The following is a 139,253-nucleotide window of genomic DNA, read 5'->3' on the forward strand; positions in this document are numbered from 1 at the left end:
TCCTTCTCCAGGGCATCTTCCCGACCCAGGGATTGAACCCCGGTGTCCCACATCACCTGCGTTGCAGGAGAATGGTTTACCACCGAGCCATCTGAGGAGCCCACTCTCCCCTTTTAGCCCCCTCCTTGCATAAGGGCCCCAGGAGAACCCTAAAGGCACGCCCTCCCCTCACACTGGGAGCACCCACCTTCCCTCTTGCTGCAACCCCCCTTCCAGGGCGGGCTGCATAGTCCCTGAGACCCCGTGGCTGGTGCCTGTGGACAACGAGGTCACAGGGAGGGCAGGTGGGGCCAGCTGGCCGGCACACTGCCCAGAGCTGGGCTCACTCTCCGGGCAGCTGGGAATGATGGATGGCCCTGTGATGCCCGCCCAGCATGAGCGGCCCTGGCAGCTCGCCGCATTCCTGGCCCAGGGTCAGATGCCCGGCCGGCTCCTCCTGCCCGGCCTGTGTCCTCCCAGCCCACCTCACCATGACTCTTGCCGGGGGCAGGCGGGCGGGGGGCCCCACCCCCGTGATGGTGCACGGGGTCACCTCAGGGTTGCTCATCCTGGCCGGCAGGCTGTCCGGCCCAGAGCAGGTGCAGCGAGGACAACAGGCACATTCTGGGTGGGGTGGGGGGCCCGGGGCCGGGGGCTGTAGTGACCACAGCTGGGGAGGTGGGCACGGGGTGGGGGTGCCCCCAGAGACTGCCGGAGGGTTGGAAGGCGGCCGTCATTCCTGTCTCTGATGCAGGAGCAGGGTGGGGCGGGGAGGGGTGTGGGGGCAAAAATCCCGCCCACGTTCCCCACCCAGGGGCACCAGGACCAGCTTGTCCTTCCATCCCTTCTGGGGAGGAAGCAGGGCAGAGCCAAGTGGCCCCCTAGGCAGTGCTTCCTCAGCCAATAAGCTGAGTTCTGAGAGCTCGGCAGGTCTCAGCTGCTCAGGCTGACCCCTCAGCTGAACCTGGAGGAATCTGAGGCCCAGAGAGGGGACGCAGTGCCTGCAGAGTCACACAGCACACCAGGGGCCCCGCAGGGACCCCTGTCAAGGGCCACGCGAGGAAGACGCTGGTGATGACCCAGAAGCCAAGCCCTCCATCCACAGACGTTGATCTGCTAAGGCCCAGAGAGGTTAGGGGACTTGTCCACGGGTGCACAGCTGCCCCACTGAAGAACCGACTACAGACCTGTCTGCTTCTTCCCCAATCCCCGGACCTCCCTGTGCAAGACAGGCTTCAGGGCCATCCTGGGAAAGACTCGGGGATACCCCCACCAGCCAACCCCGAGAGGAGACTCTGAGCAGGTGTGTGCGGGGTGGTGGTGGGGGGTGAGGCAGGGGAGGGGCAGCCACGGAGGGCAGGGCTTCATACAGGTCACCCTGGGGGCGGCTGTGGCTCCCTCTGCTGCGGGGCCCTGGGCAACGCCGTGGGGCATCCCTCGGGGCCGGCCCCCCTCCTGCAGGTGAGGGGGCGTGTCGTCAGGCGCTGGGGAACCTCTGTGTCCTGGACCGTCTCCTCCTGACACTATGGTGTCTGGTGGTCGTCATGTCACAGATGGAGAAAGGGGCTCAGAGAGTCCTGGCCGGCTCAGAGCCCAGAGGCCCTCCTTCCTTCTCCCCGGCTGGGTGCCCTCATTGAGCTCCTGTGCTGCCCCGCGTCACCACTGTCCTTGCCCTGAAGAGCTCGTGTGAGCCCCCAGAGAAGTGCGTTTCTGACCCACCTGAACACCCCCAGATGTCCCCGTGCTCTGGGCACCGCGAGAGGGTCAGTCACAGCCTGGTCAGTGCCTGGACTGTCTGTCCTCCTGCGTGCTCCAGTGACCCGTGCTATGTAACGAACCACGTAACACTCACTGCCACTCGAGACACTGGCTCAGGGCGGGGCTCAGCTGATGCTCCTGCTCTGCGTGACGCTGACCAGAGGCCACTGGGGCACTCAGCCCGGGATGGGCTGGACTGGTGGGTCCCAGACAGGGTCAGTCACATGCCTGGCACCGTGACAGGGATGGCTGGACGGCTGGGCTCAGCTGGGATTGTCCGCTGGGGTTCCCACCTGTGGCCTCTCCAGAGGAGCTGGACTTCTCATGTGGCAGCCCAGGGCCCCCAGAGCCAGTGTCCTGGAGGCAGAAGCTGCCAGTGTCTTTGGGCTGGACCAGAAGCCAGCAGCGTGGCGCTGGTCCCCTGTTCCCTCTCTGTTAATTGTGGCAAAACACTCAGAACACAGTGGGGCTTCCCAGGCGGCTCTCGTGGTGAAGAACCCGCCTGCCAATGCAGGAGACAGAAGAAACTCAGGTTCTATCCCTGATAGAAAGGTCAGGAAGATCCCCTGGAGGAGGGCATGGCAACCCACTCCAGTATTCTTGCCTAGAGAATGCCATGGACAGAGGAGCCTGGTGGGCTCCAGTCCATGAGATCGCAAGAGAGTCAGACACGCCTGACTTAGCACGCACACACGTAGAACACGGTAGTCATTACACCGTCTTAACCATTTGTAAATGTCAATCCAGTGACGTTAAAGTTACTTACGATGTTGTGTAACCATCACCATCCGTACCTGAAATATTTTCATCACTTGGAACAAAATCTCCGTCCCCATTAAATGCTGACTCCCCGCGCCCTCCCCCAGGCCCTGGCTCTCAGCCTCTACTCTCCGTCTTTATGAATTTGACTCTGGGGGAGCCGCCTCTAAACGGAGTCACACAGCATTTGTCCTTTTGTTACTGGCTGACTTCAGCGAGCATATTGTCTTCCAGGTTCATATGTCTTGCAGCAGATGCCAGCATCTCCTTCCTCTTTTAAAGTTGAATCGTATCTGTTGTGGATGGACCACATTTTCTTATCCATTCATCCACCGAGGGTCACTTGGGGCTGTTCCACATTTTGGCTACGATAATGGTGCTGTGACGGTGGGTGAACAAGTATCTGAGTGCCTAGGCTTTTTTTGCAGGGGGCGTGCCATGCCGTGCGACCTGCAAGATTTAGTTCCTCAACTGGGGATTGAAGCTGGGCCCTCAGCCGTGAAAGAACAGTATGGTAACCACAGGGATGCCAGGGACCCCTGCACGCTCTTTTAAAAAAAAAGTTAATGAATTGATTTAATGTTGGCTGCGCAGCGTCGCTAAGAGTCGGACACGACTGACGTGACTTAGCAGCAGCAGCAGCAGCGGAGCTGCGTCTTATTGCCGCAGGGCTTTCTCTAGTCCTGACCAGCGGGGGCTGCTCTCTAGCTGCGGGCACAGTTCCCTTTGCTGTGGCTTCTTTTGCTGCAGAGCACGGGCTCCGGGGCGCACAGGCTTCAGCACCTGTGGCGTTCGGGCTTAGCTGCCCCGAGGCACGTGGAATCTTCCTGGGCCAGGGATGGAACCTGTGTCCTGTGCATGGGCAGGTGGATTCTTGTCCACTGACCAGCAGAGAAGTCCCCCCATGCACTCTTGATAAGCACCCACGGAGCCCACAGAGTCAGGGGAGGGCGTGCGGGCTCCATGTCAGCAGGAGGAGGGCAAGGACCCGAAGGGTCTTGGTGCCCCCCCGCCTGGATGCTTCGGGTCATGTGGTGAGTCAGGAGGCGGCAGCAGGGTTGGTCAGAGTGGAGGAAAGCGGGCTGGGGGCCCGGGGTCTGGGGTCTGGGGTCTGGGAGGGTGGGTGGAGGCAGAAGTGGCCTGAGAGGTGAGGGCTGCGGCTGAGGCCTCTGGGGAGGGGGGGGCCCATGGTCACAGAGGACGCAGGGGGTCTGGGTATAAGGCTGGGCTCCGCCCTCCGGGAGCTTTGTGACCTGAGTCTCAAACGTCCTCCAGAGAAGATGGCGGGGGTGTGGCGGGGATGGCACTGCCGCCCTCAAAGGACGTGGGGCGAGTTCAGTGGGGCCTCTTGCCTGGCTCCCAGCTGCCCAGGTGACAGAGGGCTGTAGACCCACCCACGAGGGTCCAGGGCTATGCCCCCAGGGGTCAGAGTCGGGAGGGCTGGGGCTGGGGGCTTCCCAGAGCTCTGGGCAGAGGGGCTCCTGGCTCCCTGCGGTGGAGCAGCACTCACCCGCCTGCACTGGTGCCCCCAGGGCCACCCTCTGGGGGCTGCGGCACTGGGCGGCTCCCTTCCTGGGCCCCTACCCTCGGAAGGCTGAGCCAGCTTCCTTCCCAGGACAGGGCCGCTCGGGAGAGCCTTTCAGGGGCTTCTCAGGGCAAACTTGGGAACACGGAACTTCACCCCAGCAGCATTCCAGCGGTCAGATGTGTCCTGGGAGACCCAGGGGAGGGCCAAGGGAGACCCCACAACTACAGGGGGCGGGGGGCCGGCCCGGAGCCCTTGACTGCGGGGCACAGGGCCCTAGGACACAGCACCAGGAGCGTCCAGCAGGCACCGAGTGTGTGCGCGCCACAGGGCTGTGCAGTGACTAGGCGACCCGGCGGGCCCTGCCTGCTGGCAGTGGGCACCGGGGAGGGAGTGAGGCCGAGGGGGGCACCTTGCAAGGGTCGTGCCCGCACATGCCTCCCCTCGCCCGCGCCCGGGCCTCCCACCCTCCCTGCCTCCCCCTCAGCCCGCCTCTCCTTGCTCGTCAGCCAAATTCCAATTCCCCCAAGGCTGCCTCATCAAATATTCCTTCTTTCTCATCACCATAATGTTTCATTTGTAGGTTAAGCTGCACCTGGGGTTCTCAGAAACCCACTCGCTGCCCTGCAACTTGCCAACTTCTCAGACGTCTCGTCCTCCTCCTCCGCGTCTTTCCTTCTGCAGGAGGAGCCGGGCCGTGGGGGGTGGGGGGCGCCCGGTGCCATCTGTAGGACTTTGCTTGCAGATGGTGAGCCTCGGGCCCCGCTCTCAGCTGGGAAGAAGGAGCCCTTCCTGATCCGTCTGTCCATCTTTCCCAAGCACGGTGGACTAGAGGGGTTAGTCAGGCACCTTCCACGTGCCGGGCACTCTCTACCGGACCCGCTGAGATTATCTTGTGAACACTGAACTCCACACCGCCTGGTAGGCCCCTGTCGTCCCCGGAGAGCCAAGACTCGGGAAGGCTGCGGCCCCTGGTCACCTGGATGGTAGCGAGCAGAGCTGGGGTAGAGCCCAGGGCTCTGGGGTCTCAGTGTGCTCAGGAGGAGGCGCGTGGACAGGACACCAGGGCGCAGAGTAGCTCGCGGCCTTGGGCAGGGGCTCGGCACAGGCAAGGCGGGAGGTGGGGAGCGCGGGGCGGAGTGGCTGGACGTGCCGTGGAGGGTCAGAGCACAGGCCGGGGCTGGGCCCATCCTGGGCAGCCCGTCAGAGCCCCGAGCCCCGGTCTGGAGGCGGGGGCGGCTCTGCTCGCTGGCAGTGTCTGCGGCGAACCTCTAGCGGCCCTCTGCTGGGGGGCGAAGGCACAGCCCCACCCGCAGCTCCCCATCCAGGATGCCCGCCCCCCAGCAGGCCCGAGTCCTGGGGGGTGGACGCGAAGACAGGCCGGGCCTCTGTCCCCAGGCGGCCCAGGCGGCGGTGTCGCTCGGCCTCGACAGGAAGCAGCTCCTGCTGCCCGCACACCCTGAGGGGCTGGGTGGTGTGTTTTTACCCATTACACGGATTATTATTCCATTAGTGAGGTCACACAGTGGGGACCGTGAGACTCTCATCTCCAAAAGGCCTTGAGAGCATTGATCACTAAAAATTAATTAAAGCATCTAATCTCTAAGTGCCTCCAGGCTGCAATATTCTCTTCCTGTGTCAGCTGAGAGAAACACAGCCCTGGTTACGGGAAGCTTCTGGCGGCCGGTGGGGGGCAGGGACCGTGCAAAGGCAGCCGGGCAGAAACCAGACACCTGAGAAGGGGGCACAGGGGGTGCAGGGGACACAGTGGGCGCAGGGAGCACAGGGGGAGCAGGAGGCGCAGGGAGAGCAGGGAATGTAGGGAACAGGGAGCAGGGGGCACAGGGGAGCAGGGGGCGCAGGGCCGCAGTGGGAGCAGGGAGCATAGGGAACAGGGAGCAGGGGGCACAGGGCCGCAGTGGGAGCAGGGGGCGCAGGGGAGCAGCGGGCGGGCCATCCCCCTGCTGCCTGCACTGGGGTGAGGCTGCTTCCTGGGCTGAGGTCCCCCGCCCTCCTGCGAGGAGGCCACTTGCTGACCTTGAGGGCATCCCTCTGCTTCCACTGCGTCCCCGGGAGGATGTGAGGAGGAGCAGGCATGACTCTCGACGACCCCCCACCCCAGGCCCCGCGTTCTCCTCAGTTACTGAGTCTCCAGGACCCCTTCCCACCCTGACTGCCCTAGATCCGAGAGAAGCTTCCGGCACTCTGCGGCCTTGCCAGGCTGACTCTCGGGTGTAAACGTCTCACCAGCCAGAAGGTTGAACTAATAACGAAGGTTCTCCAGGTTCATTATGTTCCCGGCTTTCTCTCCCCGCGGGAGCCCTGGACGTCAGATGAGAAGGTTTGGGAAGCAGAGCGTCCTGGCCGAGGGCTGTCCTCGGAGTGGGCCGTGGCAGGCTCAGTGGGCATCAGATGCAAAGGGCAGGTGCGCTGGGGGGACCCGGGGGCCGTCGGCCTGGGCGCCGCGTGCCCAGCGTGTGGATGTGTGTGTGCACAGTGTGTGGCCCCCACAACCCCAACTTCAGAAAGCCAGGGCTGTCCAGGCTCCCAGGGCCTCAGGGGTGCCCCGGGACGGGCATGCCCGGCCACGTGTCCAGGACACAAGGGTAAATCCAGGTTCCTCGTTAACTTATGGGGTGTGGTCGTGCCTGCTGTCGGGACTCCTGGGAGGACGTCGATGAGGTGGGGGTTTGCCGGCCCTGGGTCGCAGGGCACAGTCCCAGTTAGCACTGACTTAGCGGAGTGCGGGCGTCAGGGGCCCCTCAGCCAGGCTTCAGGCAGGTCCAGCAGCTAGGCTGGTGGCAGGGCTGGAGCGGACGTTTGGTGAGCAGGAGGCCAGGGCTGACTGTCCTCCCGGGAGACAGGGCGGGCGTGCTGGCTCAGGACTGCAGACGCATCTCTGAGGAGGGCACTGCCGCTCTAGCAGTCACTGGTGGCCGCTTGTGTCCGGCTAGTGGGCGAGGGGGTGGGAATCTGGGGGGTTGCGACCAGGAAGGAGGCTCTGGATACTGCTGCAAAGGCCATGAGACCAGAGCCCAGTCAGGAGCCGGGAACCAGGGCCTCGGGTCACGCGCCTCCGTGCTGCGAGAGGGGAGTCACCCGGCCTCCAGTCCTGGCCTGGCCTCGGAGGAGCTGGGCGGCCTCGGGCCAGCCAGTCTCTGAAGGGTGGAGTCCTTGTAGGCACACTGTGAACCCTGCAGTGCTCCAGGGTCAGCAGTCACCGGGGTCAAACCCCAGCCTGCTGCCTGGCGCAGCAGGAGCACAGCCCATCGGTGTGAGTGTTTGTTTTTCAAAGAGAGCTTGAAAGTGAAAGTGTTAGTGCTCAGTTGTGTCCGACTCTTTGGACTGAAGCCCGCCAGGCTCCTCTGTCCAAGGACTTCTCCAGGCAAGAATACTGGAGTGGGTTGCCATTCCCTTCTCCAGGGAATCTTCCCGACCCAGGGATCAAACCCAGGTCTCCTGCATTGCAGGCGGATTCTTTGCCATCTGAGCTGCCACGGAAGCCCCAAAAGAGAGTTTATTTTTATTTATTTATGTGGCTGCACTGGGTCTTGGGTGTGTGCCACACGCAGACTCTTCAGTTGCGGGAGGTGGGATCTAGTCCCTCGATGAGGGTCGAACCCGAGCCCCCTGCACTGGAAGCGTGGAGACTTAGCCACTGGACCACCGGGGGGTCTTGAGATAGTGTCTGATCGTTGACCCGCTTAAGGAGTGAGGCTTCTGCCAGGGTGGGGGGAGCGTGGGTGGGCAGGGCTGTCTTCAAGGAGCTTGCTTCCTCGCTGCAGGAACGAACACTCAACAGGCAGCTCCAGTCTCAGGCACTCAGGGCTGTGATGGGGAGAGGGGCTGTGGGCGCCCAGACCAGGGGGCGGGGTTCCCAGGGGAAAGTGCTATGAAGGGCTCTCGCAGCTCAGGCCTGTCGCTGAGTAACTCTTCTCCAGTGCAGATGTGCAGAGTCCTGGGCGGAGGGGCCAGCACGCACACAGGCCGGGGAGAGGGTGTGCCCAGAGCAGGAGCCGGTGACGCTGGTGAGCGCCATGCTGCGCTGGCGGTGACGCTGACAACCGCGGTGATGGTGGCGATGGCGACGGGGTGGCAGAGCGGATGATGGAGGTGGTGACGGAGGTGGTGACGAGGGCACAGGGGTGATGCTCGTGGTGGAGCCGGTGGCGCTGATGCTGACGATTATGGTGATGACTCAACCGTCGCAGAGCCTCCTCCACCCGTCAGGGGCCCAGCTCAGCTGACAGGGCTGGAACCAGAGCGCTGGCTCGTTGGGAACCGGCTGCCTCTTCTTGCGTCTGAGCTCTGCTCTCTGACCCCCCTGCCTTTCCCGCGGCCCCATGCGGAGTGCAGGCCCGGGGCTCCTCCCGTCTGTCCCCACACAGAGCTTTGGTCTGTGCTGTGTCCCGTCTCAGGGGCAAGGACCACCCAGGCTTCGGTGCCCCTCAGCCGCACCCCAGGTCACTCCCAGTCTGGTTGGTTGGGGGAGGTGAGCCTCCATCTTGGAAGGGTTGGCCCCCTCTTGCTGAGCAGCCCTTATTGGGAGGTGACAGCTGGCGGCTGCTGGACCACTGTCTCCAAGGCTGGCTGCGACCGGGGGTCTTATCAGGCAGGGCTGACCACCCCACCCCCTGGTCCCCCCCAACCCTCCTCCTGGACTAGCCACATCTTCCTTAAGAGCAAGTGATTGTGATTTGAAATTAAGATCACTTCGGAGGTTCTAGAAATCCAGAGAACCTCTCTACAGGAGGTCCCTGTAGGGACCGCATGCAGCCATGGTGCCTGCACGGTGGTTTTATTGGAAGGGAACCAATCTGTGAGCCTCTGCCCCTAGCTGGCCCCCAGCCCTTGCAGACACCGGTCGCGGAGGCTGAGGAGCCGGCTGAGAACGCGGGGCGAAGGCTCCTTCCCAGGGCCGCGGTCCATGTTCCTCATGCTCCTTAGTCTTCTCCAGGCCCTCCGAATGTGCCCTTCCCTGGCCCCTCTCTCACACCCCATCGGGCACTCAGCGGGCACCAGGCATGGGTCTCCATTCATCTGTTTACGGATGACACAGTGGAGGTGCCCGAGGCAGACCTCTCCAGCTTCTGAGCCCAGATGCTTGGCCAGGGCCCAGCCCCCTCCCCGCCCTTGTGTTCCAGCCGCACGGGCTCCCCTGAGTCCTGCTCACATGCGCTGGAACAACCTTCTGACCCCAGCCCAACAATCATATCTTCACACTCCCCGGACGTCTCCTGTCTCTGGGGCTGAGCCCTGGGTGGGGATCCCCCCAGGATAGGCAGGTAAGGTGTCATCCCAGGGCATGGAGCCAGCTCGCAGTGAGGGGGGCGGTTGGGAGGACCAGGCCTATGAGTGAGAGCATTCTCCTGGTTCTCTGGATGCCCAGCAGGCATTTCTAGGGCCAGGCGGGGCAGTGATGTCCCTGAGTCCTGCCAGGGTGTGGGGTGAGAGGACCCAGGTGGGGGCGGTAAGGTGATTGCCGATCCCGGTGCTGGCAGAGAGGCAGGGAGCTGGGGAGGGGCCAGGGGTAGCCAGGGCCTCTGGTGTCTGACGGGCTTAGGTGGCATCCGTCCGGGCGTGGGGACACGTGGGAGCTTGGGGCGGCTGGGGGCTGCCACCACGATGCCACATGGGGAGACCGAGGCCCTTCTGCCGTGTCCTGCCCACTTCCCACGACACAGATGGGGAGCAGCCAGGAAGAGGGGCTGCTCAGGGTCCTGGCCCCCCGAGCCCTGCATGGGTGTCCCCAGAGGCTGGTGGAGGGGCCGCAGCCTGCAGGGTGTCGTGACCGGTGCAAACGGCCTTGAGAGAGGACAGTGAAGAGCCACCGCGTGACCGCGCCAGCAGCCGCGTGGATGCCGGCCCTCCCCGCGGACGTCCCCACACAACCCGCGACGCTCACGAGCTTGGCAAGCAGCTCCCAGCTTTTAATTTGTGGGGAAGCGACCTTTTATATTTCAGATCACATGAAGCTAATTTGCACTCCAAGTTCAAGAGAGCTTCTGAGAAGGTACAAATGTGATTTCTTAACAGCTGTTCCTGTAGGACTCAACACGACAGAAATGAGAAATGAGGATTCATCTTTAGAGAGAGAAAGAGACGCTCCCTCCCCAGGCCGGCCAGAGGGTGGCCGTCGGAAGAGAAAAGCCTGTGGCAGTGTGGGAGCCAGTGCTCAGCTTGCTCGCGTGAGGCCCCGGCCTGCAGCTGTCCCTGCTGCTTGAATGCCACCAATGATGGGGGGCTCACTGTCTCCAGGGCAGCTGTGTCTGACGCTGCTCAGCTTGGCTGTGGGAAGGTCTTGCAAGTGTTGGGTCAAACCTGCTTCTGCTGATTGTGCTCTGCCCTTGGAAGATGCACAGATGACCTCCCTTCCTCCTCCTCCTGCCCTTCTGGTGTCTAAAAGCGGTCAGCTCATCCTGCCCTCTGCTGACCACCTCCGATTCCTTAACAGCGTGTCCTAAGCTGGCGTCCGGGTCCTCCCACCCTGTCCCTGAGAATGTTCCGATCCACCCAAGTCTCTACGATCAGCCACTCAGAACCAAACGGAACGTGCCTTTTTCTGACCAACCAGCCAAGATCCCTGTCACCTTCCCGCCTCGGGACACTGCACATCCAGCCTGACGGCCGAGGGTCACACTGGGCATGGCCTTCAGGACACTGCTGGCCCGACCAGTCAGCATCCAGGGAGAAACCGCACGGGGCAGTTCCGCGCCGATCCCCGCTGGGGGTCGGGCAGGGGGCGGCCGCAGGGGCAGTGGGTCTAGTCTGAGGACCAGCTGACACTGGCTGGGGCTGTGGCTTCGGGGTGAGCCCAGCTGTCACGCCGCCTTCCCTGCCATCCTGACGACTGGCCCCGGGCTGGTCACCTGACTTAAGCTAGACCTATTGGACTGGGATACGGGATAGTGGGTCAGTCCCTGCAGCTAGCCGAGGGGGCGCTCTGTTCCCACGCGGTCGGGGAAGTTTGATGTCTGTCTGCAGAGACGCGGTGGGGGGGCCACGTGGACAGAGGACTAAAACAGGACACAGATGCAGAGGTGGGGATGGCCCCCGCGTCACCTGCCCCCCATCCACGTAGACCCGAAGGTCCCAAGGGAAGGGTTGGTGCCGGGTATCCGGCCCCGGGACTCGGCTCCAGTTCCGACCTGAGCCCCTCCTGGAGCCAGGATTCTCCGACGTCCTCTGCCTCGTGGGAAGATCCAGGTAGCCCTGAGGCGCCAGCCTCTCAGGCCCACCCTCCTTGCTACCAGGGTCAGGCTGGGGGCAGGCCCGTTGGCTGAGGCCCCTGGCGGCGGCGCGATTTTGCTCCTTTGTGATTTGCTCCTGCCACCCTTGGGGACAGTTCCTGGCTTCTGGCTCTGTACCTGCCCAGGTGTGGAGCCCCCTGCCAGTTGGGGCTGGGTGAGGCCTGGAATCGGGGCGGGCGTCCAGGCCGAGCAGACGCTTCGCTGCTTGGCCGAGAGTGGTTGAGACAGCCTGGGTGCAGCCTTGCCTGGGCCCTGCGCGAGCCGGAGCCTCTGGTCTCCGCCTGCAGGACGGGGGACGCTTACGTGCCCCACCTCCTCCCAGGCCAGCTGTGCCGGCTCTAGGTAGGACGCCTGGCATGGAGCCAATCCTGGGGGAGGCTGCCTGCAAGGTGGCGCGCTCAGGGGCGGCAGGGGTGCTGGCTGAGGGCCAGCGTCCTCCTTCCCCTCCAGGTGGGTCTCCCCACTCCCGGCCCCTCCCTGCCTGGCCCCACGCCCCGCCCCCAGCCTCGTAGTCAGCGTGTGTTACACGCGGAATTGAGTCCCCTCTAAACTGTGGAGTCCAGAGTCCTAGCAGCTCAGGCTGCGACTGTGGTGGAGATGGGTCTTTAAAGGGTGAACTGAGGTAAGACGAGGTCACGTGTGTGGCTCCTAATCCAGTCTGACAGGTGTCCTAATAAGGAGATTAGGACACAGACGCGCAGAGGGACGACCACGTGGGGCCTGGGAGAAGACGGCCATCTGCACACCAAGGAGAGAGGCCTGGGGAGGCGCGGGCCCTGCCCGCACCCGGCCCTGCGGCTTCCAGAGCTGACGGGAAACAGGCGTCTGCTGCTTCCCCCGCCCGGGCGGCTCTGCAGCTGCGCGGCCCCAGAGGCCATCAGAGGCCTGTCCAGGCGGAAGGAGGGGCCACAGCGGCCCCACCCCTTGATGGGGGAAGGTTCTGGAAGAGCAGGTGTCCCTGGAATGTCATTGCTGGGGAAGTCCATGTGCTCCAGTGACGCTCGAGGACAGTCCAGGAGGGGGTTCAGGCAGGAAGCGCGGGAGGGGCGGGTGGCGAGGGGGCCGACCGCATAGACGGCGAGGCGGCGGCGTGGGGCGGGGACTGGGGTGAGCGCAGAGGGTTAAGACGGTTAAGGAGCAGGAGGTGCCCCGGGACAGCAGGGAGCCTCCCGCGCACCTGGAGACCAGGGCCGCCCGGCGCCCCGGCGCCGCCCCCGGCCCTCCCGTCCCCCACCCGCCCCCCTGGGTTTAACAGGCTGTTACAGCCTCTCAGACAGCGTGGGGCGGTGGGGAGAGGCTGGAAGACAGGGCTGCGGAGCGCAGGTCCCGGGTGGGCAGGGTCTCCCCGGGCCCACCCCGCGCAGGTGGGCTCGACCAGCCTAAGCCACGCCCCGCTTCAGGGCTGCAAACCCAAGACTCTCCCCTCGTTTTTCTGTTCTCTCTTCTCCCCGGCCCCCTTGGTTCACCTCATTTCATTCACTCGTTCACTTACTCATCCATGAAAGGTCCCCTTGGTGCCAGAGGACGCAGAAATAAATGAGAGGAAAAAAAAAATCCCAGTCCCCAGCCACCCGCTGGACACAGCACAGCCCCTGCCCTGAAGGCCCGCTGTGTTTCCTATCCTTTACCCTCAGAATCACTTCCTTCAGGGAGTCCAGCTGTTCCAATGGTTAAATACAAAATTACCCTGTGACCCAGCAATTCCACTCCTTGGTATTCGCCCATGAGAAAGGGAAACACATGTTCACAGAAAAATCTGCACAAAATGTTCACAGCAGCATATTCACAACAGCCAAAAGGTGAAAAGAACCCCAGTGTCCATCAGCTGATGAACAGATGATGAAATGCGGTCTATTCACACGGGGGAATATTAGTATTCACAAGGGGAATATTATTCAGCAAAAAAAAAAAAAAAAAAGGACAAGGTTCTCATATGTGCTTCTGCCTGGATGAATCTGGAAACAGGATGCTCAGTGAAAACCACTCGTCACACCAAAGCCCCAGAGTGTGTGACTCTATTTATGTGAAACCTGGTCAGCAGCGCGGGGAGCAGGCGGATGGGGTGACGCCTGAGGGGTGCAGAGTTGTTTTCTGGGGTGAAGAACATGTTCTAAAATTGACTGATCGTGGTGGGCGCAGACTTCTGTGCAGGTACTAAAGCCCCCACCTCAGGCCCTCCAAGTGGGTGATCTGTCTGTGAGTTATGTCTCAGCGAAGCTGTGGCGCATCACCGTGCCTGCCTTCACAGGGGTGTCCAGGGGATTCACTGTTTTCTGTGAAATATTTAAAATAGTGCCTGACACAGGCTAAGTGCTCAATAAATGTGAACTATTTAAAACTCATACATCCCTTTTAAGCTCCTGAAGCTGTGTGTCCCCCGAAAGCCTGCTCGGCCTGGATGGGCAGGGCTCCCCACACTGGTGGCCGTGCCAGCCCCCCCGTCCATGACACTCACCCCTTGGATTCTTTTTCCTTTTTTGATTTATTTATTTTTGCCAGCTCTGGGTCTTCATTGTTCTGTACGGGTTTTCTCTGGTTGCGGCGAGCGGGGGCTCCTCCTGGTTGCGGGGCTCCTCCCGGTTGCGGGGCTCCTCCTGGTTGCAGCGAGCGGGGCTCCTCCTGGTTTCTCACTGCACTGACTTCTCGTTGTGGAGTGTGGGCTCCAGGGCGAGTGGGCTTCAGGAGTCATGGCGCACGGGCTTAGCTGCTCCACGGCTTGTGGAGTCTCCCCAAACCAGGGCTTGAACTCGTGTGCCCACACTGGCAGGTGGGTTCTTGTCCCGTGTATGCCACTGGGGAAGTCCCCTTGTATTTCGTTTAACAGCCGGGCTTCACAGCCAGCTCCTCGGTCTTTAGTTTCAGCGTCACCTTGCAGGGGCCCGGCGTGGCCTTCTCCTCCCGTCTTCCCCACCGCCCCTCAGCACCCACACTCTCGGGCTGCGTGGCCTGTCTGTGGCTGGCCCTGTCTTGCCCTCGCTTCTCCTCCCACCTTCCCCACCGCCCCACAGCACCCACACTCTCGGGCCGCGTGGCCTGTCTGGGGGTGACCTGTTTGGGGGTGGCCTGTCTGGGGGTGGCCTGTCTGGGGGTGGCCTGTCTGGGGGTGGCCTGTCTGAGGGTGACCTGTCTGGGGGTGGCCCCTCTCACCCTTGCCCACTCACCGGTCTCAGACCGCAGCGCCCCATCTCTTCTCACGTGGACGCGGCCAGCAGCCAGCTCCAAACGCACACACGTGCTTTGGGCTCTCCCCAGGTTTTGCCTGGTCCCTGAGAAGTAGTTTGGGCAGACAGGTGCCCTCGAGGCTGGCGCTGAGTCCCACTTCTGGGACCCCGGCTGGAGGCAGCCTCCAGGAAGCTTGTGGATTTCTGACCCAGAGGACAGGCTGGCAAATCCATGGGGGTGAACATTTGCAGATATCATTAAACTGACAGAATGGCTAATAACTTAGATGATATTAAAACCATCCAACTTTGTCTGAGTAAATTAGAAGAATAAAATGAGATTTATTAAGGGCAAAGCCAGAGCAATCCAGCAAGAGAGAGTCAGAAATAGAAAAGGCAGGGTTTGGAGCAGTGTTACATGAAGGACCAGGGGGTGGTGTCTGATGAGAAATGACAAGTTAATCACAGTAATGAGCCCCCTGACCCTCCCTCGTCTCCCCGGGGGGCCCAGAGCCGCCGGGGCTTTGGCTGAGTCACCTACCCAGCGCTGAGGGCAGAGGGGGCAGCCTCTGGGTCTAGTCTGGCAGCTACCCAGGGCCCAGCCCTAGAGCTGGGGCTCTCCCAGAACTCCTGTTCACGGGAGAGGCCAAAGACCCAGCCAGATGAACAGCCCCTTGGGGGCGTTGCATTTATTGAGCACCTACTGTGTGCCAGGCAGGGCTGGAAGACTTTAAAAATACAGTGTTGAGCGCTCAGGCTGGGCTGGGTGCCTTCCAAACAGTATTCAGTACGTGCTGCAACAATTCTCCAAGTCAGGTGTTCCCTCCTAGGTTACGGGTGAATAGCCAGCCTCAGAGAGGATCGGCAGCTTGCTCAAGGTCACACAGCCAGCAAGGGGCGGAGCCTGGATTCGGGACCCCACCGTCCTCCCGGCTGTCCCTCAAGCGTGTGGGGCACCCGCTGCACACAAGGTGGAGAGTGTGGGGTGGGCATGGTTCCCTCCCCCAGGTGGTGTGGCCCAGGGGAAGAGGAGGAGACCCAGCCAGAGAGCCATTGGGGGGTCTCCCATGGGGGAAGGTTGCGGGGGGCTCTCTCATGGGAGAGGAGCAGGTGAGAGGGCAGGGCTGGGGAGAGGTCTTGAGAAGTTCCACCTTCTGCTGGGCAGCTCAGTGATGGCGTGGGGCCTAGGGCCAAGGGGAGGGAGGGTGTCTAGAGAGAGAAGGTGGTCGACCAGTTGTCCCGTGTGCTGCAGCAGCGTCTGTACCCAAATGAGGCACTCCTGCCCACTCACCCCTTGTCTCAGGATGAGGGCCCCTGGGAGGAGAAGGGAACTTGCTGTGAGTGGGCAGCAAGCTCGCCGAACCACCCGAGTTCTGAGCAAGCTCACCGGCAGCTCAGGGGGCCCCAGGCTGAGTCTCCCCAGTGTGTCAGTGGCCCACCCTGGCTCCCAGGGCACAGCCCTGTTCTGCACGCCTGGTCCCAGGACGCAGACGTGGCTCCGGGCTTCCTCACGGACCCCGCATGCTGGGCTCTCCTGACTGGTCGTCCAGAGCCAGCTGGGCACGTGAGGCCAGCCTGGACACCCCAAGGTGAGGGACGGTGGGCCTAGGTCCCTCACACACACCTCATCCTTCCACAGGCCTGGCCATGCGGTGAATGTGGCCCACCACCATCTGTGGGAGAGGCTGGGCCAGCAGCGACGTTATGCCCGTCTGCATTTGTGGAAAGGGAGGCTCAGACCAGGGTGGGGAGCCGTGTGTGTGCCATGGACTCCTGCCAGGGGAAGCGGCAGCCTCGTGCATGGGGCCTGGCGGTGCGCTGGTTGGTTTTCCCCGCGCACTTCACGAGGCCCCATCAGACTGGCTGAGGCCCGCCTGGAGAGGCCGTGCTGCTGCTGAGGGAGAGCAGAGACCCCCCAGCACCCCAGGACTTGATCAGCCTCCCAGGGTGGGGATCTGTGTGGAAACAGGCCTGGGCTCCCCCTGGGAGCCACAGGGAACAGCCGTCTGGGGCCCAGCTGTCACAGACCGGGGAGCTGGGGTGGGGTCTGCCAGGCCCTGGCTCTGGGAGGGGCAGGGTGGGGACTGGCCCCGGCGCAGAGCTGCCTGAGGCGCTCTAATGATGCCTCGTGTCAGAGCCGGGCCTCCGCTCTCGCCACGGCGTCCTTGGCAGCACCTCGCCAATTAAGGGTGAGCTGAGTGTGTCGTGAGTTTCCAAATCGTCAGGATTCCAATTAGGGGCGTCTTAGATCCGCTTGAGCAGTTCTGCCACTCGTCCGGGCTGGAGAAGCTGGGCTGGGCGAGGGGTGCTGTTGCAGGCTGACAAGCTGTGATGGGGCTTTGCCAGGCGGGGGCTGGGTTAGGTTAAACTGGCACAGAGAGTCCGGCTTCCTGGCTCAGCCTGAGGGCCAGGGCCTTGGTTTCCTGACCAGTCAATCTGAGTGTCCTTCTCGTGGAGGTGGGGAGTGGGCCAGACAGACTGGACGTCTACCGGGAGACAGTTCAAATGTCACATTCCCAGCAGACCTTGCCCTGAGGCCATCTGGTCTACCCTTTCATTGACAACAGGAGAAGCAGGCTGCTCAAGGCCGCAAGAGACCCTAGAGGTGGACCTGATCCAGACTCTGAGGCGGATTCGAACCCCCTCCATCATCCCAGCCGAGTGGCCATTCTCCTGGGCCTCTCTTATGACGACGAGGCCTCTCCTGCTCCCATCAGGGCGTTTCCTGTGTCCATGGAGGTTCTTATTTTCTTGGCTGCACTCGTCTTCACTGAGGCGTGTTGGATCGAGTTCCCTGACCAGGGATTGAACCCCAGCCTCCTGCGCTGGAAGCATCAAGACTGGCCACTGGACCACCAGGGAAGCCCGTCCACTGGGCCTTTATTTGGAAGGAGGGGGTTTCGGCTCGATGGCCAGAGCAGCCTTGTGAAGGCCACGTGCACATCTGGAGGAAGAGCTTCCCAGGCAGAAGAAACAGCGAGTGCAAAGGCCCCGGGGTGGATCAGAAACACAGCCCGCGTGGCCACTGGACAACGAGGAGGCCCCTGGCCAAGGGGGAAGGGACGTGAGAGGCTGTGGGTGAGGGGGGCTGGGCGAGGGGGACGTGTTGGTGGGAGGGATGTGAGGAGCTTCTGTGAGGAGCTAAGCTGGGGGTGTGATGGGTGCTCTGAAGGACGGAGCTGCCTCCTTGCGGGGAGCGAAAGGGACAAACCCCTGGGGATTCTGGGTGTGGCTTCAGGCCGGAGGTGGGGGGATGGGGCTCTTGAACTTGCTCCTGGCCTCGGCAGGGGTAGTGCTGGGAAGTGGGTACGATCAAAAGTTTTGGCTTGAGCCGCTGCCGAGGTGCAGAGAACGAGGCGAGTTTGGACATGTCCCATTTGAGCAGGTCTAGGGCAAGGGCAGTGAAGGGCTGGGAGAGGCTGGGCTGGAGCTGAGGGGGTGGCGGGACCAGGCAGGAACCATCGACACCGCAGTGTGGCCCCGCCCAGGAGCAGGAGATGCAGCCCGGGGGGCGGGGGCAGCGGTGGGCCCTGGGTCTGGACCCAGGCTCTGTTCCTCCCGCGCCCTGAATGGGCCTCAGTTTTCTCACCTGTGAAATGGGAGCACTCTGCAGGCCACCTCTGCCTGCCCACTGGATGTCCGCCTTTCGCTGGATGTGGCTTCCTTGTTGGCCAGCTCCTCCCGGTGGGTGGCTTCTGCAGGACAGGTGCCAGAGACCCTTCTCTGCTGGATGTGTGGGTGTTGCCCCAGTTCCCCCGTCCTCCTGCTGTTTCTGTCTCCCCCGTTTCAGACGAGCCCGGTGGAAGGGCTTCAGGGCCCATGCTGACATCCGACCTCCGGGGTCACTCTCCTGGGACCACCTCTCGTTTGACTTACTCTGGTTGAGGACGCGTCTCACCTAAGCATCCCTCAGGGCCTGTGACCTGGGACTCCTCTCCTGGGTCCCACCCTCCCCAGACCTTGGGCGGCTTGAGGTTGCTGCTACTCTGCCGCTTCCATGGTCAGGAGGGTCTTGATTAAGTAGGCATGCTGCTGGCCCTGGGAAGGCCAGGCACTGAGTGTGATGGAAAACCAGGTTGGGTGTAGACAGTCCTGAAGGGGGGCCGGGGGCCTGGCCCCGGGGTGAGAAGCCCTCTCCTCACTGTGGGGCTGGTGGGGGGCAGAGACGGGCATGCAGCTGACCTGGGAGTGGAGGTCAGGCCGCTCTCAGAATGATTAGGAACGTTCTCCACTGGCCGAGAGGCACAGGCGCCTCTGAACCAACCCAGCACCCGGGCTGAGCAGACGTGCCGTTCCGACACACGCCCTTTTCTCAGACCTTTCTTCACTTGGCTCAGTCCCACCGTGTCTCTGTATATTTACTACGCATGCTCACATCCGTGCAGCCCACAGAGTCAATGTTTGAACTTGATAGAAATGGTGCCCGGAGTCCCTGACATTCAGCATCGCTCCTCCGCTCAGTCTGACCCTCCGGAGACTCATCTGCGTCAGTCCACGTCCGAGTCGCCGATTGCCTGTTTACGTTAACTGCGGTCCAGGGCTCCTGTGCGAACGTCATTCATTCATGCCCCACTGGGTACACACAGTGCTCTTCCCACGCTTTCCCACGCCGGGCTCAACACACGCCGGCGAGGAGTTCAGCAGCTGGGTCCTGGGCAGACGTGTGCAGCTCCAGGAGCATCCCGGACAGTTCCTGAAATGACGGTACCCTCTGCCCTGCCCTCGCTGGGAGAGTTCCCCGTGCTCCAGAGCCTCACCAACACTCCCGCCTGTGGAACCTGAATTCTTGCCCACCTGGTGGTTCTGGAGTGGGGTCTCGCTGAGGCTTTATCCTGCGTATCCTGGTGATGGTGGTGCCCGTGGGAGAGCCCGCCGTGGGAAAGCCTGCCGCCAGACTTCCTCTGCTGGGGCCCCTGCTCCTGCCCGGCCAGCTCCCTCTTCCTTTAGTGTTGTGCAGGAGTGCGGGAGCCCTCCGTGCAGCCTGGGTATCACTCCCTCGCTGGTTACGCGTGCTGTAAACACCCCACGTCTGGTGGCCTCACTGCTGTGTTTATGGTGTGCTTCGTCACAGAGTTCTCCTGTTTTGCTCTGGGTGGATTAATCCGTCTTTCCCTTGGTGATTTGTGCCTTTTGTTTAAGGAATCTCTCTCTGCCCAAGGATGGTAAAGAAAAGTTAGCTCTGCACACTTGGCTCTGTAACCTTCGGGGACGCACCTCGTGGTGACATGAGGCGGGGACGCACCTCGTGGTGACATGAGGCGGGGACGCACCTGGCGGTGTCCGCCCAGGGGACCGATTCCCCAGGTCCCCTCACTGCCTGACCGTCTCCCCCTCTGCTCAGTGTGACGGCCCCCTCCTCGTGATCCACGGGGTGGTCTGTGTTCCTGGAAGCCCTGAGGGAGGGAAAAGTGGATGGGAGAGAGGGAAGCAAGGAGGCCACCTGCGATGGAGGCAGCTGGGATGGACGCTGTGGGAGGTGGGGGGTTCCCGGTGGGGGCTCTGGGGAGGCCAAATGCTTACGTGGGACCAGATGCCACAGGGACTAGGGTGACTTGGTGGGCGTCTCAGAACGGGGCCGCCCCCGAAGGTCAGGGGGCAATGCCTGGGGTAAGGGCAGGTGCTCCTGCCGCCGCACGCTCCCACACACACGCAAGAACTCAGACCCCAGAGGGAGCCCACGTTCCCACTGCGGGGAGTGGCACCTCAAGGCCAACCTTCAGCTGAGTTACAGACGCTCGTAAATCGTCCTTTGCTCACACCTCAGCTTCGGGGCCAGCGTCTGCATCTCCTCTCCTCCCAGGGGCCACATGTTCTCCCAGAGCCTGGGATTAAGAAGCCAGAAAGACAGGGGACCCCTGGGCCGGCTGGAGGGGGTGGGGTCTCAGACTGCCTGTCTCCCCCTTGCCGTCCAGGGCCTGAAGTTGGATCTGGAGCTGGAGAACTTTGGCCTGGGAGTTGGGGGGCAGGCGGGGGAGATGAGGGGACCCTGGGTTTCAGGCTCTGGGCTAAGCCATGGCTGGGGAGAGGCAAACGGCAGCCCTGACACCCAGCGGCTGGCGGAGGCCAGGCGGGCACAGGGCGCAGAGGGCCGCTGTGTGGCCCCCAAGGCCCTCCCCCTCAGGCCTCTGGTCTCTCCTGCCCATCGTCAGGGAGATTATGTGTGAGGCAGCCTGGCTGCCCTCTGAGGCCACTGAGCCCGTGGCATTAGGCGTCTCCTTCTGACCTTGGGAGGATCCCGGCTGTGTCTGGGCTGGCCGGTGGAAGAGGGCGGCCCAGCGCTGGGTCAGCGCCCCAGTCACTGCTCCACACGCCCTTTCAGCACAGGCCCCACACATGGGCTTCGGCTGCAAGTGCAGCAGTTAAACAGATCATCAGAATCAGCCGCCAAGATTTAAACTGGAGAGGTTTTACATTCAAATCTGATTTCTAGCTTTTTTTTAGGAAACATAAACTGAAGGCCAGGTAACTCTGGGCTATGCCGGGGCTCCGCTCAGACCCTCCAGGTCTCAGTGCCTTCAAGGGAGAAACCGTCAAAGGCTCCCCGCCCCCAGACACCGGCCCCCCGACTGCCCCCCGCCCTGCTCTCTTCCCCCACCCCCGCCCTTGGCCTTGGCCCCGCCTCTCCCCCTGCTCCCTCGGGGCAGCCGGCAGCCGAGTGGCCCCTTGCCCCGCCCCCTCCAGCTTCCAGGCTGGCTGCTGCTCCAGGGCCTTTGCGCTTGCCGCTGCTCCTACCTTCCGCCCCACCTGCTCACACCCGCCTCGCTGGGGTCTTCACTGTCACGTCGTCCCCTTCCCCTCTACTTGGGATTGCTGTCCCCCACTCCTGTCTCCCTCTCCTCTGCTCCCTCACGCACTGATCCGCGGGACTGAGGGCTAACTGGGGGCTTCTCCGTGGGGTCTGGGCTTTCTTGTAGTGCAGGTGCCCAGCAGCATCTGGAGAGAGCGCCGGGGGCAAGCGGTGTCCTGCTCGTGGCCTAGCCCAGGATATGTGCACAGGGGCTGCTCCTCTGCACACTCTGGGCCGGTGGAGTCATGGGTCCCTGTCCAGACCAAGAGGAGGGAGCACAGAGTCCTGAGCACCACGTAGGACCAGGCCCACGGCCAGTTTTGGTAAATGCAGTCGAGCGCGTCTTAGACCCGTGGTGCTCAGTGACACGTTGATCCGCCCGCTGGGGCCCCTCAGGCCAGAGCTCCCTCTTGCTGTGACCTGACAGATGCCTGAGCTTCGTGCCCACCTTTAGAGGCCCCCCAGTCCTTTCCCACTTCTCAGGCCCTCCGTATGCCAGGTGCCTCCTGTCGTCTCTTTGCAGTCAGCCCCCCTTGGTTTTTAGTTTTTAGTTAGTTTGTTTACATATGGATATCCACATGTTCCAGGATCATGGGTGAGATGACTGTCCTTTCTCTTCTAAGTTGCTTCTATCAAAGTTAGTTGTTTATGTCCATTCCTGTGCCTACTTGTCTGTATTATACCAACACCTCACGGTCTTAATCACTGTAGTTCTATAATCCGTCTTGAGATAGGTCATGTTAGTGCTCCAACTTTGTGCTTTTTCAATCTCTTTGCCTCTTCTAGGCCTTTTGCATCCATATGAATTTTACAAACAGCCCGTCAATTTCTCAAGACAAAGCCAGACCAGACCCGGTGTGGACTTGGGTCTGTGGTAGCCGGCAGTTGTTAAGGCTCGTGCTGACTCCCCGCTGCAGGCCGACCCAGGAGCGCCTCCTGCTTTTCCCGGGCGTGCTCCCTCTGCGCTGCGTCCACTCCCTGACCTACTTGCTCATGTTCCTTGACCCCCAGGCCTCTGGCATCACCCATGGAGTTTCCTCGGCTGAGGGGAATCATCACGTTCTCCACCATCCACAGAGTCTATTGGAGTTGGCTACATGGAAGAGTTTTTCCTAAGGTTTTGATATTTCCAGACACGTTCATTACATTATGGACTAAAATTATTAGGATGCCAGTGGGGTGAGTGCCTGACGCTGTGAGTTCCCGTCCATCCACCCGTTTTCACCTCCATTGACCCGTCCCCCATCTTTTATCTACTTACATATTCATCCATTATTTTTCATCCTTTACTCTATATCCTTCCCACCCATCCTCACCTCCATCCATCTCCCCCACCCTTCATCTGCTCACCCATCGTTATTCCCATCCATCCATCAGGCATCCACACCCCATCTTTGTCTGTTTACATACTCATCTGCTCTTGTTTATCCTTAACCCATCCATCCACCCACCCCTCCCACACCCACACCCCTCTCCCACCCACCTTCACGTTCCCCCGGCCCTCCCTTCCTGATCACACACTGTGCTGGACACTGAGGCTCAGACCTAGTTTCTGGGACCCAAGTTTCTCTCTCTTTAAACAAGCAGGTTGAGTGAGCTGATTTTCCTGGGCCCTCCACACTCTGTTTTTCTCTGACTCCTACACAAGGATAGCCAGAACCAGAAGCTGAAAGGTTCACACTGTTCCCACAAGACGGGTGAGGAGCTGGGCCAAGTGAGGCCCGTGGGCATGCCCCCTGATGCCCCCGACTCAGGGACAGTCACAGATGGCCACTGGTGCCCCCTGATGCCCCCCGACTCAGGGACAGTCACAGATGGCCACTGGCCCCGTTTGAGCCAAGACCCCAGGAGCTCAGGTCCCCATCCCAGGGCAGCACGGTGGGTGTCCATAAGATGGCACCTCTTGGCTGCAGGTGGCATTACCTGGGCATCCAAGGATGCCCCTCACTGTGTCTTGTGAGAGCCTCCAGGTGCCCCAAGGAGGCAGAGGTTGAAAACAGAGGACCCGAGAGGTGAGCAGAGGGGGCCATTCGGGCCCGGGAGGCAGGGCAGGGGTCTGGGGAAGCCTCAGGTTTATATTTTTAAATAATGTTATGTATGTATTTATGGCTGTGCTGGGTCTTCACTGCTGTGCACGGGCTTTCTCTAGTTGCGGCGAGCGGGGGCTACTTTCTAGAGGTGGTGTGAGGGCTGCTCATTGCAGTGGCTTCTCTTGCTGCAGAGCAGGGACTCTGGGGCACGCAGGCTCAGTACTTGTGGCCCTTGGGCTCAGCTGTTGCGGCTCCCGGGCTCCAGAGCGCAGGCTCAGTACTTGTAGCCCGCGGGCTCAGCTGCTGCACTGCACGTGAGATCCTCCTGGACCAGGGATCGAACCTGGGTCTCCTGCACTGGCAGGTGGATTCTTTCCCACTGAGCAACGAAGCCTCAGGTTTATTTTACCCCAGGGTGGGGTCAAGGCCTGGGTCTGAAGCTTCTGAGCTGACGTCATCGGTGACCGGAAGCCCTGTTCCGCCACTGCGCCCTCGGCCTCTCTCCTGAGCGCGCCCAGGGCTGTTTGCACCGCCCCCGGCCTCCTGGCCAGGCCGTGCACTCGGCGTGCAGGACCGCTGGGGCTGACGTCTCAGAGGTTGGGGGAGGGCTCCCAGCTGAGGGAATGCTAGGGCTGGGGGCTGGGGGAGGCAGCTGACCCCCTCCTGTCCACCGTGGCTCCAGTACCTCCTGGCTCCCGGGGCTCACCTGCCCCCCCAGCAGCCTGGGCCCACTTGTGATACTGTACAGTTTGGAGTTAATAACAGAGGCTTTTCATCTTTTCTGCAGTTTTCTTGTTGCTCTGTGGCCTCTGCCCGTTGAATCAGGGCCCCGGCTGCCTCAAGGGGGAGGCAGACACAACCAAGAACAAGGAAATCAATTGACTTTCTGGATGAATTTTTAAAAACGCACAGCAGAGGCAATATTCTGAAAGCGCAGAGGATTTCTTTTGCAAGAGCAGGGATTTTTGAGAAAGGAAGCGTTTTTGAGTAAGAACACAGACTTTACTGCATAAGCCACAGATGGGGAAAACTGCGAGGGCTTTTTCCTGCTGAAAGGGGCAGTAACTGGACAGGGGGAGGGAGAGAAGGGGGTCCGAGCTCCCTCCCTGCCCCTGCCTGGGTAAAGCCACGTGGAGGCAGCTGGCGGGAAATTCGGCGAGTCTGGGGACTCTCAGGGCACGAGGCCTGTGCCCGCTTGTGCCTTCATGGAGAAGCCCCTCCCTGACGCTGCCATCACGGGGGGCTCCCGGGCTGGGGGAGGCCCCATCCCCTACTCGGGCAAAGACGTGCATCGTTATTTCTGTCATTATTTTAGGCTCACAGAACAAATGTGTATTTGCTATCTCCTGCTGCGTAACAAACCTACCCCAGGTTTAGTGAAGGACAGGAACACATGTCTCCCCCATAATTTCAGGAGCGAGTCATCTGGGGGTCACTCGGCTGGCTGGGTCCAGCTCAGGGGCCCTCACGAGGCTGCATCTGAAGGCTTGACCGGGGCCGGAGCACCCGTCCGCGTGGCTCAGGGTCAGTCTGCCTGGTGGCTGGGGCTTCGGTTCCTCCCATGCGGCCCCGGCACTGGCTGTGGTGTGCCCTCACGGGCCGGCGGCTTGCCTCCTAGAACCAGCGACCCGGGAGGGTGAGGAGGGGAGTGCAACGCCACGTGGTCCATTCAGCGCGGGAAGAGACAGCAGTGGGCGTGGGTACCGGCGGGGGCGCGTCCTCCGAGGCCTCCAGGATTCCAAAGCGCTCTGCACACACAGCAGAGGAGAGTGCCCAGTAGCTCGTAGCCCCTCCCTGAGATGTTTCCATTTTCCTGTGAAGGGACTGGGGTCGGCGGAGGGGCGGCTTTGAGAGTTGCTCTGGTCTTGCTGGGCCTCGAGCTGGGTCTCCAGAGTTCGTGGGCCAAGGAAGCCATCTTGGAGGAGCGGTCCAACCCCAGGCCCAAAGAGCAAGGTTGCAGGTCAGAAGGAGGGGTCGGGTGTGGGTCAGCGAGAAGTGGAGAGGGCAGAGCAGGAAGAACGCGGCCGGCGTCATACAGAAGGTCTGGGACGTCTGGCGGAGCTGTTGGCCAGCAGACCTCGATGCCTTGCGTCCCCTCCTCGTCATCATCAACGCCCAGCCCAGGGCCTGGCCCCAGGCGGTCCGTGGGATCGGGGGCCCCTCCCAGGTTTTGGAGTGAGGGCAGGAGCACTTCTGGGTGGCTAGCTCCTGTGGGGGAGGCCTGGAGGCAGGGAGGCCCAGTGGAGGCTGAGAAGCCCGCTGGCCTGGCGGGTAACGCTGGGGCTGGGCCTGCCTCATCGTGGCCCCCTGTATGATTCGGGGTCCCGTCCCCTCCTGAGCCATCCGTGAACCACAGTAGATGCCTTCTGGAGGTCTGACCCGCCTGGGGGATCCGTGTTCCAGTCTGACCTTGGGGCCGAGGCAGGGGCCTGTGAGGTGAGGGGCTTGGTGCCCGCAAGGAGCCTGTGCTCAGTGCCCTGGGCCCCTCGCTGGCCCTGAGATGTGCCAGATTCCTTGTTCCCCGGGCGGGGCTCTTCTCCCAAGGCCACCTCCTGCTGCTCCGTGGACTCTGCCAGCCTCTGCTTCCCAGCTTTCCTGGGACTCCCTGCTCCCAAACCCTGCCTCCACAGGTGCACTCTCGGTCCCGCAAGCAGCAGAGCCTCCCCTGGGGTCAGACCCTGGCCGCAAGACGGGCGCCACCACTCAGAGGCGGGGCTGCCCCTTTGGGCCAGTGCTGCGCGCCCCTACCCCATCAACCAGCAGGGACCAGAGGCTACCTTGGCTGAGATTCTGAGGCCAGAGAGCTGAGCCGGGAGCCGGTCACCCCGATCCCGTTCTCCGTTCCCCTCACCACGCCCCACCCAGGACTCACCCGGGAAAGGCGAGATGCTTCCAGTCTCACTCTCCTCAAGAGTGACCACCTTTAACGTGGACATCATGCGGTAACTGTTGATCGAGCACTCTCCTCAAGAGTGACCACCTTTAAGTGGACATCATGCGGTAACTGTTGATCGAGTCCACTTTATTTCACAGTCTGTGCTTTTTCTGTCACATTTGAGAAATGTCTGCCAAACCCAAGGTCCCTAAGATTTTTCTCCCATGAAAAGGCAGACAGCAGACGCAGAGGAAATGCTTGTGTTCAGAATGTCTCAAGACCTTTCATAACTCAGTGACAGGAAGACTCTGAGCCCAGGTTTTTTAAAAAAAGGATTATTTATTTTTTGGCCGTGCTGGGTCTTGTCTGCCATGCGTGACTTCCTCTGGCTGCGGCACGCGGGGGCTGCGCTCCAGTTGTGGGGTGGGGGCCGCTCCTCGCAGGGACTCCTCTCGTTGCGGAGCGCAGGCTTTAGGGCACGTGGCTCCTGTAGTCCCGGCTCGTGGGCTCAGTAGCTGGGGCGCCTGGGCTTAGCAGACGAGTGGCACGCGGGGTCTTCCTGGACTAGACAGCAACCCGTGTCCCCTGCACTGGCAGGGGGACTCTTAACCACTGGACCTCCTGGGAACCCTGGGCTCGCTTTTTAAAATGGCAGCACACCAGGATTCCCGGTCCTTCACCATCTCCCGCAGTTCACTCAAACTCATGTCTGTTGAGTCAGTGATGCCATCCAGCCATCTCATCCTCTGTCGTCCCCCTCTCCTCCTGCCCTCTTTCCCAGCATCAGGGTCTTTTCCCATGAGTTGGCTCTTTGCATCAGGTGGCCAAAGTATTGCAGTTTCAGCTTCAACATCAGTCCTTCCAATGAACATTCAGGACTGATCTCCTTTAGGATGGACTGGGTGGATCTCCTTGCAGTCCAAGGGACTCTCAAGAGTCTTCTCCAACACCACAGTTCAAAAGCATCAATTCTTTGGCACTCAGCTTTCTTTATAGTCCAACTCTCACATCCATACATGACCACTGGAAAAACCGTAGGTTTGACTATGTGAACCTTTGTCGGCAAAGTGATGTCTCTGCTTTTTAATATGCTGTCTAGGTTGTCATAGCTTTCCTTCCAAGGAGAAAGCGTCTCTCAGTTTCATGGCTGCAGTCACTGCCCGCAGTGGTTTTGGTGGTTAGGAAAACGCAAATGAGAACTGCAGCGCAATGCCACCTCCTGCCCATGGAAAGGCTAAAGTGGAAAAGGCCGGCCACGGCAGGCGTGGGCGAGGGTGCGGAGCAGCGGGCGCCGGGTGGGGGCGCTGTGGGGAGTCTGGCGGCTTCCTGAGGAGTTGGATGCACACCTGCCCTAAAGACCCAGCTGCCCTGCTCCCAGGTTCTCGCATGCGCCGTCCCACAAAGATGGTGCGTGGATGTTCCCAGCAGCTCCTGTGACCAGCAGACCAAGTGCCCCTCCCTGAGCGGCTGGGAGGATTGATTCTGCTGGTGGAGGCTGTCACCCGGGAGGCTGCCCAGGTGGTGCTAGTGGGGAAGAATCCGCCTGCCAATGCAGGAGACGCAAGAGACTCGAGTTCAATCCCTGGGTTGGGAAGATCCCCTGGAGGAGGAAACAGCAACCCACTCCAGTACTCCTGCCTGGAGAATCCCATGCACAGAGGAGCCTGGCGGGCTGCAGTCCGTGGGGTCACGGAGGGTCCGACGCGACTGAGCGCACACATGTCCCTTGGGCCAGCACCTGGGAAGGCCTCAATCATTACATCCCGTGTTGTCTTCATCTCGTCCGACTGGGTCAGAGTGCAGGTGGGGAAACTGAGGCCTGGAGAGGGGCGGAGGGATTACTGGGATCAGTCAGGGCTCAACGCCAACGCCAGAGCCAGCAGCCAGGCCTCTTACTGTGGCCAGCGGACGCCCAGCTCCCCTTCTACCTCCATCTTGGTGGGGCCGCTGGGCCTCCATCTCACAGACACGGGAGTGTCTCCAAGCTTCCTCTCGGCTGGATGGAAGCAGCCCGGCCCGCGCAGACTGGGCAAGTACCCATCCCCGAACCGCCCAGCTAATAAGCTCCCCATTAAGCCCTAACAAGCAGCACCAGCCCCCCTTGCTGGTCTGGGCTAAATTAATCCAAAAAGAGCCTCATCTGATGTGAGGCCAGCTCTTCTGGGCAGCCTTGACAGAGGCAGAGGAGAGGGAAGCGGACGGAGGCAGAGCTGTGAGCGTCTGCTTTGAAAATGAGTCTTCAGTTCCCGAGTGAGGACAGGAGGGAGGAGGCAGCCAGCCTCACCGCATCCCAGAGCCGCTGGGCCTGGGGTGAGGGTGGGACGCGGGGCCAAGCCGGGCGCTGGGCGCAGCTTGGAGCCCCCGAGCCCCACCCAGCTCCCACCTGAGCATTCTGTCTCCGGGTCACAGAGCGCCCCGGACTTGGGGCTGAAGCACAGTCATTTCTTCTACTTTGTCAGGGCCCCGTGTGGGCTGCACGCTGGGCTCTGCTGCCTGAGGTACTGGGCAGGCAGCACCCACCCCACTGGAGGAAGGGACCTCGTTTGAGAAGGTGCCCTCGTGGGGGCGGTCTGCAGGCAGGACGGGGTGTCTGTGTCCCCAGGACGGAGCCGGGGGCCATCGCGTCGCTGTTTGTGACCGGCGTCACTCCGTCAGGCTGCCCGTGGGGGCCGTCCAGACGCCACCCCTCAGCAGGGGAGCCGAGGGTCCGCCAGGGCTGTGGGACGGAAAGGGGGGAGGTGACCACTCCCAGAGCTGCACCCACGTGCCCCCCACACGCTGCAGACAGAATGGACCCCAACTCACCCCGCCCAGAGCCCCCAGGATGCCAGCTCTGCCCAACGTCCTGCCCGTGGCCTCTGAAAGCGAATCGGTTTGACAACCCGGCTTCAGCTCTCCACGCCTGCGAAGGCCAGGGGCTTGCTGACCTGGCGGGCCTGAGGGTGGGGGCCCGGCAGCCGAGGGGGCCTGGCCTGGAGGGGAGCTCCGCTCACCTGACGGAGAACCTTTCCCTCTAAGGTCTGACTGCCCTTCTGTTAACAGACCCTCTGCCGCCCCATTCACCTGGTCCATGAGCTGGGGGCCCGGGCTGGGCAATGCCGGGAGGCAGAACAAAATGCCTGAGCACTTGTGCTCCAGGTTCCGAGTCACGCGCGTCGCTATGGTGTCCCCACACCTGCCCTGGGGCCTCCCCAACATCAGGGCCCCCAGGACCCGGCTTCTCCCCGAGGCTCCGCGCGGGCAGTGGACTGGCCCGGCACAGACACCTCCTGGCCGTGCAGCTGGCCCTCGCCTGTCGCCCGCTGTCACCGGCCTCGGAGGCACAGGTCCTGGCCTGGGTGGGGCTAGAGCTGCCAGCAGGGGGCTCCTTGGCCGTTGGGGCGGGACGCACAGCCTGGCAAGGGGTGGGGACTGGCTGCAGTCCTGAGCTCCCAGGGAGAGCGGGGCAGGCCGGCCAGGACCCCACCCTAGCCTCCACCCGGAGGTCACCCCAGGACCGGGGCCCTGCTGTGGGGGCGCCTCCCCTGGGCCCCAGGCACGTGGCTGCTCCCCTTTCCTCCACCTCCCTCCCCTACAGGAGGGCCTGCCACCACAAGGCCCTGGGGACTAAGATGACGGCAGCCCCCCCCCAAGCTCCAGGGGAGCCTCAAGTGACGCGTGTTGGTGGGGACCCCAGACTCCATCCCGGGGGATAAGAGGGGTCCAGGGTCCCTCGGCCGAGCCCCTCCGTGCCAGGCTGACATGGGCCCATCAAAGTCTCCAAGTTAACAAGTTCAGGCCTGATGATTATTAACTAAATTCACAAAGTTGATGAAAAAAATCAGGATATAAATAAATATTCCTGGAGATATTCCACCCCCTGCAGGCATGAACTTTGAATAATTGGAGAGAATTATGCTGAGGACTAATCAGAACTTTTTTTTTTCTTTTGCTAATTACCTCTGGGTTTCATCAGTGTCAGAGTCTAATCAACTCCAGACATCTTAATCGACCCTCGGGAAACCTTAGGGAGGGGAGGCTTGGTGTCATAGGGAGGGGGAAGGGGCGCTGAGCGTGAGGAGGGTCCTGGCTGCAGAGCCACCCGGCTGGGGCGCGGTCGGGGTGGGATTGGGGTGGCTCCCGGCTCCGCAGCCGCCTCTGAGCTGCGTTTCTCGGTCAAGTGGACGGGGCCCAGTGTGGGGGCTGCCCCGGGGGGCCCCCAGTCCTGGGGGGAGGCCGCCGGGTCGTGGTGTGGCCTGGGGGCAGCTCAGGATTCTGGCTGGAAGGAAGCTTTGCTCCCCTCGACCCCCCACAGGAAGACCGTTTGCATATGTTGAAAAATTGCTCCAGTGCCTGGGAACAGAGGCCCAGGCCTCAAGGGGCTGACAGCCTGATCATGATCACGGTTTTTGCCCTGAGTGCAGGGGCTCTGGAGCTGTGACAGCCGGGCCTGCGCAGCCGTTCAGCCCCTGAGGGGACGCCCACCCCTCATTCTCTAATCCCCCTGAGGGGACGCCCCCCCTCCCTGTCCTTTCAGCCCCTGAGGGGACGCCCACCCCCATCCTCTCAGACCCTGAGGGGATGCCCACCCCTCATTCTCTTAGCCCCAGAGCAGGTCGCCCACTCCCCTGGCCTCTCTCCGTCACTGGGGCTGCTTCTGCCCCTTTCCTCCTCACATCCTTGCTCCCCAAGCCCAGGAGTCTTTAACCAGTTTCAGAGGGAAATCTCATCCACATGGAAAGTCGCCTTAATGTGGGACCTTCTCCAGGTTCCTGCCTGGAGAGTCCTGTGGACAGAGGAGCCTGGCGGGCTACAGTCCAGGGGGTCACACAGAGTCGGGCACAACTGAGTGACTGAGCAGCGTGCAGCGCATCCTCAGGAAACCAGAGCCCCCACCCCCAAACCCGCCAGGCAGCACGCCCCCTCCCCGCTCCCTCCCTTGACCGGCTCCTGGGAGTCGCCCCTGGTCAGGTCAGGTCGGGGTCTTCAGGCCTGCGCTGCCACAGGGAGCAGGCTGGATGGACCCCCTGCCCATCCCTGCAGGCAGCAGCCCGCAGACCCCGCAGGCCAGCGTGGGGATAGCCCCTCGGAGCTAGGTCTTAGGAGATGCCCACCACGTGAGTCCCCAACCCCGCAAGGGCCCTGGCCTCGGGGTCCTGCACCCCCAGCAGGGGGCCCTCGTAGACCCAGGGCGACTGAGGTGGGGTGTCTGCCGGCCCCTCTCCTCTCCCGGGACCCGCGAGGGTCACAGCTCCCCCAGCAGGCAGGTCCTGGCTGTGGTGATGGGTCGACAGTGTGTCCTGTTCTCACAGGCCCAGAGCGGCCAGCTTTGCCCGCATTTCCTGGAGGTGCCTCAGGCTGTGGCTCCAGGGAAGCCCACCCCTCACCCCGTGCTGGCCTGGACCCGAGCCTGGGTCCCAATCATCCCTCTGGAAGCTGACAGGGGCGCTGAGGGTGGGAGCTGGCCTGGAAGCATCACAGCTGGGGCCACTCCCTCCCCTGCAGGGCAGGGGGTACGGCCTCTCCCAGCTCTGACACAGGGGCTCCGAAGCGGGCTCGCTCCTTTTCCTCCTGAACTTTCCTAGATGGGGTTTGGGGTCTGGGGCACAGGGGCTTTGCAGGGAAAGTGCCCCGGGGGCCTGGGCCTTGTAGAAGGGGACGCAGGGAGGGTGTGCTGAGCGGTGTCCCAGGGAGGCTTGGGGGGGGGGACGGCGGTGCCCAGGGGGCGCTGGGAGGGCGGAGGTCCCGGGGGCGGGGTCTGAGGGGGGTCCTCAGTCTCCACCTCTGGCTCACTCCTTGCTTCTCCAGGCCTGGCCTTCTCCTCCCGTCTTCCCGTCTCTCCCCACCTACCTCGCAGGGCTCTCAGTATGCAGGTGGCCCAGGGCCCTGTGGGCACAGGGCGGGGCTGGCTGGGCCGCCCCCCCCCCCCGCCCCCCCGTTGCCTGTCCCTCCTGATGCAGCCTGACCAGCTGCCCCTGCAGCCCCTCCCCACCCCTGTCAGGGAGGCAGTGGTCCAACCGCTGCCTCCCTCTCCTGGGGTCCCGAGGATTAGACACGCACAGACACCCCTGAGTCTGAGCCCTGGCCACCCCCGTCCCTCCTGCCTCCCTGCCTCCTCAGCCAGACCTTGCAAGTCGATCATTTCCTTTTCTTTCTTCCTTCTTTTATTTTTATATTTATTTATCTGGCTGTGCCTGGCCTTAACTGACGTTCCTGGCACCACGCGGGATCTTTCGTTGCTGTGCTGACCTCTCGTTGTGGCACTCGGGCCTGGAGCCCATGGGCTCGGTAGCTGAAGCCACCGATAACTTAGTTGCTCCGTGGCAGGCGGGGTCTTCCTTCCCCGACCAGGATCGAACCTGCGTTGCCTGCATTGCAAGGCGGGTTCTCAGCCACCGCACCCCAGGAAGCTCCTGCACGGGATCTTTGATTTTTGTCAGCATCTTCGGCTGTGATGGGCGAGCTCTTCACTTGGGCCTGTGGGCTCCAGCTCCCTGACCCGGGAGCAAATCTGGGCCCCTGCTTTGGGAGCGAAGTCTTGGCCTCTGGGCCACCAGGGAAGTCCCGCAAGTGGATTATTTCTGATTCCTGCCAAAGACAAAGGTAGATGACCACTGACCTGAGAGATTCTGGGTTCCTTTCTTGTCTTTAGACAAGTCAGGGGTTGGCACCCCTGTGACACAGGAGGGGGGCCCGAGGAGAGCCGCCTGGTGGACGGGGCACCAGCCGCTTCAGTGCTAGCTGTGGACGAACAGGGGACCCTGCCCTGGGCCCGGCACTACGCACAGCCCACCCTCCACGTCCAGGAGGGACTTGTGTGCTGGGGAACTTTTCTGGGGGAAGTGGGTGACTCAGGATTCAAACCCAGATTGGATCCCCAGCCCACACCCCCGGGGAGGGGCAGAGAGGGGCTGGGGGGTGTTCTGTGGCCCAGCTGCTCAGCCAGAGGTAGTGGGAGACAGAACCCCGACTCCTCCCCGAGGGAGCCTGGGTCTAGGGGTCGGGGCACTGCTGTGTCCCTACCCCCGCCCGGTCCTGACCCTGGATTCCTACCCCCGCCCGGTCCTGACCCTGGATTCCTACCCCCGCCCTGTCCTGACCCTGGATTCCTGTGTGGCTCTGGGCACCGGCCCGCTGTCTCTGGGCCCGTTTCCCATCTCCCATCCAGACTGGGTTCCACGTGCCCCAGGCCCAGACACGGTGTAATGGGCCGGGCAGGCCCACCAGAGGCCGACCCCGCCCTCCTGGGGACCCTGGCTCCCGCGGGGCCCGCAGCAGGCCTGGCCTCCCCGTCCAAGCAGGACCATCCATCACAGCTCCGTGATGGATCGTCTGTCCCTCCTCTGCCGCCGTGCCTGCTATTTCGGCTGCAGAATAATGTTTATCACGCCACACTACATGACACCCTCCCTCCCCTCCTTCCTTCCCTGCAGCCACCAGCAGATATTGGAAGATTTTCTTGGGCTATTTTCATGATTTTAATTTTCCATTCCCCTTCCCCTCTCTTCCCCCTTATTACATTTTGGGCTCTTTTGGGCTTCTGGAATGAGCATACATTTTCCTGGTGATATTTTTTAATAAAAACCATCATTTATGATTATTTTTCTTCCCCGCGAACTGTCAGCCTCCTCCCTGGGTTTCCGAACAACACGGCGTCCTGCCTGCTCAGTCACCACGCAGATGGGTGAGCGCGCCCGCCCTGACAGGCCCGGGGTTTGCTCCAGAGGCCCCCCTCGGCCCGGGGACCCTCCCGTCCCCCTGCCCTGCCCCGTCTCAGCCCAGCCCCGGTCTCCCGAGTCTCCTTGTTTCCTGAAGTGAGTCTCACCCGCAGCTTTCCCAGATCCGACTGTTAGAAGGGACTGAGGTCAGAGAGGAGGCGGGGCTGCCTCCCGGCTCCTGACGGCTCAGGACGACCAAGGACGCTGGTCCTCCACTGAGATTCCCATCTAACATGCAGGCAGTGCCCGGTGAGACGCAGGCTGGCCCGGAACACCGTCCAGCACAGCCTGGGATGGGGCCCTTCCTCTGAGACTTGGTTTCTCCCCTTGAAAACACAGAGACGTTCATTCAACAACTACGAATTGAGGGCCTGCTGTGTGCAGGAAGAGCCACACGCCTGTCCTGGGGCAGGAACCAGCCCAGAGGTCAGCCTCCTGTATGCCAGTTCCCGCACCCACAGACTCCAGAACGGAGCCCTGGGCTGTCCCAAGTTTCACTGTGTGACCTCGGGCAAGGTGTTGCCACTCTCTGGGCCACCTTGCTTTCCTTCCCTGGACTCCCTCCACCCCTGACGTGGATCCTGTCCTCATCAGCCCCCAGGGGGTCCTGTTTCCAGCAGCTGCGGCTTCCTCCCAGCTCCTCCTGGCTGCTGGCCAGTTACCCAGACCAGCCAGACTGTCCTGAAGCTCCCGGCTGCTCCGCCCTTGCCTGCCACGTCCAGGCGGCCCTCACCAGCTGCGCCCGGGAGCCCAAGTCCATGGCAGGGGGTGGCCACATGGCCCTCCCCCCCTGGCCAGGCCCTCGCTAGCCCTGGCTCCTTGGTGACCTTTGCAGAGGGGCCCTGTTGGGTCCTATGGCAGACAGGCTCAAAGCCCAGGACCACTGTCCGGGTTCTGGGCAAGCGAGTGGTGGGTTCTCCCTCCCAGCCCAACGTCTCCCTTATCAGTGGTAGAGATGTTGCTATGAATATTCATGGACTCATGAATATTCACGCTGGTGATGCCGCACTCCTCGACGCCCCTCGCCCTTGGGCCCCTCCACAGCTTTCTGGGCTCCTGCACCCTCTCCTCCCCTCGACCTCTGCCTGCGGGTGGCCTTACCTTCACTGCAGGGAGGCCTGGACCCCTGGTCCTGGACGCCCCGGTGGGAAAGAGCCCTGACCTCGTGCCCAGGGGTCCACACTCCCACCTCCACTCTGACCCCACTTCCCACAAAAGGGCTGGTCTCCCCGGGCCTCAGCTTCCCTTCTGACCTCTAGGGCCCCTGAGCGTCGGCCAGGCTGAGGGTGTTAGAACAAACATGCCCTCTCTGAGTCCACCTTCTGGGCGAGCGCTCTATTGTGTGGGGACAAAGCTGGGGGCTTGGGTTCTCTGGGTACAGGCCAGGGGGCCTCGGATTACCTAGGCAGTAACCAGAGCAGCCTGGCATCTGGTGTTGTGGGCCTACGGCCAGGGCCTGCTCACCTGGCCGTCCCTCGCGATGGGCGAGACACAGGCGGGCGCTCACTCTCTGACGGGGTAGGGGATGGTGCTGGCTGACGGGACAGCAAGTTCCGGAAGGCGAAGAGCTGCTGAGGCGACTCTGATCCTCCAGCTGAATTCAATCCCCAGGTCTGCGGGCGGATCTGAGAGTTCACCCCCAAGACGAGGTCTACCTGGAGAGCCTCACTGTTCCAGTGCCATCCAGACAGGGAGGAAAGCAGGGCAGGAGTGGCAGGGACACCGCAGAGAAAGCTCTGGAAGCCAGGGAGGGCGGGGGGCGGGGGCAGGGGCAGGGCGAGCCTGGACCCCCGTCCCGTCTCTCCGGCTGGGGGACCAGCCGCAGGGAGTTGGTCCCCCAGGTCACCGTGTGCCCTCAGCTGCACCCTGGGGTCCGTCTCTGCCTTTCCCGCTGTGTTCAAGGCCGAGCGACCCTTGGCCACTGTGGGAGAGCCCCACTCTGGGAGCATTTGGCCATTTGTCCTGACGGGACCCACCATGCGGAGCCGTGACACGCATGACCTACTGAGGAGCCCATCACCTCGGGATTCTGAGAGGCCAAACACTGCCTCAATGCCCTGCCCACGGTCCCAGGGTGCTCAGGGCGAGCTGCCCACCTGCGCCAGGCCTCCAGGGGCTCCTCTCTGGGCAGCGTCATGCATGCCGACCCTCATCCTAACCCTGACCCGTCTCGCTGAGGCTCCCTCTTTGCCAGTCTGACTCTCACTGGGCTGCAGGCCATGGGCATCTGAGGCTCCCAGGCCTGTCTCCCGTTGATGGGCCCGCCGCCCAGGCAAGAGGTAGCCCTCAGCCTGCAGACTATTTCCAGGGGTGAGGGGTCTCCGGCAGGAGCAGATGAGCGGCTGGAATTGTCAAGGAGAATAAGCCCTGACTAGCACTTCTAGAGAATTCCAAGACCCTAGGGCCCCTTGGTCTGCTGGTCACCAACCAGTCTCCGTGGACGGCGGCCTCCTTTGCGTTTGAGCGAACTGAAGGCTCTGGGGGCCCTATGCTCCCAGCGCACACTGACCACTGTCCTGGGGACCTGTCCCGCTCCCTGCGACAGTGTGGAGGCGGAGGCCCAGAGCCGCGGGGTGCTCGCCCAAGGTCACGCCAAGAGCACGTGGGGCCAGTGGACGATGGACGCTGGGCGCCCGCCCGGGGGTCTCACCCAGGCCCGCCCGGGGGTCTCACTCAGACCGGCCCGCGTGAGTCCGCGGCTGAGACCCGGCCCACTCCACGCTGTTTGCCTGAATTTGTCCCACTCTGTCTTCCCGCGGGAGCCACCGTGACATCTGTGGGGACGCGGCCGAGGAATGCCTAATGAGGGCCCGCGTGGCCACGCCGTGGAGCGCGGGCCGCACAGATGGCCCATCATCGCCCATTTTTATTAATTACTGGCTCCGTGTGATACGATTGGCTCGCGCGCCCCAGGCTCCTTGGCTTCACCGCGGGCCCAGCTATTCTGGAAGAAGAAACGGCCCTTCGTTTACATCAACGCGCGTTGCTTCCCTGCTTGCTTTGAGCCTCAGACACTGCTGGCTCCGCTCGGCTCTGGGGTGCTGGGCTGCGTGAGGAGCAGCAGGCGTGCAGCTGCCACCCACCCAAGGGGCTGGGGGTGCTGGGGGGGTCTGTGCAGGAGAGGCCTGGAGCGCCTGGGGGACCCCAGCATGGGCCGCAGGCGGGCAAGGAGACGCCAGGACCCCAGGGGCCCAGCCAGGGCTGAGGCCTCCTGGAAGCCCCTCCCTGCTGGCCTCAAGCCTGCAGGCCCTCTGGGGCTTGGAAGGAGAGTTTTTCGTCCCCGCCGTCAGAGGAGGGCACTTGGCCTTGCAAGGGCCTGGGGCCGCGGACGCCTGGTGCCACGAGAAGCCTCGGGTGTTTGAGGGCGCTCCACAGCCTCCCTCCCACATGCAGAGGCTCCAGACCCCAGCTGGGAGGTTCCCTCAGGCTCGGGGGGTCCCACAGGTCCCACAGCCTGGCCTCTGGCTGGCAGGGGTGTCGGCTAAGCCCCCCGACCCTGGGCCTCACAGACCCGCCTGCGAAGCGGGGCACGTCCTCCTGGAGGGTGAGTGGTCGGGGGGCGGCCTGCGGCTCTGCTGATGCTGCCGGTCCACCTCGGCCCTGGGCACGTCCCTCGCTGCCTGCAGCCTCGGGCAGCCTCTGTAAGGAGCGATCGCATCCTGCCGGACCCCCAACAGAAAGGAAAGAAAGTGCACGGGGGGCAGGGACCCACCATGCCAGACAGTCCTGGGAGGGGGCTGCTGACGCCGGGGGACACCCGTGGTCCTGGGCTGCGTCGGGCGTCTCCCCGCGGCTGGGACACCGCGTTCCCTCGGGCTTCTGTGTGCGGCCTGTTAGCCCGGGAGATAATGGAACACGAAGCACAAGTCAATGAAAAGATGCCGCGGAGGCTTTTTATAACTTGTTTCTGTCACGCCGGGCTGGAGCCTTATCTGCTGCCCACCTGACAGTCACCCATAAAGCTGGGTCCCTGCCCCGCTGGCGTCCATCACAGCCTGCCCAGGGTTGCTATCCGTAAGCCCGCGGAGCCCAGACCCTCGAGAGGTCAGCTCCAGGGTGCGCCGGTGGCTGCAGTCAGGCGAGCAGGGGGTGCCTTTGCAGAGATGTGGGGGAGGTGAAGATGTTGGGGTGCAGGTCACATCAGAGGGGGCAGGTAGGGCTGGGCTGTGGGCTGAGCAGAGGCCAGGAGGACTCGGAGGTGGGCCCACCACAGGCTGCCCTGAGATGGCTCGAGGGGCAGGATGGGGTGCTCAGGTCTTGTCAAGACAGAGCCGGGAGCGACTGTAGGTATATAGAAAGCCAGCATCTGCCGGGGCTAGGTGGTAGTGAGCTCCCTGACATGGGGGGAAATCAAGCACATCCTGGGTCAGAAAGCTTATGTGGGAGAAGAAAGGCCAGTATCACCGGGATTGGGGGAGTGGATATTTTTATCAAAAGTAACTGGGGGGAGCAGTGTCCTGGAAGGAAGCAGGGGAGGAGCTGTCTTCCACCCAGTCGATGCCTTGATGGCGGCCCAGAGGCTGGGCAGCCTGGTGGGCTCCTGGGGGCAGCTGTGGACCCCAGAGCTGGACCACTCCCTGGCAGAGTCATCACCACTGACCCAGAGGGAAGGGCAGAGGAAGGTGGCTGTGAGGGTGGCCTGGACGCTCGCTGGCAGGCCTGTGACCCGCGGAGCAGGCCAGAGGGAGGGCGGCCGGCCAGGAGGCCCTGGCCTCCTTCCCGGGGAAACGCGATCGATCGCTCCTGCGGCAGAGTGCCTCCTGCCCGACCCTCCCTGCTTGGGCCTGGACTGTCATCCCTGTGAGGCTCAGAGTGCGGCCTGGCCGTGCGGGGCCTCTGGGGGAGAAGGGCAGCTGACCGAAGAGGAGACGGGCCGGTCGTGCGTGGACGCTGCGGGACGGGGTGGTCTCTGTGCCCTGGACCCTCCTGCCTCCCCCTCCCCTGGGGTTCCACCCCCTCAACCCCCGCCCGCCAGGTCAGTTCAAACTCCTTGAGGGGCATGGGGCTCAGGGGTGCTGGCACAAGCCCCCCTCCAAGTGCTCCCTGTCCAGAAGCCAGGGACTCCAGCCCAGGTGACAAGCAGTCACGGGCACCAAACCTGCCTGGGACACCCAAGCCAGGCTTGAAGGACAGAGGCCCGGGCAGGCCAGCCAGGGGGTGGGAGGGCACGCCAGGCAGAGGCACCTGTAAGGGCAGGCCTTGAGGTCGGGGGGACCGGCATGCCCGCGAGTGGGGCCCACCCTCCCCGGGCCCGCCCCAGGTGTCTGAGCATGTATGCCCCTGGGCTGGGCCCCAGCGGGTCCCCGGGGACAAGGGTGAGGAGGGGTCCCTGCCTGGGCAGGCTGCAGGGCTGCACGCTGACAGCTTGTCCGCAGCTCAGTCCTGAAACTCCGCCTGCGCGTGACGCGGATCAGGCTGGTCCTGACCCCGGGGGTCATGTGGGAAAAGGGGGTGGGCCGGCGCTGTGGCCTCTTTCGTCATGTGTGCAGAGTCACACAGGCACTCAGGCCCCCGTCCGCCTGTGGCCTCCGAGCACCTTGTCTCGGGGGCTCCGGGGGGAGCCTGGGAATGTGAGGCAGAAAGCCTCTACCAGCCTCGACACCCTGGGTCTCTCCTTCTAGGAAGGAAGTCCCGGTGGCTGATACCATTTTTAAGAAGTCAGATACCTCTCAGTCCACTCCGAAGCTTCCGCATGTCACCTTTTCTATTTTCCAGCCAAGTCCTTCAACGAGCAGGATGGACCCGGGAGGGCCATGTGGCCGGGGCTGGTGCTGTGGTGCCCGCCTCTCGTGATGCGGGAGCGGGTGCGGGCCCCTTGGGGACAGTGAGGGGCAGTTCTCCCAGCCCCCGCCTCTGAGGTCCCAGGAAAGGTGGCCCTTTAGTCCCTGGAACCTGGACCTGACACATTTGGGGCCTGCTCTGTCCGTCTGTCCTTCTGTCCCTCCTGCCGGCATTCAGGCTGCAAACGTCGGTTGGTCATGGATGGCAGCCCTGTGCTGGGTCTGGCCGGGACACAGATCTGACGTCTCAGTGTCTCTGAGGGCAGGGTGCCTTGGAGGGGCCTGAGCTCTGCTGTCTCTCCTGCACCCCACCCAACACGATCCACATCCCTGACCATCAAGAGGGACGATTCTGAGGGAAAGAAACCACCATCGTCTGCCCTCTTTCTTCTAAGCACGTGTACATTTTTGCTTTGCAAAACTGGATTGAATTTATTACTATGCGATTTATAATCTGTTGACTTCTCCACATAACAGCCTGGCATGTGATTTATCCCAGACTCAAGATGCCAGCAAAGACATGTGTCTCTGCAACCTCTGGCTTCGAGGGGGCGGCATCACCCTCCTTTCCTCTGATTGGCGGCATCTGGAAGGCAGCCCTGAGGATCGGGTGGGGGCGCAGGTGCGAACAGAGGTCACACAGGTGAGCAGGCGAGAGGCCAGAGCGGAGGCTGCTGGGGGGCAATGTGGGTGTGCGACTCAGCACTGCTCCGCAAAGCGCAGCAGCCTGTGGACACGCACGCCTTGTGCAGAGGGGAAGGGACCAGACACAGAGAGGACACTCTCTGTGACCCCAAGTTTATGAAAGTCTTGTTGTTCAGTCGCTATATCACGTCCGACTTTCTGCGACCCCGTGGATGGCAGCATGCCAGGCCGCCCTGTCCATCACCAACTCCCAGAGCTTGCTCAAACTCATGTCCATTGAGTCGGTGATGCCATCCAACCATCTCAACCTCTGTCGTCCCCTTCTCCTCCTGCCCTCAGTCTTTCCCAGCACCAGGGTCTTTTCCAGTGAGTCAGCTCTTCGCATCAGGTGGCCAGAAGTATTGGAGCTTCAGCTTCAGCATCAGTCCTTCCAATGAATATTCAGGGTTAATTTCCTTTAGGATGGACTGGTTTGATGTCTGGGACACAGCAAACCAGCTTTCAGTGGGAAAAGTCAGAACCAGGATGGTGTGGCGGGGCTGGGCAAGTGGGAACTTTTTAGTGGGTGTTCTGTCTCTCAGTAGGGGTTTGAGCTGCAGAGAGTGCCCACGAGAGCGTTCATCGTCCCCCGACAGGTCTCCATTTCCTGGTGTATCAGTTTTCCTCCAAAGAATCAAAACTCTGTAACAACATCGAGCTGTAGTTGGTGCCTGCACTGCCTATCTAGGGTGCCCCGTGCTGGCATCTGCAACTGACCTGGGAAGCGGCTGGGGAGGAAGCTGACGAGGCGCGTGGAGCCAGATGCGGCTGTGGGTGTCTGGGCGGCCCCGTAAAACTATTTCAACTTTTCTGTATGTCTGAAAACTCTCAAGCTTCCGTGTGGAAAACAGTGAGAGTGGGGTGCTGTAGACGAGCAGCCGTTCCCGGAGCGTGTGTGTGACCTTGGACTAGTTCCCCAGGCTCCTGGCGCCTCGGTGTTGCCATGGCCTGAAGGAATTAGCTAACATCAAGAGCTTACAAGCAGTAAGTGCCGGCATACAGCAGGCGCTTAGGACGTGTGTGCTTGTTGGTTGCCTTTCTTTGTTGGTCACACTGAGTCGCCGGTGCTCCTACGCGTGCTGTAGCTGCTCAGGGAGGCTGAGGGACAAGCCGAGGCTTTGCACTGAGTTCAAGACTGCGTGCGTGCTCAGGGGCTCAGCTGCACGCTCGGTGGCTCAGTCGTGTCAGACTCTCTGCGACCCCATGGACTGTAAGCCCTCCAGACTGCTCTGTCTGTGGGATTCTCCAGGCAAGAAGACTGAGTGAGTTGCCATTTCCTCTTCCAGGGGATCTTCCCAACCCAGGGATCAAACCCACATGTCCTCATTGACAAGCAGTCTTTACTCCTGGGCCAACTGGGAAGCCTTGAGTTCAAGAGTAAGGCACCCCGAAGAGCCAACATGATCTCGCAAAAGAACAAAGCCTGAGGCTCACAGGTGCCGCTGTCAAGCAGGACAGAGCCGTCTGGCAGAAGGACAGAGACTTGCCCACCGAAGGGGTGGGGGTGAGGCTCCGGACATAAACCCTCGCTTGAAGGTGACTCTATTTTTGACAAGCGGGTCAAGACGATTCAGTGGAAAAAGAACAGACTTCTCAACAAATGGTGCTGGGACCAAAAAGACTCGCACGAGAACGAAGCTGGAGCCCTATTTCACACCGTCTGAAAAATAACTCGGTGGATCAAAGAGCTGAATAGCAGAGCTGAAACTGTAAAACTCTTAGAAGAAAATATACGAGTAAATCTTCACCTTAGGCAAAGGCTTCTTAGACACGACATCAAAAGCATGAGCAACAAAAAGAAAAAATTAGACTTCATCAAAATTAAAACCCTTTGTGCTGCCAACAATTCCAACGAGAAAGTGAAAAAACAACCCATAGAAAGGGAGGAAATATTTGCAAATTATAAATCTAATTAGGAACTTGTGTCTAGACTATATAAAGAACTCTTGAAAGTGTAAGTCACTCAGTCGTGTCCGACTCTTTGCGACCCCATGGTCTGTAGCCCACCAGGCTCCTCCGTTCATGGAGTTCTCCAGGCAAGAATCCTGGAGTGAGAAGCCTTTCCCTTCTCCAGGGGATCTTCCCAACCCAGGGATTTAATCCGGGTCTCCTGCTTAATTCTTACAACCCAATAATACAAAGATAAATAGCCCAGTGGCCATGCGTAAGGATCCTAATAAACATTTCTCCAAAGATTTACAAGGGCCAAGAAGCTTATGAAAAGATGCTCAACATTATTAGCCATTGGGAAATGCAAACCAAAGCCACAGTGAGATACCCTTTCACACCCACCAGGTTGGCTGGAATCAAAGACATAAAAGCAAGTGTCGGTGAGGGTGCAGAGAAATTGAAACACACACACCGCTGGTGGGAAACAGTTTGGGAATTCTTCAAAACATTAAATGCAGAGTTGCCACACAGCCAGCAGTTGTACTCCTCGGATGTACCCAAGAGCAATGAAAGCGTATGTTCACATGGAAACTCTATAAATGCGCACAGCAGCATATCTGTAATATCCCCTGAAGTGGAGACAACCCAAATGCCCATCACTGATGAATGGATAAGAAAGGGGGTTTCATCTACACATGGAATATTGTCAGGCCATCAGAATGAAACGGTGACCTACGGTACGACACGTGTGAATCGCGGGCTTCCCTCGTAGCTCAGTCAGTAAAGAATCAGCCTGCCGTGCAAGAGACCCAGGCTCAATTCCTGGGTCGGGAAAATCCCCCAGAGAAGGGCATGGCAGCCCACTGCAGTGTTCTTGCCTGGAGAATCCCACGGACAGAGGAGCCTGGCGGGCTGCAGTCCACGGGGTCGCAGAGTCAGACACGGCAGAGCGACTGAAGCACCACGTGAGTCTCAGAAACGTCCCGGGGAGTGAGAGCAGCCAGTCACGGAGGGCCCCTGAGCAGGCGAGCGCGTTGAGCTGAAACATCCAGGACCGTCAAGACTCAGAGCCGGAAAGCAGGCTGGGGACAAGGTCCCTACTGTTGCTGACCTGCTGAGTGCTTCGTGGCAGGCTGGACGGGAAGGGAATTTGGGGGAGAATGGGTACATGTTTACATATGGCTGAGCCTTTGCTGTAAACCTGAAACTATCAGTTTAATTCAATGTAATAGTTTATAGATTTAATTTAAGCAGTTAATTAGCTATATACGCCCATAAAAAATAAAAAGTTAAAAGAGAAAGACCTAGGGATAGACGTCATGGTGGAGGGTGGGGGTGACTACTCACGGATACTGGGGTTTCCTTTGGGGGTAAAAAATGCTCAAAAAGTTAGATGGTCGCACCACTCTGTGAATATACTAAAGCCGTTGAACACCACACTTGGAACAGTGAACTGAGTCGTTATGTAAATTAACCCTCAACGAGGCTGCTAAATCAGAGAGCCTCGGGTTCCAGTTCTGCCGTGGCTCTCCAGGGCAAGTCCCTGTGCTTCCGGGAGGCTCAGTCTGATCTGTAAAACGGGAGTGGGAAGAGTCGCCTTCCTGGGATATTGGAGGTACGAGATGACAGATGTGAAACCATCTTTCATTTTAACTTCTGTATTTAAATTTATTACAAAGGAAATGTATGCGCGTTGTACAAGATTCAAACAGCAGATGTGGGTCCAGAGTGAAAAGCCTCATTTTCTGGTGCGCTGGATGTTTCAATATCTTGATTGGGGTGGTGATACAGATGTACACCTTTGTCAAAACTCATGGAACTGTATACTGTTCAGAAGGGTGAAATTCACTGTCAACACGAGAAAAACGCCTCCGAGTAAAGCAGTCTCCTCCCCTCTCTCCCCATCTCCTGGCCCTCCAGTTTTCCTGCTGTTTTGCACACACAGGCAAATAAAATGTTACTGTGTTACATCCTTCTTGCACGAGTTAATAAAAAGTCCTACACACACAGTTCCCCCCCTCCTTTTGTTCCCCTAAAGACCGTTCTGGGAGATGGACTCAGATCAGTGTGTGCCTGTCCAGCTGCGCGTGCATCTGTGTGGACGCGTCCCTGCACTCCACTCTCTGCCCGCATTTCAGATGCTTCCAATCTGCTGCTATTACCAAGAGTGCTCCGGTGAATAACCTTGCGTGCAGTAATATATCATTTTTCACATTTGTGAGCACTCTCTGGAGGACAGATTCCTAGAAGTAAACGCTGGGCCAAAGGGTATAAAGTATTTGGAATTTGGACCTTGTTTCAGAGGCTCTAAAAGTGCCTGCTTCCCACATCATCGCAACAGTGTCATTAAACCTTGCTCTTTGTGCATTGGATGAGTAAATCATCTCTCAGAGTAGTTTTGATTTGCCTTTCTGTTGTTAGGAGTGAGACACGGCACTTTTTTGTATATATAAGCATTATTTTTATTTCCTTTTCTGTTCATAATCTCTGCCCATTTTTTTTCCTGCTTTTGGGTTTTTTTTTATTATTGATTTGTAAGAGCTTTTTACATATGGGGGAATAGGCTCTTTGCTTAGATGTAAGATGGCCACATTTCTTTTTGCATGGCTCTTGGTTTTTCGGTGTTTGTCGTCATCACTATGAAGTTCTGGGCACAGGAAGGGACAGTCTCCACCTCCTTCTAGGTACTTCTCCCAGGATGGGCTTGGGGAGGGCTCTTTTCCACATTAACCCCCACCATGGTGTCCCTCTGGTCTTTCCCTGTACACCCTCAGTTGTCCGACTGACCTGCCTGGGTCAGTTCCTCCCAGCCAGGCCATCCTGAGAGGAGAGAGGAGCCACAGCAGGGGTGCAGACACGCATCAGAGCCTCCTCTGTTGTGAAACCACACGCGGTCACACCTCCTGTGCTGGTCCGGTGTTCAGAGGTGAGTCAGACCGTCCTTCTCTGCAGAGTTCACAGTCTGGTGAAGAACCCAGTGTGGCGAGTACTTGGGCAGGGGATCTCGAGAGGCACAGAGGGGCCTCTAGCAACTGGGGAAGGTGGTGGTCCCAGCCCCAGGCCCCAGGCCCCTCACTGCCTGGCTTGCCTCTCCCCAGGGTACTGGGGTGAGTCTGGATTTAGCGGTTGGTTTGTGGGGGTGAAAACAAGGATCTGCTGACCCAGTTCCTGGAGAGTTCAACCCCGGCCTCCCTGTGAAGTGGGAGACGTTAACAGTGCTCGTTTCTAGGTGGCTGTGAGCATGAACTGAATTGATACAAGCCGCAGCCGCATGCTTGATGTGTGGAGGGCGTGTGAGCCTGCCCGCGTGTGTTAGGTGTGGACTGGGGTGCGTTTGACCTGGGGGTGTTTGGAGCTGGCTGTGGGCTGTACCACCGACAACTCAAGCTGGGCATCTGTGAGGATGGGAAGAGTATCCCGTGTTCCCGCACAGATAAGGCCTGGTGGGGAGATGGGCTGGTGGGTGCGACTGGGGCTGTGTGTAGACACGCAGTGTGTGGGCGGAGTGTGTGTCTACAATGCAGGCTGCGTGGGGGTTTCAGGAGGAGATGAGTGTCTGAGAGAGGAAGGCGGGAGAGAGAGGGAGAGAGCCAGCGAGATCTCACAGCACTGAGACCAGCAAGAGAGCACTTGGGCTTTATTTAGCCCAGAGAAAGAGGGGCCCCCTCCTGCCTCCTCCCTCCAGGGCTGCGCTGGGGTCTCCTGTTCTCAGCGTGAGGGGTGTCTGGCCTTTCCGGGGGACAGCAGCTAGGCTCTGCTTTCAGAGCAAACAAGGGCATATTTCAGCATCTCAAGATGCTGGAGTGTGAAAGTATTCGGCAGGCGCGCTCCCTCAGGCAGGAGAGCCGCTCCTGGCAACCAGGTCACAGCGGACTGGCAAGGCCTGGCCAATTAGGGGGAAGTGGGAACCGGGGGCTGCAGCTGGCTTGGGCTACAAGCGCCTGCATTAGGAAACTGGACAAGAAAGACTCCCAAGGCCAGCCTCTGCCCCTACCTCCTGGTCCAGGGGGTCTGAGCGCCCCTCAAAGACAGGACAGCTTGAAGACAGCGGCTCCGACCTTGACTGTCATCCTCCGGGTCCCAGGGTCCACGGGAAAGGCGGTGGGCTCTCCTCCACTCTGGCCCCCTTTGGGGTCTCGGCTCTGCATCAGTGACATCCAGTCTGGAGGAGATGCGGGAGGAGCTGGAGGGCGGCAGCTGGCGCCGCAGGCTGGACCCGACCCGACCCGGAACCCCGCGCGCCCTTCCTGGGCCCGGCCTTCCTTTGGCGGCGTGGTTCGCAGCCTCACCCGCCACTCCCAGGCCGGTCCTGGTGCCTCCTCCAGGAGGGGCGCCCCTCACCCTTCATCAGACCCCTCGTCTTTGCGTGCGAGCCCGGGGGCGCGCAGGTCGACCTCGCTGCCTCTGGCTCCTTTCCCAGTCCGGGGCAGCGCGCCGGGCAGGGGCGCCGCGCAGGCGGCGGCGTCCGGAGGGTCGCGCCCCGAGCCCGAGCCCGGCCGGGTCTCTGCTCCGCGGCTCGGACTCAAGAGGCTCGGGGAGCGGCGCGCAGGCCGTGCCGCGCGGGTGCGCTCTTGAGCCTGGTTTGCAGTTCTCGCCCAACGCGCAAGCCGCAGGCTGGGCAGCGGCCGTGGGGAGTGGGAGCCGCCCGGCGAGGCGGGGTAGACGCCGGGAGCGGGCGCGGGGCCACCGAGAGGCTGCGGATGTAGAACCCAGTCTAGAGGCCGACCGAGCGGTTGCAGCCCCTCGGGGATTCGGGAGGCGAACGAGGAGGAAGGGATCCGTGGGAGGAAAATCCTCTAAACCGAACCTTCCGGGAATCGAAGGAGCCTGGCTGGTCCCATACCCTTCCCCGGCCCTGCCCCCTCCCCCCGCCCAAAGTGGGGAGGACGGCGCTGAGCCCCGGGAGGGTTGGTGGGTCAGCGATCGAGGGTAGAGCAAGTCCTTCGGGGCGACCACCCTCTCGACCCCCGCCCCCGCCCAGGTGCAGCGCCCTCCCCATCCCGGAAAACGCGCGCCCCAGCGGGCAGAGCAATTGCACACGCGGCCGCGCGCGCCCACACAGGGTCTGACTTCGGGTCAACTTTCACGCGGTTCCCGGTGTGTGTGCACACGGCAGTGCCCGCACGCGCGTGCTCGTCTCCGCCCAGGTGCCCACCTCCCATCGTCACCGGCGTCCCGACTCCTAGACCTTCGGGGGCCTCTGTTCTAACGGTGGCCTAGGGCGAGGGCAGGGGCGCGCAGGGAGAGCCAGAGGAGGGGGGCGAAGACGCCTCTGGGCTGCCCACGCCGCCCCCAGCCTGCTCGACTTCCCCTCCCGCGTCACCCTTCGGACACCCCCCGTCCATCGACGTGCCGGAGCTACACCGCCGCCCGCCCCTCCGGCCGCCCCCGCCCGCGTCCCCCGCCCCTCCTCCAGCCCTCCCCGCTCCGGCTCCTACACGAAATCTTCGATCACGCTCAGAAAGAATGTGCTACAACCTCGGCGCGGCCACGGCCGCCACCACCGCGCCCGCGCCGGAGCCGGAGGAGCCGGAGCCGGAGCCGCCGCTGCCCCGCCTGTCCGGCCGGCCCCGGGCTCGCCGCGCGCTGTCTCCGCCGCCGCCGCCCCGCGCTCGCCCAGCGCTTGACGCAGTGAGCGCCGCAGCCCGGCTCCCGCCGGCTCCGCTCCGCTCCCCGTCGCAGGCCGAGCCCAGCCCGGCGGGCTCCGGGAGGGGCAGGCAGGGCGCTAGGGGGAGGAGATCTGTCTGGAGCCAGCGAGGCCGGCGGAGGAAGAGCTGGAGGAAGGAGGGGAAGCCGCCGCCGCCGCCGCCGCCGCCGCCGCCGCGCTCCGGGGACCTGGGCGCGCGCGCTGCGCTCTCCTGTGACGGTGCCTCCAGCCCCGGGCCCACAACCCAGAGCAGGTAGGAAGGGGATGGTGGGGGCGGGGGCGGGGGCTGCGGTTCGAGGGTCCTTTCTCCCGCGGCTGCAGGGCCAGCAGGTCCCCGCCCCTGGGGGAGGCAGGGAAGAGGCTCTCCCCGGCGGCATTGGGGGCGTGCGCGGGGTCCTCAGAGGCTCTCGCTGCCCGGGCCGCCCCAGTCCCCGCGCCCTGCCCTGAGCGTCCTCGCCGGGGCCGAGTCCCCCGCCAGTGGGGCTTGGTTATGGAGCGTTGTTTCCGCCGGTCCTCGCCGCCCAGCTCTCGGGTGCCGAGGCGATCGCACCCGAAGTTAGCAGTCGCCGGGCCCCGGCCGGACAAACTTCCCTCCCCGACGCCGCGGCCCAAAGGCCCGGGACTCCGGACCCCTCGGGCTAGGAGGCGCCATGGGGACCCCGAAACTTTCCTGAGCGTTGTGAGCAGGAAGGGAGGGATAGGCAGGGATGGGGTAACGGGGTGGTCTTGCTTGCGAGGGAGCAGTGGTAGCTGCGGCGCCCCAAGTTCATGCGGAGACCGCCCCCCCATCAGGAACCCCATCTTGTAGTCGAGGGCGGGCAGGGAGCGGACTGAGGGTGCCCAGCCTTCTCACGGCAGGCGTGGGGGGAGCCTTGCTCGGAGCGGGCGTTACAGGACCCCCGCCCCCACCCCACCGGGTCTCCTGGCTCCGCCGGCCGCGGCCGCTCTCCCGCGAGGGACCCGGCTCCAGGCGATTCCCAGGGGCCTCTGCCCCGAGCCTCTCCGCCCGGAAGCCGGGGGCCGGGCTGGGCTCCGGGGTGTGGCGGGACCCCAGCGCGCGGCTCTCAGCCTTCTCACCCTGCCGCTCTTGCCTCCACGCCCCCTGCTCGTCCCTCCTTCTTGACTCTCCCGTCTCTGGGTGTCGCCCCCAACTTTCTCTCTTCCCAAACCGCACCGTGTGGCCTGTGGCCGCCCAGACCGGCGCGATGCTGGCACCGTCCTTAACGGAGCCCTCCCCGCTGGCGGGGCGTGGGGTTCCCGGCCCGACTGTCGCCGCTGAGCGGGAATTCCCTCCCGACCCACTGACGCGAGCCCGTCCCCCGCCCCATCTGAGCGGCGGGGGGCGTGCGGTGGTCGCGGCCAGCAGCCGGCTGGACTGTGGAGAGTGAAAGGGACCCGCGAAGCTTCCGGGAGGGTTTTGGGGGTGTAGCTACAGCCTCGCGTGCGGGGAGGAGGCGACGCCCCGGTGGGCCCCCCTGCAGCGTCGCCTGCACGTACCCCCAAGGCCCAGGAGGGTTCTGTCCTCCCCTCCACTCCACCCACCCCAACACTCAGGTCCCAGCTTGAGTGGATTTGGGGGACGGAGGACACGGGATACTTGCTTTTTCTCCCTGTCTGCCGCATCCAGCCCCCAGGCAGCCTGGGGGTCTTTGTCCCCGGGGCGGGCCCCGCCCCCTCCATCAACTCGGGGACCCCGACGCCCTCCAGAGCTTCTGCGCCGCGCTCCAGCGGTCTCCAAGCCTCGGTGAGCGAGGAGCCGCATCCGTGTCCACCCCTCACCCGCTCTGGGTCTGGGGGTGGGGCAGGGGGCGTGGAGCGCGGTGTGGGGTCGCTGACAGAAGTCCTCGCCATGGCGCCGGCGCCTCTGGAACAGAATTAATGACTTACAAGCAGGCGGCCATCGGCGCGACCACGGGGGAGGGGCGACCGAGCTGAGACTCAGCGGAGAGGTCGCAGCCCTAAGGGGCGGCCTCCGCCGGGGGTGAGGGCGTCAGTGGCCGGATCCTCAAGCTTCCCCTCAGTCTCCACCTGCAATTTCCTGCGCCCCCAACTCTGGGTTTTGCTCTCTGCGCAGCTGGCTCGGGGACCTCCCCCCGTGGGGAGCCTGGACCCTCCCGGCCCCTCCGCAGAGCCCTGACCCTGGGCCGACGTATGCTCGCCTGGCAGTGGGGCAGGGCTGGGGCGGGTCCTCTGGCCTCGGCTTGCTCGTCTAAGAAACGGGCTTATAGCCCCCGGGCCTGGGGAGCAGCAAGAGGCTGCTCTGTAACTCTGGCCGGCCTTAGCTCAGTCACTGGCATTCTGGGGTGGCCCCTCCCAAGCCAACCCCATCCTTTCTGAGCCACAGCTGCTGGCTGGGGTCGGGGGACTGGCCAGAAACAGGCATCCGTCACCTCCCGGCGGGGGCTCGCCTGGGGAAGGTCGCACTGGAGCCCTGCTCCCATGCGTTCACTGCCCAGGGCTGGTGAGGCCAGAGTCTGATTTCTCAGACCTTCCAGGAGTGACCGGTGTCCCCGGGGAGGCTCTCCTCAGCTCCAACTGCAGCTGGAGGAGGGGGGCGGCTGTGAGGCAGGAGGGGAGCCCTCTTCCTGGTAGGCCTGCTCTCTGGTCCCCCAGCCCCAGCCAAGCACATCTGAGGCTTGCTGTGTGTACGGGGAGAGCCTGGAACCTGGCCTTGGCCTGGGGCCTGCGGGGCGAGGGTCCAGGCAGGGGCAGCCCAAGGAGAAGGGATGCAGCTCAGATGCCCCCGCGGCCCAGCAGCCTCCTTCCCTGGGCCTCACCCTGATCCCTGGGGCTGTGGCAGGTTTCTGGACACAGCGTTCCCCAGGGCTCGGTCCCCACCACCGAACATGCTGGCTTCGCTCTAGCAGGCCCTTTATAGCCTGGCAGAGCCCCACCGTGCAGGCAGGAGGGGGCCACAGAGCACTGAATCCCTAACTCCCCACCTGGCAGGGGAGGCAGCTTGGCGCCCACTCCCCAGGTCCTGGCTGACCTGCACCCAATTGGCGCTGGGGGAGGGGGTCTGCCAGGCCCTATAGGAGTCGCCTGTGCCGTGGGCGTTCATTCACATCCCCTCTCCGGTCCCCACACACTATAGGATTTATCTTGATTTGCTGCTTTTGAATTGAGTCAACTCTTTTGTATGCTCGGTGAATTGCCCAGCTGCTGGCGGGGAGCGGAGAGCGTGCCGGGGGTACTGAGGCCTGGAATCAGAGGCGGGCGGGGGACAGGAAGCGGGGAGGGGGCTGCGGGCGCCTGAGGCGACGGGCCGGGCGGCGCCGGGACGCGAGCGGGCCGGGCTGCGGGCTGGGCAGCCTCCCCCGGGCAGTCGAGAGCACCGCCGAGGCCTGCCTGGCCCCAACGAGGAGTCCTCGAGGGGCCAGGAGGCTCAGTCCTGGAGGCAAAGCTGCCCCTCGGGTTCTGCTTCGGACCAGCAGTGTGACGGGGGGGCGGGGGGGGGGGCCGGGGCATGCCCCGGGGCCTCTCTGGGCCATTTCCTTGCCTGTAACTTGCGGAAAGGGGGCTTCTGCACGCGCAGGTGGCAGGGGTCACACTAATAGGAGAGCTTGCTCAGAGCCCCCCCATCCCGAGTCTCCCTCCCCCAGTCTGCCCAGAGGCTGGGGGAGTGAGGGAAGGAAGGGGACCAGGGCTGGGAGAGGGTGCCTGCCCTCCCCGCCCCTCCCCCAGCTCTCTGCCCCCAGACCCCTGCCTTCTCCCAGGTGGGCCGGATCGACTGGCCGACCCGGGTCCTGAGAACTCCCGGGCTTTGCTTAAAGGGGAGGGGGTCGTGGGCAGCCCTTCCCAGCCACAGCTGCTGCGCGCTCCGTCACCGGAGGGCGGACGTGGGTGCGAGGCCGGCCAGGGGCCGAGAGGAAACCCTCCTGCGCTTTCTAGTACCTCCCCCTCCCGCGCCCTCCCCCGCGCCCCCACCCCCGGCTCGGCGGCGGGAGGGCAGGAGCCGGGCAGCGAGGAGGCCGGCGGGCGGGGAGAAGGGGGGGCGCGAGACTCGGCGCCGGACTCGGAGGAAGAGGGGGCGGGGGCGCGCAGCGGCGGGGGGGTGCAGGGCGGCGCGCGGGCTCCGGCGCCCCTGCCCGCGCGCGAGGGGCGGGGCGGCGCGCGGATCGATGGGCGAAGCTGGGGAGGAATTTCAATCCCCGGAGCGAAGTTAGAGCTTGAAGGACGGCGGCGGCGGCGGCCGCGGCGGCGGCGGGCGCAGCCCCGGAACGGCGGCCGGGCGAGCAGGTAAGCGCGGAGCCGGGACCGAGCCCGGGGGCGCGGCAGTCCGGCTGCTCGCGGGGGCTGCGTGGCGGGCCCCGCGCCCTCGCACCCCGTGCCCCCGCACCCCGCGCCCCCGGCCCCTCATGCGCCCCGGCCCCGCGCGCCCTCCGAGCGGAGCGGGCAAAGTTGGAGGAACTTGGCGGCGGCGGCGGAGCGGGCGCTCGGCTCAGCGGGGCAGAGGGGGTCCTGGTCGGGGCTCCGCGGCCGCCCCCGGAGCGCCCCTGCCCCGCGCGCCACTACCCCTCGCAAGGACTCGCCGCCCCAGCACCCCCTCCCCTTGTCGCCCCTCATCCCACCCCCGCTCAGAGCTGCTGCTTCCCGTGGTCGACCCAACGCGGCCCTTGCCCTTCTCCGGAACCTCCTCGGCTCGGGGTCCCTGAGCCCCGTCGGTGCGAGCGGGTCTCATCCTTCTCGGTCTGCCCGCACTCGCGACGTTGGGCGCCTCCCAGCCCGGCACCCCGGGACCGTCCAGCCATGCCCCTGGGAGCGGCGGCATTCCGCGAAAGGGGAGCCAAACCCTCGGCGTGGGGGCGGGGGCCTTTGCTCAGAACCTGGTGGAAGTTCTCCCCCCCTCCCCCCGCCTTGGACACGTTCTCTTCGTCATCCTTTGGGGGAGGGGCGCTGAGCCTTCTTGCCCCAGCGTGCCTCTAAGACAGGGGTCCCCTCCCATTCTGTAAAAGCTGCAGGTCACCTGCTTGCTGCTCAGGGTGGGCCCCCTGCAGGTGTTCCCCCTCCAAAACAGACCGGCAGCCTCTGGCATCAAAACCAGACTCTTCCCGACAAGAGCTGTGTGACCTTGGGGCAGGTAAGCCTCTCAGAGCCTCAGTTCCCAAATCTGTGAAATGGGGCACAAGGCTCGCCTGTGCTCCATGGAAGGAACACCCCAGGGAAGGGTCAGCACTGGCAGGGCCCCTGGAGACCTCTCCTCCAGGCTCGGGAGCCTCCAGCCAGGCTTGCAGCCCCAGCAGAGCCTCAGGTGTGAGCCATCCTCTCCTCGCCCTGCATCGTGGAGTGCTTGCTTCTGGGGTGCAGCTGTGTCTGCCTCGCTCCCTCGCTGTTGAGCTGGGGGCTGGGAAGAAAGCCTTAACCAGAGCTAAGGTCTTAACAAGAGCTAAGGTCTCATGGGCCCTGCAGGGCAGGGGCTTTCAAGGCTGGGGAGTGAGGGGGAATACCGGGGAATAGGAAGGTAGCCTCCCCTAGGCTCCTCTCTGGTGGTGTCTCCTGTGGGGCCCCAGAGGAAAGGAGCACGTTAGCTGGTGTCGCCTTGCAGCCGCGAGTACTGTCCTGCTTCCTGCCCAGCCAGCCCCCTGGTCTCCTGCGCCCTGGGTCCTTGCAGCTGTCACCTTTTAATTGAGCCAGCCCTGGGGGATGCTCTCCCAAACTCCACCCCAGGTTTGCATCCCGCTTCATCAGAAGGGGAGACACCCGAGATGCAGGCAAGGATGCCAGGTGGCTGTGTCAGGGGAAGGCCCCTGCTCTCTGGGTTTGGGGTGGCAGACGTGCCTCACTTTCCTGGGCTCGTGGAGAGCTGCCCCCCCGCCCCTGCCCTGCAGGATCTCCGGGTCGGGAAGGTTGGGAGTCACGCAGTCAGATCCTCTCGGACCCCCTCCTGAAGGCCGGCCGCCCGGGTCCCACTCAGGGTGACACAGCAGCTGCAAGCTGGCAGTCCTGATGAAGGAAGCGGGGTGGGCGTCTTATCCTGCGACCTGGCAGATGTGAGGGGGTTGGCACGGGGTGTGGTGGTCACCCATACCTGGGCCTGGGGACAAGAAGGACCAAGGTCCCCTCCCCATTGCCCCACAGGACTCCCTGTGGAAAGCTCAGCGGTTGTTCACAGTGCCTTTGGAAGCCAGCACCCCCCACCCAAGCTGGGGAGAGGCTGTTGCTCCCCTAATTCCCTACCCCCCAAAAAACAGGTGGTGGGGCCCCCAGGAGAGACAGGGACCCAGTAGCCCCTGTCTTAGACCTTGGCAGTTTGAACCTAAAAGTCTCCTTGTAGCATCATTTGCTCCAAGAGAGGAAAAATTAGTGGGGTCTAAATTATGATAAGATCTCAGCAGGGCACCAGGGGAGTGTCTGCCCAAGTCCCACATCTGTGTGTGTCTCTTAGACACGCATGCACGCGTGCACGCACACTACACACTTCCCGGGTCCCATGTCTGTGTATGTCTCTAAGACGCGCACACGCACACACCCTGGGTCCCACATCTCTGTGTCTCTAAGACACACATATGCACACATGCACACACACCCCAGGTCACACATCTGTGTATGTCTCTAAGATACACAGGCACAGACACACCCCAGGTCCCACATCTGTGTGTGTCTCTAAGACACACACACACCCACCCACACACCCACCCACCAGCTCTAGGTTTCAGTGGGGTTTTCTAAGCACTGAGATCGCCTGGGTCAGAGCCCCACCCCCGAGAGGCCCGGGCCGTGAGCCCAGAACCCTCTTTCTGAGGACATGCAGCAGCAGGAGAAATTTATGAGCAGAGGTGCTGGGGCTGGGGTGTCCATATATCTCCGCAGGAAACAGACAGCCCCCACGATGCCCGGGCGGGTGGTGGAGAATACATGTGGAGTGGGGGTGCGCTGGGAGCATCGGGTGAGAGAAGCTAGTGAGTGACAGGCAGGAGCTGGATCTCAGGGCCGGGGGACGGGGCCATAAATCTCCAGGCGTGAACCTGGAGCAGATGGTGGCATTGCTGCGGACACAGGATACATTTGTCATCTCTCCAGCACCCCCGTCCCACCACACCGCCCTTCCCTCTTTGTCTCCGGTCATGGATTCTGATTTCTTTCCGCAGAACCTCGGGTGTCACCTGGCCCCGGGCAGGGCTCTGGGTGTGGGGGGAGGTGGGCTGTCAGTGGAGCCCATGCAGGGGCTGGTCCTCGGATACATGAAGGACTTTGGTATCATCTGTCCCAGCACCCACTGCACAGATGGGGAGACTGAGGCCAGAGTGGGGCAGGGTGCGGTCTGGGGAGGCACGGTGAGTGGGGCTGGTGGCGGGGCTCCCGCGGCCCTGCCGTGGGGGTTCAGGTCTGGTCGCCTGAGCAGGGCGTGCCGGCCTTGGCTGCTGGGGACATCTGCCCCCGACCATCCCCACCCCCGCCGGGCACCCTGTGTCCGCGTGCACCCATGCGGTGAGCAGGAGAGGGGTGGCAGGTGTGGGCGCAGCTTCTCCGTCTGGCCCCACTGCCCGTGTGTGTCCAGTTGATTCCCAGCTTTGCCGAGCTCTCCGGGGAGGAGAGGGTGTGGAGAGACCTTGGGGACTCAGCACCCACGTGGGGCAGGAACTGAGGCTTCCGGCCCTCTGAGCTGGAGGGTCCTGATGGTTATTCCCCAGGCGGGTTGAGGGTCCACGTGTGCTCTGCTGGAGCGTGAGCATATTGAGGCCCGGCGACTGGGGGGCTTGTGTCCGGGTCGGGGAGACAGCTGGTACACAGCACTCGGGCAGGAGCGCCCAGTCCTTCCCGGGGCAGTCAGCCCATCTGGCCCTGCCTTTCAGAAGGGCCCAAGGTCACACACGAGCCCGCTGGCAGGCTGAGGCTGGGGTCCTCCTGGGGGCCGGGTCTGGGTAGGCCTCGGGCTTTCAGGAGGAGCTGGAACAGAGGCTGAGGGTGGCGGGACCGCAGGAGGGCGGGGCCCCCTTGAGGTCAGCAGGGGGCCGTGCCTTGCCTCTCTGCTCTGCCCTGGGGGCTGGGGCGGCGCTGTGGGGAAACTGAGTCACGGCTGCACTCAGGCTTCTTGTCACAGCTGTCCCCACGCCGGCGCCGGGGGACCCTGAGCCTCCGCCTCTGCCTGCGGGGCCCTCCCTTCCAGGGGACCCTGAGCCTCCGCCTCTGCCTGCGGGGCCCTCCCTTCCAGGGGGACCCTGAGCCTCCGCCTCTGCCTGCGGGGCCCTCCCTTCCAGGGGGACCCTGAGCCTCCGCCTCTGCCTGCGGGGCCCTCCCTTCCAGGGGGACCCTGAGCCTCCGCCTCTGCCTGCGGGGCCCTCCCTTCCAGGGGGACCCTGAGCCTCCGCCTCTGCCTGCGGGGCCCTCCCTTCCAGGCCCGACAGGAGCCTTGGTCCTGGTCCTCGGGGCTCCCGCCCCCGGGAGGGGGTCTGCTCCTCCTTGGGGGGCTGCTGTGCCCCAGGCCTGGGGGCTCCCGGAGGAGGAGTTTGGTGGGCCCTTCAGCGCTTAGACTCACTGGACGTGAGCTTGGGCAAACTCTGGGAGACGTGAGGGACGGGCAGTCCTGGCGTGTGGCAGTCCCTGGGGTCGTGGAGCTGGATGCGACAGAGCCACGGACAGCAGCGTAAGCATCTGGGTGATCCGGCAGGAAGAGGCTGCCTGAGGGCGGAGGGCGGGGGTTGCCTGGCATCCAGCCCCTCCTGGCCAGCATAGCAGGGCCTCTGACTCAAGCCCTCCATTTAACAGATGGGGAGACTGAGGCCCGGACTGCAGCGCCAGCAAGCCAGGCCTCCAGGCTCAGCACCGCCCGCCTTGGAGAGAGCAGAGGGTCCTTTCAGACCCCGTCGCCTAGCAGCCGGGCCTCAGCTCCGCCCCTGCTGCCTGGGGGCCCACAATGGCCCCCCCCTTAACAGCCCCCCCGCCCCGCCCCCGACCCAAGCACAACCCTCTGTTGACCGTCCTCCACCCCCCCACGCCCCTGGCCGTGCTGAGAGCCATCCCCAGCCTGGAGCTGTGGACGGTGTGATGGGAGCCCGGGTGTGCCCCCAAGAGTGGCTGGCACATCCCCTCCCCCGCCGTGGGAAGCCTGGGGTCTCCTCGGAGTCCTCCCATGGGCTGGGAACCCTAGGCTCTCTCGTGTTTGCCTGTTTGCCGACAGATCCTGGTTTATTTTCGGCAGGACCAACTCTTCCTCCGCGGCTTCCTGGAGCTGAATAAACGGAGACACAGGCCAGGCGCTTCCCTGCACCTGGGATGGTGCCGGGCCGGGCTGGCCTTGGGGGCTGAGAGCCCTGTGTAGGAGGGCCCTTCTAGATCCTTCCTGCACACAGTAGGTGCTGCAGAGAGAAGGCTTGTGAGCGCGCAGTGAGGAGGTGCTCCTCGCCCCTTGCTGTCAGGACGGAGCCTGGAGGACTTCCGGGAGGAGCAGCATGGACCCTGTGCATGCCCGCCCCCCGCCCCCCGCCCCCCCAGCTCCCGCGCTGCCCTGGAGACCCGTGGCCAGGGGCTGCCGGGTGCTTCTGGAGCCTGTGTCTCCTGCCCGCCCCCGCCATCCCCCCATCTCCGTGGAGAGGTCTCCGCTACCTCTGGTTGCCCTATGGAAGTTTCCGGAAGGGCCCAGCAGCAGGTCAGGGGTGGCCCAGTGTCCGCTCTGGCCGTGCAAGCTGGGAACGGGCGCCTTTCTGCCTCGGTGCTTCCGTCGAGTGGGTTGAGGGCCCGGTCCTCCCTGGGTGCTGGGCTGGGGGCAGAGCCCAGGCGCCAGGTCACGGGCTCCAGTCAGGAGGCCCGGGCTGGGGGCTGTGTGCCCTCCCCCTGCTGAGCCTGTTTTCTGCTCGGCAAGGGCAGGGCTGAGGTGGACGGCCAGCCGTGGTGAGTCTGAATGGGGGACCCGAGTTCCGCGGACCACAGAGCTGCCCCCGGTGCTCGTGCGTGCCCTGCTCGGCCCCAAGCCCCCCTCCCCGGGGCCCAGCCTGGCCCGCGTCCCCTCTGCTGTGCTGTGGAAAGGTGGGGCTTGGAGAAGGGCTGCCTGCGGGGGGCCCTGAGCTGGTGCAGGCTTGGTGCACTGGAGGGGCCGGGCCAGAGGTGGTGGGTCAGTGGGCACAGGGCCCCCCGTGCCGGCTGAGAGGGCTGGGGCTTCTGGGGAAGACGTGAGTCTCGTTCTGTTTGCCTTGGGATGCTCTTGGGGACTTTGAGACGGTGAGGGATGCAGTTGGCTTCCGTGTCTAAAGGTCCCTGTGGCTGGAGGGGAGGAGGGGGGTCTGCCCGGCGGGGCTGATGGCGCCGGCGAGGGAGAGTCCGGAGCATCTGTTTTGATGTTGCTTTAAAGATTGGAGCTGCGCTTCTGTAGAGAAGACGGTTGTGTAAAGCTACCCCATATTCCCATCTGTGTCCATTACCAAGCGAGAAGTGTGTGTGTGTGGAGGATAAGATGGTATAAAGCGAATCCTGCTCTCCTCAGACACCCGCCGGCAGTTCGGAGCTGTCTTTCTAAGGGGAGCAGGGCCCGCGCCAGAGGATGGAGGGTGGCGAGAGACAGGGGGACCCGGCGCCACCGCGGGGCCTGGTGGAAGCGTGCTCACACGCGTGTGCTGGTGCACGCCTCCTGGGAACCGCAGCCAACGGCAGGCTCGGCCCCGTGACCGACACCGCCTGACGGAGGGTGCGTTCCCGGCTCAGGTTCCGCTCTGGGGTCAGGAGACGTGCTCCTGGGGGTGGACACCCTCCCCAGAGCCCAGCCCCGCTTCCCTCCCAGCTGGCCTGGGGGGCCTGCTCCATCGTGAGCTCACCTTGGCTGTGCCAGGCCTGCACAGACCAGGGTGGGGCCCAGGGGCCCAGGTAATGCTCTGCCCTTCCTCAGGGGGGTCCTTGGGAAGCCAAGGGCCCGGGGGAGCAGGTAAGGTGGGTGGTGGTGACCATTGGGGAGGGCACGTCTGCAGGCCGTGCAGGGCTGTCTCGTGAGTGTAGGTGGGAAAGGCCACACCCCGCTGCGGGACGCCCGGGCATCTGGTGCCGCCCTCGGTGGGAGGTGACACCGCGGGGACGCCTGCCTGGATCCTCAGTGACATCCGTGCCTTCTGGAGCCGCATGGCCGGAGGGGGCGGGAGCCAAATTCAGGTCCTTTCGGCCAGAACCTCTTTCGTTTCCCTCTGCCCCCTGCGCCTAGGTGGAAGATGTCTGGAAATTCTAGACTCCAGGAGAAAAGCCCTGCCTCTGGGGGCGGGGCGATGGGGCTGCGGGTCCTGGGCAGGAAGGGTGACGGTCCATACCCAGAGCTCTAGGGCTGTTCAGCGCCTTCTTCTGGAAGGGGAAGCGGGCGGGCGGGGCAGGGCCCTGCCCCCGGGCGCGTGGCCCCCTTGCCGGCTCCCTGAGCTCACAGGGGAGGCCCCGAGCCTTGTGGAGCACAGCCCCTTCCCCAGATGGGCCTCTTGGCTCCTGCCTCACTTGCTGCCATCCTGGCCTCTGAGACTCCTTGAAACGCAGAGCCCAGTGCCCGCCTGGGCGTGGTGGTCCAGACTCTGCCCGTCCCACACCTGGTGTGGGCCCCCAGCACCACCAGGGAGCCTCTTGCGGCTGGGAGGGAGGGGGCTGGGCCCCGGCTCATATCATGAGCTCCAGAACCCAGACCCGCCTGTCTCTGACACCCCTCGCCCCAGCAGCCCCTCTGCCCATTTTACAGCTGGGAGAGCTGAGTCTCAGGGCAGGAGGCAGAGCTGGGAGCTGGCTGTCGATGGCTCTGGGCCCTCGACTGCAGAGGAGCAGGGGCCTGCCCCCAGCAGGCGCCGAGGCAGGAGCCCCCTGGCCGGCTGTGGGCGAGTGGCCCTCGGGGTCCAGGCTGCCCGGGCTCGCCCTCTCTCGTCCTGCCCAGGGTTCTGTGTGTGCAGGGAAGGTGCTCCAGGGTTGTGGCACAGGGCCTTCTGTTTGAGTGAAATCTTGGACCAGCACAGAGGCTGACGGCCTTGAGGGCCGCTTGGTTATCCTGAAGGTGACTCTGGCCTTTAGAAAAAATCTGGTCGCCTGTGAGGCTGGCGTCCCGGAGAGGCTGGGGTGTGTGTCCGAGTGTGTGGCCTGCCTGTTCTTCCCGCTCCCTGCTTTCTGGAGGTTCCTGACAGCGTGAGCATGCTTCTCTGCCCTTGGGACGGGACCCTGCAGTGGCGTCTGCGCGTTGACAGAGGTGCTCAGCCACCGCCCAGGTGAGTCTTAGACCCTTCCCATCACCCTGCCCAGGCACAGATCGCCACCCGTCTCTGTAGGCTTCTTATCAGGCTCCCGCGGGAGGGTTGCAGCCCTCACGTTCCGCAACGCCTGGAAGTGTTGGTCTTTTTTATTACAGATGCGCTGGGCAGGGGGCGGGGGCTGTGGGTTTAATTTGCCTTTTCCTAACGACCAGTGAAGGTGGACGTTTCCTCGTGTGTTTACTGGCGCTCGTATTTCGTTTCTGATAAAATGTCTGTCTAAATCTTTTGCCCATTTTAATGTGTTTATTTGTCTTAACTGAGTTTCAAAATTATTCAGAATTGTTGGGAGAGTTCTTTATACATTCAGAATACAAGTCCTTTATCTGAAGTACGGTTTGTAAATATCTTTTCCTGGCCTGTGTCTTGTCTTTAATATTTTTCATGGTGTCTTTTGGAGCACACAAGTGTAATGAAGTGTTATATGTAATGAAGTTTGCTTTATCAATTTTTCTCTTTTATGAATCCTATTATCAGTGTTACACTTAAGAATCCTTTGCCTAATCCAAGGTCACAAATATTTCTTCTGTGTTTTCTCCTAGGAGTTTACATTCTAATTTTAGCTCTTGGGTTTTGGTTTATTGACCATTTTAAGTTAATGTTTGTGAATGCTGTGTCTGGCCCTTCATTCCTTTTTTGGGTACAGGGGTATCTAACTGTCCCAGCACCATCTTTAAAATAAAATATTTATTTTTAATTGGAAGATCATTGCTTTACGGGGCTGTGTTGGATTCTGTGAGCCCACAGTGAATCAGCTGCCCGTGTCCGTGTGCCCCCAGGCTGTTACTGCGCCCTGGGGTGAGTTCCCACCGGCCGGCGTTTACCCCTGGGGATGAGGTCCCGTGTTCCCCCCTCCTCGCCGCCAGCCTCGCCTGCCCGCACCCCGCTGCGCCCACACGCCTGTCTCTGTGCCTGGGTCTCCATTGCCTCCCTACTCACGCTTGCAGCAGGGCCGTCTTTCTAGATCCACCACCATGTTTTGAAGGGACTGTCCTTTCTGTTAAGTTTTCCTGGGACCGTAGGGTTAAGGGTTTGCTTCTGGACTCTCAGCTCTGCCTCACTGGCCTGTGTGTCTGACCTTTTGCCGGTACCGACTGGCTTATTGCTGTAGGTTTGTGGCCCATTTGGAAAGCACGTGGTGTAAGTCCTCCAAATGTTTTTCTTTTCAGAATATTTTCTGCTGTTGTTAGTCCTTTACATTTCTGTGCAAACTTTAAGACCACCTTGTTAATTAGAAAAGAAAAAAGTGCTTGCTGGGATTTGATGGGCTTCTGTTTAATCCGTAGATCAACTTGGAAACATTCAGTCTTCCTGTCCATGAGCATGGACTGTGCGTCTCCATGAATTAGACCTTTATTTTCTCTAAGCAGTTTTTTGGGGTCATTTTCAGTGTGCAAGTCTTGCAAATTAAATTTCTGTTGTTAAATTTATTCCTAAGTGTTTTTTGATGCTATTGTGAATGGAATTATTTTCTTAATTTCATTTTCAGATTGTTTGTTGCTGGTACGTAGGAGTAGAGCTGAGCTTTGTGTATTGATATTTTATCCTGTAACCTTGCTGAATTTAATTATTGGCTAGTTCCCCTAGACTTTTGTGGATTCCTTAGGATTTTCTGCATGTCCTCTGCAAATAAGGGGAGTCTTACATCTTCTTTTTCAAACAGGCTGTCTTTTATTAGGATTATTTTTCTTGCCTTACTGCGCTGACCAGAACCTCCAGAGTCCTGCTGAATGGTGCTGGTGCTCCATGCCTGCCCTTAGGGGAAAGCACTCGGCCTCTCACCATTACGTGTGTTCGCTGTGGCTGTCCTGGACGGTCTGTGTTGGCTTGAGAAGCTCCCACGTGGTGCTGGTGTTGAGTGTTTCTGCGGAGAATGTGTGTTGGTTTGCTTATACGCGTCAACTGCAATGGTCGTTTGGCTTCTGTCCTTTTACTGGTGTGACTTCGGTTGATTTTCAGGGGTTAAACCAGCCTTGCATTGCTGGGGTAGATGCCACCTGTTCAGCCCTTTTCTTTATTGCTGGATTTAGTTTGCTACCATTTGATGAAGAATTTTTGCACCGCTGTTCATGTGATGTTTGGGTCTGTTATTTCCTTATGATGTCTTTGGTTTTGGTAGCAGGGAAAATACTGGTCTTGTAGAACGAGCGAGGAAGTTTTTCTTTCTCTTTTTTCCTGAGTTTGTCTAGATTCAGTATGATTTTTTTAAAAACATTTGACAGAGTTTGCAGTTTAAGCCACCTGGGTTTGGACTTTTTTCTGTGGGAGTGTTTTAAATTAATCACGCATTTTTGGATAGATGATTGTAAGTTGGTCCAGGCTTTCTGTTTGTGAATGGGTTTTGTTAATTTGTGTCTCTCTGTGCGTTTGCCCACTCATCTTCTAAGCTGTGCGTTTGTTGGTGTGAAGTTGTTCACAGTATTACTTTTATTGCTTTTATATCCCTTTGATTTCTGTAGGGTTGGTAGCGATGATTTCTTTTTAATAACAACTGATTTTGGCAATTTCTGCTGTCTTTTTTTTTTCTTGGTCTGTCTAGCTAAAGGTTTTGTCAATTTTGTTAATCTTTTCAAATAGATGATTTTTGCTTTGTGTTGATTTATTTTTCTATTTTTTCATCAGCCTTAGTTTGATTTATTATTTCCTCTGTTCTACTTGCTTTGACTTTTTCTAGTTTCCTAAGGTAGATCCTTCGGTTGTTGAGATTTTTCTTCTTTTTTGATGCACGCTGAAAGCTGTAAATTTCCATCTAAACCCTGCTTTAGCTGCATCTCCTAGACTTTGATACATTTTATTTTCATTTAATTAAAGACATTATCTAATGTCCTTTGTGATGTCTTTGACTCATGACTATTTTAAAAATTGTTGTTTACTTTCCAAATATTTGAGGATTTCTCAGATTTATTTCTTTTGTTGATTTCTAATTCAATTCCACTGTGGTTGGTGAACATGCTTTCTGTGGTTATGGAGGTTTGTCTTTTGGCCTGAAATGTTGTCCATCCTGAAGATTCACCTCGTGTGTTTGAAAAGACTGTATGCTGCTGGGTAGGATGTTCTACAAATGTCAGTTGGGTCAGGATGGTGATGGTGTCATTCTGATTGTCTGTATCTCTGCTGATTTCTTGTGTCTAGTTTTCTCAGTTAATGAAAGTGGAATATTAGAATCTTCAACTGTGAGCGGTGAATTGTCTGTTTCTCCTTTCAATTCTGTTAATTTTTGCTCGCTGTATTTTGGAGCTCTTACGGGCATACTCGTTTATGATTGTCATCTCTTTCTGGGGTATGGACCTGAATGTGATTACGAGGCGTGTCTCTGCCTTTGCTGTGTCTCTTGACGTCCCTTTGCCTCACGTTAACTCGCCTGTCCTGGCTCTGATGTGGTTCCTGTTTGCACGTATTTTTCTGTCTTTTTACTGTCATCATAGTTGTATATTTGAACCTAAAGAGTAAGATTATCGGACAACATATATTTGGATCTTGCTCTTGTAATCCAGTCTGACAGTTCTGCCTTTTGATTGCGCCATTTAGTCTGCTCACATGGAAAGCAGGTTTTGGTTTGACGTGGTTGCCACTTTCCGAATTGTTTTCTGCGCGTTTCCTCTTCTTCCTCCCCGTCTCTCTCGATGTCAGGGAAACACTTTCAGTGCACTACTTTAGTTCCTTTGTTAACTTTTTAAACTTTATTTCTTTGATTGTTTTCTGAGTAGTTGCTCTGGGGGTTGCAGTATGCATCTTAATACGAATGGTTTCAGATTAACACTGACTTTGTTGTGGTTGTTCAGTCATTAAGTTGTGTTTGACTCTGCGACCACATGAACTGCAGCACGCCAGGCTTCCGTGTCCTTCCATCTCCCATCTCCCAGAGCTTGCTCAAATCCAGGTCTATTGAGTCAGTGATGCCATCCAACCATCTCATCCTCTGTCATCTCCATCTCCTCCTGCCTTCAATCTTTCCCAGCATCAGGGTCTTTTCCAATGAGTTAGTTCTTTGCATCAAGTGGCCGAAGTATTGGAGTTTCAGCTTCAGCATCGGTCCTTCCAATGGATATTCAGGACTGATCTCCTTTAGGATGGACTGGTTGGATCTCCTTGCAGTCCAAGGGACTCTCAAGAGTCTTCTCCAACACCACAGTTCAAAAGCATCAATTCTTCTGTGCTCAGCTTTCTTTGTAGTCCAACTCTCACATCCATACACGACTACTGGAAAAAACCATAGCTTTGACTAGACAGACCTTTGTTGGCAAAGTGATGCCTCTGCTTTTTAATACGCTGTCTAGATTTGTTATAGCTTTTAATACAGACTTAACTATGGTAAAACACGGAAGCTTTACTCCAGTATAGCTCCATTTTCCCTCCTTGTGTGCTAAGGTTGTCCTATAAAGTACATTAGTATATGCTAGTTATAACAGCAATGTAGTGTTATAATTATCGCTTTATACACTCTTATATTATTAAAAGAAGTTAAGGGAATGGAAGAAAAATAATGCGCTTACAGAGTCTTCATGTTCACCCACGCATTTATCGCGTCTGGCACTCCTTACCTCTTTCTGTGGATTTGACTTACCCTGGACGTGACTGCCTTTCCGCCTGAAGTTCTTCCTTTAGTAAGTTTCTTCTGAGTCGGGGCTGCTGGCACTGAATTCTCTCAGCCTGTGTCTGTGCGTGTCTTTGGTTTGCCTTCATTTCTGAAGGCTGGTTTCATGGGATGTGGACTTCTCCGTCGACATCTCCTCGTCCAGCGATCTGAGTTTGCCGCTCCGCCGCCTCTCGCCTCCGTAGTCTTGGCCGGGCCGCCCGCCGCTGGACGTGCCGTCTGTACCTTGCGTGTGACGCATCGTCTTCTCTTTCTGTCGTCTCTGTCTCTCAGCAGTTCGATTGTGATGTGTCCAGGTGTAGATGTTTTGTTCTCATCCTTCTTGGGGTTTGTTGATCTTGCCTCTTTTAGATTAATGTTTTTCATCAAATTTGGGGCATTTTTAGCTGTTATTTCTTGAAATTTACCTCTTTCTCTTCTCTTCCCCTAGGATTTCTATCACATATATGTTGGTACCAACCCCTTGATGTTGTCGCCCACAGATGTCTGAGGCTCACTTATCTATTTTCCTTATCTATTTCCTAAAAAAGGATTTATTTATTTGGATGCACCAATAAATATTTATTTAAATATTAGATCTTTCTTGGTTGCAACATGTGAGATCTTTATTGCAGCATCTGGGATCTTGTTCCCTGACTGAGGATCGAACCTGGGTCCCCTGCCTTGAGAGTGCAGAGCCTCAGCGCCTGGGCCACCAGGGAAGTCCTCCTCCTCCTTCTTTTTCTCTCTGTTCTGTAGATTGGATACTTTATTTTGATCTATCTTCAGGTTCACTGATTCTTTCTTCTGCCACCTCAGATTGACTGTTGAGCCCTTCATGAGTTTTTCACTTCAGTTATTACACTTTTGAATTCCAAAATTCTGCTGAATAATTCCTCTCTCTTCATTTAGGTTCTCTGTTTTCTGAGTCCATGTCATAATATTTTCCTTTCATCTTTAAACATGATTGTCTTTTGCCCTTTTTAAACAGACTTTTGATTGCTGCTTTGAAGTCTTTGCTATTTACCGCAACATTTTGTGACATTCATGACAGTTTTTATTGACTGCTTTTTATTTGAATATGAGTTACCTTTTTGTCAGACTTTATTTTTTTTGGCTCCAAAATCACTGCAGATGGTGACTGAAGCCATGAAATTAAGAGACGCTTACTTCTTGGAAGGAAAGTTATGGTCAACCTAGATAGCATATTCAAAAACAGAGACATTACTTTGCCAACAAAGGTCCGTCTAGTCAAGGCTATGGTTTTTCCTGTGGTCATGTATGGATGTGAGAGTTGGACTGTGAAGAAAGCTGAGCGCCAAAGAATTGATGCTTTTGAACTGTGGTGTTGGAGAAGACTCTTGAGAGTCCCTTGGACTGCAAGGAAATCCAATCAGTTCATACTGAAGGAGATCAGCCCTGGGATTTCTTTGGAAGGAATGATGCTAAAGCTGAAACTCCAGTACTTTGGCCACCTCATGCGAAGAGTTGACTCATTGGAAAAGACTCTGCTGCTGGGAGGGATTGGGGGCAGGAGGAGAAGGGGACGACAGAGGATGAGATGGCTGGATGGCATCACTGACTCGATGGACGTGAGTCTGAGTGAACTCCGGGTGTTGGTGATGGACAGGGAGGCCTGGCGTGCTGCCATTCATGGGGTCGCGAAGAGTCGGACACAACTGAGTGACTGAACTGAACTGAACTACCTTTTCCTGCTCCTTTCTGTATCTTGTAATTTTGTGTTGGAAACGGGCATTTTGGAGAACATAGTGTAGCGCCTCTGGATTCTGATTCCCACCCCCACCCCCGTTTGCTAGGTTTTTTGTTTGTTTATTGGGTAACTTGCCTGGACTAAAACTTTGAAATCCATGTCCCCCGATGTGTGATGATTGATATCTCTGCTTAGTCTGCCTTTTTTAAAAAAATGAACTCCTGGTTTCCTTTTAAATTTTGGCTTCCTAGGGATCACCTCGGTGTCTGCTTAGCTTAGTGGTCAGCCCGTGATTGGTCAGAGGTCGTGTCAGGCTTTTGCTGTCTGCTGATGGATCTGCATGTGGGTTTGGGGGCACCTTCACGGACCAGGCAGTTTCGAGTCAGTTCTGCCTTTTACTCTCTGCCAGACTCTTGCGTCTCCTGCGTGTGTCCACAGGCTCTCAGGAGCCCGGGGACGTGTGGATTTCTCGGGCTTGGTCTGCTCTCCCCTCGGCGTGCCACCCATCAATCGGGCTTGTGTGGGGAGTTTATCGAGCAGGTCTACAGCGGTCACATTTCGTGTCTTTCTCGGCCAGGTTTCCAGCTAGTCCCCTGGTCTGTGGCTGCCCCAGCCAGGATCACAGCCTCAGCCCGGTGGCACAGCTGGCTTTCCTCTTTCACTCGCCGCTGAGGTTGCTGCTTACTGTCGACATCACTGCTGCTGAGCGTGAGTTTTGTGCCTTCTGCTCTAAATCAAATCAGCCTCTGGCGGTGAAGCTTCTGGTTTCCGTGGCCTGTGCTGTGCTGTCCTGTCAGGGTGATGTTCCAGCCGAGCTGGGAGTGGGGAGATGGGAGCAGCTCCAGGTAAGAATATCACAGATTTCCCCTGACTTATTGAGCGTTTAATCGTTTTTCCTGGATAAATGCCTTTTGGTCAGTTTCGAGGATCCTGAAATGGTTATTTCTGATTTTTTTTTTTTTACTATTTTTATAGTTTTGGGGAAAGGATTTGGCAGCCGTCTTCCGCCAGCGTGCTGGAAGACCCATCTCGTGGTGCCACCTTCTAAAAACACAACTTTAAAAAACAGGCAGCTCCATGAATTATCACAAAGTGTAATCCGTTTCAGAACCAGCTAGTTCAGAAAATAAAGCGTGACGTGCATCCCGGGATGTCCTCATGTTCTCACCTGATTGTTCCCCTCTCTTTTCTCCTTAAAGGGAAACGCGTTTCTGGTTTTAATCCTATAGTTTTTCCTGTTTTTATGCTTCATGTGAATGTGTGTCTGTGCGTGTCACTCAGTCGTGCCTGACTCTTTGCGACCCCGTGGACCGTATCTCGCCCGGCTCCTCTGTCCATGGGGTTCTCCAGGCAAGAATACCGGAGTGGGTGGCCACGCGCTCCTCCGGGGGATCTTCCCGACCCGGGGACTGAACTCGGGTCTCCTGCAGTGCAGGCGGGTTCCTCACCGTCTGAGCCGTGAACTCACGATGCGCGTTCTGAGCCCAGCTTCTTTCGCTCCGCACGTTCCTGTGAGCTCCGCGTGGCTGTGCTGCACACGCCGCTTGTGGTCACTAGCACGCCTTCTCCTTTGCCCTTTCCCGCTGTTGATGGACATTGGGCTTTTCCAGTCTCCAGCGACTGTGGCCAGTGCCGTCAGGGACGTCCTTGCACTCTTGGGCACGTGCACCATTTCTGTTGGACAGACACTTAGCAGTGAGTGGGGTTGTGCGTGGTGCGTGCTCAGTGTGAGTAGATACTGCGTTTTCGGAAGTGCTTCGGGCGCTTGCACCCTCCCGAGGCCGCCCGCCCGTCAGTACCAGCTCAGTGCTGGCGGTTCCGCACCTTGTCAGCACTCGATACGCCCTTTCCATTTTACCCCTGCCAAAAGGTGAGCACCTTTTCCTGTTTATTGACCAAATATCGTTCAAAACTGTTACCCATTTCTGTTGAGATTCCTGCCTTCACCTTATACACCTGTAAGAATTCTTTATATTCTTTCCCCATCCTGAGTATATAGGTTCTAAGCATCTCCCCGCCCTGTGTCTTGACGTTTCCCTCTTCCGTTCGTGTCTTTTAATGAGAAGTTCTTCATTTTGATGTAGTAGTCAACATTTTCCTTCAGAGTTAGTGCTTTTTGTTAGCTTGAAGCAAAATCTTTTCTTACTTCAGGTTTCTGAAGAGGCTCCTCTAGATGCTTTATTGTTTTACATTTGAATTGAGACTTCCAGTCCATCTGGAATTAATTTTTTATTCTATGGTGTGAGGTAGGGATTCAGTTTCATTTCTTTTCATATATATTAATCCAGTTGATCTTACACCTTTTATTAAAAACACCCCTTTTCAATGCATTATTTCATCCATTTTAGTGGCTTTTTTATTTTGAGATCCATTGTAGATCCCATGCAATCATGATAAATAATTCAGAGATATCTGGGTACCTTTTATCCATTTCTCCTCAGGAGTAACATCTTGCAAAACTATATGACAGCTGGGATATCGACAGTGATACAGTCCAGACGCAGCACATTCGCATCGACACAGAAATCCTTACCGCTTTTTATAGCCACATAGCCACACTCAGCTCCCTCGCCCAGACCTCATCTCTAACCCGGGGCACACACTAATCTGTCCTCCATTTGTATGATTTTGTCTTCTCAAGTAGACTGTATAAGTGGAATCATACGGTTTGTAACTTTTGGGGACTGGCTTTGTTTTCACTTAGCAAAATTTCCTGGAGGTTCTTCCGAGTTGTATTTGACGAAAGCCCGTTGTTTTTGTAGCTGAGTGATGGCATTGTGTGTTAACCGCTCCCTCCACAGGCGCCCTGTGTGTGTTAATTAGCCTGTGAGCGTGCTGGCCAGTGTGTGAGCACAGTCCCGAGGCTGGGCAGGGTCTTGTTCTTGTTCCGTTCACATGATACATCCGGGGTCTGATGATACAAACGGACAAGGGAACCCAAGGGTCAAGGGACACTTGGGGAAGAAGACCACTTCCCAGCGTGGACCCCACAGGTGTGGGCTGCTGAGGGATCATGCGCATGTTTCTGGGTGTTTGGTATAATTTGGGGGTTTCAGATTGTCCTGTTGCCTGGGGTCTGCAGAGGGCTCCTCTGGGTAGGTTTAGTCCACCTCGGCTGGAACCTTGGGAAGCTGTGGAACCGGTGGCGAGGGCAGAACGTGTCTTGTCCCTTTATTTTTCCTCCTTTTGGCACATCCTCCAACCACGTTGTCCGTTGATAGCCGGTCCTCTCAGCACGGCCGGGTGTGAAGCCTCCGCAGTCGTCTGTCTGTCGCAAATGGGGGGGTCTGAGGTTCTTGACCAGGTTCACGTGGTCCCTGAAGCAGGGCCAGTGGTGAGGGCCTCTCTGGTCCCTTAAGCTTTTGGTTGTCTCCAGGAACCCTCGTGTGGAGACAGGAGCCCTTCCTCAAGCTGACAGGGATCAGAGCCGATGCCGGTGACAGGATGGGGACTCGTGGAGCTGTTTGAGTAGCTCGCATCCTGGAGAGGACACGGGTCGGGATTCGGGGACCGGGGCTCTAGCCCTGGCCCAGGACTGTCTGACTTACTCTTCATAAATGGATGCGTAGATGGCTGAGGTGGTGGGTCTGTAGATGGATGCGATCAGATGATGAATAAAATGGATGGAGGATAATTGGAAGGGTGAATGGATGGATGACGGATAAAGAAACTGGATGGATGATGGGATGGACGGATGGATGAGTGGACGGATGTGTGAGGAATGACAGAAGGAAGGGTGGATGATGAACAGGTGAATGGATGGCTGAAAGAGGAGTGGAGGATGGATGAATTGCTGATGGTTGGTGAATGGACGATGGGTAGATACAGCTACAGGGACTGAAGAGAGACAGTGTCAGTATGGACAGAGTTTGGAATAAATGGGAGTGTAGACGGCCCCTGGCTCAGAGACAAATTGCACCCGACTGCAGGTGGGGATCCCGAGGGCCAGGGAAGTGGCTGGGGCGAGCTCACAGAGGTGGGTAGTTGCGGAGCTGAGGCTTGAACCCCAATCTGCCTGAGTCCACTTTCAGGCCTCCTGCCAGCACTTTCCCCCTGGAGAGGCAGGGATGACCGAGGGGTCCGGCCACCTCACACAGACGCAGTGGTTCTGGCAGACAGGGGTCAGCTGGCGCCCTCCTGGCGTATGCAGTGGGCCCAGGGGTCTGCGGTCTCCACCCACGGCTGCCCCTTGAATGGCCCTGCAGGTCCTCAGCCCTTAACCCGAGGTGGGTGAGACCTCGAGGTCGCTGTTCAGGGACTTGTGGCCCCTCCGCCAGTCTCCCCTTTGTGAGGTGGGGCAGGGTCAGGGTGCCCCGCGTGAAGGCTGCGCTGGGCTGAGGCCCCGCTGCCCAGCCTTGTCCGTGCTGCCTCAGTGCCCCTGGGGCTGGCCGCTGGAGTTGTTTTCCGTGGACCCAACGTGGGCAGCAAGAGCTGGGGTGTTGTAGAGTCCGTGTGGGTGCCAGCCTCCCTGAGCAGTTGTCTTGCCCCGCACCCAGGATGTTACTCGGCTACGTCTGGAGGCTGGGCCAGGGAGCCCGGGAAATGTTCAACTTTGAAAAATGGACCTTCACAGCTCATTAGGCGTCCGTCGCGTGGCCGGGTGCCTCGGGCGGCTGGGGAGGAGGAGGACGCCGTGGCGTGAAATCACCGGGGTATTTAAAGGCCGCTCTGCATGCCTGACCAGTGCCTCCAGCTGCCCAGCGCAGCAGTGCCTGGCCAGCCAGGCGTTCAGGTCAACCGTGTGGCTGGCGGGGTGGCGCCCAGGCTGTGTGCAGCAACGTCATCCCGGCCAGACCCTCCTGGTGGCTTCTGTCTCCTGGCAGCCACTTCTGACCCGGGGCCTGTTTCTCCACCCGCCCCATGACCAGTGGGCTGAGCGGAAGCCGGGGTGACTGGGAGGATGGTTAGGAGCCGTCGTGAGGCCTGGGGGAGGGGCTGCGGCACCATGTCCCCCAACCCCCACCCGGGTCCTGCAGCCAAACCCCGCCCCCCAGGGCTGCTCACTGGGGCCTGGACAGCTCCATCCAGCCTGCCGGCCTGCGGCTGGGCCGGCAGAGGACCCTTGTGGACCCGTCAGAGGCTGCAGGGCCAGGCCGGGCTGCTCGCTTTATCCGGGCAGAGGCCCCCTCTCTGGCCTCACACCTGCTGGCCATCCTGCCTGGTGGAGGGGCTTGTTTCTCCTTGGCCTGGCTAGGAGGGCCTTGATGCCCATGGGGGCGGACAGGGAGCCGGGCAGGGTGGCCAGGAGGGGCCCGTGACATCGGCAGAGGCTGGGCTGCCACGCGATGCTCTCAGTGTGGAGACCTGCTCTCCTGCACCCTGCTGTCTGCGGGAGATGCGGGGTCATAGACGGGAGGCACTGGGCTGGACTGCAGCTGGGGGTGGTGGGGGAGAGGCAGGGCCAGGACATCCCCCCACAACCTGCCGGACTATCCGAGGGCTCTGTGGCCTTGGGCGAGCTCCCCCTGTCTCTGGGCCTCATTTCTAGTCGGAAGCTGAGGGAAGCGTCCCGAATCCCCACCTCGAGAGCTGAATGAAAGGAGGCAGTAAAAGAAAGTGCCTGCTTCCCGCCTGACCACGTGCTGGGCCGTGGGGGTCAGGGGTCAAGGTCCAGGGGAGGCCCAGGTGGGCCGCCTGCGCCCCTGGATAGGCACATGCCATGCACAGCCTGTGTCTACCCCGAATGTGGGCCGACCTCTAGGTTAGAACACGGTGTGTGTGCGTGCAAGCGTGCTTACACGTGTGGATGGCGTGTGCACACCTGCAGACCTGTCTGTGTGCCGGCTCCTGTGGATACCTCGGGGGTGCTCACGGCCCCACCTGAGCACGCTCCCCCCACCGGCTCGTCCCCGTGGCGCCCCCAGGCCTGGAGCGGTGTCTGGGAGACCTGGATTGGTGCCAACAGGTGGGTGCATATGGTGGGGTCCCCAGGGGCGCTGGCCCCATCAGAGCCCCGGGGTGGGGGCTCCCGGAAGATGGGGAAGTGCTTCCCTCTTCCCAGGAAACGCCACCCCCCCAGAGCAGGAGTAGGTGGGAAGCTTCCGGAAGCCCCCATCTGGCTGTGATTCATGCAGGATGTGCTGGGGCCTTCACAGCTGAACAGTGCCCCGCCCCCAGGGGTGCCAGACGCAGCGGGGAGGCCTCTGGAGTCCAGGCCCTCCTGGGCTCCTGGACTGCTCCTGCCTTCTGAGAGGGGAACCAGGCTGAGGACAGCCTTGGCCGGGGCCCCCCCCGCCGCCCCTGGGCAGACGTGGCCCCGCCGCCCTCTGTCTGGAAGGAGTGGGACTTGGAGCGCCCTCGCCCTGTGCCACGCTCGGCCTGTCGGCCAGGTGGCTCCCCGCGTCTTGTGCCGTGTGGCCGGGCATCTGAGCGCGCTCCCCGCGTCCTGTGCTGTGTGACTGGGCACCCGAGCGCGGCCTTTGCTGCAAGACCAGGCAGGCCCAGCCCCGCTCCTCCCGTCTGCCCGCCCGTGAAGTCATCGGCTCAGCTGGCAGGGTTCCCATGGCAACAGCAGTGACGTCACAAGGGCCTGGGAGGATGGAGGGGGTGGGTGAGGACAGAGGAGGGGATTTCTGGCTTCTCAGTCACCCCCAGGCACTGCTGCGGGGATGAAAGGGGGCCAGAGTGCCCCCCACCGCTTGGAGAAAGGAAAGCCCCTCCCTTAGGGGGGTGCCCCACACCCGCTGCCCAGGTGTGGGGATTCTAGCAGCCGTGAGGGCAAAGACCCAGGCTCAGAAGGCATCTCGGCCCCTGTGCCTCGGCAGCCGTGCTCTGCCAGACTGGCCCTGAGGTCCTCCAGCCACACACCTCACCTGGGGCCTGTCTGGTCCCGTGAGACCACGGGCAGGTGCCCCTGCCTGGTGGGGGTGGGAACCAGACTTGAGTTTCTGGGTCTCATAGGAACTAGCCTGAGATGCTCTGCAGAAGGAAACAAACGCTTTCTGTTAACGGGTGGTGGGCGCCCTGAGAGGCCCTGTGTCCTGACCCCCTGGCTGCCTGTCAATGCGGGGCAAGGCTGCTGCCCGCTGCCTGGCCGCAGGTGTGGGGGCCTCCTGCCTGTTGGGGCCACACGCAGCCTCCTGTTCCACCTGGGGCTGTTGGGGACCCCTCGCCCGACTTTCTGCCTCTGTGCCCGTCACTGCTCACGTGGCATCATAAACGATGCAGGGCACGCTGCTGCTCGGCCGTGCAGTCCTGCGAGCACTCGGTGTTGGGGGAGGAGTCGGCCGCCCGACCTGGAACCTGCTCCACAGCCCGGCCAGGACTGTGACGACTCTGCCTCCCCTCGTGATGTCCACCTGATGCTCCTGCTGGCCTGGTTGCTGGACACCTTCATCCCCTCGATGCCTGAGAACCAGCCTTAGTCCAGAGCGATGGGGACCCACCTCCCCGACTCCACTCCACCTGCTCCCTTGCCAGCCTGCGCCCTCCCCCTTGTGCCAACCCTGGGGCCTGGCAGGGGGAGGCCGGAGGCAGAGGAGCAGGCACAGCCCCCACTCTGAAAACCTGGCTGGGCGTAGGCGTCCCTGATCCCTGTTCCCTGGTTCACAGGCTCACGCGGCGGGTCTCGTGGGCCCCCCGCCCCGTGCCGGGCCTGGGGAGACCAGTCCTTGCCCTTTCAGACGTGCCCGTGTGCAGCGCGTGCCGTGTGCTTGGCCTGTCCTGGTGTAGCGCCAGGGCACAGGAGGCACACACAGCCCCTGCCCACGTGGGGCTGACGTCAGTGCGGGTGGCATGCAGACACAGGGAAGTGAGGAAAAGGCTGGAGGAAGGGCCCTGTGGATGTGGCCTGGGGCGGTCCGTGGCTCCCTCTGCGTGAGCAGGCTGGGGAGGCTTTCTGGAGGAGGCGGCGTTGAGCGCTGGTCCAGGCCAGGGTCCGAGCCCCGCCCCCCCGCCCCCATCTGCCTTGAGATCTGGGAGAAGCCCCTTCCCTCTCTGGTCCGGGCTTCCCGGCAGGCGTGTGGACGTCCAGGGAGATGGGGTATCAGAGAGTTTGCTGTGAGCGGGGGTGGGGTGAGAGGATGGGGTACCGGTGGTCCTGGGGAGGGGGAGCCCCGCCCTCTGGCAGGACAGATGCCGCTCAGGCTCCGTAGGGGGCGGCTGGAAGGGTCTCCTGCCCGTGTCCACTCATAGAGGCGCAGACGAGCCTGGGGCCTCGGCCTGGCGAGGACAGCAGCCCCTTCTGCCCATCTGCCCCGCTGGGGGTGTCTGGGCAGTGGAGGGGGTGCACAGACTAGGAGGCCGTTGTGGCCTCGCCCAGCCCCACCTGCCTGTCTGCAGGGCTGACTGTCCTGTCCACGGGCACGCGGAGGCGGGGCTCTGGCGGGAGTGTTTGGGGTCGGGTTCCTGCCCAACTCCTGCCCACTGGCCGTGGGGCCCCGAGACTACGTTCTCACCTGTCAGAAGGGCTCTTGGCAGGAGGAGGACAGCTCACCGCGGGCGCACTTATTTCCCCTTTGATTTCCAGCCCTTTCAAGAATCTGCCTACCCCCCGCCCCACTCCCCCATATTCTTCTGGGAACGTGTCTTTTTTCTCCTTTTATCAGCGTCGCCGTTGTGAACGGGGAAGGTGTGTGTCATTGTCGGCAGATGGGCCCGAGCAAGTGTTGGCTGGGCGGGAGCGTGCGGGCCTCCCTGCTGGGGCCCTCGGGGGAGGGAGGTGCCTGTCCCAGACTGCCCGGCAGCGGGGGTGAAGGGGCCTCCTGGCAGGCTGCGCTCAGCCTCGGGGCTCACCTGCCACCTGGGTCCCGAACCGGGGCCAGCTGCCTGGGTTGAGTGAAGAGAGAATGAGGCCTGGAACCCAGCGCCCATGGTTGCTCGCTGCGCCCGCTCAGAGCTCAGCTGGTCGGGTGGCTGGGGGCTGGGGTCCTGGAACCCAGCGCCCGTGGGGCTCGCTGCGCCCGCTCAGCTCAGCTGGTCGGGTGGCTGGGGGCTGGGGTCCTGGAACCCAGCGCCCGTGGGGCTCGCTGCGCCCGCTCAGCTCAGCTGGTCGGGTGGCTGGGGGCTGGGGTCCTGGAACCCAGCGCCCGTGGGGCTCGCTGCGCCCGCTCAGAGCTCAGCTGGTCGGGTGGCTGGGGGCTGGGGTCCTGGAACCCAGCGCCCGTGGGGCTCGCTGCGCCCGCTCAGAGCTCAGCTGGTCGGGTGGCTGGGGGCTGGGGTCCTGGAACCCAGCGCCCATGGTTGCTCGCTGCGCCCGCTCAGAGCTCAGCTGGTCGGGTGGCTGGGGGCTGGGGTCCTGGAACCCAGTGCCCGTGGGGCTCGCTGCGCCCGCTCAGAGCTCAGCTGGTCGGGTGGCTGGGGGCTGGGGTCCTGGAACCCAGCGCCCGTGGGGCTCGCTGCGCCTGCTCAGCTCAGCTGGTCGGGTGGCTGGGGGCTGGGGTCCTGGAACCCAGCGCCCGTGGGGCTCGCTGTGCCCGCTCAGAGCTCAGCTGGTCGGGTGGCTGGGGGCTGGGGTCCTGGAACCCAGCGCCCATGGTTGCTCGCTGCGCCCGCTCAGAGCTCAGCTGGTCGGGTGGCTGGGGGCTGGGGTCCTGGAACCCAGTGCCCGTGGGGCTCGCTGCGCCCGCTCAGAGCTCAGCTGGTCGGGGGGCTGGGGGCTGGGGTCCTGGAACCCAGTGCCCGTGGGGCTCGCTGCGCCCGCTCAGAGCTCAGCTGGTCGGGTGGCTGGGGGCTGGGGTCCTGGAACCCAGCGCCCGTGGGGCTCGCTGCGCCCGCTCAGCTCAGCTGGTCGGGTGGCTGGGGGCTGGGGTCCTGGAACCCAGTGCCCGTGGGGCTCGCTGTGCCCGCTCAGAGCTCAGCTGGTCGGGTGGCTGGGGGCTGGGGTCCTGGAACCCAGCGCCCATGGTTGCTCGCTGCGCCCGCTCAGAGCTCAGCTGGTCGGGTGGCTGGGGGCTGGGGTCCTGGAACCCAGTGCCCGTGGGGCTCGCTGCGCCCGCTCAGAGCTCAGCTGGTCGGGGGGCTGGGGGCTGGGGTCCTGGAACCCAGTGCCCGTGGGGCTCGCTGCGCCCGCTCAGAGCTCAGCTGGTCGGGGGGCTGGGGGCTGGGGTCCTGGAACCCAGTGCCCGTGGGGCTCGCTGCGCCCGCTCAGCTCAGCTGGTCGGGTGGCTGGGGGCTGGGGTCCTGGAACCCAGTGCCCGTGGGGCTCGCTGTGCCTTCTCAGAGCTCAGCTGGTCGGGTGGCTGGGGGCTGGGGTCCTGGAACCCAGTGCCCGTGGGGCTCGCTGCGCCCGCTCAGCTCAGCTGGTCGGGTGGCTGGGGGCTGGGGTCCTGGAACCCAGCGCCCGTGGGGCTCGCTGCGCCCGCTCAGCTCAGCTGGTCGGGTGGCTGGGGGCTGGGGTCCTGGACCACCTGGAGGGAGGAGCCAGAGGCGGAGGGTGTGGGATCCGGCCGCTTTTCTGGCCCGTTTCTAAGGAGGGTTTTCTGGAGCCCCCGGGACAGTGACAGGCTCTTCTGGGGATCTCACTTCTGTCTCGATGTACTTTTTTTAACCTTGCAGCTACGGTGGAACAGCTTACCACGTTTAGCCAGTGAGTCTGAGGGCACCTCAGCCATCATTTCAGGCAGACAAGCACGTTTTAAGCCTCATTCTCATATTTCTAATAAGCACTTATCAAATTTACAGCTCTTGCAGACGACTCATCAGGCTCCTGCCTCCCCTTCGCTGCGTTTTTCTTTCCTGCTTTGCACCCTCCGAGCTGGCCCTGCCTTTGCTCAGCAGATGAGTGCGTCGGCTCCTGTCGGCCGAGGGGTGACGGGGCTGCAGCTGCAGCTGTGGGCTGGGGGTCCCGGGCACGTTGGCGTCAGCCCTGCGTTCTCCCAGCATCGAAGCACCAGGCCCTCCTGGATCGCAAAACGTTAATCAGCACCAGCACTTTGCTTTTCTTGCTGGCATTTTAATAAACGTAATAGTGTATTATTTCCCAGGTATTTTTTTTGGTCTGAAGATAACTATTTCTTCTCTAAAGCAAATGAGGAGAATGCTCGAAGGAGAAAAGGACTGTGATTCCACCTGGAGAATGGCCCTCTGGGCTTTCCTTCACGTGAGGGTGAGGGTTTGTTAGAGTGTTGGTATCAATCACCCTTAAAAAAAGCGCAACAAACTGAAGTGTAACTCACCTGCAGAGACGCGCGCGCAGACCCCAGGGTACTGTTTACTGAATTTTTCATAAAGTGTAACCAGTGCCTCCGTCAAGAGGCAGAACCCACCAGCTCCTGGACATCACCTCTTGGCCTTTCAGGGGTCATGCCCTGCCCAAGGGTGACCACAGTTTTGGCTTCCAGCGGCATCGTTTTGACGGAGTTTCCTGGTGACTCAGTGGTAAAGAACCCGCCTGCCAATGCAGGAGAGGTGGATTTGACCCCTGGGTTGGAAAGATCCCCCGGAGTAGGAAGTGGCAACACACTCCAGTATTCTTGCCCGGGAAGTCCGTGGACAGAGGGGCCCGGCGGGCTGCAGTCCGTGGACAGAAGGGCAGGCGGGCTGCAGTCCGTGGGGTCGCAGAGCCGGACACGACTTGGTGACTAAACAACAAGCGTAGTTCTGTCTTGTTTTCACACGTTGTGTGAATGGAGTCACAGGTAACTCACTCCTCACGTCTGGTGTGTGAATGGAGTCACAGGGAACACGCTCCTCACGTCTGGTGTGTGAATGGAGTCACAGGTAACTCACTCCTCACGTCTGGTGTGTGAATGGAGTCACAGGTAACACACTCCTCACGTCTGGTGTGTGAATGGAGTCACAGGTAACTCACTCCTCACGTCTGGTGTGTGAATGGAGTCACAGGGAACACGCTCCTCACGTCTGGTGTGTGAATGGAGTCACAGGGAACACGCTCCTCACGTCTGGCTTCTTTTGTCACACGCCTCACTCGTGAGAATCGCGTTCCTCTGGCCGTGATGGTCCGTCCGTCCTCGTTGCCGAGTGGCACGCCCGGGTGTGCAGACGCCCCGGTCTGTGAGTCCCTCTGGCACCGACCAGCGTGGTTTCCAGCGTGGCTGCTCTGAGCCGTGTTGCCAAGGACACCCTTGCACGTGAGTTTTGCAGGAGTGCGTTCATGTTCTGTCCGTCTGGGAGTGGACGTGCTGGCTCTGGTCAGTCACAGATCTTGAGCGGTTTCCAAGCTGCAAACTTCTCATCAGCATTATTAAAATGATGGTGCAGTGTTTGGAGAGGGTGCCCTGTAACTGATTCACAGTCCTCCTCAGATCGAACACTTACGTGGTCTCCAGTTTTTTCTCTTCTATATTAAGAGGCAGTGGAGATCTTTGGCTCAGTTCCTCTTTGGGATTATTTCTTTATGATAGGTTCTTGGGAGGAAGACAGTTGGCCCAAAGGCTGGACTTTCCTCCCCCGCTCCTGGGACTTTTTCAGATTGTCAGATGGGCTTTCCAGGTGGCTCATTGGTAAAGGGCTTCCCTGGAGCTCAGATGGTAAAGAATCTGCCTGCGATGTGGGAGACCCAGGTTCCATCCCTGAGTCGGGAAGATCCCCTGGAGAAGGGAATGGAAACCCACTCCAGTGTTCTTGCCTGGAGAATCCCATGGACGGAGGAGCCCAGTGGGCTACAGTCCACGGGGTCACAGAGTTGGATACGACTGAGCGACTCTCACTGTCTTGATGAAAGAGTCCGCCTGCCAGTGCAGGAGACGGTGGTTCGATCCCTGGGTTGAGAAGATCCCCTTGACGAGGTCATGGCAACCCACTCCGGTGTTCTTGCGTGGAGAATCCTGTGGACAGAGTAGCCTGGCGGGCTGCCGTGCATGGGGTGCAGAGTCGGACAGGACTGAGTGAGCATGCACACGTGCTCGCAGTGGGTAGCGTGTACAGAAGAGCACCGAAATCACGTAGGAACACGGAAAGGATGACCACTGTGTGGACGCTGTCCGGCCGCAGTCAAGGCTGAGAGACTGCGATGGAACTTCGCCAGCCCCCGGGAGCCCTTCCAAGAGCTTTTCTGTGATGCAGTCCTCTTCCGTTCCCACACACAGACGGTACATTCTGGGATGGCCTGTGTTTCTGTACTTTACATAAATGTGACCCACGCGTCCATCGGAGAAGGCAATGGCACCCCACTCCAGTACTTTTGCCTGGAAAATCCCATGGACTGAGGAGCCTGGTGGGCTGCAGTCCATGGGGTCACTAAGAGTCGTACACGACTGAGCAACTTCACTTTCCCTTTTCACTTTCATTGGAGGAGGAAATGGCAACCCACTCCAGTGTTTTTGCCTGGAGAATCCCAGGGACGGGGAGCCTGGTGGGCCGCCGTCTATGGGGTCACACAGAGTCGGACACGACTGAAGCGACTCAGCAGCAGCAGCAGCATCCATAGCCTTTGGACTGCATTCTTTGGTCAGCAGTACTTGGGGGTCGATTTATGCGCTCATCACGGGTGGATTTTCATTGCTGCAGAGCAGTCCCTTTCAAGACCTGGATCCGGCTGGTCCCTGCTTTGGGCTGTGGTGAACCTCTGTGCGTGTCTTTGGCTGTGAGTGCCATAGTCTGAGCTTTCCACCTGGGGTGGGGTCTCTGCTCTCGGAATGTTCAGGCGTGCATCAGTCTTCTCCTCGGTGTGACGGTGAAACAGTCCCCAGAGCAGAGGATGTCTTCCTGTTTCACCGTGTCCCCAACACAACACTCCTGAGACTTCTGAAGCTTTTCTGTCTCCATAAATAATGAAGTTGAGCATCATTTATGGTTTGATGTTTTTGGAGCCATTTGGATGTCCTCATTTGGGAAATGCCTTTTCAAGACCTCTCTCCATTTTGTAAATTACTGAGCTGCCTGTATTTTCCTCTTGAATTTGTAGGAGTTGCCCATAGATTCAGGATAAAGTGGCCTTTCCTCAGAGTAGATTGTTGTTGTTCAGTCGCTAAGTCGCGTCTGATTCTCTGCGACCCCAGGGACTGCAGCCCGCCAGGCTCCTCTGTCCGTGGGATTGCGCGGGCAAGAATACTGCAGTGGGTTGCCGTGCCCTCCTCCAGGGGATCTTCCTGACGCAGGGGTCGAACCCACATCTCCTGCGTCGGCAGGTAGATTCTTTACCGCTGAGCCACCAGGGAAGCCCCAGGAACTCTTCACTTTTGTGGAGTAAAGTTTATCAGTGTGCTCTTGAGTGTCCACGGGGAGGAGGCCTTCCTGGCTTCCAGGTTGTCCATGCATTTCTCTGTTATCTCTTCAGACATATAGTTCTTTTCTCATCGAGGTCTGTAGTCAACCTGGAATTGATTTTTCATGTGGTGTGAGGTAGGGGTCTGATTTCATTTTCCTCCCAGATATCTGATTTCTTGATTTGCTGGTCTCCTTTGTCATAACAAGGGCTGGCTCCTCGTTCAGGGGGTGAGCTTCCTGTTTTGATCCATGGGTTCATTTTCTGATCTCGTACCATGAACACACGGAGTTTCTGTGGTTGTGTGATAAACTATCTGATGAGTAATTCGCAGCCACCCCCCCCCCCTCCACCTTGTTCTTATTTAGGGCCATTCTAGGCCCTTGGCTCTTCCATGTAAATTTCAGAGTCAGCTCGTCAGGTTCCACAAAAAGAAAAAAATTTCCAGGATTTTGATTGTGATTGCATAGAATCTGTGGATCAATTTGCAGTGTTGAATTTTAATAGGCGTTCATGTTCTGCTTACTACAGATGTATAGAAATTCACTTTACGTTTGAATATGGATTTTATGTCAGCGCTCTAAGTTCTGTCATCCATCACTGCATTTATACATTCTCTGGGATTTTTTTATGTAACACCTGTGAATGACTGGAGTTGTTTCTCCCTTTCTGAGTCATATCACTTTGATTTCTTTTTCTGGCCTTATTGCAATGGCTGAACCCTCTAGTGCAGTTTTGAACAGAAGCGGTGGTGGCAGCATCCGCGTGCTGTCCCTGGTCTCAGACGGGAAGTTTCAGCTTCGTCATTAAGCCTCTCTTCTGCTGTCAGCTATGCACACTTTGGAAGCTTTTTATCTGTGTTGCCAAATGACTTTCCAAAAAAATTGTGCTGGTTTCACCATAACCTTAGCAGAACTTTTCTTTAGTTGCTTTTTTTTTGGTGGTGGTTTTTAGATCACTGTTTATATGATGAGCCTATATGGCGTCTCAGTGTAATTTTAAAAATTTGCATTTCCCTAATTATGCAGGAAGTTGAACTCGGCCGTGTGTTTGTTAGTGGTTCCTAATCAATTTGAATTCTTTACATAATGAAGTTATCATTTGTCACACTGGCTGTGAATGGTTTTCCCTGTATGTCGTACATCTTACTTTTTTTTTCATGTTCTTATACCTTATATTTATATGGTCAGATCTGTCTCTCTCCTTGTACAATCTATTCTATCCCTCCAGAGCTTGGAAAGCCTGTCTCTCTCCTGAGGACTGCTAAGTACTGAATTCTGTTTTCATCCAGTTTTTTTTTATGGTGTAATATTTCATATTTAACTGTTTACTCCATCTGGAATTTGTGGGGCTGTGGGGTGTGAAGTGAGGAGTTAATTGCTGCTCGCAGTTAACGGGGGAAGGGGCCTCATTTGCACTTCCAAGCCTGGGGCCCCCGGCTTCCCTTCGGCAGGGCTGAGTGGGAAGAGATTAAAGGGGGGAGGGGAGGTGGTGTGTCTGCAGCCAGCCTGGGAGCTGTAATTACCGCGTCCCTGGCTGCCACTGCCCGACTTTGAGTCAGAAGCAAAGAGGTGTCAGGCCGGCTGAGGAGCGTCCTGGGTGATCCCAGGCCCGTCTGTCTCTGGGAATGAGTTTCCCCGACTGCAGAGGGGTGGCATTGATGACCCCCTGTCCTGTGGGTGCTGTCACAGGAGCGAGTCCTGCAGAAAGTGGGGGGTGGGGGGTGGGACGGGGAGTCAGGCTGGCTGGGCACAGGTCCCGGCTCCTGTGTGTAGAGTGACTCCTCTGAGCCTTGGTTTCTCTTTCTGGAGGCAAGGGTCATCGAGGTGCCCGCCTGGCAGGGTCGTGTCTCAGCTGTTGTGGTCACTATTCAGGGACCCCAGCTCTGATGGGCTGGGGACACCCCCTCCCCTTCCTCAGCGCCCCAGATTGAGCTGGGTGGCCGGCACGCAGAACCCCGTGTCTGCTTCCCGACCCAGGGAGTAGGCTTGGGGAGCGCCGCCCGGCAGGGTTCCCCTGCCTCCCCAGCCCTGTCCGCCCTGCGGGGCCCCCTCCCGCCCCTCTGCCTCCTGCCTTGCCCTCCATTGGAAACCAGCCACGCTGCACCGTGGACCCAATGGAGCGAGGAGAAGCCACCTGGCTCCCTTCATGGGTCCCCAGCCTGGGATGAGCCCAGGGACCCATCTGGAGCCTTGCGGGGGGCGTCTGCCGTCTGTCCAGCTCAGCGGGCAGTGGAGGGAGGTGGGGTGCTGAGGAATGGAGCGCTCCCTGGAGCCCCCCAGAGGCAGGAGGGAGCTGAGACAGTGTGGGGCACCCCTGCCCCCTGGACACCCCAGGAGGGCACCGCCCACAGCAGCTGCCAGGGAGGGGCCTGGGCAGCTCAGTTCACCCCCTTCCCCCACCCGCCGCCAGCCCCATCCCCCAGCCCTCGAGTCCCCTCTGAGTCGGGGGTCCCCGCTGCCCTCCGTCCTGCCCTCTCTGTGGGGTCGGCACCAGGACGGCGCCCTTCCCCAGCCCCTGGCACAGCAGGTGTGCAGACTGCACGGGCCACGGCTGAGCCTGCCGCGTGCCAGGCCCGGCTAGGCGGAGAGGCTGGCCGGCCTGCCAGATGCGGGGCAGTGGGGTCAGGTCGGGGCGGAGGCCTTTGTGAGGGGGAGCGCACGCCAGAGGCGGAGGAGAGGCCGTGCAGCGTCTGAGTGAGAGCGGAGCCTGAGCTCGGCGGTCAGGGGGCGCACCTCCTGGGCCCCGCTTCACAGGCGGGGTCTGGCTCTGGACCGAGAGGCAGGACCAGGTGGAACAGGGTTTCCTGCCGCCCGGAGTCCCCTCGCCCCTGCCCCGTGGGGTGTGCGGGCTGGGGGGGAGGGCCTGGGGGGGACGGCGCAGCTGCGGGAGGCGGGCTGCTGGCATCAGCAGGAGCCCCTCCTCCCCTCCCCAACAATCAGGGCAGAAAATATGCAAATGGTATAATTACTGGTGTCTGTTTTGCTGATATAAGTGCTTGAAATGCAGATGTCAAGTTCGGGCCTTTCCTCTGTCCCACCCGCACCGGACTGACATCTGTGTGGCTCCATCGCGGGGGAGGGTTGGGGACCCCGCCCCCCACCATCCACCTCTGCCGCCATCCGGACGTGGTGGGCTGCCCGGCCCCCACCAACCGTGCGCACAGCGCTCCTCGGAAGGGAGGCCTCGGGCACCCCCACCGTGTGGCCTGGGGCCTGTCGGTCGGCCCCCAGCCCCAGGTCGCCTGTCCGAGGGGTGGACCACAGCCGCGAGGCCCCTGGGGCAGCTGAGGGAGGTTTGTGGTCCGCTCCCCAACCTGAGAAGCCCGGCACAGGTCAGTTGCGGTAAACCAGAGACTCAGAGTCCCGGGAGGCCTTTGGGGCCCCTGGTGAGCCCCCAGCTTCTGTGTGTGCCTGCCCGGGGAGGGGCAGGGGGGCTATCACCTTCAGCCCCTCCAACCCAGGGGGTCTCTGCGGCTTTGGGGGCCCTGAGGCCTGTGGGTTCAGACCAGCCTGGGTGGTGGCCAGCGAGGGGTGGTCACCGTCATCCTGGTAGTTTGGAGGGGGAGCTGAAGCTTGTCGAGGTCACCCGGGTCAGCGTGTGTCCATTGGACACCCACTTCCCTCCCTCCCACCCAACCCTGGGTCTCCTGCCCGGGCTGTGCCCCCCGAGCCCGCACCCTCAGTCACTGGCCTCACCTGAGCTCCTCCCGTGAGTCCAGCACCTCTGGGCTGTTCAGGCCAGTGGATTTCCAGTAGCTGCACAAGTACCATCTTAAAACTGGAATGGGCACAGCCCCAGAGAGGCCTCCCGCCGGCCCCTAGTGTGGTCAGAGGCAGGTGGGGGTGGGCCCCTGGCTCCCCTGTGGTCCGCGTGGTGGGACGCTGGCTGGGGCTGAGTTGCAGTGGAGTGCGGTGAGTGTGTGGGCACACGTGGGCCTGGGAGGGCGTGCGTGCGCGTGCACCCGTGTGACCCGTGGGTCTGCAGGCGATGCCAGTGGGGCATCGTGAACGGCCTGCTTCTTCTCACACGCCTGTGAGCCGGGCCCGCTTCGCCCTGGCCAGCTGTGCTGGACGTCTGAGGGCGGCTGGAAGCCCTGCCCTAGCAGGGTGGGGGTCCCTGGCTTTCCAAGTCTAGTCAGGACTGGGTATACAGCAGGCACTCAGCACGCGTGCCTTCCTGCTTCTCTGGGGCCTGGTGGGCGAGGCAGCCCCTCTGCCTGCTCCGGGCAGCTGGAAGGCCGACCTGGGGTGGTCAGGGTCCCCAGGACCTGGGAGAGGAGAGCAGAGGCCGCCCGGGGTGGGCAGAGGCTGTGGGTGGGAGCGGCTCTGACCTCCCCGCCCTGGTCCCCAGGCTTCGGCTCGGCCAGGAAGCCTCCTGGGAGCTTCTGAGCCCCCGCATTCTATTTTTATTCCAATTACCTTTTCCTAGGCAGGTTCAGCCTCATTAGCATATTCAAATGCATCCATTATTATTTCAATTAGCTGTTGAGTAATTAAGTCTAATTGATGAGCATTCCCCCCACTTCCCCACATATTTTTTGGTTATTTACATCCGCTCCTAACCAACAATTTTAGGTAATTACACGCCACTCACTCGTCTATTTGCACACACTCTAGCACGACAGGCGCCCTCCCCCCAGCCCCGGAGCCTGGGGGGCTTCCAGCGGGGGTGGGGGCTTCAGGCTGACAGCCTGGGGACCCCCTCGGCTCTTGCCCAGGCCCTCCTGAGGGTCACTGCCAGGCTTCCAGGGGCTAAAGGTGTCCCGGGGCCCCCCTTACTCCCAGAAACGAGTTGTCCCAAAGACAGCACCTCCTCTGGGCAGCCCCTTAGCCCCCCAACCAGGTGGGACACGCAGGCCTTCAGTCAGAAAGGCTGAGAGCGAGGAGCCCGGCTCCTCACGGCGTCTCCCCTGTGTGACCCCTCCCTGAAGGTGCCCCTTGCCTCAGTTTCCCTGCCTGCAAAGAGGGATCCAGCGACTGCGGAGTGAGGGCTCACGAGGCCCGGGAGGGCGTCCAGGGAGGTGGTGGATGACCGCTCACAGCTGGTGGGCAGGTGCAGGGCTCAGGCTGTAAACTGACTTCCTAAGCATCAGCCAGAGCCTGGCATGGGCCTAAGGCTTCTGTTTGGGGGCCCCTGCCCCGCGTCTGGGCCACCGCACGGTGGAGCGGGCTGGAGCCCCAGCAGCGACCAGAGGCCCAGCCAGTCTGAACTCGGGAGTTCTGTCGTCTCTGTTTCTGGGTCGGCCCTGCCCTCTGCCCTCCTCCAGTACCGGAAGCCCCAGCCTTTCTCTCCCGTGATCCACATGCAGGCATGCCCAGGGCGGAGGCTTTTGTGTGCCTGGCTGGCAGGGTCTCCCAAATGTCCCCACGTCCTTCTTACCTCCGCTCGCTCTGTCTCCACACAGCAGGAGCTGCCGGAGACCCTGTGTCCTGCCTGGACCCCCATCTGTCTGTGTGTCCTGGAATGAGGAGGTGATGCCCATGACCCTCACGGGGAGGAATCCACCCACCTGGGCTCCGCAGACGGTGCAGCTCACCGGCGGGCCCTGAGCTGAAGGTAAGGGCCACCTCGCCTCGTGGGCCATCTGGATGAGGCAGCCCTGCAACCTGGAGGCAGGGGTGCTGGGTTGTGGGCGGGCCTCCAGTCCTCCGTGAGACCCGCTCTCCGACAGAAACGGATGGCCTTCAGGGTCCGACTCCAGTGCAGTGGCGATGCCCGCCCCAGAGAGGAGATGGCCAAGGCTTCAGGGCCCCCTCGGGCCCGAGAGAAGCTCGGGGCTTTAGGAGACCAGGGGATGGTGCTCCGGCCTGTCATGTCCTCTCCAATGGGGCACCAGGGCCCTGTGGGTTAAAGGAGGTTTTGTCTTCTCCCGCTTTGTGGGAACAGATACAGCGTTGGGTTGGAGCGTGCACCGCCATGCCCGCCGTGAGGCCAGTGTGTGCAGACATGCCTCGTGTCTGCTTAAAGACAGGCTCTTTATCCTGAAGATGGATGCTGGACTGAACACCCCAGTGGGTGGGGGGTCAGAGCTGCCCTGCCACGGCCAGGGCTTCGGTGACCGCTGTGCCCTGTCTGCTGGGCGCCTCGTTCCAGCTGAAAAGCAGCCGGACAGGCTGTCTTCCGTCGGCTCAGAAGTCGCAGATGCGCTCTCTTTGGGCAGTATCTTGGTTTCTTGGGCCACGGGCACTTCCCGGGCCTCTGACTCGGCAGCCCTGACTCGGCTCCTGGGCCTGTGCCGTGGGGTGTCTGGGCTGACGGATCTGGGCCGTTGTACCCCTGAACTGGCAGGGGTGCTGTCCGTAAGCCGCGGCGCACTGGCCACTAACCGCGGACTTCAGGTTTGGGGTGTCTGTAGTGGGCCGTCGCTGCCGTTTTCTGCCGTGTAGAGGATTCGCTAAGCTGAGTTTATTTAAAGTGACCGTGACCTTACGCTGCTGACTGTCACTGGAGGTGACAGGAGGTGTTGGGGAGTTTGCGAGGCTTCCTCCTCCATCACGCACTCCCCAGGCTTCTCCGTGGCTTTAGATGGAGGCCTCTGGGGGCGGCTCTGGAGGGGAGCGAAGGATGGGGACAACCCCCCGCTGGAAACTGAGGCAGCGGGCGTCTGGGCAGGCCTGGCCTGGGCGGGCATCAGCACGCAGGCGCAGCGGGCTGGGCCCGGATCGTGGGGTTCAGCCCCCTGGCCACTGCTCTGTCCGTCATTTTTTTTTTAATTTATTTTATTTTTAAACTTTACATAATTGTATTAGGTTTGCCAAACATCAAAATGAATCCATCACAGGTATACATGTGCTCCCCTTCCTGAACCCTCCTCCCTCCTCCCTCCTCCCTCCCCATACCATCCCTCCAGGTCGTCCCAGTGCACCAGCCCCAAGCATCCAGTATCGTGCATTGAACCTGGACTGGCATCTCGTTTCATACATGATATTTTACATGTTTCAATGCTATTCTCCCAAATCTTCCCACCCTCTCCCTCTCCCACAGAATCCATAAGACTGTTCTATGCATCAGTGTCTCTTTTGCTGTCTCGTACACCGGGTTATTGTTACCATCTTTCTAAATTCCATATATATGTGTTAGTATACTGTATTGGTGTTTTTCCTTCTGGCTTACTTCACTCTGTATAATAGGTTCCAGTTTCATCCACCTCATTAGAACTGATTCAAATGTATTCTTTTTAATGGCTGAGTAATACTCCATTGTGTATATGTACCACAGCTTTCTAATCCATTCATCTGCTGATGGACATCTAGGTTGCTTCCATGTCCTGGCTATTATAAACAGTGCTGCGATGAACATTGGGGTACACGTGTCTCTTTCCCTTCTGGTTTCCTCAGTGCGTATGCCCAGCAGTGGGATTGCTGGATCATAAGGCAGTTCTATTTCCAGTTTTTTAAGGAATCTCCACACTGTTCTCCATAGTGGCTGTACTAGTTTGCATTCCCACCAACAGTGTAAGAGGGTTCCCTTTTCTCCACACCCTCTCCAGCATTTATTACTTGTAGACTTTTGGATCGCAGCCATTCTGACTGGTGTGAAATGGTATCTCATAGTGGTTTTGATTTGCATTTCTCTGATAATGAGTGATGTTGAGCATCTTTTCATGTGTTTGTTAGCCATCTGTATGTCTTCTTTGGAGAAATGTCTATTTAGTTCTTTGGCCCATTTTTTGATTGGGTCATTTATTTTTCTGGAGTTGAGCTGTAGGAGTTGCTTGTATATTTTTGAGATTAGTTGTTTGTCAGTTGCTTCATTTGCTATTATTTTCTCCCATTCTGAAGGCTGTCTTTTCACCTTGCTGATAGTTTCCTTTGATGTGCAGAAGCTTTTAAGGTTAATTAGGTCCCATTTGTTTATTTTGCTTTTATTTCCAATATTCTGGGAGGTGCGTCATAGAGGATCCTGCTGTTATGTATGTCAGAGAGTGTTTTGCCTATGTTCTCCTCTAGGAGTTTTATAGTTTCTGGTCTTACGTTTAGATCATTAATCCATTTTGAGTTTATTTTTGTGTATGGTGTTAGAAAGTGTTCTAGTTTCATTCTTTTACAAGTGGTTGACCAGATTTCCCAGCACCACTTGTTAAAGAGATTGTCTTTAATCCATTGTATATTCTTGCCTCCTTTGTCAAAGATAAGGTGTCCATATGTGCGTGGATTTATCTCTGGGCTTTCTATTTTGTTCCATTGATCTATATTTCTGTCTTTGTGCCAGTACCATACTGTCTTGATGGCTGTGGCTTTGTAGTAGAGCCTGAAGTCAGGTAGGTTGATTCCTCCAGTTCCATTCTTTTTCTCAAGATCGCTTTGGCTATTCGAAGTTTTTTGTATTTTCATACAAATTGTGAAATTATTTGTTCTAGCTCTGTGAAGAATACTGTTGGTAGCTTGATAGGGATTGCATTGAATCTATAAATTGCTTTGGGTAGTATACTCATTTTCACTATATTGATTCTTCCAATCCATGAACATGGTATATTTCTCCATCTATTAGTGTCCTCTTTGATTTCTTTCACCAGTGTTTTATAGTTTTCTATATATAGGTCTTTAGTTTCTTCAGGTAGATATATTCCTAAGTATTTTATTCTTTCCGTTGCAATGGTGAATGGAATTGTTTCCTTAATTTCTCTTTCTGTTTTCTCATTATTAGTGTATAGGAATGCAAGGGATTTCTGTGTGTTGATTTTATATCCTGCAACTTTACTATAGTTATTGATTAGTTCTAGTAATTTTCTGGTGGAGTCTTTAGGGTTTTCTATGTAGAGGATCATGTCATCTGCAAACAGTGAGAGTTTTACTTCTTCTTTTCCAATTTGGATTCCTTTTATTTCTTTTTCTGCTCTGATTGCTGTGGCCAAAACTTCCAAAACTATGTTGAATAGTAATGGTGAAAGTGGGCACCCTTGTCTTGTTCCTGACTTTAGAGGAAATGCTTTCAATTTTTCACCATTGAGGATAATGTTTGCTGTGGGTTTGTCATATATAGCTTTTATTATGTTGAGGTATGTTCCTTCTATTCCTGCTTTCTGGAGAGTTGCTCTGTCCGTCATTGTTCAGATGGCCATGAAGTGCCTGCTGTTGGCCAGAGCTGGTCATGGGGGTGGGTGGAGACTCCGGCCCCGTCCGGCGGGAGTGCGGGCGTGAGAACGCGCAGGTAGTGCCGGGCCAAGGCCTCGACGCTTTAGCTGATATCGTTAGGGAGGTTGGGGTGGGTCGACTGGGCTCTGACTGTCACAGCCACCAGCTCCGTGTGACAGCGGTCAGCACCTGCCCCTCAGTGGGCCTCATGTTCCCATCTGAAACGCAGTGGGGTCTCCAAGAACCTTCTACATGGACTTGTTGAGAAGTCGGGAAGACAGGACCATCTGGGGAGGGGTCAGCTCTGACCACATAGTAGCCTAAGACCCCGTTGGGCGTCCACACTGAGACTCACACAGCAGTGGTGCTGTCCACACAGGTGATGGAGTGTGGACACTGAGGGCCCGGCTGGGTGGACTCAGGGTGCTGCCCCCAGAACACTGGCACTGCCACGCTGGGTGTCCGTCCCCAGGGTTTGGCTGAGGCTCCGGCGTCGGCTCAGTCCTTTCTTGCCCCGAACCCCACTCTCGCCCTGAGCCCCATTCTCGCCCCGAACCCCACTCTCGCCCCGAGCCCCGTTCTCGCCCCGAGCCCCTTTCTCACCCCGAGCCCCGTTCTCGCCCCAAGCCTCTGCTCTCAGTGGTGCTGTCTCCCTAGGGTCCTTGAGTCCCTGGAGCAATCTTGGTGTCGGGCAAAACCCACTCTGCTGAGTTGTAGATGTAAAACGCTGGAAAGGTTGCTCACCACCTCTGACGTCCCATTTTAAAACAAATTCATTGAAGTATATTTGATTTACGATGTATTCGTTTCTGCTGTACAGAAAAATGATTGAATTACGTGTGTGTGTGTGTGTTCTTTCCCATTGGGGTTCATCACCGGGTACTGAATGAGCTCCCTGTGCTGTGTGGCAGGACCGTGGTGCCCGTCCATCCTGTACGTGCTGGTTTGCATCTGCTGACCCTGAACCCCAGCCCTTCCCCACCCCCACTCCTCCTTGGCTGCACAAGTCTGTCCTCCGATCTGAGTCTGTCTCTGTGTCACAGATGAATTCATTTGTGTCACGTTTTAGATGCCATATACATGGGATCATACAGCAATTGTCCTCTTTCGGACTTCACTTAGGACCTCCTGTTTTTTAAACCTGTGAAGTGGCGATAATATCCTCATCCTCCCACATAAGGGGAGCCTTACTGGGGACGTGTCAGCTGCCCCACGTCCAGCAGGCGCTCAGGAAACAGAGGTGGGGACCCCCTCCCTGCCCCTTGGGCCACCCCAAGCATGAAACAGAAGCGTCTCTGGTCCATCACGTTCCATGAACGCTAGCTCTTCCCTTCCCTGCGTGAGCCCGTGCCAGCGCATGGCAGGCTGTTCAGGTTCGGGCTCACCTGAGTTGGTCTGGGCCTGCCCCTGAGCCCTCACACTCGCCCCAGGCTGCGTGTCCACTGAGCCTGGCGGGAGGCAGGCCTGAATGGGTGTCTGTGGGGTGAATGGATGGGTGTTTCCCAGCCCCGCCCCACCTGAGAAGGCAGGTGGCAAAGCAGATGGCAGGGCCCCTGCGGGCCTGGCAGAGGAGCCTGCGCCCTGCCCTCGTCTTCTCCGGGAAGCTGGGGGTTGGGCGGTTGTTCCCAGATCCCTTCCAGAGAGAACATTTCGTCATTTAGTGACTTGAACTTTCTCAGTCTATTCTTGCCTCCTTCCTCCTCCGTTTCCTGGTCCAAAGGCCTCGTCCCTAGAAGTTGCTTTTATTGAAGCGGTGACTAAGAGTCCAGGAGGGACCTTCTGAGCGTTCTAATGACCCCAGGTGACCCGTGGGGCAGGGCCCGCTCGGGCGGCCCCATGTTCAGCACCAAGGACAGAGCCCCCGTGGGCCTCTCTGGGCTGCCGGGAGCGGTCTGGGAGCCGGCAGAGCTGGAGCCCGGTGCCCCCCTGTAAGACCCCTCCTCTCTCCAGGCCTTGGTTTTCTTGAGAAATGGGGGTGATGCTCTCCCCAGCAGAGCCGCGTGACATAGGGGTGACTTGCCATCCAGCAACTGTCAGGACGCCTGCCCCCCTGCACGTCCCCGCCCCTCCCCCAGCCCCCCAGCCAGTCCCCCCCCTCCCCCGCCACCCCCACCCCCCTCCCTGCACCTCTCCAAGGAGCAGTTATTTATCTGCAGGAAGGTGACAGGCGGCAGTGGCTGGAGTTGGAACTGCTGTCCAGAGATCAGCTGGCGGCTGCGGAGCAAACAGCCCGAGCTAATTAGCAAAAGGTCACGCCCGCTCCTGGAGGCCCCGCTTTTGAAGTCAGGGCCTCACACAGACAGGCTGGAAGGGACTGAGGCTTTGAGTTAGTGGCTTGGTTACCGGAATGGCTTCAAAACCCTGCCCACAGCTCATCACTTGACCACCCAGCAGCCCACAGCTCTGAATTCACCTTTTAGAAATTCCCGACGCCAGGAGTCCATCCACCTACTCCGGGCCCAGGCTGGACAAACCACGGAGACCAGTCCCCAGTGTGGGTCCAGGGCTGGCCTCAACCCCCGCATCCCCCCGGGCATCCAGCCCAGAGCCCAGGGGTGGACCATCCATGGACCTTCCGTAGCAGCCACCCACGTACCGCTCCCCCCCGGCCCCGCCTTTCCGCTGACTGCATTCTTACTGTTTTTCCTCTTAAATAAATTTACTTTTTAAAAACTTAAATATATTTATTTAAAAGGGAAGTTTTATGGCACCGCTACAAATGGAAAACAAGCCTCCTTTTCCATAAATAGAATTGATAATCATAAAAATAAATTCACTGGAAACGAAACAATGTTATTAAATTCTAGTTGGATGCTGGGGCTCAGGGGAGGCTCAGAGCCCAAGGCCTTCTGTTGCTTTATTAAAAAGGGAAAACAGCACGCGTGCAGAGGTGTTCGAGACGTGCTCGCCCTGACCTGAGACTCTCTCTTGATGTAATCAGAAGCACTGAAAGGAATTAAATTGAGAGCAACTTTCTAATGAAATTACTCAGCAGTATTTTATGCTGTGTCAGCGAGGGATTGAACCTGGCTGCACAGGACAGAAACCGGACACTTGTGTGGGTGAACCCCACGAAGGGGCTCGTTTCCGCTCACGTGAAGCGCGCAGCGGTGCAGGTGACGCGTGGTCTAAGGAATCTGTCGGCAGCTCAGGTTTCTTGTAGCTTCCCCTCGAGCCAGTCTCAGCATTTGCCTGCATGGCCTCCCAAAGGCTGCTGTGTCTCCAGTCATCGTATCTGCATCTCAGGTGGGAAAAGCAGGAGCAGTGAAGGGAGAGGAGTATGCTGGCCGAGTCCGTTCCTTGGTAGCAGGGCAACAACTTGAGCCCGTTCTCTTTGCCCGCTGTGGCCCACAATTGCCTCCCGACTGGTTCTCACTAAACGGCTCGTCCCTGCCGCATGCTTACTTGGTGCCTACTGGTTTCCAGGCAGTAGCCCCTGCCTTTGTGGTGTTCGCAAGGCCGTGTGGCACTCACGAGCTGAGTCGTGGAGCATCCTTCCCCACTCCACCCACGCCTGCTCCTGCTGCTCACAGTGGGCTCAGCTCAAGGATGGCCCCCCAGGACCATTTCCCCTCCCCCAAGCTGCCCTTGCCACCTGCGGGGTGTCCGGGTCCAAGGGCCCAGTCAGCCTGTACAGCGCTGCCCCGGGTGGGGGAGCAGCCCTGCCTGTCCCTGCAGCCCCCCTGGGTCCCTGTTCCCCTCCTGCCTCTGGCAAAGCCCCCTTTGGCTTTTGTGTCCCTCCAGCCGGGGGCCCGGCCGGGCCACCAGGGGCCACGACTCTGCTCCCTTACCTAACCCTTTCGTTTCCTCCTGGAAAGCGCCCCTTACGGTTTCTGAGCTGAACCAGCAGGAGGAGGGTCGGGCTCAGGCGGAACTGGCCCCGGGGACCCTTCCCCTTCAGGGCTCTGGGCGTCCAGCCCTGCCACAGAGTTGGACCCTCGGCCTGAGCTCCTTCTCGCCCCCTCCCTCCTAGACCCGACCTCTGCCTCTGACCCCTCTCCTTGGTATCAGTGCTGAGGACCCACTCTAGGCCCAGATTTGAATATGGGTCCCAGTGTTGGGCAGACGTGCAGTCACGGACAAGCTGTTTAACCTCTCTGTTCTTCATCCATACGACGGGCTGATGGCAGCTGCTGGGGGCTCTCTGAAGTGAATGGGAGGCCCCAAGGGGCTCCCTACCTGTGCCTCCCCTTCCTCCCCCACCCCCGGGGATGTCCACAGTCTGTACACGTGGGCACACACTGCTCTGTGCGGATATGGCCCCCTGATATGGGGCCTGTTCCCCGCCCGCCCTCCCCAGTGACTCAGCGCCTCCCTCCCCAACTCTGCCTGCTGAACTGGGACCCCAGCAGCCACCGTGAGCCCAGGGTTAGGGCTACAGGAGGGAAGCGTCCAGGGAGGGGAGGCGGCTGCCCAGGCTGGGCTGATGGCAGCTGTGGGGGGTGATGGGAGAGGAGGGGAGTCAAGAAAGAGTGGGGTTTGGGGCCAGGGAGCCTGGGCAGGGGAGCCAGTGGGGAAATGAGCAGAGTTGTTTTCTCTTTGTGGGGATTTGATAGGGAGGGACGTGGCCCAGAGCCCAGGAGATGCGACTCTACAAGACGGATGTGCAGGTGAGAGGACGGGAGGGACGGGAGATGCGTCCTCTCCCGCCTGAGCTCAGCTCCCACAGCCCCCGAGAGACCACCCCTGGGAAAGGCATGTGGAGAGTGGCTGAAGGTCCTGCCCTGGTAGACCACGGGAGGCTGGATAGGGGACATGGAAGGTGGCAGGGACGAGCTGGCAGAGGGTGTGTGTGGGGGTCTGGTCCTGCCTCTCCTTTATCCCTCCCCACCCAGGCCCAGAGCATCTCATCCATCCCTCTCCTCCCGAGCATCTCCAGATCTGGTTGAGCACCCTCGCTGGTAATCTGTTCCCGGGTGAGACGGCCCTCATCTGTATTAGTGAGCTGTTAAAGTTCCCGAAAATATGGCAATTCAAATGAGATAGAAGTTTTATTGTTCACAGAACAACCCAGAGGCCCGTGGCCGAGGCCCGTGGCCCAGGGCTGGTCGGGCAACTCTATAACCTGTGGCTTCTGTGTCTGGAACCAAATTGGTGCTCCAGTTCCCACCATCACATCTGCATCCCAACTGGGCAAGGCGCATGCATGCCCATTCCTTTTAAGGGAGTGATTCAGCAGTGGTGCACTTCAGCTCCACTCACAGTCTATTGGCTAGACCTTAGGCCATGCCTAGCTGCAAGGGAGACTGGCAACCACAGTCTTTACGTGGATCCAGTAGCAAACGAAAAGAAAGATAGAAACTGGTGACCACAGAGAGCGTGGGCACACATTCCTCTTGGTCTTCCTGTGGACCTGTGGGGAGAGGTGGATGCAGGCGCGCCCTCAGCCGGCCTGGCTGGTGAACGGGGGATGGGCTGGCGTGATGGATTCACTCCAGGGCCGCAGTGGTCTGGGCAGGAAGCTTGCTGTTACTGGAAGTTACAGGGCAAGAGGAGGTCTTGCACATTTTAAATATGGTGGCGGAGGCTGGCACTCCCTAGTGAGAGGGTGGCTCTATAATGTAGCATCTAGTCGACAAACACTTCTGAGAGTAAAAAGACAATAATTACACGGAAACAGGAAACCTGGGTGTGTGGTCACCCTATGTAGAGACAGATCAACTTACCTGTTTCCTGTGTAGGGACAGTGAGGCCTCAGGCCCTGGGTTAGTGACACAGGGTCTCAGCCACGTCGTCATTTCTGCCCCCACCCCAGCACATCAGCCTCCCTAAGCCTGGGTTTCAGTGCTGCCTAGGATGGGGTGTCCCGAGGCAGGGAGCCTGCAGCTCTGAGCTTAGGGCTCCCGGAGCTGTCCAGGGTCCTGACCAGCTGCACAGAGTCGGCGCGGGGTGCAGCTCCGACTGCACGGAGCGGCCGTCGCTTGCTGCCCCTGGTTCCCCGTCGTCCCGTAAGCCACCAGGCAAGGTTGGTCTGACCTCTCCTGCCCCCCTTCCTCTCACGCTCGAGTCTCTCATTGGAGTGTGACACAGAAGTTCAGGTGTTAGGAGTATGTTTAGCTCCATAAACTTTCATGAACCAGACACAGTCGTGTCCCCAGGACCCAGATCAAGGGCATCGCTGCCCCCTGAGGCTCGCCTCATGTCCCTTCCCAGTCACCACCCCAAGGGCAACCACTCGCCTTCTGCATTTGTGATTTCGTGGGAATGGCTCGCTGCTCAGCCCCGTGTGTGTGACCGCATCACGCTGTTGGCTCCTCGGGGCCCGCCCGCCCCGTTGCTGTTCTCTCATCGCTGGGCACCGGGGGCGTCCAGTCGGGGCCTGTATGGGCAGCGCTGCTGTGAGTGTCCGCGCCCCCCTGTGCCCACGGGTGTGCGTTTCTTCCCGGGCTCGTCCGAGTCTCCCACTCCGTTTCCAGGGCGCCGCCTTCCCTCTTTCCGTGGCCTCTGCAGCTCCCTCTGTTCCCAGCAGTAGTTCCTCCTCCATCCGCAGCCAGGGTGGTCATGCCTCCTCCCTTCTGACCCTTCCTTGGCTCCCCAGCGCCCCTGGTCTGATCACAGCTCCCAGCAGGTCTGCCCCGATGGGTCCTCACCGTGTGCCATCCCCTTCCCACCTCCGGGCCTCTGTACATCCTCACAGGCCATGCCCCTCTCTCCCTTCCACCCACCCAGGGCTCTGCAGGGGCAGACTGTCTCCTCAACCCGAGGCCACTGGCCGAGGCCTGGACCATGGACTGAGCCTCCACTGTGGGCTCCCTGCAGCGCTCACAGTCCCATCTCGCTCAGGCTGGTAGGAGTTCTGTCTTCCCTGCCTCAGTCTGCATCCCAGTTGGCCCAGCATCTGGCCCATGGTGGGGCGGGGGGCTTGCTCGCCATTTGTCTGTGAGGTGGGCAGGAAGGGTGGGAGCCGTGGTCCCCACTGAGGGTCAGGAGCTGAGTCACCGGGGCCCCTGGGTGGGAAGCGCAGTTGGCTGGGTGGCCGTGCACACCGAGTGGAGCAGAGCTCGGAGCCCTGCCCTTAACCTGAAAACTGAAGACACCGCGGGGCCCAGAGAGCTATTCTTAAATGGAGCAGGGTGGGGTGGGGGGTGTTGGTGAGCACTCAGACGGGGGTGGAGCAGACCCCGGAGTCAGGCGGCGCCTGCAGCCTCGCCCCAGAGGCCTGCTCACCCCATGCCCTGCCCGGCTCCTCCTTCCCAGCACCCCCGCCCTGGCCCTGGCCTGGAGCTGTCTCCTCCCCACTTCCTCTCCTCACGAGGAAGCCCTCACTGGGCCGCGGCCTGGGACCACCACCCACCCTCTCCGCTGGGAGCAGGAGGCGGGCACCAGCCAGGGTCCCCAGTCTCCAGCCTGGGCCCAGTTTAACTCCTCCAGCTCCCCTCAAGGTCCGCCCAGCCTTGGGTGAGGGACAGCTGGCCCAACCCCAGACCAGCCTCAGGTGTAGAGAGTGCCCTGAGGTCACAGGTGGGGGCGGGCTGGGCAGCCACGCTCAGGGCCTCCACCGGGGGCGGCTGGGGACCAGACCGCCCTCTGCCTGGCCTCGTGGGCCAGCAGTGTGCCGGGCGTGGATCCGGAGACCCCTGTAGCCCCTCCTGCTCCGGCATCGTGGGCCCCGAGACCGCCTCTCCCTTCCTGAGCTGGGTCCCCTCCCCGCGGGCCCGCTCCCCTTCTCGGTACTTGGGCCTCCCTCTCACAGAGCCGGCTGTCACGGTTTCTCTGTGTTTTGTGAACCAGGGCATCCTTTACTTACTATCTGAAGGACAGACGACTGGATGCTGGCGCTTGGCTCGGACTCGGACCCCATGCGCCCAGACGGTCCAGTGGGCAGCCCACGCCGTCTGCTGGGTCCGGCTCCCAGCCTGGCCGCCTGCTCTTGCGGTGCCTCAGTTTTTTCTCAGAACAAGGCCCGTCATCGTGCTGCTGCGTTTAGGGGCTTGTGATGCCAGACGCCGGGAGCCGTGAGGAGCGGGACTGTAACTGGTTTTCCCAGCCCTGGGGGGCAGCTGCTGGCTTCCTGACAAGGAGGCAGTGATGCAGAGATTCCGCGGCTTGCACAGGGCCCTTGTCTGGCGAGCGGCAGCCCGTCTGCAGAGCCCGAGCACTCAGCCCTTCTGCTCACCCCATTTGGCCAGGAGGTGCAGGCGGAAGGGAGCCGGCTCCACGTCTGACCCCTCTCTCGACTTCGGCCTGGACTCCTGGCCCTGAGGCTGTGACACGGCCAGACGTCCTGGGTGGGGGCCCAGGGAGCCCCCGGGAGAGGGCCAGGATGGCCAGGCTCTTTTCCCGGTTCTGCCGTGACCTTGCTGTGTGACCCGGGGAAAATTCCTTGCCCTCTCTGAGCCTCAGAGGAGGCCAGAGCCGGGAGGCTCTCTCAGAATGAACCCTCAGGCTGGCTGGGAGGGCACCTCCTGTATGGTTCGCCCGTGCGCCCCGCCTCCCTGCAGGCTGCCTAGTAGGGGCTTTGCTCTGTCGACCAGGTGAGGGGAGAGGCTGGGGTGTCAGTGCCATCGGCCCTGAAGTGAGGACGCGGCCTCTCCCGGGAGCCGCTGCTGGGAGCGCTACGCACCTACCCGGGCGGTCAGGTGCAACCCGCACACGCTGATGCAGCGCCTGGCGAGGCCGGGCCTGGCCGGAGAGACCCCGGGTGGACGCGGGCCTCCGAGGGGCACTTGCCCCTGCGCCCTGGGCAGCAGCGTGGCTCCGTCCGCTGGGGGTCGTGAAGCCCGTGACGCCGGCAGCCCCGGATGAGTGGTGGGGAGGCTCGGGCTCCAGCCGGCCCTGCAGCCTCACCTCCCCAGGGTCCTGAGCCCCTGCGCTGGGCAGGGGGAGCCCTTGCATCAGGCGCCGGCGGCTGAGCTCCAGGGATCAAGCTCAGGGCTGGTACGTCGCCCCTGACTCAATGGCCGTGAAGCCGACCGCCTTCTGTCCTGACTTGAGACTGGCCTGGTCCTTGGGGCCTGGAAAACAACGCACGGGCCAGACAGCGCCCCGTGAACCCAGGGGACCCTCGCATGACCTCCCGAGTGGGGACCAGAGTCCGGTGCTGGGCCAGGGGCGCTGGTCTGCGTGGCTGAAGCTCACGAGTGGCTCCGCTGGGTTTCCCGGTCTGGAGACTGCTGCTCCAGCCTGAGTGCCCACGCCGACCCCCACCAGTCCGTGCACTCCTCAGGTGACGGGGGCTCAGTCTCGCGCAGCGGTCCATTCCTTTTCAAAACACTTTAAAATCTGTTGTAAAATATTTAAGCTGTCTCAAATATTTAAGAAATCTGTAATAAATATTTCACTAATTATGAAATATTTAATGCCGCCCGAGGTATGAAGAATGATATATCCTGAGTAACTGCGAGGGCTCCTCTCCAGCGCGAAAGTAACCCAATTCCCTCCTGTGTCCGGGGCGCCCTGGAGGGGGCAGAGGGCGTTCCGGCGCCCCGCCACCCCCACCCCCGAGGCCACAGCCCCCGTGCAGCCCTCTCGGCCCTGCCCCCGTCCATCTCCCTTCCTGAGACTCTACGGGCATAGAATACGCAGAACGTGAAGTCACCATCTCAGCGTGCGGGTCAGGGGCCCTGAGCGTGTTCATGCCGCGCGCCGTCACCCCCAGGACCCAGCCTGCCCGCCTGCATGTGCAGCCAAGTCCTCCACGTTCTGTGCTGACGACCCTCCTGCAGGCTTCCGCTTGCTCTGTATGAGCCCCTTGTGACGCCCTGGGGGGCTCTGGAGCCCCAATCTGCGTCCCCCGTTGTGGCGGCTGCCCCCCACCTCTGGGGCCTGTGTGAGTGCAGCTCGGCATGGGCGCACGCAGCACCAAGTGATAGAAAGGGGGTCCGAGGGCAGCTCAGGGCTGCAACCCTGTTGCCTGCGTTGTTCGCAGACTCTGACCTGAGGACTGCAGCCGGGTCCTGCGCCTGTGAGGTCCTGAATCAGTGAGCGAGCAACTGCGGAAGAGGTCCGTCCCCGCAACGGAGCGGGGAGTCTCCAGGGCTGCCCGCCAGGGTGTCCCCTCCACCTCAGTGGCCAAGGCATGCAGCCTTGGTCTTCCTCCCGGCAGTAGTGGAGATGATGGGGACAAGGCCTTTTATTCTGGTGAGGGGATCTCCTTAGGCTCAAGGCCAGGTAACTGGACTGTCTTCCCTGTGCCTTTTTGGGACCTTCCAGCAGTGACCAAAGGCCTCTCGGGGCAGCCGTGGGCTGCCCAGGCTCCACAGCCCGACGGCGGTTTCCGTTCACCTGCTCGCTGAGCTTGCTGACCCCAGCCCCCTCCCTGGCTCCTCCTGGCTGGAGGCTCTGGCCATGTCAGCGTGTCCTGACTCTCAGCTCCCCCGACTTGAGAGGGCCGTGGGTGGACATTCTCTGCACCCTGTCCATGGCGGGGGGGGGGGGGGGGTCTGTGCTCAGTCCTCCCCACACTCGGCCGTCGGCAGGAAGCAGCACCCCTCTGCCCGGTCCTTCTCTGGACCACGAGCTGGAGAGGCAGAGCCCGACCCAGGTGCCAGGCATCCTGGCCTCCGTTGTCTCCACCCCCAGCCCCATGTCGGGGGGACAGGCTCACCTCGGGGCACCAAGCGTGGGTGGGAACGGGAGACCCCTGCACCTGCCCAAGCATCTCGGGGACCAGCAGTGTCTCCCAGACCAGTCCCATCTTGGCCTTCAGCTGTGGGGATGCTTGCTGTGTTAGGGGGCTGACAGAGTTGGCCGGGGGCAGAGGGGCAGCTCTGTCTGCCGCAGACCCTCACACCAGACGCCACCCGCCTCGATCCCGAGCTTCTCCGCATGTGGTGCTGGGAGCCGCTGTGGTCGGCTGGCGGCTCTTCCCCGGACTGGACGTGTCCCTGCTGGGCTGGCTGAAGGCCGTGCCCGGGACGGACGCGGCTTCCTTCCACCGGTGCTGTCGTCAGAGCAGATCGGGCCCTCTGCCTCAGGGGTGCCGAGAGAGACCCCTGGGGCCGGGGGTGGTCAGCTCCCAGCGCAGGGGAGGTCTGGGAACACTGTCTGCTGTGACGGCCGCGGCCTCGCCTCCCCTGTGAAGTGCGATTTCCCCGCAGTCTCGGGGCAGGCTGAGAGGGCTCATGCCGTCTGCTCGCTGGTGTCTCTGGGCTCATGTGACATCTGTCCGTCCGCACGGATGACGCAGGGGCCTGCTAGGGTGTGACCCCGACCTCAGCGCGGGGCTGGGTCTCCCTCCCAGGCCCCTGGGCAGCCCTCCCTGCTCTGCCCTGGGCCCCTGGAGGCAGGGGCAGGACTCCCCTGAGCGAGGCGCCCGTCCTGAGCTTTCCCAGCTGAGGTCTCCCTGCTGCTCGCCCGCCCTGAGCCGACCCGACTCCTGTAAACCCGGAATGCACAGAAGATGGTAGGGGCGACGCTTCCCGTGATGAGACGGCCGTGCGCCTTGCAGACTGGCCTGTGGGACTTGTCTGCATGGCTCTCCAGGGCAGACCTGAGCTCACAGAACCAGGAGGCCGGGAGTGAGAAGGGCCCCAGACCGCAAAGTGTGAAGATGGCCCAGGAAAGAAGCCCCACAGTGATCTCGCCCGTGAATAGTAGATCAATAATCCTCAGTAAGTCACAGGCAAACTCAATTCCACAGAATATTAGGCAGAGACTCTGCCATGATTATGTAGGACTTATCGAAAGAATTCAAAGATGGCTTAATAGTGGAGAGGGCCATTAATGTGACACATGGTGTGGGCAGGGAAGTCACGATGCCACGGCAATAAATGACAAAAGCCTGTGGTAAAATCCAGCGCCAGTGTTTTAAAGTAACGGCTAGAGAGAGCCATAGAGAGACTTTCTCATCACGGAAGCGTCGGCGTCTCAGTTCAGCAGCCAGCGTCACTCTAGGTGATTGAGAGTCTTGATTCCAACTCAGAAACTTATTAAAAAGTACCCAGCAGTGCGCCCTTTATCATTGTCCAGATATTCTGGATGTAGCAATAAGACACGAAACAGAATTAAATGGGATATGAGAAAGAACTGAAATTATTTGCAGACAATGTGATTTGAGAGCTTAGAAACCCAAGAGAACCAAGTGAAAAAATAATGTGAGAACTCGGTGGAGGTGCTGGGCTGAGCAGGACGCGGACGCGCACGGATCAATAATTCTCTTCCATACCAGCGCTTCTGGTTGGATAACAGAATGAAGTAAACAGTCCCCAGTCACAGTGGCAACAAAGCCACCCTCCACGAATTCCTAGGAGCACGTTTACGAGAGGAAAGTAGGGTGGTCACGAAGAGCTCTGTACAGCGTTCCTGAGAGGCCGGGGGAAACAGCAGCAGCGACCTGGAGGCTCTGCCAGAGTTAACGCATGGGTGCCGTGCAGCCCCGCCCACACCTTGGTGGTGGTTCAGAAGGGCGGGATGAGATGGTTCTACTAGGTTCACCTCGAAGAATGTGCACAGGATTCTGCCCTGCGTGTGGAAGCTCCTGACGGACAGTGAGTGATTTTTCGCCGCAGCCTGGCTGACACGAGCCGCGTTTGTGGCCTCTGCCGTAGAGCAGGGCCTCGCTTACACATGTGTGTGCATTTGTATCTTCCTTTCCGTCGTGGTCTGTCACAGGGCGTGGACTCGTCCCTGTGCTGCACAGGAGCACCTTGCGTTTGTCCGTCCTGTGTATCAGGTCCCCGGCCCGGGGCTGCCCGTTAGGAACAGGCCACACAGCAGGGGCTGAGCACACGAGCCTGTGAAGCTTCCTCTGCTGCTCGCGTTGCCGCCGGAACCATCGCCACCACCCCCGCCCCGTCCGTGGAAGACTGTCCCCCACGAAACCGGTCGCCGTGCCACAAAGGTCGTGGACCGCGGCGCTCTGGGTGTAGCTCGCATCCGCTCACCCCAGGCCCCTACTGTGCCTCCCCGCCCCGCCCGCCTCGGCACCACAATCCCCTGCATGCTGTGCATCTGTTCCTGCGTGTGTTCACTTGCGTCGTGTCTCGAGTCCACAGGTGGGAGCTGTCGCACGGCGTCTGTCCTTCCGGCAGGGCAGCCTCTAGGTCCGACCGTGACGCTGCATGGGGCGCGTCTCCTGCTTCCCGTGGTGGCCGTGCGCCCCATCTCTGTCCACGCCTCTTGGACGGCTGTCCAGCTGGCTCCACGTCTCTCCGGTTGTAACAGTGCTGCAGGGAACCGAGGTGCACGCCCGGGAGCGGGGCTGCCTGCTGGTTCTGGGTTTAGTCTCCTGAAGAGCCTCCAGACTGCTCTCCATGGCGACTGCTCCCCGTCCACACTCTCACCCACCGCGCAGGCGGGGCCCCTTCCCCCCCGCCTGTCAATCGTGGACTTTGACGATGGCCGTTCTGACCAGCGGAGAAAGTGATTTAAACGGGGGAGGGGTGGGGTGGGGTGTGTGTGTGATCCGGAACAGAAGAGTCCCCAGAGGCCACCGCAAAGGGTGAGCCTGGGACAGCTCACTTCCTAAGAGGGGCCCCACGAGGACGCGTCCCAGGGGACCGAGCAGCGTGTCCTCTGGTGGTGGGGGCTGCCACGGGCTCAGGGCATGTCCCGCTCTGCGCCGTGCAGAGGGACCCGGCCCAGCCGGCCACGGGCTTTCTGCCTGGGATCTGACGGGTGGGGTCATGGTGGGGAAGCCCCAGCAGCTTTGGGGATTACCCAGGGGAGACCCCGGCCCCATCCTGACACTTGGCTGGGGAGGGAGCATCTTGGAGATGTGTGAGAAATGCGAGTTGGCCACCGCCATGTAGGTCACAGGAAGGGTGCGGAGGGTGGGGCAGGGGGCCAGGCTTTAGTGGCCACCCCCCGGGCTGGGGGCAGAGTCCTGACGACCCCACTGTGCCTGCAGTGGGGTGGGCTGGGTGAGGTCTGACCCTCCTCTGTGCCCGACGCGTCTGTTCTGCTGGAGGCAAGTTGCAGGGATGGATGCAGATGTAGGGATGCTCAGACGGGCGGGTGTCTGGTCTCAGGAGGGTCTGCGGTCCCTACGGGCGGAGCTGCCCAAGCGAGAGCCGTGCTGTGTGTCTCTGGTGATGCACGCATGTGAACACGAGTGTGTCTGGGGTGACACACGAGCATGTGCCTTGGCCCAGGCCCGGCTGTGGGCGGCGCCCCCCCTGGAAGCCGCAGCCGCAGGTGTGATGAGACCAGGCAGCTTCCAGGTTTGGTTTCTAAGCTCAGACCCGGCGGGGCTGGTGGACCCTCAGAGCGCCGGGGCTGACACGTCTGGGGGCTTTCTTGGCGTGTACAGGGCAGCTGATGGCGGGGAGCCTCCTGGAAGGACACAGCCTCTTGGGGACTCGATGGCGCAGGTCGCAGGCGCAGGGACACACGTACTCAGATGCCCGGCCGCCTGTTCCCCGGGAGCAGCCTGGGTCACCGGGTGGCGTGAGCAGCTCCCGATTCCCTCATGGGCACCCCCCGCTGCCGAGAGCACCGTGGGGGCCTGGCCCTGGCCCGTGTCTGCGCGTGGTGGCCACCGAGGCCAGCCTGAGCTCTGCACACATGTCCTGACTGCGACGCTGCACGTACTCCTTAGACCGACTTTGCCCGGTGTTTATTTCCCATACTAATTTAGCATTTGAGGGCTGTTCATTTATAACCTCTGCTCCAAAACTGTGCCCCAAATCTTTAATACCATTAACCGTGGCCAGCAAGTATGCTCTGATGAACAATCGCAGCCCGGCAAGGTGAGGCAGGACCCGCGTGTGCAGAATGCGACCGCGTGAACGGGGAGCGCAGGGGGCCCTGGCCCCTCCCCACGGCCTGAGTGCCATCCCTGCCCCCTGCCAGGCCAGGCTCAGAGGTCAGGGCATTGGAAGGGCCCCTGGTTCAGGGTCCACCAGCAGGAGCAGAAGAGACGATCTCAGCGTCCAGGCTTGGACTGACCAGCCCTCAGAACGAGAGATTCGGGTCCGACCGAAGACAGCTTCCTGGTGCCAGGGCCCTGGGGCTGTGAGGGGAACAGGGCCCGGCAGACACCCCCACCCCTCCCCTGGTGTCGGGGATGCGCGTCCATAGCACAGGCCACGCCCATATTCCTGGAGAGGGTCTCAAGTCAGCCCCCTCCCCGGAGGCCAGCCAGCTACCCTCACCTATGTCCTGCCAGCGCCGAGCAGGAAACCATTGCAAAGTGATTTCTCCCTCCAACGATGCCGCACATCATGTTTTTTAATTTAAAAAGATGCCCGGTGGAAGCGTAACAGACCATGAGATGTTCGGGTCCCTAATTAACTCCAGAGCAGCTTGAGCGAGGGCCTGGGGGGTGCTGGAGTGGGCGAGGGGGAGTGGGCAGGACTCCAGCACCCCCACCTCCTGCTGCTCAGGCGCCTCCCCCCACCCCGTCCCCCGGGGACTCTTAACACAGCGGCGGGTGTGAGCTAAGCTCCCGCCCTTGCTCTGGGAGGTCTGACCCCGTGCCACCGCCTTTCCTGCCCTGAGCCCACTTCCCCTCTATCCAGTTGTATAACGCTGACACCTGCCTCCCCGGAGATGGGAGAAGCGGGCTGGTATACAGTAGGCACTCGATATGTGCAGGATCCTAAGGAAGTAGGAGGGCACGCCAGGCGGGTCAGGCACCCAGCGCCTCTGCGCCTGGCCCTCGCCGGCTCCATCCCTGAGGATGGAAGGCAGGGGTGATCCCTCCCCCTCATGCCTCCCAGAGGACGAGGCCGCCACCAGCCAAGGTCTGGGGCTCACCAGCCCCAACCCCGTGGCCAGGTCTGAGGCTCCAGCCCTGCTATGTCAGCGCTGCCAAGCTACCCGCTGTGGTAGCCCATGGCAGCCTCCATGGGGACTCAGGGAGGCAGGGGGCGGACGAGGGCAGGCTCTGGGTGGGTGCTGAGCTGAGACCGCCCCCCGTGGGCACACGGGGGGACCGGCCCGCTGGAGTGCTTCCCAGGGTTCCTCCCTGTCCGCAAGGCGGGCAGCTGCAGAGGAGACCAGGGCGTACAGAGCACCCTGCGTGGGGAGCCTCCGGTCACGTTGGCCTCCCTGTTACGTTTGACTGAGGAGGTAGCAGGCTCAGAGAGGTTGGGTGAGCAGCCCGTAGTCACAGAGCCGGAGCACGGCATGGCCGGTGTGCCCGTCCCGGCCTGGGAACCTGCGGTCCCAGCTGGCTCCGCGCTTTCTTGTGGGCAGGCCACGCGGCTGGTCCAGGTCACACCATCTGCCTTGTGGCCCCCACTGCCCTTAGGTGCCCCCCACGACTCACAGACTCTGTGGCAGCGCCAGGCTGCAGAGCCTGGCAAATGTTAGCTGTTAATGTGATCTGTTGGCAGAACTGGGCACGGCAGGAGGTGGTGGGTACATGACTCCCTGCGCCTCGCCCTCAGCCCGCGCGGCCCTCTGGAGGCGCCGAGTCCCCCCTTCTCGGTCGGCGGGCTCCTCAGCCAGCCTGGCCCTCATCCGCGCCCTGTGGCTTATAAACAGGTGCTTCTGTCCCCGCACGGCGCCTGTGATTATGCAAATCCAGTCGTAAGAAGTTTAAAAGCCTGGAACCACCGTATTTCTTCACTTCATTAGCAGCAACCCAGGCTAGCACTGACGTGACGGAGCGAATGTGACGCAGGGCTCACGCTCACCATCCCCGTTGGGCCCCTCCTCGGGGACAGGGCTGGCGTCGAGACGGCAGCTGAGGGGGCTTTGGGGGGCCCGGACGGCGTGATGGCCGTGCCGTCCCCTCACCTGCAGGACCACCGGGTGGCCTGCGGACCCGATGGCTGTGAAAGCACTCGTGCCTGGGGGCTGCGTCTCCCTGGGCACAGGATGGGCACGTCACGCACCCTGGTCTTGCCAGGACTCAGGCCAGGGTGGCCCTTGGGCGTAGGGGCACTTCCCGCTGGCCCCGTGAAACCAAAGCAGCTGGTGCTTGTGAGCTGGGCACTCCTCCCCGTCTCAGATGAGGAAATGGAGCAGGTGTGCCCACCGCTGTCCAGCCTGGCGGCTCCCATGCGTTGGGCACTGCTCGGGGCCTGGGGCGTCATGGCGTGGACTGGACGCTTCCCTCTGGAGTTCACATCCCAGCAGGCAGAGGACCTTTGTCTAGAAAATGAACCAAGAGGACAAGGAGCCGTCAGGAGATGGTGATGGGCAGAGAGGGAGGAGGGTGATGGACAAAAGAGCTTGTTCAGAGGGGAGGCCGCTGGCCTGCGATCCCCCCGCCTGAAGAGGAGGGGTCTCTTCTCATGAGCAGCAGGATGCGCCCTTGGGCGGAACGGCCGTGCGGGGGCAGCTGGAGGGCAGAGGGTGCTGGGCAGGCCCTGGCAGGTCTGTGTGGGGGGCCTGGGTCTTGCTCCCCGTGGGGAAGGATGGGTGTCCTTTGGGGTGTTGATGGCATGGTCCCATGAGGCTCTCCCCATCCCCAGGCTGTTGGCAGGTAGAGTGTGGGTGGGGCAGTGGGCTTCATCCCAGCAAGGGAAGGGGCTGGCTGGGCCTGGGCAGTACCCAGTGGGTGTGGCGGGAAGCAAGCATCACGGCTGGGAGCCGCATGGGCACTGCTGTCTTGGGCTTGGGCACGTGCGGCCTGGATGGGGGGACTTGAGGACAGAACTTGGTTTCTGTGTGAGGAGTGCGGGGGGCAGGACGCACCCCATCGGGAGTCTGAGCTTGAAGGGGAGCAGCTGTGTCTGAGTCTGGGGCCCAGGGCAGTGAGGGCAGCGGGTCAGGCACATGGAGAGAACACTGTGGCTGCTGGGGGTGGACAGACCACCGCGGGGGCAGGCAGAGAGACCACTGCAGGGACACGCGGGGGGACCACCGTGGGGATACGCGGGGACAGTGAGGGGTCAGGGTGGGGAGACCACCACAGGGGCTGAGACCTGAACGCACAGGAAGGCGCCCCTTGGAGCAGCAGGCAGCCTGGGATGGGGGTGCTGATGCTGCCCAGACAGTCGGGGACGGATGGAACCGCTGACAGCCCTGGGGAGGAAGGCAGGGGAGGGGGTAAGGCCTGAGGCTGTTCAGTCCTGCTGTCTCCCCGAGGAAGGTTCTAGAATTGTGCCCAACGCCGTCACCGCCCAGCTGTGTTGCCAGCGCCCTGCCCCATCCAAGAGCGGGTCATCTGGCCGGGCAGCGCATGTGTGGCCCGTCCGCAGCGGCGTGGTCTGCGGGCACTGTGGGTGGCCGGGGGCCCACGTCAGGTGCGGTGGGGCGGGGACGCAGGGACCCCGGAGAGGGCGAGGGGGCGAGCAGGCGGGAGGACAGCTTGGGGTTGGTAAGGGGGTATGTGGATGAACAAGGGGGACTGGGAGCCCGAGGGGCGGTGGGGGCGGCTTGGGGGAACTCTCTGAACCTTCCTAGGTCGTCGGCCAGCTGTTCCCCGAGGTCCCCAGTCCTTGGGGTTGGGGTCCTGGCCCGCCCTGCAGCCTGGGGTTCAGGGTGATGCTGCACACGGTGCCCGAGGGGCCCCCCGGGGATGAGGCACCTGCTGTCCGGCCTCTCATGGGCGACCTTGACCGCAGCCCTCTCCCCCGTCACCTCCACCCACCCCCCGCTGCCCCGAGGTGAGGTGTGCAGCCCTCGGGGGCCCTCGGAGGCCATGGTCATGGGGGCAGAGGCAGCTCTTGCACACCGCAGGGGGACCTCTGTGACACCCACACTGTCATCGAGGTGTCATCTCCCCAGCCTGGCTCCTGCTCAGCCCAGGCTCTGGGGGCAGGGGAGCTCACGGGCTGAGGGCGGGCTGACCCAGTGGAGCCCGTTGGGCCGGACCAGTTGGTGGGCAGGACCCAGCCACGCCTCCTTGTCTCACAGGCCTCAGGGAGGGGATGCCCGCGGGGTGAGGCTGGTCCCTAGAAGCACCTCCAGGCGCCAAACGAGCACAGTCCCTAGATTCACACCCAGGTGGGAGGCGGGGTGCCCTGCCTGGCTGGATACCAGCTGCCGGCACGCCCTTGGGTGCTGGGGCGAGGCTGCATCCACCTCCAGGTACACAGGCCCATGCACACACAGGTCCCAGCGTGTGTGTGCGTGCACACACACAGCCACCGCACACCTAGGTGTGCCAGGTGTGGGGGCGGCAAAGGCTGGGCAGCCCATCACCCCACGCGCTGAGATAAGGGTTCTTTAGGCCTGTAATCCTCCTTAACTTGACTTTGGGTTATTTTGAGCAAGAGATTAAAAGTGATTATGACCAGGCTGCGCCTCCTAGCTGGGCTCCGCACATGCCTGGTGCTCCCATCCACCTGCTGCCCGATGGCTTGCAGCCCAGGGCACAGGCCCGTCTGCTTGCCCACTCTGGGCAGTAGAGCGACCCCAGTCTCAGCACCGGGACGATGGGGCAGGTGTGTGTGTGTGTGGGGGTGCCGGGTGGCGGCGATCACCCCAGGATGCCCCAGGGGGTGTAGATTTCATGTCAGGAGACGACCACATGGGGACCCCCGGGGTGCTCCCCAAGGGGAGGGGTCCGAGCGAGCCCCAGGCCTACCCTCTCCGCTTCTGGTCCGGCCCAGAGAGGGCCCGAGCTTTCCTGGCGGTCGCACGGCAGCACTGGGCCAAGCCAGGACCTTCTCCCACCCACCCCTGCTGACCCTTCCCCTTGCTTTAAATCAGAAAGGCTCATCCTCAGGAGCGAGGTCAGAACTGTTCTTGATGAAGTTTCTGAAGAGAGAGAAATCCATTGCACATCATTATTTTTTTCTCCTAATTTAAACCGCCTCAGTGCAGACTAGTTGCAAACGTCAATATCTGTGAAATACAGTCAGCTGGCTGCCTGCCAGGCCACAGAGCGGTTACAGAGGCCGCTGTAAATCCAAACAGTAACAAGCAAACACACCCCCATCCTTCCGTCCTGCGGGAGAAATACGAGGGGCAGAGGGGAGAGTCCTGCAGACGGCCGTGGGGTCCTGGGGAGCAGGACCCACCCAGCGGCCATCTGGCCACATCTCCGCGCACACGCGGGCTCCGTGGGGCGGGGATTGAGTGTGTGATCGGGGGTCCCTGCTCTAGAGAAGCTCAGGGTTTGGGGGGAGCAGACAGCAAGGTGCTCGTTCACAGCCAAGACCCAGGGCTGGGTGGGGTCGGGGGGAGGAGTCAGGGCCACAGCAGTGTCCTCAGCTGAGCCGGGGGCACCATCCTCCCAGTCCTTACTGCCGGGACCCAACTCGGTGGTGACAGCCTCAGGGTCCGCAGCTCGTTGGAGGAAGCAGACCCGGAGTGCAGCGTCCTCACCTCCCTTGAGAGGAGCTCAGGAGGGCTTCCCTCCACCCCAGCTCAGGCCCCGGGGTGGGGCTCAGAGCTGCCCCACCTAAGGTGCATAGCGGGGCACCTGTCACCCCCATCACCCCTGGCTGAGTGACGGCAGCCTTGACCCTGGCGTGCCCACCTATCTGGCTTGGCGCTGGGTTCCCATGAGTCAAGGCGGCGGTGGACGCCTGCCTCCGGTCAGAGAACTGCCCGCTGAGCCTCCCAGCTCCCCTTCCTCATCAGTGACACCCCGGACGTGCCTCCACATCCCACGGGCTGGGTGCAGGCCTGCACCGGACCTGTGCACATCGGGAGGCCTGCTGACCCATCTCCCCTTTCGTCTCCCGCAGGATCGGCTGGACCGATGGGGAAGCAGGCCGAGGCCCCGGCCGGACACGGGCGGACGGAGTGAGGCTGCCAGCCGTGAGGGAGGCGCTCCCCTCGCAGCACGTGGGCCGCGTGGCCATGTGCCTGGGACGGTCCTGAGCAGACGGGCGTCCTCCCCTCCCGCGCACCCCACCGCCCAGGCCCCCACCCCGCGCCCTGGGCAGGCTGAGCGGGCAGCCCCCGCAGGCGGGTCCCGATGGCTGGGTGCGGGTGGGAGGCGCCGTGGGTGTGGGTGTGTGTGGCGGCCGCCCTGCTGCACGCGGGCGGGCTGGTGCGCGGTGACTGCTGGCTCATCGAGGGTGACAAGGGCTTCGTGTGGCTGGCCATCTGCAGCCAGAACCAGCCGCCCTACGAGGCCATCCCGCAGCAGATCAACAGTACCATCGTGGACCTGCGGCTCAACGAGAACCGCATCCGCAGCGTGCAGTACGCGGCGCTGAGCCGCTTCGGCAACCTCACGTACCTGAACCTCACCAAGAACGAGATCGGCTACATCGAGGACGGCGCCTTCTCGGGCCAGTTCAACCTGCAGGTACTGCAGCTCGGCTACAACCGGCTGCGCAACCTGACGGAGGGCGTGCTGCGCGGCCTGGGCAAGCTCGAGTACCTGTACCTGCAGGCCAACCTTATTGAGGCAGTGGCGCCCGGCGCCTTCTGGGAGTGCCCCAACATCGTCAACGTGGACCTGTCCATGAACCGCATCCAGCGTCTGCACAGCGCCACCTTCGCGGGCCTGGCGCGGCTCTCGGTGTGTGAACTCTACAGCAACCCCTTCTACTGCTCCTGCGAGCTGCTGGGCTTCCTGCGCTGGCTGGCGGCCTTCGCCAACGCCACGCAGGCCCACGACCGCGTGCAGTGCGAGTCCCCGCCGCTCTACTCCGGCTACTTCCTGCTGGGCCAGGGCCGCCACGGCCAGCGCAGCATCCTGGGCAAGCTGCAGTCTGTGTGCACTGACGGCCCGTATGCGGCGGAGACCCGCCCGGCGCCCGGCCGCCCCCCGCCCGGCCGCTCGCCGCCGCCGCCCCCCGTGCCGCCCGCGGAGCCCAGCGAGGCCCCCTGCGCTGAGGACGAGTGCTTCTCCGGCGACGGCACCACGCCGCTGGTGGCGCTGCCCACGCTGGCCCCGCAGGCCGAGGCCCGCCCGCTCATCAAGGTCAAGCAGCTGACGCAGAACTCGGCCACCATCACGGTGCAGCTGCCCAGCCCCTTCACCCGCATGTACACGCTGGAGCACTTCAACAACAGCAAGTCGTCCACCGTGTCCAGGCTGACCCGGGCCCAGGAGGAGATCCGCCTGACCAACCTGTACGCGCTCACCAACTACACCTATTGTGTGGTGTCCAGCAGCTCGGGCCTGCACCACAACCACACCTGCCTCACCATCTGCCTGCCGCAGCCGCCCAGCCCGCCGGGCCCCGTGCCCAGCCCCTCCACGGCCACCCACTACATCATGACCGTCCTGGGCTGCCTCTTCGGCATGGTGGTGGTGCTGGGCGCCGTCTACTACTGCCTGCGGCGGCGGCGGCGGCGGGAGGGCAAGCAGAAGCAGGCGGCGGCAGCGGCCGGCAGCCTCAAGAAGACCATCATCGAGCTCAAGTACGGGCCCGAGCTGGAGGCGCCAGGCCTGGCCCCGCTGTCCCAGGGCCCGCTGCTGGGCCCCGAGGCGGTGACCCGCATCCCATACCTGCCCGCCGCCCCCGGGGAGGTGGAGCAGTACCAGCTGGCGGAGGGCAGCGGGACGCCCCAGGGCAGCAAGGGCGGCTACATGGAGGTGCGTGCGGCGGAGCAGGCAGAACGCAGGGAGGGGGAGCAGGGCCGGCCGGGCCCCGACAGCCAGGGCTCGGTGGCTGAGATCTCCACCATCGCCAAGGAGGTGGACAAGGTCAACCAGATCATCAACAACTGCATCGACGCCCTCAAGGCCGAGGCCACCTCCTTCCAGGGCGGCAAGCCGGGCGCCGTGTCCACGGCCGAGCCGCTGGCCGGCAAGCGCGGCTTCCTGGCGCCCGCCTACCAGGACGCCTGCGGCCTGCAGCGGCACCACAGCCTGGAGGCCGCCCCCGGGGCCCCGCGGGCCAGCTCCTCGTCCAGCGGCTCCGCCCGCAGCCCGCGGCCCTACCGCGCCGAGCCCCCTGCGCTGCACGAGGCCAAGTACATCGAGAAGGGCTCGCCCGCGGCGGAGGCCATCCTCACGGTGACGCCCGCGGCAGCCGTGCTGCGGGCCGAGCCCGAGAAGGGCCGGCAGTACGGGGAGCACCGGCACTCGTACCCCGGGCCCCACCCTGTGGAGCCCCCCGCGCCGCCCGCGCCCCCCGAGAGCCTGGGCGGCCGCAAGGCCTCCATCCTGGAGCCGCTGACGCGGCCGCGCCCCCGCGACCTGGCCTACGCGCCGCTCTCGCCGCAGTACCGCCACCTGAGCTACGCCTCCAGCCCCGAGTACGCCTGCCGCGCCTCCCGCAGCCTCTGGGCCCGCTTCAGACTGAGCCGCCCGCGGCACCGGGACGCCGGGGAGTGCGTGGCGGCCGGCCACGCGCTGCGCCGGAAGGTGCAGTTCGCCAAGGACGAGGACCTGCACGACATCCTGGACTACTGGAAGGGCGTGTCTGCGCAGCACAAGTCCTGAGCGGGCCGCGCGCGGCCAGAGGACACTGCAGCTAACCCAGAGACTCACGGCGCACGCGCACACACGCACAGAGACTCACGGTGCACACGCGTGCGCGTGCACACACACACATACACACACACCCCCCCCTACAACTGCTGAAGCCCTGGGCTTTTCGGGCAAAGTGGGGAGGGGGCACCGGCAGGCCGAACGGGAGGGGCGCGTGGCTAAGCGTGTGCACCTGCCGAGACGTTCTCGCTGGTGTGAGGGGCCCGTCCACACACACGCGTGCACACACACACACACACACACACACACACACACAAGGGACTTCCGAAAACTGTGTCTTAGGGATGGGGGGCGGGGGAGGGGATTTTTTTCATTATCTTTTGATTCTTCTCTGCCTTCTCTTTTTTTTTTTTTAAAGTTCTCTTTAAAAGACGTAAAACGCTCTATGTGGGGGGTGTGGCCACCTGGTCCCCGCACGACTCCTCTGTCCGTGGCTTTCTGTGGATTCTGTTTAGTCCGTCTCTTCGTCGCCGCCACCAGAGAGGGCCAGAGCGAACGCAGGCGGCCAGGTGGTCTCCGGGAGGGTCCCGGAGCTCCCGGGACCTTGGGGGCAGGGAGGGCTGTGCCTGCAGACGGCCAGGGGTGGCGGGGGCCGGGAGTGTGCCTTCCAGCCCTGCCCCCACTATACACTGTCGTCCTATTGTATAGAGAAATATTTCTATATTTGCAATGTTTGCTGTAAAATGAGAAAGGAAAAAAAAAAAGACTATGTCTACTAAAAAAAATAATTCTGCAAAAGAAAAAAACCCCAATGCTTGTTTGCAGTGGTTTTTCCTCTGGGACTTGGGGCAAGATGTGTGGCGTGAGTGACCTTGGGTTTGGGGCAGGTTGAGGCCCTTGGGAGACGGGGGAGCCAACCCTGGGCTGGGGAGTGGCTTTGAGAGGCGGTGTGGATGGGGCAGAAAGGGTTGAGGGAGCTGGACACAGGGTGGGTAGGTATGTACCTCACCCTGCATGTGGCTGGCAGGGTTCAGTGGGAGTAGGGTGAGCTGGGGAGGGCTGGGGCCCCTCCAACCGCTGGAGACCCAGCTGCAGGGCGTGAGCCCTGAGATCCAGATACCACAGGCCCCTGGGGCCCCCAAGCTGGCCCCTTGGCCCTGCAGTCCTGCCTCAGCCCTCCAGCCATGGCCCCAAATCTGGTGGGAGAGGTGTGAGTGCGTTTATGAACACCAGACTCTTCAAAGTCTCTGCAGAAGCCTGGACCCCAACCTCCAGCTGGCACCAGGTCCATCGAGGTAGTTGGCTCCAGGGTTGCCTGCTGCCAAGGTCACAGGTGCCTCCAGCAGAGCAAGGCTTGGAGCACAAGACGCCGTCTGGGAGCCACGTGTACAGCTGGCCACGTGGGGGGCCCTGTGCCCACCCCCCCATCCTCGGTCCATGTTGGGGGTGGAGCCCCCAGGGACAGCTGACCCCTCTGCGGGGTGCTGACCCTTCCGGCCTCCTTTCCCTGCAGGGGTCGGGGCCTGGCCCTCTTCCTGGGCCTGCCCTGCCCCCGCGTCCAGGGCGGACCCACTCACTCTTTCTGACACAGACGCCTGAGCACCGAGGCGGTGGGAGCCTTGGAGACGCCAGGCAAGGAGCGGGGGCGGGGAGCAGTCTTGGTCGGCCACACTGCTTGCACACCCCCGGGACAGGACACTCACTCCCCTCCTCCGTGTCTCCCTCGGGGCACCTTGCAGACCCTGCAGCAGTCCGTGGCTCGCTCAGGGCCCAGCGCTGGGACAGGGCTTGTCTGTCCATCCTGGCCTCTGCACCCAGGTGACCCCACGAGGTCCTGCCCATGGGGCCTCCTCACGGCCCCCTCGGCAAGCCCCTCCGACTGAGCCCCCTCTGAGGACGCCGCCCCACCCTGCTTGACCAGATGGGCCCCGGGCTCCCTGGCTCTGGGCAGCTCCTCGCCCTGTCATGGTGTCCAGGAGGACAGCTCAAGGAACCCAGAGACGTGAGTGGGCTGGAGACCACGAGGCTGTGCCCAGAGTGGCCGGGGCAGGGAGGGGGGTAGGGATGGGGGCCGGCCCCCGGCTGGCAGGGCTGGGGGCCTTGTCCAAGGTCACACAGTGAGGGGTGCCCGTCCTGGTCAGAGGCAGGGCTAGGCATCTCCCTGCTGCCGCTGCAGAGAGAACGCTGGCTGTTTACAGGGCATCAGACAACAGCGGCCACAGCAGAGGTGCCTGCCCTGGGGAGAGGGCAGCTGGCCGGATGGGTCAGGCCGGGGGGACACGTCGGCCCCGGGAGCACGCCCTGAGCAGGAATCCCTAGGGAGGGGCGAGCACCTGGAGAGATGCGGGAGTGGGGGGTGCACCCCAAGTGGACACCTGTCAGAGCACAGGCCCTCCCGGGAATGCCGCAGGCTGACAGATGCGGCTCCAGCTGTCCGACCCTGGCCCAGTCCCAGGGCACAGCCAGACGTCACTGCGGCCCTGCTCGAAGGCAGGCACACACGATACACGCACTTACTGAGCGCCGCCTGTGTGCGCCCTGCTGGAGCCCAGCAGGGGACCTGACCTTCTTCCCCACTGCCCCTCCAGAGGGGCTCACTTAAAGCTGGCAGGTGACCCAGCTCTGGGTGGCAAGGGTCCGGGCGGCCCAGAGGAGGGTGAATACTTCTGCCTGGGAAGAGTCTGGAAGGGTTTCTGGAAGAGCAGGTGTCTGGTCTGGAAAGGGGCCGCCATGGTGGGGAAGGAAGGTGGAGGCCTCAGGCTGGACAGAGGCCAGCAGCCTGCAGGCTTGGGGTGCAGAGAGAGCAGCCGCCTGAGGGGTCCTGTCCAGGTCTGGCGCTGGCGCCGGCTGCCCCCAGGGCGGCTCCTGTCGGTCTGAGAGACGGGGTCATGCTGCTTGTGACCAGAGACCCCAGAAAGCCCCGTGCTCCCGGCGTGTCGGGGGGCTGCCCCTCCTCACCGCACTCGGCCCCCAGAGCTTAGACGCAGAGGTTACGTCCGTCACCGGCCGGCCCAACCAAGCCATGTAACCAGCCACCAGCACACTCGCAGTTGCTCATGCAACGGGCTGATCTGGGTCAGCCTGGCCCCGTGACTGGGGAGGCTGGTGGGGACGGTGGGGAGTTCTAGGGGGACTGAGCTCTGCTCCGCACAACGCTCATCCTCCACAAGCTAGCCCTGGTGACAGCCAAGACGGCACGCCTCCGGCGCTCAGAGTGAGTCACGTGGCCGGACTCAGAGTCAGTGCACACAGGCCAGCCCATCCACAGGGGCGGAGGGCCGGGAGAACTAGAACCGTCTGAGAACGGGCCGAACGCAGGGCCAAGCCCAGCGTGCCCTCCCTCCAGGGCTCATAGCACAGCGAGCAGAAAGCCCAAGACCGTGGTCCTGGCTCATCGTGTGCAGTTACAGAGCGCCGACTGTGTACCAGACATCCTGGAGACACAGACAAACCTGTCCCCCGACCAATGACCAGTCACCGTCCCAACAGGGAGGGCTGGTGTCCCAGCAGAGCAGTGCAAGCGGGCCTGCCTGAGAGGACTGCGGCCACAGCGCGTGGAGGGCCCGGGGACAGCCACAGCCACCTGGCCCAGAGCTCGGCCGTGGCGCCTGGGGAGAAGCTGGCGGAGAGGCTGTGCAAAGGAGCCGTGAGGGCCCTGGAGGGGGGCGTGCAGTGGGGCACCGCCAGCCCAAGGACCCCACAGATAGCCCCACCCGATGTCCCCGCTCCCATCTCCTAGGGGCTGAATGGCTAGGGAAGCAGGAGGCAGAGCCCGGCATGTCAGGATGTGGGAGGAGGGCGGGAAGCGGCCGAGAAGACGGGAAGGGGCCGCGGGCAGACGCGGGCACTGACCGGGCACGGGGCCCGGACATCCCTCGAGGAGAGCAGCAGGCCCTCCGGGAGGCTGGTCTCCAGACCCTGATGGACAAACGGGTCAGCCTGCTGGACAGGGGTGGGAACAGGGCAGGGTCTGCCTCCCAGAGGGACCCTCAGGGACCAAGGCCGCTCCCCACGCCCGAGGGGCAGGAAGGTGCCCTGGAGGCCTGGGGTGGGGCTGGGCGCCGGGGCGCGGGCTGGCCGGACTCAGGGCCTGCTTTGCAAGCATAAAGGAATTAAGAGTTAGGCTCTGGGTCATGGGGGCATGGAGGGAATTTTGTAGAATAATAACTTGTATTGATTTTCGCCTTACCTCAAAGCAACCCTTTTATTACAGAAGCTTTAGAAAACAGCTAAACATAGAGAAGAAAACACGAATCACTGCCTGCGCCACCACGAGGTAACCGCGGGATCCATCTGCCCGGCCCCTCTCCGGACTCGCCCCTCCCCGCGCCGCGCAGCAAGCTGACTGCGTGGAGGGTGCGGAGAGATGGGAGAGCGGACAGGATGTTGGCGAGATCCGGGCGGAGGAATGGCCAGAATACGTTTGAGTAAGAAGGGCTGAGGTTCACCGGCCAGAGAGGCCGTCATTACAAAGTCTACCAATGTCAGGGGCTTCGTGGGTGGCTCAGTGGTGAAGAACTTGCCTGCCAGCGGGGAGACACAGGTCCCATCTCTGCTCCCAGAAGACCCCACAGGCCCTGGGGCAACGAAGCCCGTGGGCCACAAGCACTGAAGGCCACGTGCCCCAGACCCCGCTCCCTGCAACTGGACAAGCCCTGCAGTGCGAAGGCCGCACAGCGTCCCTGGAGAGTGGACCCCGCGCCCTGCAACTGGACAAGCCCTGCAGTGCGAAGGCCGCACAGCGTCCCTGGAGAGTGGACCCCGCTCCCTGCAACTGGACAAGCCCTGCAGTGTGAAGGCCGCACAGCGTCCCTGGAGAGTGGACCCCGCTCCCTGCAACTGGACAAGCCCTGCAGTGTGAAGGCCGCACAGCGTCCCTGGAGAGTGGACCCCGCTCCCTGCAACGGGAGAAAAGCCGGCGGGCAGGAACGCAGACTCAGCACAGCCAAAAACAAGTCCACGAACGACAAACGCTGGAGAGGGTGTGGGGGAAGGAGCCCTCTCCCACTGCTGGTGGGGAGTAAGCTGGTGCAGCCGCTGTGCAGAACAGAATGGAGGGCCCTCAGAAAACTACAAACAGACGGCCAGCAGTCCCACTCCCGGGCACAGATCCAGACAGAACTGTAATCCGAAAAGATACATCCGTGCACTCCTGTGCTCACTCCTGCTCAGAGCAGCAGGATTTACAACAACCAAGACGCGGAAACCCCTAAATGTCCACTCACAGATGAGTGGACACAGAGGATGTGGTGCCTGCATGCACGAGAGTACTACTCAGCCGTAAAAAGCAGTGAGAATGCCATTTTCTAGCAACATGCGTGGACTCAGACTGTCACACTAAGCCCGTCAGAGAGGGAGACAAACGCCGTATGATGTCACGTATACGTAACCTGAAATACGACACAGGTGAACTTAACCTATGAAACAAACAGACTCAGAGAGAGCAGGCTGCCAAGGGGGAGGGGAGCGGGGGAGGGTGGAGGGGAGTGGGGGAGTGGGGGAGGGGAGCGGGGAGGGGAGTGGGCAAGTGGGGGAGGCTGGGGTGAGTGGATGCAAACCATCCCGTATAGAATGCATGAACGAGGCCCTGCTGTAGGGCACAGGAACTGTACTCAATATCCCATGACAAACCATAATAGAAAACATATGGAAAAGAATATATGTGTAACTGGGTCACTTTTCTGTATAGGAGAGACTAACCACACTGTAAAACAACGATACTTCAATAAAAGATTTATGGAAAGGACGGATGAGGTTTATTGCCTGATGGAAAGCATGGTCTGGGCTAGCGCCACGGACAGCTTACCACCCGTAAGGGAGAGCAGACCGCACACGGGCTCGAGGCTGGGGCCATCGGGGCCATGAAGGGCCCCCTCTGACCACTGCAGACTCCTCGTCTTTTCTCACTTCACTGCACTGCTTTACTGTCCTACTGCCTGGGAGATTTTTAGGGTTTCTTTTTTTTAATGTCAAACAATTACACAGCCACACAGGAAGTCACAGAAACAGCACAGAGTCACCCGCCCTCACCAGTGGCACCGTTTCATGTACCTGAGCCATGCTCAGCTGCTCAGTCGTGTCCAACTCTTTGTGACCACATGGGCTGCAGCCTGCCAGGCTCTTCTGTCCACGGGGATTCAGAACACTGGAGTGGGTAGCCTTTTCTCTTCTCCAGGGGATCTCCCCAACCCAGGTCTCCCGCATTGCAGGCCAATTCTTCACTGTCTGAGCCATCAGGGAAGCCCAGGAATACTGGAGTGGGTAGCCTATCCCTTCTCCAGTGGATCTTCCCAACCTAGGAATTGAACCGGGGTCTCCTGCACTGCAGGCGGATTCTTTACCAGCTGAGCCACCAGGGAAGCCCCATGGACTGGTGGTGCGGCACCAAACCCAGGAAGGCACTTGTCCATCAGTGTGGTCGTGTTAACACACTACAGAGCTCAGTGTGGAAAGCGAGTTCCACCAATTTCACAAGCACTTGTGTGTGTGAAGTCTCTGCAGATATACCGTGTGTACAGACCTGCGTAACTACCACCCTGATCGAGATATATAGCCAACCCGCCACCACGAAGACCACCCACTGCCGCCCTACATGTTCACCCCCGCCTCCAGGACCACCCTGTCCTTCTGAGAGCATCGTATGAATGAAGTCACCCCCACCTCCAGGACCACCCCGTCCTTCTGAGAGTGTCGTGTGAATGACGTCACGTACTCTGTGACCTCCTGATACCGGCTTTGTTCACTCAGCATAACTTCCTTGAGAACCATCCAAGCTGCTGCTGTACCAGGCGCCTGGCGCTCTGCGTTGCGGCCGTGCTCCACTGTACAGAGGACGGGCCCCGCCTGCCGCTCACCTGCTGGAGCACGTCCGGGTTGTGTCCAGCTTGGGGTTATTACAGATAAAGCTGCTATGAAAATCCTCATACAGGCTTTTCATGCAAACTTAAGTTTTCACTTCTCTGGGATAAATGCTCAGGAGTGCAATTGCTGGACTGGATGGTCAGTATGAGGTTAGGGCCGGAAGGAACCGCTCGGTTGGCTTTCCAGGGCTCGTGCGCCCCTTGGCACTCCCACGGCGGCGGATGCGGCGCAGGCCCTCCACGCCCGTCACCGCTTGCTGTTGCTGCTCTGTCTGAACGCTGGCCGTGGGCGCGGTGTGCACTGGTGCTTCTCCGTCTAGTGCTCAGCGTCTTGCCGTGTGCTGACTTGCCGTCGGCCTCTCTTCTCTGAGTCTTCATCTTCCACCCATGCTCTGAACACTCTGTTTTTACCACCAAGTTTTAAGAGCTCTTCACATTTTCTAGATACAAGACCTTTGCCAGACATGTGGTTCACAAACATCAAACCTTTTTTTCCAGTCTGTAGCCAGCGTGACGACTTAAGTAAAATGAAGAAGCAGAAAAACATTCCAAATGAAACAAGATAAAACCTCAGAAAAAGACCTTAATGAAGCAGACAGAAATTATTTACCTAAAAAAGAGTTGAAAATAACAGAGATGCTCACTAAACTCAGGAGAAGAATGGATGAACAAAGTGAAAATTTCAGCAAAGAGAGAGGACATAAAAGAAAATACCAAAGAGAGGTCACAGAACCAAAGCAATGACTAGACTGAAAGAGCAGAGAGGGCCAACGACAGACTAGACAAAGCAGAAGGAAGGGTCGATGAGTGAAGACAGAGCAATGAAAAATGCCCAAAGAGCAGCAAAGAGAGGGAGAAAAAGAATACGGACATCCTGGTGGCCCAGTGGCTGAGACTGCGCTCCCAATGCAGCGGGCTGGGTCCTATCCCTGGTCAGGGAACTAGACCCCACAGGCCACAACCAAAAGGTCCTGCCTGCCGCAACTAAGACCCAGAGCAGCCGAGTGAGTAAATACTTTTACGAATAAAATGAGCAAAGACAGCTGAAGGCACTAACGGGAAATACCCAGCAGATAGACACCCGACTCCTGGGGGCCCAGGAGGAAGAGAGAGACGACGAGGCAGGAAACTTACTTGAAGAAACAATGGCTACACACTTAATAACCTGGGGAAACAGAATCCAGATCCAGGAGTCCCAAAGAGCTCCAAATAAGACGAACCCAAAGAGACCCACGCCAAGACACATCACAATTAAAATGTCAAAAGTGAAAGAAGAGAATCCTAAAAACAGCAGGAGGAAACAACTTATGCTGATGATACTCATAAGCCCATAAGCAGAGTTCTTGGAGAAGCTTTGCAGGCCAGCAGGGAATGGCATGGAACATTCAAAGTGCTGAAAGAAAAAATTCTCCAACTAAGAACACTCTACCCGGAGAAGCTGTCGTTCAGAATCGAAGGAGAGAGACAGGAAAAAGCTGAAAAAGATGACGGCTTCTAGACCAGTCTTATAAGAAACGTTACAGGGGCACTGTAAGCAGAAACAAAAGGGCGGTGATCAGTAACGAAAACACGGAAGCACAGCTCTTGCTGGTGACACGAGATCTGTGGTAGCGTTCAGAGTAACCCTGCAAAGTCGCAAACAGTGGCTCAGTCCTGCTGACTCTGCGACCCCATAGCCTGCCAGGCTCCTCTGTCCATGAACTTCCCCAGGCAAGAATATTGGAATGAGTAGCCATTCTCTTTGCCAGGGGATCTTCCTGACCCAGGGATCAAACTCATGTCTCCTGCACGGCAGGCAGATTCTTTACCATCTGAGTCACTAGGGAAGCCCCAATACTGTAAAGGTGGTGGGTTAGTCACTTACAAAGCTAGTATGAAGGCTAAAATACGAAAGTCATAAAAAGTTATTAACTACAATTTGTTAAGGGATCAGTTCAGTTCAGCCACTCATTCGTGTCCAACTCTTTGCGACCCCATGGACAGCAGCATGCCAGGCCTCCCTGTCCATCACAAATTCCCAGAGCTTGCTCAAACTCATGTCCAACCAGTTGGTGACGCTATCCAACCGTCTCATCCTCTGTCATCCCCTTCTCCTCTCCTGCCCTCAGTCTTTCCCAGCATCAGGGTCTTTTCCAATGAGTTGGCTCTTTGCATCAGGTGGCCAAAGTATTGGAGTTTCAGCTTCAACATCTGTCCTCCCAATGAACATTAAGGACTAATCTCCTTTAGGATGGACCGGTTGGATCTCCTTGCAGTCCAAGGGACTCTCAAGAGTCTTCTCCAACACCACAGTTCAAAAGCATCAATTCTTTGGTGCTCAGCTTTCTTTATAGTCCAACTCTCACATCCATACATGACTACTGGAAAAACCATAGCTTTGACTAGATGGGACCTTGGTTGGCAAAGTAATGTGTCTGCTTTTTAATATGCTGTCTAGGTTGGTCATAACCTTCCTGCCAAGGAGTAAATGTCTTTTAATTTCATGGCTCCAGTCACCATCTGTAGCAATTTTGGAGCCCAGAAAAATAAAGTCTCTCACTGTTTCCATTGTTTCCCCATTTATTTGCCATGAAGTGATGGGACCAGATGCCATGATCTTAGTTTTCTGAATGTTGAGTTTTAAGCCAACTTTTCCACTCTTCTCTTTCACTTTCATCAAGAGGCTCTTTAGTTCTTCACTTTCTGCCATAAGGGTGGTGTCATATGCATATCCAAGGTTATTGATATTGCTATTGTTAAGGGATACACAGGATTAAAGATGTAAACTCTAACATCAAAAATGTAAAGCATGGGACTTACCTGGTGGTCCAGTGACTAAGATTCCACACTCCCGATGCAGGGGCCTGGGTTCCATCCCTGATCAGGATCTAGATCCCTCATGCCACAGCTAAGACCTGGCACAGCCACCACAGCTAACAAATAAATATTAGAACAAAATCCCCATAGATATAAAGCATACTGGGCGGGGGGAGGAGTAAAAGTGGAGAGTTTAAGAATGCATTCAAACTTAAGCTGTTATCAACTTCAAACAGGCCATCACAAGTGTAAGTTGTCTTGTGTAAGCCTCAGGGTGGCCACAAGCAGAAGCCTGTAGAGCAGGTAAAGAATGCGGCTCAGTGGTGAAGAGCCCGCCTGCCAGTGCAGGAGATGTGGGTTCAATCCCTGATCCTCAAAGATCCCATGCGCCCCGGAGCAACGAAGCCCATGGGCACGCTGCTGAGCCCGTGCTCCAGAACCTAGGAGCTGCACGGGGAGAAGCTGCCGCGATGAGAGGCCCACACACCATGGCGGAGAGCAGCCCTCACGCCCCACAATCCGAAAAAAGCCCACGTGCACTCGTGAAGACCCAGCACAGCCAAAAAGAAAGAAAGGCCTACAGCAGATGCCCAAGAGGCGAGAGCACAGCCGCCTAAGGGTGCTGCTGCAGAAAATGAAGCCGCAGGGGAGACCAAGGGAAGAAGAGAGGGGCAGAGAGGCCAGAAAACCATGAACAAGATGCAGTACGCACACCGAGCAATGCTCACTTTAAATGCAAACAGACCAACCGAAGGCCACAGTGGCTGAACAGATGGAAAAAAAGACACCTATATGCTGCCTACAAGATGCTCATTTCAGATGTCAGTACATACACAGACTGTAAGTGAAGGGATGGAAAATGATATTCCATGAAAACGGAAATCAGAAGAAATCTGGAATAGCTCTACTTAAATTAGACAAAATAAACTTTAAGAGAAAGGTTGTATATGAGAGGCAGAAAGGTCGTTACAAGATGATAAAAGGGTCACTTCAACGCTCTAACATTTGTGAATATCTATGCACCCAGTATAGGAGCACCTAAATACATAAATCAGAATTAACAAACCTAAAGGGAGAAACGGGCAGCAATATAGGACAGTACAGATGCTAACACTTTCACCCATGGACAGATGATCCTGACAGGAAACCAGCAGGGAAAACACCGGCCATAAATAACACGTTAGACCAGATGGACTTAACAGACAGGACGCTGAAAATTCCGTCCAAAAGCAGTAAAATACACATACTCAAGTATGCATGGAAGGTTCTTCTGGGTAAACTGTATGTTAGACCACAAAACAAGTCTTACTACATTTAAGACAAGACACTGAAATCACATTAGCATCTTTTCAACCACGATGATATAAGATGAGAAATCAGCTACAAGAAGAAAACTGGAAAAGTCACAAATATGTGGATCTTAAGTTACTGAACAACCAATGGGTCAAATAAGAAATAATAGGAAAAAATTTAAATATCTTGAAACAAATGAAAATGGAAACACAACATATCAAAACTTATGGGGGATATACCAAAAGCAGCTCTAAGAAGGAGTTCATGGAGATAAATGCTTACAGCAAGAAACAAGCTATTTCAGCTGCTTAAAAATCAACATTCAAAAAAAGGAAGATCATGGCATCCGGTCCCTTCACTTCATGGCCAATAGATGGGGAAAAAGTGGAAACAGTGACAGATTTTCTTGGGCTCCAGAATCACTGCAGACGGTGACTGCAGCCATGAAATTAAGATGCTTGCTCCTTGGAAGAAAAGCAGTGACTAACCTAGACGTGTATAAAAAAGCAGAGACATCACTTTGCCAACAAAGGTCCATATAGTCAAAGCTACGGTTCTTCCAGTAGTCATGTATGGATGTTAGCAGGACTGTAAAGAAGGCTGAGCGCCCAAGAAATTGATGTTTCCGAACTGTGGAGCTGCAGAAGACTGTTGAGAGTCCCTTGGACTGTAAGGAGATAAAACCAGTCGATCTTAAAGGAAATCAACGCTGAATACTCACTGGAAGGACTGATGCTGAAGCTGAAGCTCAAATACTTTGGCCACCTGATGGGAAGAGCTGACTATTGGAAAAGACCCTGCTGCTGAGACATTGAAGGCAGGAGGAGAAGGACAACAGAGGATGAGATGGTTGGATGGCATCACTGACACAGTGGACATGAGTTTGAGAGTTTGAGCATGCTCCGGGAGACAGTGAAGGACAGGGAAGCCTGGTGTGCTGCAGTCCGTGGCGTCACAAAGACTCAGACACGACTTAGTGACTGAACAACAACAAATAAACCATCTACCTCTACGCCTCAAGGAGTCAGAAAAGCACAAACAAAGCCCAAAGTCAGGAAACAGCAGAAACCAGAGCAGAAACAGAGACAACAAAAAGATCAATGGAACTAGGAGCTGGATTTTATTGGCAAACCACTAGCCAAATTCACCAAGACAAAGAGAGAGGACTCAAATAAACAAAATCAGGAATGAGAAAAGAGTCACAGCAGAAGCACAGGAGCACAGCTGACCGTGAGTAACTGCTGCAGACAGCTGTGACGCCAAGCTGGACAACTTAAAAAATGGACAAACCCCTAGAAACACACAACCCACCAAGACTGAACCATGAAAAAATAGAAATCTGAACAAACTGCTACATAAGAGGCTGGATCAGTCATCAAAGCCTCCCAACAAGATCCAGGACCAGACGACTTTACTGGTGAATTTTTACTAAATGTTCAGAAAAGATTTAACATCTATTATTCTCAAACTTCCAAAAAACTGAAGACAAGGGAACACTACAACACTCATTTCAGAAGACCAAAACTACCCTGATACCAAAACTAGACAAGGATGCCACAAGAAAACTGCAGGCCAATATTTCTGATGAAATAGATGCAAAAGTCCTCAACGAAAGATTAGCAAGCTGAAGCCAACAATGCATTAAAATGATTCTATGCTACAGTCGAGTGGGATTTATTCCAGGGACGCAAGGATGGCTCACATCTTCAAGTCAGTCAACGCGATACACATTAACAAAATGCTGAAGAAAAGGCATACGGTATCTCAGCAGACGCAGAAGACACATCTGACAAAACTCAACATCCGTTTACCATCAAAACTCTCAACACAGTGGGTACAGAAGGAACACACGTCAACAAACTAACGACCACGTATGGTAAGCCCACGGTTAACATCACACAACAGTAATAAGCTGAAAGCTTTTCCTTTAAGATCAGGAAGAAGACAAAGATGCCCACTCCTGCTTCTTTCATTCAACAGGGCATTCAAAGTCCTCCTCAGAGCAATTAGGCAACAAAAAGAAGAAACGCACACAGATTGGAGAGGAAGGAGTACACCGTCACTGTTTGCAGATGACACTTTATGCACAAAACCCTACAGACCCGTGAGAAGCCGTGAGCGCTCACGCACGAGCTCGGCAAAGCTGCAAGCTACGGAAGTACACTGTGTTTCTACACACCAATAACAGAAGCAATCCCACGTATAATTACGTCAAAGAGAATAGAATACCTGAGAATACGTTTATCAAAGGAGATAAAAGACGTGTACTGAAAGACGTCTTTAAGTACTGAAAGAAAGTGAAGACAATAAATAAGTGGAAAAAACATTTCACACTCATGGACTGGAAGAACTAACGTTGTAAACATGTCCATACTACCCAATCTGCAGGTTCAGTGGAATCCTTCTCAAAATTTTTAATGGTAGTATTCATACAAATATAATGAAAAATCCAAAATTTGTATGGAACCACAAAAAGACCCCAAATAGCCAAAGCAATCTTAAAAAAGAGGAGCAAAGCTGGAAGCATCACACTTCATGATTTCAAACTATATTACAAAGCTAAAATAATCAAAGCACCATGGTACGGACACAGAGACAGACACACAGACCAACTGAACAGAATACAGAGCCAAGAAATAAATCCACACGCGTGTGGTCAACTTGTGACAGGAGCGTCAAGAACACACAACGGGGCAAAGGATGGTCTCCTCAATAAACAGCAGGAAACTGAATAACCTTGAGCGAAAAATAAAAAGCAAACAGAACCACTGACTTGCACCACACACAAAGGCCAACTCAAAACAGATTAAAGACTTGAATCTAAGGTGTGAAGCCACAGAGCGCCCAGAAGAGACATGGGCGTTAAGTTCCTCAGCGTTTACTGGTGACTAGTTTTTGGATTTGACACCAAAAGCAAAGGCAATAAAAGAAAAAATAAATACATGCAACTCGACCAAACTGAAAAGCTTCTGCACATGTAAGGGAACCATCAACAATGAACAGGCAGCCTACCAAACGGGGAAAAATATTATAAATCGTGTATCTGATGGGAGTTAACATTCTTATATATATACACACACACACACACACACACACACACGTATACACACACATATATATATACACACGTATATACACACACACACATATATATAAAGGAGTCGTACAACTCAACAGCAAAAAAAAAAAATCTTTTAAAAAATCTTAAAAAAGATTTTAAAGTAGGCAGAGGATATGAATAGATATTTTCCCAAACAAGACACAGATGTCCAAGAGGTTCTGCATCACTAACCATCGGGGAAGCGCAGACCAAGCCCGCGGGGAGCGGCCGCCTCCCGCCTGCCCGACGGCTGCCACCAGGGACGGGCTGTGTTGTGATGCGGGTGCGCGGGAGCCCGCGCGCACTGCTGGAGAGATCGCAACCTGGGGCGGCCACCGTGGGAAGCATGGTGAAAGGCCCACCAGGTGACCCAGAAACCCCCTTCTGGGCACAGATCCAGATAAAGTGAAAACACTAACTCTACACGGTCTCCCCAGCAAGGTCGGTGCAGCATACTTTACAGCAGTCAAGACACGGAAGCAACCCTAGTGTCCACTGACAGATGAATGAATAAAAAGATTATATACACACACACAGAGGAGTACCACTCAGCCATTAAAAAGAGGGACACCTTCCGTGTGGAACACAGTGGCTGGATTTTGATGTCACTGTGCCAAGGGAGCCTGAGAGGGACAAACGCTGCAGGATCTCACGTGCGGAACCTAAGGAATGAAGCAGACAGCGCACGCGCGACCTCACAGAGCACAGACTGACGCGGCTGGGAGTGCACAGGGGCAGGGGCGGAGGGGCCCGAGAGGGACAAGCTTCCAGGTGCAAAATACGCGAGTCCTGGGGTGTGCCGCACAGCCCCGTGACGCTGTGGCTAGGACCACACCGCCCACGGTTCCCGTCACAAGAAAACACCTGTAACTCCGCGTGGTGCTGGATGCCAGGTGTGACTCTTGGTATGTATATAAATAGCGAATCACTACACTGTACGCCTGAAACTAATATAATGCCAATTGTCTCTTAATAAAAATTTTTTCAGCCCACACTCTTTTTCTCGAACTCTGCTGACACAAATATTAGATATTTTGTGATTGTTCCACAGATTCCTAAGAGTAGGATAATTTATTTCCAGCCTGCTGTCTCTCTCTTGTTCAGATTGGGTAATTTCATAATATGTCTTTAAGTTTACTGGGTTTTTTTTCCCTGCCCGGCTTGTCCAGTGGATTTCAGCTTTTGCTCCTGTAGTTCCAGCTCTCTGATTTCTGTAACTTGATTCTTTTTCATATCATCTGTGTCTTAGTTGAGACTTTCTTGTTCACTTGCTTCAAGGCTCTGCAGCCTTACAGCTGCTGCTCTGAAATGCCTGTGAGGCGATTCCCATGCTGGAGGGAGCTGCCCGCGTGGAGTCCGAGCTGTGGCAGGGCCTCCTGCTCAGACTGCGTGGATCTCAGGCCCCGTCTCCTGCTCCCTGGGGGAACAGTTCTTCACAGCCGCCAGTGTGGGAGCCGGACATAGCTGCGTTAGATGCCCCTCGATGCTTGCAGCAGAGCCCCCTGCCTGCTCCGCGCCGCGCTGGCCCTGTGGCTTCTGTCGGCAGACCCGGCCACCACGCCCACACCTGTCCTGCGCCCACTGAATGCCCACCTCTTCCCCGCATGCCCCGGGCAGCCTCCTGGAGACCAGCCCTCCTCCTGCACCTGGGACGGGGCCCTGTTCATCTGCCCGGGGTGAGCCAGCTTCATCCCGCGTCCTTCACGTCTGCAGGCCCACCTGCGGACGACGAGTGTTAGGCTGGTTTTCTAGAAGCAGAGACTGAAAGGGAAATTCTTGGCAAGGAATCAAGGGTGTTCCCAGTATAAGCCTGGGGGCGGCGGGCGTGGGCAGTGGAGGCAGGGTGCGGTTCCCCGAGTTGCGAGTTGCGGCCCGGCCTGGCCCACGGGGGCCTGGGAAAAGGTGCTGGGGCTCTGCCCCACCCAGGGCACGGAGCAGGGAGGCTGAGCCCGAGTCTCTCATGAGCCACCGCCTCTGCAGGGGGTAGGGCTAGGCTCGGCGTCCCCGCTGCCCCAGTGTCCCCAGGGCGAGCCCCGGAGAAGGCTGCAGCCCAGGGCACGGAGCAGGGAGGCTGAGCCCGAGTCTCTCATGAGCCGCCGCCTCTGCAGGGGGTAGGGCTGCGCTCGGCGTCCCCACTGCCCCAGCGTCCCCAGGGCGAGCCCCGGAGAAGGCTGCAGGCGGGGGCAGGAGGGATGCAGGCCTCTGGGGGCGCCCGCGGCATCGGCCGCCCCCCGCGGGCATGTGCCGCCGTTACAGGGCCGCACGCAGGTTCATTGTGACTCAAGGAACCTCTGAACACTTACTTGGCAAAAATGCATCCATCTGTTTTTCTTTATACGTCCTAGTATTTTTACAAGAATATTTACAACAGCCCAAAGTGCAAACACCCCAGAAGCCCATCGACAGAAGGGATGAGTGGAGGTCACCGGAGAAGCAGACGCGCTGCTCACGCCGTGGGTGGCGCTTCCGGTCCCGGGACAGCGTGGATGTGCCCCCGAGCAGCACCGTTTCCACGGAGCCGGGAATCCCAGCCCTGCCGTAACGAAGAACAACCCCGTGTTTCCTTTTAGCTTTTATTGTATCTTTTCATCTTAAATATTTAATACTCTGGAGTGTACTCTGGTCTGCCACATGAGGCAGGATCTCAGAAAATCTCTTCCAAGTGGTGACCAGCTGTCCCACACTATTAATGACTAATCCATCCTGGAGCCGCGGCCGCCCTCACGTCTGTTTGGAACCTGGGTCTCGCCCATCGGTCGGTCTGTCAGTCCTCTCTGGAGTCCTGTGGCGTCGGTCCACGGGGCGTGCGGGGTGGGGGTACTGACGGGCAGCCCCCACGTCATCCCTTCGTGTTTCCACGTTCTTCTTGGCTGTCTTCACACACATTCTCGTCTAGATGAACATGAGAACCGCTATATCATATTCCAGAAGTCGTGCTGGGCTTTTGTACGGAATTGCTTTAAATTTATAGACTAACTTGGAGAGAAATTATATCCTCACAGTATCAAGTCTTCTGATGCAGCAACACCATAATTCTCTCCTTTAATTCAGGCTTTTTCACACCCTGGTGTCAGAGCTACTACAGGGGCGGGAGCCCTGGGGAGGAGCTGGGGTGGGGGGCATGAAGTGAGGGGGGGTCTGCTTGTGGCCACTCCTGCTCCCTCTGGCCTGACAGCCCCCCTCCTGAGAGAGACTCGGGGGTGCGTCCCCACCAAAGGGGCAGATGCTGTGAGCCGACGGCCAGGCAGAGCCAGCCCGGCTGCAGTGATGGGGCCACCGCTCAGGGCAGAGCCATCAGGCCCGTCCAGGTCTGGCATCTGGACGCCAGAGGGCGGTGAGGGGGAGTCACCCACCATGAGGACTCCCCGGGCTGGGCATGATGCCTTCAGCAGAAGCCCAGCAGCAAAGCCGTCGGCGCTCTCTGAGCACAGGCCACGCGCCAGGCGCTGTCCTGGGTCTGTCGCGAAGTGGCTCCTGGGAGGGGCACAAGAGCCCTGGGCAGTGGATGGGAGCGAGTCCAGACATTTAATGACCGGCTGACGAGAAAGGCGGACCTCCCAAGGGGCGGGCACCGGCCTGGCCGGCTCAGGGGTGCAGGGCGTCCACTCGGCTGCTCTGGCCTGTGTGGCGGGGCATGCGGGGGCTGAGCCTGAGCCTGTCTGGAGTGCCTCTGTCCTCACCCTGGGGCACGACCGTCACTGCCGGGACCCTCGGTGTCCCCTGGCTCCGGGGGGCAGAGGGGCTTGCTGTGCAGGGGGGACCCCGCCGAGGCCTGTGCCCCCCCAAACTGCACCCCTGCCACGAAGGTGTGGCTGGGGCTGACCGGGGAGATCAAAGGCCGGGAAGTGGGTTCTCCTGCAGCCTCTGGGAACACAGCCGGGCCCCGCGAGGCCCCGTCCAGGCGGCCTGCCTGCGGCCCCGGGACGAGCCTGTCACGCTGAGTCCTAATTCTGTGCTGTGTGTTACGGCAGCAGTGCACGCGCAGCCTCTGTGCTCCCAGTGCTCAGAGCGAACCTGCTTAAAGCCCGCAGGCGAGGACGCCAACTGTGGCCCGCCGTGGACGCGGGGTCTGGCCACCCGGGAGGGGTTCCTGGAATCCACTTTGGGCAGAGGACCCACGGGCTGACGCCGCAGAGACTCCTTTCTCTATCCGGAGAAAGGGCAGAGGAAGCCCCGGCCTGGCCCGCCCGGCCCATCTGAAAGCGGGTGTCGGCAGTGTGGGTCCCCCCAGGCCCTGAGGGGGTCTGCTCCGGGGCTCCCCCAGTGCTCCCGGGTGTAGCTGCGTCCCCCATCCCCGCCCCCATCTTCCCACGGGCCTCTCCCTGCACCCTAAGGTCCCCTTCCTGTAGGGACCCCGGTCAGCTCACTTGTGACATCGAGACCCCTCTTCTTAATCTCACACATTCACAGGCAGTGGAGGCGGGACGCGACCTTCCTGCGGAAAGGGCTCAACCAGCAACATGCCTGAGGTGTTCAGGAAGCCGGAGGCAGAGACTGCAGAGAACCGAGACCCAGAGCGAGCTCAGCCCTGGGGGCACGGAGGGGGTCGGGGTGTTGCTGGAGCAGCCAGGGCCCTACGGCCACGAAAGCAGACGGACCCTAATTGGCTTTGCTGTCGACCTGAAACCCTCCACAGAGCACACGCCGTGCGCCCCGCGGCACCTGGTGCCCGGGTTCCCCGCGCAGTGCCGGGCAGTGGACCCGCCAGTGCTCCCAGGAGGGCCGCCTGCTGCCAGGGGAGGTCGGGGGGGCGCCTCCTGGAATTGACCTTGGTGCCGGCCGTGTCCTCCCGGTGCTGATGCCGGTAATCCACCGTGCGGACGCATCCGGCCGGCCCACTGCTTCACCCACTGACGGGTACTGGCTTTCTGCTTTGTGTGCTTAAGAATGAAGCCTCCCAACAGAGGAACGGATAAAGCAGACAGGGCACACACACAGAAGAATATTACGCAGCCATAAAAAAGGGTAAAAGAAAGCCATCTGCAACAACATGGATGCAACCAGAGATTATCCGCTCAGTCAGAAACACAAGCATGGTATGATGTCGCCTGTACATGGAACCTAAAGGATGACCCAAAGGAACCTACGAACAGAAAGACTCCTGGAAATAGAGCACAGGCTGGCGGTTGCAAGTGGCAGGAAGGGAGTGGTGGAGGAAGGGCTGGGAGCTCGGGGTCTGAAGATGCAAACTGGTGTATGTGTGTGGAGAAGCAACACACTCCTGCCCTGTAAACAGGGGAGCATATTCAATACCCTGTGATAAACCACAATGGAAAAGAGTGTGAAGAAGAGGACACACACATCTGACTGGGCTGCTCTGCCGTACGGCAGAAACTAACAGGACTTGTAAATCAACCATCGCCAATGAAATTAAAAGGACGAAGCCTACCATCTCAGCCTGCCTATCAGTATTCCCGCGACTCTTCACAGATCTCGGGCGGTTGCGCTTCACACGCTCTTGGGAATTTTTCATCGCAACTGACGTGACAGATAGACTGTAGTCGCATCGACAGTGACGGCGACTATTTACTCCACGGCTGGGGTTCTGGCACCAGAACTCAGGATACACACTGTCTGTCGGCTACCTGACTGGGGCCTCATGAGTCCCCAGATCTTTCTCTTTCTCCTCTAAGACTACCTGACACACACACAGCGTAACACACACGTGCACCATCTGCTGCAGCACGCACCGGGCCGCCCGCGGCGCCCCAGCACCCACCCCTGCTCCTGTCCTCCGGCCCCGGGGCAGCCAGTCGGAGCTGATCTTCATTTTCATCACAATCACCTCTCCTATGGTTGTGGTACTTTCGTGTGTACCCTCGAGACAGTATTTAAAATTATTTTTAGACATAAAAATGACGTCACAGTATGTTGATTCTTTGACAACTTTACTCCCCTTTTAAGACTCGTCCGTTGGCGTGTGTGACTGAACTCCATTCACCCTGACTCCTGTGTTGTGGTCCATGGCACAAATACACATCAGCGAGCTTCCTCACTCTTCTCGTCACCCCTTCTCCTCAGGACTGTCTGGCTCCTCCCGCCCCGTGACTTTCACACAAATTCTAGAATCGCTCTCTCAAGTTCCATGAAAACCCCAAGTGTGCCTCTAATGAGTTGCCACCATTAGTGATGCCAAGGTTTCGGGTGAAGGAAACTTTGTGTTTCTAGGGATTTTGTCATGGATGGCTGTTCCTTTCTGTCTTTAATGCCTTCCCTTCACCTCCTGAGGTGGGCGAAGAGTCTTCTCTTTCAGCACCATGGAGAAAGGCAGAGACCATCTTCCAGGGTCAAAGCTCCCTCTCACTGCAGGGATGCACCAGATTTGGTGAAATGCGACAGACTGTTCAGGCCGAGAGTTCACTAGAGAGCGTCCTTGGGTCTCCTCTCCTGCACTGCCCTCTCCACCTGGGCATAAAGGTTTTCTGGCCTCATACTTCAAGCCAGGGAGTGACTGCTTTTCCTCTCTGGTCCCAGAGACCAGGAATCAAAGACTGGAATCATCTGTGCCTTGAAGGTTTTGCTAGAACTTGCCCATAAAACAGGCCGAGCCTCATTCTTATGGGAAGATTTCTAAAATGCTAATTCAATTTTCGTTGTTATTACAGCACAGCTCAGGTGGCAGCTTTTGAATTTGTTTTGGTAATACTCACTTTCCTGGAAACTTGTCATTTCATCTATATGTTAAAATTTATTTGCAAAAAGGTTCATAATATTCCCTTATTAACTTTTAAATCTCTCTTGTCATCTGCAGTAATATCCCTTTCCTGAGTCTAATAGTTTTATTGGTGTTTTTCATCTTTGTGAAAGTTGATCAGTCTCATAAATAGTTACCAGCTGTATTAGTCTTTAAAAAACAACTTCATCTTTGTCATCTCTCCCCCTTCCGTTTTAATTTTCTAGCTCATTAAATTCTTTTTTTTTTTTTTTTAAATTTCCTTTCCATTCTCTTTGGATTTACTTTGTTGTTATATTCTGGGGGTTTTTTTGGCCATGTCATGCCACTTATGGCATCTTAGTTCCAGGACTGGCAGTGAAAGTGTGGAGTCCTAACCACTGAACCGCCAGGGAATCGCCACTGTTGGCTAACTTTTCAAGTCAGACACTTAATTCATTAATTTTCAGATTCTTTCTTCCAACATATGCATTTATGACCATAAATCACTCTAAGCAGCACACAGTATCACATTCATTACCGTCTTTGGTTTTTTCATTATTATTTCAGTTCAGTTCAGTTGCTCAGTCGTGTCCCACTCTTTGCAACCCCATGAATCGCAGCACACCAGGCCTCCCTGTCCATCACCAACTCCCGGATACACTCAGACTCATGTCCATCGAGTCAGTGATGCCATCCAGCCATCTCATCCTCTGTCGTCCCGTTCTCCTCCTGCTCCAATCCCTCCCAGCATCAGAGTCTTTTCCAATGAGTCAACTCTTCGCATGAGGTGGCCAAAGGACTGGAGTTTCAGCTTTAGCATCATTCCTTCCAAAGAAATCCCAGGCCTGATCTCCTTCAGAATGGACTGGTTGGATCTCCTTGCAGTCTAAGGGACTCTCAAGAGTCTTCTCCAACACCACAGTTCAAAAGCATCAATTCTTCAGCACTCAGCTTTCTTCACAGTCCAACTCTCACATCCATACATGACCACTGGAAAAACCACAGCCTTGACTAGACGGACCTTTGTTGGCAAAGTAATGTCTCTGCTTTTCAGTATGCTGTCTAGGTTGATCATAACTTTTCTTCCAAGGACCAAGCGTCTTTTAATTTCATGGCTGCGGTCACCATCTGCAGTGATTTTGGAGCCCAAAATAAAGTCTGACACTGTTTCCCCATCTATTTCCCATGAAGTGATGGGACCGGATGCCATGATCTTAGTTTTCTGAATGCTGAGTTTTAAGCCAACTTTTCCACTCTCCTCTTTCACCTTCATCAAGAGGCTTTTTAGTTTCTCTTCACTTTCTGCCATAAGCGTGGTGTCATCTGTGTATCTGAGGTTATTGATATTTCTCCCGGCAATCTTGATTCCAGCTTGTCCTTCTTCCAGCCCAGCATTTCTCATGATGTACTCTGCATAGAAGTTAAATAAGCAGGGTGACAATATACAGCCTTGACATACTCCTTTTCCCATTTGGAACCAGTCTGTTGTTCCACGTCCAGTTCTAACTGTTGCTTCCTAACCTGCATACAGGTTTCTCAAGAGGCAGGTCAGATGGTCTGTTATGCCCATCTCTTTCAGAATTTTCCACAGTGGATTGTGATCCACACAGTCAAAGGCTTTGGCACAGTCAATAAAGCAGAAAGAGATGTTTTTCTGGAACTCTCTTGCTTTTTCCATGATCCAGCGGATGTTGGCAATTTGATCTCTGGTTCCTCTGCCTTTTCTAAAACCAGCTTGAACATCTGGAAATTCACGGTTCACGTATTGCTGAAGCCTGGCTTGGAGAATTTTGAGCATTACTTTACTAGTGTGTGAGATGAGTGCAATTGTGCGGTAGTTTGAGCATTCTTTGGCATTGCCTTTCTTTGGGATTGGAATGAAAACTGACCTTTTCTAGTCCTGTGGCCACTGCTGAGTTTTCCAAATTTGCTGGCATATTGAGTGCAGCACTTTCACAGCATCATCTTTCAGGAATTGGAATAGCTCAACTGGAATTCCATCACCTCCACTAGCTTTGTTCGTAGTGATGCCTTCTAAGGCCCACTTGACTTCACATTCCAGGATGTCTGGCTCTAGGTCAGTGATCACACCACCGTGATTATCTGGCTCATGAAGATCTTTTTTGCACAGTTCTTCTGTGTATTCTTGCCACCTCTTCTTAATATCTTCTGTTTCTGTTAGGTCCATACCATTTCTGTCCTTTATCGAGCCCATCTTCGCATGAAATGTTCCCTTGGTATCTCTGATTTTCTTGAAGAGATCTCTTGTCTTTCCCATTCTGTTGTTTTCCTCTCTTTCTTTGCGTTGGTCTCTGAGGAAGGCTTTCTTATCTCTTCTTGCTATGCTTTGGAACTCTGCATTCAGATGTTTATATCTTTGCTTTTCTCCTTTGCTTTTAGCTTCTCTTCTTTTCACAGCTATTTGTAAGGCCTCCCCAGACAGCCATTTTGCTTTTTTGCATTTCTTTTCCGTGGGGATGGTCTTGATCCCTGTCTCCTGTACAATGTCAAGAACCTCCGTCCATGGTTCATTAGGCACTCTATCTATCAGATCTAGTCCCTTAAATCTATTTCTCACCTCCACTGTATAATCATAAGGGATTTGATTTAGGTCATACCTGAATGGTCTATTGGTTTTCCTTACTTTCTTCAATTTCAGTCTGAATTTGGCAATAAGGAGCTCATGATCCCAGCCACAGTCAGCTCCTGGTCTTGTTTTTGCTGACTGTATAGAGCTTCTCCATCTTTGGCTGCAAAGAATATAATCAATCTGATTTCGGTGTTGACCATCTGGTGATGTCCATGCATAGTGTCTTCTCTTGTGTTGTTGGAAGAGGGTGTTTGTTATGACCAGTGCATTTTCTTGGCAAAACTCTATTAGTCTTTGCCTTGCTTCATTCTGTATTCCAAGGCCAAATTTGCCTGTTACTCCAGGTGTTTCTTAATTTCCTACTTTTGCATTCCAGTCACCTATAATGAAAAGGACATCTTTTTTGGGTGTTAGTTCTAAAAGGTCTTGTAGGTCTTCATAGAATCATTCTACTTCAGCTTCTTCAGCATTACTGGTTGGGGCATAGACTTGGATTACTGTGATATTGAATGGTTTGCCTTGGAAACGAACAGAGATCATTCTGTCGTTTTTGAGATTGCATCCAAGTACTGCATTTCGGACTCTTTTGTTGACCATGATGGCTACTCCATTTCTTCTGAGGGATTCCTGCCCGCAGTAGTAGATATAATGGTCATCTGAGTTAAAATCACCCATTCCAGTCCATTTCAGTTTGCTGATTCCTAGAATGTCGACGTTCACTCTCGCCATCTCCTGTTTGACCACTTCCAATTTGCCTTGATTCATGGACCTGACATTCCAGGTTCCTATGCAGTACTGCTCTTTACAGCATCGGACCTTGCTTCTATCACCAGTCACATCCACAGCTGGGTATTGTTTTTGCTTTGGCTCCATCCCTTCATTCTTTCTGGAGTTATTTCTCCACTGATCTCCAGTAGCATATTGGGCACCTACCGACCTGGGGAGTTTCTCTTTCAGTATCCTATCATTTTGCCTTTTCATACTGTTCATGGGGTTCTCAAGGCAAGAATACTGAAGTGGTTTGCCATTCCCTTCTCCGGTGGACCACATTCTGTCAGACCTCTCCACCATGACCCGCCCATCTTGGGTTGCCCCACGGGCATGGCTTAGTTTCACTGAGTTAGACAAGGCTGTGGTCCTAGTGTGATTAGATTGACTAGTTTTCTGTGAGTATGGTTTCAGTGTGTCTGCCCTCTTGCAACACCTACCGTCCTACTTGGGTTTCTCTTACCCTGGACGTGGGGTATCTCTTCACGGCTGCTCCAGCCAACCGTAGCCGCTGTTCCTTACCTTGGACGAGGGGTATCTCCTCACTGCCGCCCCTCCTGACCCTGAACATGGAATAGCTCCTCTAGGCCCTCCTGCGCCCGAGAAGCCACTGCTCCTTGGAGGTGGGGTTGTTCCTCCTGGCCGCCGCCCCTGGCCTCTGGCGTGGGGTAGGAACTCTCGGCCGCAGCCCCTGACCTCCGACGTGGGGCAGCTCCTCCTGGATGCCGTCTCTGACCTTGGACGTGGGGTAGCTCCTCTCGGCCTCTTGGCATTTAGCGCGGCGGCTGTGACTGGCACACTTAGCGCAGCTGAGAGGAGCTACCCCACGTCCGAGGTCAGGGGCAGTGGCTGAGAGTGCCAGGCTGCAATGACGCAGGAACGGCCATTATTATTTAGCCCTGCGTATTTTAAAATTTCCATTACGAGACTTTCTTTTTAACCCATATGCCATTACAAGTACGCTTTTTAAATTTCCAGATGACTTTCAGGAGTGTGAGCCCCCTGATTTTCACTCGTTCCCTGCCTACTTGTGCTATGATCAGAGAACGTGCTTTCTGTGCTTCAACCCGTCTGTCTGCTGAGACTGGATTTATGACCTAATGCAGCCAATCTTATCATGTTCCTTGCACACTTAAAAAGAAAGTATATTCCCCAATTACTGCATGCAGAGTTCTATAAAAATCTCGTAGATCAAATTTGTTCCTTTTGTTGTTCACATCTTCTAAATCCTTACTGATATTTATCTGCTTGTTCTGTCCATTATGCCGCTGGGTTTGTCAATTACCCCGTGTAGCTCTGCAACTTGTTTTCTTGATGTTAATAAAATATGTCACGCTAACAGGTCCATTCAAGTTCAGAATCTCCGTGTACTTTCAAAACCGAGTTCCCAAACTGCACTCCTCTGCAGTTGATGATTAACCCTTCCACCCAAATGTTACTCCCTTTCTTGCTCCACACCTGTTCCCTCCAGATTGAGGATTAGGAGGGGAAAAGGCGGGACTGAAGCCGAGCAGGACGCGATGGGCCTTCCTGGGACAGCCCCAGGCCCTGTCCTCCACCTGCCTCTGGTTTGTAGGAGAGCGGTGGTCTCCCAGGCCTGCCCAGGTCTCAGACGGCAGCCAGAGAGGTAATGACCAGGGAATGTGCAGACGCAGAAACAAAGCTGGGCTGCTGCGCCCGGAGCCGGCGCCCACTGAGATGACAAACCAGCCCGAGTCACTGAGCCACCAGTTCCCTGAGAGGTATGGGGAGAAGTCGGACACGTGCCTGAGTTGTCTTTATAGGAAGCAGACCCGGCCCCCCATGTGCAAACGGCTGACCACAAGCACAGAGACCCCAAACCACGTGAGACCAGAAGATGGGCGGACGCCAAGCAACCCAAGACTCGTGTGGGAGGCGCCCTCGGGCCGCGGCCTCTGCACCGCAGGCCTGGAAACCTGTCTCCTGCCCTCGGACAGCAGGCCTCCATCTGTCTTCCCAGGTCACCAGCCTCCGGAATAAAGCGACGTGTCCCTTCCACCAACACCTGTGTCTTTAGGGACTGAGTTGTGTTTGTTATCTGGGGTTTTCCTTTCTTGGATGCTTTGTGAGTTTAAAGATCCGTATGGTCACCTGTATCTTATATAAACACGTGAATGAATGCACACTTGACACTGAGTGTGGAAACTCTCTGCGGCCTGGTGTGGGGGTGCTCCTTCAGAGGTGTGTTAGCTTCAGGCAGGTCCCTGGGGCACTACAGGGCCACTTCAGACACCATCTGGCACTTTGCCGTCTGGGGTCTTACAGAGCGTACAACTCTGAGGTCCAACCCCACGGCAGAGCTGGCCCGAGCGGTTCCCAGGGCTGAGGCTTGGGAGAGGGCAGCCCTGGCTGCATCCTGACGTCAGGCAGGGCTCTGACCCACCCCACCCGCATCCCGGGCTTGGTGCCCTTGCCCCTCTGGGCACAGGACAGCCATGTCAGAGCCTTTTGGCCCCGGGGCCCTGCACCTCTCCACTCCCACTCCTGTGTTTCCTGGGTCCCAGAACCCCCTCTTATTACAGGCTCGCCCTCACCTTGCCCGGCAGGGAGTCAGCTCGGGTCTCAAGCAG

The 139,253-nt window shown here is 59.3% G+C and overlaps 1 protein-coding gene and 1 long non-coding RNA gene across 7 annotated transcripts; one reads left to right on the forward strand and one right to left on the reverse strand.

The window, feature by feature from the left end:
* Positions 1-43,320: 43,320 nt before the first annotated feature.
* On the reverse strand, positions 43,321-47,713 carry LOC113883558. Of its 4 annotated transcripts, XR_003508680.1 has the most exons (4): positions 47,654-47,713; positions 46,170-46,337; positions 44,963-45,121; positions 43,321-44,001 (listed from the first exon to the last, which is right to left on the reverse strand). It is a non-coding gene; the product is annotated as an uncharacterized LOC113883558 (long non-coding RNA). The 4 variants fall into 4 exon arrangements; XR_003508679.1 differs by lacking the exon at positions 43,321-44,001 and having other exon boundaries at positions 44,115-45,137; XR_003508681.1 differs by lacking the exons at positions 43,321-44,001; positions 47,654-47,713 and adding an exon at positions 46,465-47,587 and having other exon boundaries at positions 44,116-45,121.
* Positions 47,714-47,769: 56 nt separating this feature from the next.
* ELFN1 (extracellular leucine rich repeat and fibronectin type III domain containing 1) lies at positions 47,770-113,402 on the forward strand. 3 transcript variants are annotated; one of them, XM_027527381.1, is made up of 3 exons: positions 47,770-48,075; positions 85,809-85,960; positions 109,953-113,402. In XM_027527381.1, the coding sequence occupies exon 3, from the start codon at positions 110,186-110,188 to the stop codon at positions 112,610-112,612; it is 2,427 nt and encodes an 808-aa protein (XP_027383182.1). In that variant the 5' UTR covers positions 47,770-48,075; positions 85,809-85,960; positions 109,953-110,185; the 3' UTR covers positions 112,613-113,402. The 3 variants fall into 3 exon arrangements, with proteins under 3 accessions (XP_027383182.1, XP_027383183.1, XP_027383184.1); XM_027527382.1 differs by having other exon boundaries at positions 85,812-85,960; XM_027527383.1 differs by lacking the exon at positions 85,809-85,960.
* Positions 113,403-139,253: the final 25,851 nt, after the last annotated feature.

The sequence above is a fragment of the Bos indicus x Bos taurus genome, chromosome 25 (genome assembly GCF_003369695.1).
Source record: "Bos indicus x Bos taurus breed Angus x Brahman F1 hybrid chromosome 25, Bos_hybrid_MaternalHap_v2.0, whole genome shotgun sequence".
In the NCBI taxonomy this organism is placed as follows: domain Eukaryota; kingdom Metazoa; phylum Chordata; class Mammalia; order Artiodactyla; family Bovidae; genus Bos; species Bos indicus x Bos taurus.

Coding starts and splice junctions, on each gene's coding strand:
- ELFN1 (XM_027527381.1), top strand. CDS start 110,186: ATGGCTGGGTGCGGGTGGGAGGCGCCGTGGGTGTGGGTGTGTGTGGCG.